The sequence below is a fragment of the Tiliqua scincoides genome, chromosome 4 (genome assembly GCF_035046505.1).
Source record: "Tiliqua scincoides isolate rTilSci1 chromosome 4, rTilSci1.hap2, whole genome shotgun sequence".
NCBI lineage: Eukaryota > Metazoa > Chordata > Lepidosauria > Squamata > Scincidae > Tiliqua > Tiliqua scincoides.
In genome coordinates this window covers 72,390,107-72,534,285 of record NC_089824.1, presented here as the reverse complement: position 1 = coordinate 72,534,285, position 144,179 = coordinate 72,390,107, and the positions used below count along the sequence as shown (strand labels likewise).

General features: G+C 44.2%; 2 protein-coding genes across 2 annotated transcripts; one reads left to right on the top strand and one right to left on the bottom strand.

Moving 5' to 3' along the window:
• The first annotated feature begins 66,864 nt into the window (after positions 1–66,864).
• On the top strand, positions 66,865–70,025 carry NRSN1 (neurensin 1). The gene is made up of 2 exons (XM_066626259.1): positions 66,865–67,056; positions 69,627–70,025. Exons 1-2 carry the CDS (start codon positions 66,865–66,867, stop codon positions 70,023–70,025), a joined length of 591 nt encoding a protein of 196 aa, XP_066482356.1.
• A 12,081-nt stretch (positions 70,026–82,106) lies between these two features.
• DCDC2 (doublecortin domain containing 2) lies at positions 82,107–142,550 on the bottom strand. The gene is made up of 11 exons (XM_066626041.1): positions 142,258–142,550; positions 138,802–138,853; positions 128,871–128,885; positions 121,470–121,546; positions 121,262–121,393; positions 113,787–113,933; positions 112,580–112,634; positions 112,036–112,183; positions 97,120–97,220; positions 83,346–83,660; positions 82,107–82,193 (listed from the first exon to the last, which is right to left on the bottom strand). Exons 1-11 carry the CDS (start codon positions 142,548–142,550, stop codon positions 82,107–82,109), a joined length of 1,422 nt encoding a protein of 473 aa, XP_066482138.1.
• Between the last annotated feature and the right edge of the window lie 1,629 nt (positions 142,551–144,179).

The following is a 144,179-nucleotide window of genomic DNA, read 5'->3' as shown; positions in this document are numbered from 1 at the left end:
ATTCTATCAGAAGTTATAGCCATTGGGATACGGCAATGGTGCATCACCACACCACCACCTGGGGTATTCCCCTGCCCACTGCATGGGAGGAGGTACATCATGGGGGTGACGCACTGGCCTCCTACACCAGGAGACGCAAACCCCAGTGACACCACTGTTCTTGGTGACAATGGGAAGTTCAGTCCCACTTTCCCACCGAAAAGGTTGTGGGCGATAGCCTTTGCAGTATGACCACAGATGCCGAAGCTTCATCTATATCAGTGGTTCGCAAACGTTTAGCACCAGGACCCACTTTTTAGAATGAGAATCTGTCGGGACCCACCGGAAGTGATGTCACGACAGGAAGTGACATCATCAAGCAGGAAAATTTTTAACAATCCTAGGCTGCAATCCTACCCACGCTTACCCAGGAGTAAGTCCCATTTACTATCATTGTTAAAAGCATATATATAGTAGCCTGTTAAAAGTACAGACCTGTAACATTTCCCCAGATGCAATCACATACCATGGTAGCATGAGGTCTAACATGTTATAAATAAAATACTGAAATGAATGGGGACCCACCTGAAATTGGCTCACGACCCACCTAGTGGGTCCTGACCCACAGTTTGAGAAACAATGGTCTATATCAAGGGTGTCAAACATAAGGCCCAGGGGTCGGATGAGGCCCCTGGAAGCTTTTTATCTGGCCCTCAGGCTCTCAGCTGCTGAGCAGTGCTGAGGTGTTAATGCTGAAACAGCAACCCACATGAAAATTGGGCTTTCCAATATGAAATATGATCAAGATTTATATATTTTCTCTGTCATTTGCAGTTAATGAGAACAAAGTGCTGATTTCTGGCCATCAGCTGCTTAATGTCACTTTCTGGTTAATGACGTCACTTCTGGCCCTCAGCAGGCACCCTGAATGCTAACTTCGGCCCTCTATATGAAACAAGTTTGACACCCCTGGTGTATATGATATGATAACAGTCACAAAGGCATTGGTGAACACAGTGTGTTCATTCATCATGAAATGGAGTGACACTATAAGAAAAGGATTAAATTCAAAGAAGTATCTAAATGTCAGTGATGTCAAAAAGTGCAATGCTGATCTGCTAGGGAAGATTCCTATTTTTCCTATCATGCTCCAAGCCAATTTGCACAACCTCCCAAACATCTGCTACATGGTGAAATGATTCAGGGTCCAATCATATCCAATTTTCCAGTGCTGATATAGCTGCAATGCAGCCCCAAGGTAAGGGAACAAGCATTCCCTTACCTTGGGGAGACCTCCCTGTCTGCTTCTCCACCACAGGATGCAGCACATGACCTATTGGCATGGCTGCATCAGTGCTAGAAAGTTGGATAGGACTGGGCCCTCAGTTGCTCTATCATAGATCCAGATGATTATGTATCACACATCAAACATGAACGAAGGTAAGTGCCTTTTCCTTCTTAGTGCACTGAACAGCAATTCGGAGATTGGCAACAGCTCTGGTTCAGGGAAGTCAGAGCATTTTCTCTTCTAAGTGGAAGTTTTTAATAACTTATGGGAGTGTTAATAAATGATTGCTATGAAAAGAAGCTGGGATTCCCTGCTCATTTAACGCAATAATTTGCCAGTTTAGGCCAGGATAGCACCCCGAGGATGCATTCAATGATTCTGTTAATAAGTCTGATAAAATATGAACATGATGTGGGAAATAAACATGAGTGCATCAATCCTGTAATACATGTAAATGTTGGTGATGAAGAATTGATACATTGATATTATTGTCCATGATGTTAAGCCATTTCTGCCCAATGTTGCATATATACAACAGGGATCAAACGTGTACACCTGTGGGCTAGGCAAAAATGAGTTTTAATTTTGTTATACATGGAAGTCATGAATTCTCTTTTGGTCTGGGGCATTCACCCTTCCTTATCTCTGCAAAATGTCATTGGAATCCACTTTTCAGTGGTGTATTTCCATGGACTTGGCATGACAGTAATAGTTATATAACTTGATATAGGAATTTGTACCTGAATTGACTTTTTTCCTCTCTTCTGCTGAGTCTGGGTGCAATAGACCTAACCAACTTTCCAGCTCTGGCATAGCTGTGTCAATGGGGCATGTGCTGCATCCTGCAGTTGGGGGCAAGTCACAGAGGCCTCCTCAAGGTAAAGCAGCATTTGTTCCCTTACCTCAGAGTTGCATTGCCCTTACCTTGGTGCTGGAAAGTTGGCTAAGACTGCGCCCTGTGTTAGATAGTAAGAGATGGTCTGTCCCTTTTTTTGTTTGTTTTAAGTCTATGCATGGGACCTAGAATATTTTAGGCACTTTAACGATAACAATAAGAATTGCACAGCTATGGAAAAATCATCAAAAGAAACCAGATAACTCCAACAGCTTGGCATCCCTCATTCAGTACTGACATTTGAAAAAAACTGGCATTTGTAAGTACCTGAGCAGATCTGCTCCTTTCTCCTACACTGCCAATAGAGTGGTAAGAGGGACAAATGTTGCCAGTGACCATTAAGAGGGGCAGATCAGGCATTCACTGTAGCTGCACTGCATCATGCCAGCACATTCAGGCCAACTGGCAGGCCCCAAGGAGAAGCCATTTTAGGAGGGGAGCCTGCTCTCATTGGCAGAGCAGTGTGGGATTAGTTGGTTGTCCAGTTAGAATGCTTTACCTATGAACCCAAATAGGCTGTGAGAATCAGGGGGTTTCAGCTTCTTCCACACAGCTTGCTGACACTGGATACTCAGTTCTGCTACCGTCAACAGGTCACAACAGCATGAGCAGGATCAGCATGAGTTAAGGAGTAAGATTAAATAATAAACATTGATGACGCCCTTCCCACCTGATGACTCTGAGTCAATGGGTGTTTCCCCAGGTGTGTCCTTGTCAGGCCTGGCTTGCTAATGAGGTTGGGTGAAGCCCCTGTTTGGATTGGCACAGGTAGCAGGCACAACCACAGCCCCTGCCTCTGCCCACTGTCTCCATGGCCATCCACCCTTTCAGCATTCCTGCTCCACCTGCCTGCCCACCCTGGTACTCAGTCCATTCACCCCCTCCTTCTCCTCCTCTTCCAAAGGGGAAGTGAAGAAGAGAGTAGTGGCAGCCTAGAATATTTCCCAGGAGATGCTGCAGGCCACAACCTGTCTAGCCTCCTCACTTTCTCTTCAGCAGTGGGAAAAAAAGAGAAGAGAAACAGTACAAACTGCAGCCAGCAAGGGGTAAAAATGTAGGGGTGCACACACACATGTGGGCATCTCAAACAATAGGGGAAGGTTGGGGGTAGCAGCAATTCACCACCTTAGGTATGGGGGGGGGGCCTTAGGCCAACCCTGGTCCTTGTAGCCAGTCAGCTTAGGGCTTAGTCAGCAGTGGTCAAGTGAGACACTAGCCAAGGACCCCTGTTCACTCAGGGACCTATGACTAACCCCTGAAATTCCAAGCAGTTGGTAGGCAGGAGCACAGTCACTCAGTCACCATCGCTCCTTTCTCTTGCTCTTCCCTTCTATAGCTGGGCTTCCTCAGAGGCCCCTGCAATGGGGGGGGGGGGAATAACTTAGTAACTATATCATTCTCTTTCCAAGTTGCCATTCCATTTCTGGGGCACTGAAGAATGAGCATGCTTATTGACTCCCCCCCCCCCCCGGCAAAAAACCCTTTTAAGAACTTGCCAGGAAAAAACAACTGCAAAGAAAATACTAAAAACCTAACACAGTCTAATCCCTTTTCTGACTAGCCAGAAGTAGTTTAACTCACAGTACCAACCTCCAGATCCCATCCAACCAAGGAGACAACAAAGTTCCCTTCTCCACAGGGTTTTATTCTCTGTACTAACAGGCCCAACCCTTCTCTCCCGGATCCTTTACACCTGAGGAATCCCAAGTACTCTAATACCAATGGAAAGAAAGTAAAGACCTACATGAAACAACAGTTTCATGACAGAGATGTTCTCCTACACCTTTCTTGGCATCTCTGTCTTGGTTGCTCCTTTTTCAGCATCACTGGGGTGCTTGAGAGAGGAGTGGCCCAAAGGACCAGCCTCTGGACCATTAAAAAAGTTAAACTGAGGACGTTCAGGCTACTCTTTTCTCAATACCAAGAATATGTTTTGAGGAAAGAGCAGCAAAGCAATTTGACTGGCCACTGTGATGGGGGAAGGAAGAAATGCTTTCTCTTCCTTCCACCCCAGTAGCCAATAGGGCTTGCTCCCACATTCCCCTGCATTTTCACAGGAGACCCCAGCAGCAAGCCACAGAACTGGGAAGGAGGGAGAAGAAGCTTCCTCAGAGGCCCCTGCAATGAGGATGGAGTGATGATGACAGAGTGGCTAGCTCTTCCACTCACTTGCCATCCGGATAAACAAGTCCCCAAGAGGTTGCATTCCAGAGGTTTGCTGGAAGTCAGAACATATGCAAGTTGAAACAGCTGCCTCTTGCAAGCCCACTACTATCACACCTGTGCAGAAGCACCACAACAGATAGACCACACCTGCATGAAAGCATCCATGTGGCCATCTGTAATATGGTCGAGAAAAGGGGAAGCTGCAGGAAGAGGGAGAAAGAAAAGGAGGAAGCTTTGGTAGGGATACAAAGACAGGAGCACACCGACTGCAACCCCCACCCCTCTTTTGCCCCAGGGCTCAGCACAACCTGGGGACCCACTTGCAAACTGCCTGCCTCATCCTCTCTGCGTTACTTAGCCCAGGGACATGCTCAGTCTGAGTGTAGGCCACCCTCAGATATATGGGCTCTGAGGAGCAGAACAGGCAATTGCTTGAGGAGTCTGAGTCAGAGTTGGGTCACTCAGCATGGACATCTGAGGAGCCGGATCTTCAGAACTAGCTCTCAACCCATATAATTTGAATACACATATGGGGGGGGAGGTTCTGTTTTATGGCTTACAGCAGTCTTACAGCTGTGGTGCCTTTCATTAATCAATAAAATTGTGGTCCTTTTACATTTCATAAATTTGTGCTTTGTCTTTTCATCCCTGCTCTGTGCACAGTTGCATCTTTCTTTTTAGCTAATGAACGTTAATAAAATGAAAGATTTCTGAAGGTTGATTCTGAAACAGGCTGGGTTTCTTTCTCTCAGTTATCACCATTCCATCTTCTGATCAATGCATTACATTGTGTAATAGCAAAACTTTTTTTCAACAAATATTTCATGGACTCTATACAAAACTGCCACCAGACATTTACCTTTTCTTCCTTTTTCACCCAGGTCTGTTCATTGACTTCTGCTAGAAGAACACGTTTTGTTATAGAGAATAAGGGGTTAGCTACATAACACCTGAACAAAGAGTAGATACCAGACAATAGGTGCTTTTGCTTGTTACATTAACCAACAAATGGAAGAAGACCAGATTTTGCACCTAATTTCATTTCAGTTTTGAGAGTTATGATCCGGGGCAAAACCATTTATTCACAATGGAAGCTTGGAAAAGAATAAAATGCAGTATAGATTTTGAATTGAAAACAGTGACCTCCAGACAAAGGGGTTAGAGAGCACATTATACTCACTGTGGGGAAAAAAAAAAGAGTGGAACTAAGCCAGAATATCTGATGCAGACCTAAAGGTGATAATCAAGATTTCACTGTAGACTGAAGTGGCTTTGATTGAATATTGTAATAAGAGCTGCAGCAGAGCTTGTAGAGCAGGGGAAGAATTTTGGTAGTCTGAGATTTGTTCTCCTTTCTCTCTGACTTTTACACCTCTGCTGCTAGACAGAAAAGAAAGCTCTAATCAAGTTTTCTCTGGACTCACAGTGTGCAAACTTTTGTTTGTTTACCCAGAGTTACATAAGAACACAAGAAGAGCCCAGCTAGATCAGGCCAAAGGCCCATCTAGTCCAGCTTCCTGTATCTCACAGTGGCCCACCAGATGCCCCAGGGAGCGCACAAGACAACAGACACAACCTGGATCCTGGTGCCCTCCCCAGCATCTGGCAATCAGAGGTAGCCTACCTCTAAAACCAAGAGCTTGCACATACCTACTATGACTTGCAACCCGTCCCATTCTGTTCAAAGGACCTTACTACTTTGCAGAAGTTGCCTTCAGCATTTCAACCTGAGTCTGCAGCTAGTTTTGTTAAGCCGATGGTCCCTATTCCCCAAAATGGCCCAATGGCAAATACCATCGCTACACATGCTACTCCCTCCACAGCCCTAGTTGAGCCAAGCAGTTCCATTGAGGGGGCCAGATCTGGTCCAAGAACCAACACTTGCTGGTCACCAAATTTGTCATGGCCTATTAATCACAAGGACCTAATGTTAGCACCATGCATCATTAAACAACCGCTGTTGCCATATCCTTCCGCCCTACCTATAAGACTTCAGAATTTCATTGGCTGGGAAGTGGACAAGCAACAAGTTCCACTTCTGTAAAGGATTTGAAAATACTAAAGCTTAATCTGGGGAAAATAATCTGAATCTACAAGAAAATAGCAATAAAGGATAACCTTCGATCTGCTTTGGTCAACATGGGTACAAGCCACATGAGAAGGGAAAATATAGCTCCTATGCAACCTCATCCAGATAATAAACTTTATTATAAATAATTACCTCGTAAACAGATTTTTTTCAAAGCACTTGATGGTGATATCCTATAAAGATAAACACTTGGCAGTTATTTTCTTTGAGAAGGAACAACCTATTTAAAAACACTCAAGGTACCACTATAAATGCTTTGGAAATTTTCCCAGCAATGATCCAAACCTTCAGAAGCTGGATCCCATAGTATCATTTCCCAAACAGATTATGTCCTGAATAAAAAGGGCCTGTTCCATTTCAAAGAGCTGCACAGAGTAATATGAAATGTTTGAACTCTAGTCAAGGACATCAAGTGCTCACAAAAGGCATCAACAAGCTGTACCGTTATACAACCATTCCTGAAAAAAGATACCCTTAATGGTACAATGCTGTGTAAATAAGAGGCTGTGCTTAATACCTATCATAAATGGATGAATTAACAACGTGGCCCTGCCTTCAAGATACACACTGGGGGAGGGGGAGGTAGGATTGTTACTAAATCCCTTTGTTCCTGCAGAGTTTAAATGTGACACTAGCAGGCGTGGGGGGGGGGGGAACTGCCAGCCTAGCAATACCTTTTTCTGGCAGAAGTTTGCCTGTATAATGGAGAAGTGTTGCAAGGGGTGAGTCAAGTTACAGTCCAATCCTGAGCTGCCCAGCATGTGGAGCTGTCACAGTGCCAAAAATGGCGGCCGTTTTATACAGCGTCCACTGGGCAGCATGTGGTGGCTCCTTCAGGGAAGAGGACTTTTGTCTCCTTCCCCTGAGTAAGGTAAATAGCCTCACAATGGGGCTACTCGATTCTGCAGCAGCTCTTGGGAATTGAAGAGAATTGAGGAGTCCTGTGTTGCGCCATGAGGCCCAACATGGGGCTCAGGATCTGGTGGAGCTCAGCTCTGCCGGTCCCGCCCCCTCCCGCCCTGCTCCGTCCCCCTGCCACGCCTTCTCCCTGCTCTCCCCCAACCTTCCCCTGCCCCAGAACACCTCCCTTTCCCTCCCCCCATGCCCTCACTCACCTCTCTGCTGCCCAGCAGTTTGGCTAAATCCGCCAGGTAGCGGACCGCAGGCCCAGCGCCAGACAGCTGGCCCAGCGTGGGCTCATGCTGGGCCAGCTCCAGCACTGAGCCCGCAGTAATGGTTGCAGAAGCACCTTACGGCGCGCAAAGAACAGGATCGGGCCCTTAGTCAGAATCCAATATGGAGCCCTCAACAATGGTAAAACAGCATGTCTGTTGCAGATGTGATATCAGTTAGAGAACACTCTCATGGAATTCAACAAACAAGTAATTGGCCCTGAAATGCAAGCTGTGAAGTCTGCAGCAATTGTATGCAAAGCTCAAATGTACACAACGCAGTCACAGAGACCACTGCAACAGCACTGTCAGGTGACGACACAATCAGTCATCCTCTTTGCTATGCTGACCTCACCTGAAGTGGGCGAAGAAGCCATTGTCAAGATGAAGGTCTCAACCCATTGAATCAAATTTAGTAATAAATTGTTTTTAGCATAGTAGTTTCATGCTGGAGTTTCCTCTTGAAGTTGTTGTTGTTGATATGTGGCAACTTACAGGTAAATAGCACAGTGTCCCGGGAGACCAGGATGTTCTCTCACTGGTTCCTGAATGTTGCCCATCAGCATATCAAAGTTGTGTCCACTCACACCATCTTGACTAGCAGGGCCAGCCCAAGACCTCCTGGTGCCTGAGGTGGCATGCCAAGTGCTGTCATGCTTACTTGAATACATGCCAGTATCTCCTCATCCTACTCTAATGTTCTAGCTCAGCATTCTCCTCCCCTCCACATTTCATCTTCCGCTCTTGTCCCTTCTTCCTTTTCCAGTACGGCAGTGGCATAGCTAATGATCATGTAGCCCAGTGCCAAGCTCAAAATGTTGCCCCAGAAGTGATGTCACAACAGGAAGTGACATCACACCCAGGCTTTTAAAAAAGTGAAAATTGGGAGGAACTCACCTCCTCCCACCCCCAGCAGCTCACCACCCACTTGCTCTGCTGCCTCCCCTCAGTCAGTGGCATAACTAAGGCATCTATCTGCTACCTAGGGTCAAAGAAGATTTGTAGTCCCCCCTCCCCCGACAATCACATTTAATTAAGTAAATATATAAAAAGTATGTCCCTTATCAGTCAGAGATACTGTGCTGGAGTAAAGAGGGATGGTTATTCTCCCCTTGCTAAATATAAAAGGGCACCACTTGAAAAAGTGCCTTTTTACCCAGTTAACAGTGGTAATTTTATTATGATACATGGAAATGAGAGCTGACTCATATTAACACCTTATTGGTTTCATGCTGTATCATGATAGGATGTCATAGCAACACATCAATAACATGTCATTACCTCTCAGAACAATCAGTTTCATGGGTCAGTTTTGAGTTAAAGAAATCCACTTTTTGTTCCATGGCAGTTGTGTTTTTATTTTATGGTTAATTGGCCATAACTTTTGATATAATACAGATATTTCAATGCAGTTTGTTTCATTACATTCAGCATAAAATTACCTTTCCAATGATATATAACATGATTGTATTATTCGTACATACCAAGATTTTCACAATTTTGGTCACTAGTGTCAAGCTCAGCTTGTTGCCCCCCTAAAGCTTGATACCCAGTGCAACTGCTACCCCCTGTACCCCCTTAGCTACGCCACTGCAATACGAGGAGCTGAGGGAGAAAGAGGACCAGTGGAGCCAAGCAGATAGGCTGATATGGGCATCCCCCACCACTCTGCTACATGAAGCAACCACTTCAGCTGGCATAATGGATGGGCCTATTGACCAGTTTGTTCTATGCAGACAGCAGACAGGCACCGTTGTTAGATAAATGGTAAGTATCATATTGGCAGATGAATGAGCCCCTGGTGGTATAAACAGTCACCGCCCCTCACCTTTTAGATTTTTTTTCCTCTGGGCATGTGGTGGACTTACCCTACCCCACTCTCGGAACAAAGGTCTGTGATGCCACCCCCCATGAGATGCTGTCCCCTTGCATGTAAAGCCGCCCCTACCTTCTAAGCGCGATGGAGCCTTAGACCGACTAAGACCATAAGACAGACTGGGAAAGCTTTCTGAGGCTTCCCCACAGTCTTAAACTGCACTTCTGGAAAATGTGCAGTTGTGCAGTTTCCGGCTGTGTCAGGAGCCTCAGAGAGGCTTTCCGCATGGTCCTAGAGGCGTGCAGACCCAGTGCCTGGGGCATTTGCCCCATTCGCCCAGCACTAGGTCCACTGCTGGTATACACACACATGCACCTTAACTGATAATACTTTCTGCGTCTGATTGAGGTGAATGATTATCTGTAAAAGTTTCTGTTGAAGTACTTTTATTAATCATTAAGGTTCCACAAAACTCTTTGATTTTGTCATGACAAACTAATATGGCTAACCCTTGTCATATGTCATGACAGACTAATATATATAAAAGCTGTCACTCATTTTATAATGTCATGTTTCTTCATTATGCACCAATAAGAGGCATATGCATATGTGTATACACACACACCCAGAGAGAGAGAGAGAGAGAGAGAGAGAGAATACACAGATATATTATACTTAAGGTATACAAACAATTGATTGTCCCAGATTAGCCATTAGAATACTAATTGGAAATGGTTCTTTCCCCTGGATAATAGCCACTGAAGTCTGTTACATCCTCTTGAGGAGGAAGATGAAGTGTTCGTCTGTTCAGCTTTCCATCTGGCAAATACTCATTATACACACACACACACACATTTTGAACAATGAATGATGAACTGCTTCTTCCTGCCTTTACAAAGACAGCAAATGACATGAGGTGTTTACAACCTTGTATATTATCAGTGCCAAGGTCTAACCATCAGGCTTCAGGGCTTGGCCTTGACCAAACTAGCACCAGCTACTGAACACTTCCAGAAGATGTCAGAAAAGATTCTGTAGACAGAAAAACCTCAGAGAGATGGCTCCTTAACATTGTCATTGTGAGGCTCACCAGGTTAGAGTGGGGGGGGGGGTTCCTCCCTTTTTGTACTCATAGTACCCACTTGCTGGGCCTCTGGGTCATCTCTCTCCATTCACTTGGGAAGGATCCTGTTGCCCATCCTGGAGAGCCCTACCCTGTTGCCTCAGATTGACCAAGTGTGGACGGGGTTTATACAACACCCACTTCCACCTCCTCTCCTCAGCCTACTGGCTATGGACCCAGAACCCTCAGTCTTGCATCCTGCTGTTACTGCCTCATTACCAGTGCTGACTGAGGGCCCAATCCTATCCAATTTTCCAGTGCTGGTGCAGTTGTGCCGGTGGGGTGTGCGCTGCATCCTGTGGTGGAGGGGCAGTCACTGGGGCCTTCTCACAATATGGGAACTTGTGTTCCCTTATCATGGGGCTGCACTGTGGCTACACTAGAGCTGGAAAGGTGGATAGGATTAGGCCCTGAACCCATTATATTGGGGCCCTCTTTATGGTCATTTGTGGCCACCATTCCCTTTCCAGTTCAGTACCTGTCCCGGCAACTAGGAATTCTACCTTGGGAGAGACATAAGTAGTTGCAGGACCCAGCTGTGGCCCTCCTGCACCCTGCAGTGCTCGCTGCAGGGTTAGTGACTGATTTGGTAGCAGTGTGCTACTAAATTGGGTGACCCTGGAATTGGGTGACCCTGGTACAGGGCTCAATGGCTGAACATGAGAAGTGGCAGACCTTCCTAGGGGGTAGAAATATTGCTCCCAGACACTCCTCTTACATATTCAACCTTCCCTAAAAATAAACCCCAAAATACGAGAGAAGTTTACTTTCTGCACCTAGTTGGTTTAAAAGGAAGCATCCCTCTCAGCCCTAGCAAATGTTTAACATACAGTCCTGTCAGTTTCAGCAGAGAATCGTTCCAAGTACTGAAAGTGGAGATTGTGGCTGTAACTCAGTGGTACAGCACATGTTTTACATGCAAAAGGTTCCAGTATCATCCCTGGCATCTCCAGAGAGGACTGGAAATGATCCCATTTTGGAGAGATACACTACTGTGACTTGGTTGGAAAAAAAGCTTTGTAAATTCATATAAGTGTGCTTTGGATTTCAACCCAGGTTAGCCTTTATCTGCCACAGTATTTCTCTAGAATTTTTTTATCAGAGCTCCACAAACATTACCTGCATTGTTAATAAGTTGAAAACACCGTCTACCAGAGACCACCTTGTAATAATATACAAATATTCAGAAGGTCAAGAGATGCCTGAGGATTCATAGTATGCTCATGTCTTTCCTAGAACCACAAAGATGATCCCTCTGTGTCCTGTCCCATCCCAACCTCTACAATCAACTGAGAATACTGTCCTTCGGGCTCCTTCTCGCCTTGCATGCCAGCAAATGTAATCACTATAACTTTTGTCAGTGGAAGAGCATTTGTATGATCAAAAATTCTAGAGTTGCCAGCCTTGTTCATGCATCTTGAAGATCAACATTGACATGCAGGGATCAAGAAAGTCATGTTGTTCCAGGCATGAGGATATAGTGAGAGGAAAAACTTTACAGATTTACAGCTCAATCCTATTGCAAGTCAGCAGTGCTCCAGGACCATCACCAAAGCTGCCTATATCCACCAGAGCAGGTAAGACAGAGGCAGTGGTAGAGGGGGAGTGAAACCAGGTGGGGAGGGGGCATGACAAGGAGAGGGCAGGTCGCGGGAGGGGGTAGATCTATTGCCAAAGGCACACACCACATCTTAATCCCTTCAGCAACAGCATCCCTGCCTCCTTTCTCTCCTTAGACTAGCACTGTTGAAATAGCTAGTGCATGTCCAAGGAGATCTATTTAGGGTTGGGAGGCTTATGCAGGGGTAAGGGAATTTAAATCCCCTTTCCCTGCTGAAGCCTCCTGATCCACTCCCTCCTCGCTGGATACAGTGTGCCCATTTTTGGCACAGTTGCACCAGTGGGGGGGGGTGGAGGGAGAAGGATAGGATTGGGCTCTTGATTTCTGTGTACTATCGTACAATCACTGGACAGCATAGGGACAGAAAATGGTTTGTAACTCCAATAGCTGTCCAAGAATGCTGGCAATGGAACAGGACACCATGTTCTCAATCAACTACTAATAATCATATACTAATTCCTTCAAGGAAGAGCCTACGCATCTGATGCCTCCATAAGAACATAAGAACAGCCCCGCTGGATCAGGCCATAGGCCCATCTAGTCCAGCTTCCTGTATCTCATAGCGGCCCACCAAATGCCCCAGGGAGCACACCAGATTAACAAGAGACCTGCATCCTGGTGCCCTCCCAATTATTTTTTGTGATGACCTCACCAGAGTGTAACTGGCAGAGTTAGACATTCCACCTGCTTATTCTTTTGCACGTGCAAAGAAAAGCAAAGAGGCATCGCTACTTCTTCATACCACTGGTGGGAGGGAATGAGTAGAGGGGCCTTTGAATCTGCTGGGATGTTGGGGTGGTTGTTAGCTTGAATTTGTCTGTTTGGAACCTTCCAATATTAAAACGGATACAAAATAAATATTGTTACTGAGCCCAGCAAGCCAGAATCTTATCTTAAACACAGCAGGTCACATTGTTATCTAAATTTAAAGTTGATTGTCCCTTTTCAGAGTTCTCAACTGGCTTTTTTATTACCTTCAGCAACTGAGATCTAGGATAAGTAATGAAATTTGACAGTTCCAGTAAAAAAATAAAAAGGGACCATGACTGTACTCTGTGTGTGATAAACTGCTAACAAGCACCTGCGTGCAATACGATTTCCATATAAATGTGAAATTTGACATTCTGCTGCTGTCAGTGGTAAAACTATTCCATTAAAACTCCACGAAAAGAGCAATCTTTGGCGGAGTCTCTACCGTTCTCTGAGCGAAGGCTGGTTCTTCTTGATACAATAAGTGCTAAGCTTGCTCTGTTCTTTTGGTACTTACAGGATCTCACTGTTCAGGAGGACAGCAATTCATCCACACCTGAAATCAAAATCTTCCTCATTTTATCCAGTAGGGAAATAATTGAAACGTTGGGTAAAATAATTTGTAAGGACAATAATGGGTGAATTATCATCTGACTGCCTCCTCCCTTTTCCTGACTGGGTGTGAGGAATCTGTCCAGCTTGGATGAAGGTAACAACAATGGAAGCAGAGGGCATGTACTAATAAGCATGCCAATAATCAAAAAAGGGAATTTTGTGTGTGGAAATTGTGGGGGGTGCTGACGCATGGGATAGGGTGTGTGCACTTGCAAATGTGCAAACAGTGGCAGGTGGTGGCAGAATGGGGGTCAGCACATTGAACATTGTTCCGGACAGCAGATCAGCCACCCCAGGTAACCCTTTCTACAACACTGCATTTGGTAAGGAATTCCAGCATGACTGTCATGTAGCCCCAGTACCTTGCAGATGACTGCAGGGAGGCTCCAGAACAGGGGTTTCCAAAATTTTCAGGAAGAGAGCCACATCAAGTATCTGGCATGATGTCGAGGGCCAGGAAAAAAAAAATTTAAAATATAAAATTTAAATACGTTACAGATGGAACATAGATGAATGAATACATGGGCTCAAGTTTCCAGGATCTCTCCAAGCACCAACACACACCACAAAATAAAGCACACACTTAAATGGACACCCATTCCCTCACCTCCCAAGCAGCTTACTTAAATATACAGGAGTAAATACCTCAGAACAAGCACATCATAGGAAGAACCAGGAGTGTGTTCCAAGGGCCAGGGAGGCCTCCCCAACCCTTAGAATGCCTTCTAAGGCCTTCAGAGGGCACAAAAAGTTACTTCCAGTTTCTCAGGAAAACCAGGAAGTGATGTTTTTAGGCCTTTAGGAGGCTTTCTGAGGGTTGGAGAGGTTGCATGTAGCCTCCCTGGCCCTTAGAACATCCAACGGACACAACCAGAACACGGCTCCAATCGTGTTTGGTCAAGTAGGCTGGATAGAGGTTTGCCACAGGCTCAATCTGGCCCCCTGGCCAGGGTTTGGAGACCCCTGCTCTAGGAACACCCAGCTCACCTGCAGAATTGGCCAGGTCCATTTGCGCCTCAGTGTAACCCTCTGCAAACAGAGATGGGTGGAGAGAGAGAATGTGCCATAGAGTGGTGTCAAGAGTTGGCCATGTCAAGTACTGGCTAAGGACCTGCATCCATCAGAGGACCCATCTGGCCAGGCAAACTCCTGAGCCCTGTGTACCAGGGACAATGGTACTACCTACCTAAGCAGAGGGCACTGTGGTAGTGGAGGGCTCACTACAGAGCTTTTCGCCAGGTCACCCAGCAACCTGGCACTGCACATAAGCACAAGACTGTCCTGTATGCTCACATGAGTGTTGCCACTTTGCAACTCAGAAATCAGACATAGGACATCCTCATGAAGTGGAGATTAGGAAGCTGGTGTTGCTCTTCCTTCCCAGTCCTACTAAAAAGACAATGAGACTGCCAAGGAATGGTTAGAAGGCTGCACATTACAAGAAAAGATCAGTACTGATGTGGATAAGCTTCCTTTCATGGAAGCTTGTCTGCCATATCTGCTCATTGAGCAACCCACTAAGCTTCTAAGGAGCCCAGGCATTCCCAAAAATACATTTAGAAGCCACAGAAATCCAGTATCACAGTAGAGCAGAGTTTCTCAATCAGTGGTATGGGTACCACCAGTGGTACTTGAGGTGGTGTCTGGTGGTGCTCACAGGACCCCTGGATATCTGCCACCCAGCAGCGAGACCCGAAACGTGATGCAACAAACAGTAAGAGGATTGGCTCAGTGGGAAGAGCTTCAAAGCATGCTAATCTGTGCTTGAAAAAGCCCTCCTATCCACCCTGAGCCTCTTACTAGTGCTTGTCAAGTTGCACCTGACCTCTCAACCCAGAAGTAACTGACAATTATGTTACTTCCAGTGGTACTTCAAACAGGTGGTCCATGTGAAGTGGTACGGTGGGGGACAAACACTGAGAAACACTACAGTGGAGGATTCTTATTTGAGGACCTCAATGAGACTTGTCAGCCAGGCCCTATCTGTTGGCATCCTTCAGTCTTGGAAGACTATGGTATCATGCTCTGAATGGTGGTTCTGGAACAGAGTGTCCTCTCCAGTGCGCGAAGCCTGGGTGAAGTAGATATGGAGGATAGACTGTTTCCCATGCAGCAAATCCCCCCTCTCCACATCGCTGAAATGGTCCAATGGAAAGGCAGAGGCCAATACGGTTGGTTCCAGCGGCGTCACAGGAGTTGCCAGAACATGACTGTGTTCGGCCATGAACTGCCTCAGGGACTCCAGCTTCGGATTTTGCCTCGAGGTTGACTCCTGAAGCCTTTTCCATAACAGGGTGTAGCCACAAGGCAGTGGAGGTTTGGGATCAGAGTTTTCCTTCTCTCAGATGAGCTGCCTTCCCAGGCTAACGAGTCCCATCTACCCGGTGGTTGTTTAGTCGCCTCTTATGACAAGTACAGCCAAACTGAGAGCCTATTCTTATCCCCAGCCCCCAGGCCCTATCACAGTCATTAATATTACTGAGGTGCAGAGTAAACCAAAATGTATATACAGTATCGTTTACCTTTGATTGTGAAATCTTCTTATGCAAGAACACCATTTTCTTTGCTTGAAACTGCAAAACAACATGGCTTTCAATACTAATCCTGGACACCAGGTGGCACTAGTATAGAGGCCAGAAAGTGTGCAGTCTGCACTGGAAAAGTGCTACTGAAATAGAGATTGACCACCATGCAGTTACAGATACCTTGATTTGATGATTGCAACAAGGCATACATTTTTAACGCTTTAGCACTGTGTATTGTTTTTCCAATATATTTTTGTGTTCGATTTTACTGTATTCTTGTGAGTTATTTTGCATGCCTTTTTGAAAGAAAAGGTCTAATGTACAAACAACAAGATATTGTTTGCGGCAGTGTTTCTCAAACTGTGGGTCAGGACCCACTAGGTGGGTCACAAACCCATTTCATGTGGGTTGCCATTCATTTCAATATTTTATTTTTAATATATTAGACTTGATGCTACCATGGTATGTTACTGTATTGGGGCTGTACAGTATATGCTTTTAACAATGATAGTAAATGGGAATTATTCCTGGATAAGTGTGGTGTCATGTTCGCCACGGTGTGGGGCTCCTCCCCCGGGGGCGATGCCCGTCAGGGGTTACTTACCCTGGTATCAGATGGTCAGGGTCACTGGAGGTACAGAAGAGACTGAGGACAGATAGCTTTGCCAGGTCAGTTTACTCTAATAAAAGCCTTTACACTCATGGGGCTGTTATGGCACAGGGTGCCCCTAATATGAGCACTTCCTGTTCCTTTTCACAGGAGGGCCGGTTGCTCCCACCCGCCACCAAGAGTCCAAGGAGTTGAGTCCCAAACCAGGGCCTGCCAGTCAGAAAGTGGCCCACAGTAGTTCATGGGTCAGAGCCCGTAACCCTGGGTAGCGTGCCAGTGACCTGCTCAGGGCACCCTCCTGGACATCCCTGCCACCTGGGTGCTGGCACAGCCCATGGAAGGTTCAAGCTGGTCTCAGGCAGGTGGGGCTTCTTCCCCTGTCGGGCTGCTTCTTGCCCATTTTGAACCCCAGGGGGTTCCATCTCTAGGAGCTCCCAGGTCTGGTTCCCGATGCCCAGGCCTTGAGGACCCCTTTCAGGTGAGGGAAGGGCAAGGTTTCCACCTCATATGGTCCCCCTCCCTGTGCTGCAGACACAGGAGCCACCTTTCCATCTGCCTGCTGGGCTCCTTATGAGCCCAGCAGCCAGCCCAGCCAGCCCCACCCCTTCCAGCCATGTGACTGGCAAGACCTTGGGCTCTACTCCCAAGGAGGCCTTCAGCATAGGGGCCTGGTCCAGGCAGGACTTGCTTCTTGCTCCCCTGCTCCCGAGGAGGCCCCGTTGAGGGAGCTGGGCACAGGTGACATGTGGGTAGGATTGTAGCCTAGGATTTTTAAAAATTTTCCTGCTCGATGATATCACTTCCAATCATGACATCACTTCTGGTGGGTCCTGACAGATTTTCAACCACTGTGCCATGGCACACTGGTGTGCCACGGATGGTCTACGGGAGTTTGGGGGAAGGCCATTTGTTAGTAGGGCCACTGGGGGTTGTGAGTCCCTGCTGGCAGTGCAGTGTGCCATGTCAATTTTCTGAAAACTGATGGTGTGCCTTGACAATTTTAGCATCTTCTCAGTGTGCCATGAGATGAAAAAGGCTGAAAATTGCTGCATTAGAGTGAATTGAAACATTCACAGTGCAATCCTATGCATGTCTACTCAGAAGTAAGCTTTATTGTGTTCAGTGCCACTTACTCCCCGAAAAGTGTATACAGGATTTCAGCCTCAGTCTCAGTGATGCCCATCACATCATCAGCATGTATATATGCATACAACAACAATCAGAATCATGGTTATTTGTCCTGAAATCATCCTCCATTTCAGCTCAGGCACAACTTTTTCTTCTAACCTAGATATGAACTTCAAGTCAAGAGCTACCATTCCCTAGTGCAGTGGTTCTCAAACTGGTGGGTCACTTCTCCTGTCCCTTCAAGGGGCAGAGGAAGGGGGAGCAGGCAACATGATGCTGAGGATTGTGCTGTTAAGGTGGGCACTTTTATGGACTGTGTGTTAGGGCAAGTAGCAGGACGTGCAGGGAGCCCTGCACAGCCCTCCACAGGGCCCCCCAAGGCTTGGAATCTTCAGACTTAGCAAGCACAAGCCACTTCCGGTTTGCAAACACAGCCAGGAAGTGGCTTGTGCTTGCTATTTCTGAAGATTCCAAGTCTCAGGGAGCCCTGTGGACAGCTGTGCAGGGCTCCCCACATCTCCTGCTGCTTGCCGTAACACACATTAAATAAAAGCACCCCTCTCGCCCCTCCCCCAGCAACAAAATCCTGGAGATGGTGTTGCTGCCTTTGCCCATCCCTCGCAAAGACTTACTTTGGGAGTAAAGCTCCCCAAAAGTTTGAGAACCACTGCCCTAGTGAAATACAAGGAAGCATAACATTTATGCCACGCTGCACTGAATCTTCTTTGCTTGTTTAAACCTGGTAACTACCTAACAGCTACCCTACATTTGTCTGAAATCAGCACTAGCTCCAGGTGATAAATCTGGGCAACTATACTGGACCTCCTTTGTTGCCCCATCTGTCCCCTGATGGAGCTTTGGGTGGTATCACTGCCACCAGTACTGAGGAATCAGCTTGACTTTGCTGGGCCATCACCCAGTCCCTGACTTAGCCAGCCTCTGTGTTTCAGACAAAGAAAGATGGTCCCCATATTTATTTGCATACACATGTTATCATCAGAGATTAGATAAGCCTCTAATAACTGACAAAAGGAAAATTTCACAGCCCTTACAGTCAATATTACATCAGCATAGGCAAGGACACACACGGCCCAAATTCAGAGACCAAATACAATGCACAGGTGTGCCCCCTTATCTGCGGGGGTTCCATTTTGGAACCTCCCATGGATACCTGAAACTGCAGATATGGGCAAACACCCATCCCTGTGGTCCTAGGGGGCCACCCCCCGCCCTGGAGGGGCCTCTGAGCTCAGCAGAAGCTGCAGATGTCTGACTCAGCAGAGACCAGGGAAGTTGGGTTCCACATGGCCCAAATACAGAGACCAAATACAATATACAGGCATGCCCCCTTATTAATAGACCCTGGGAAGCCTTTCTTATCCATAGAGGTTCTGTTCTGGAACACACACACACCCCATTCCTGAAACCGCAGATACAGATGAATGCTCATCCCCGTGGTCACTTTCAAAGGAGAAGACACAAAAGGGGATTGACCTTCTGGGTCACCACTTTAGGGTGCTACAAGGGCCCAGGCACTTAATTCTTTATATCTCAAACCAGTATGGGTGGGGGAGGTTAAACCTATGAAGCTTAGGACCAGCATATCTAGCCTCCCTCCCATACAAAACACATGTCCTGCCATCTGAGAAGGCTCTTCTTCACGTCCACTGCAGGTAGAAGTGCACTATGTCTGGTAGTGACACAAGAGAGGACCTTTACTGTGATAATGCCTAAGCCATGAACTTTCCAGGGTATAAAGCCACTTCCATCTTTGTTGCCATTCTGGCACCAGCTACAAACTTTCTAGTTTCACTCAGCCTTTGCTTTGTGATGCCATGGCTTGAACTTGCTGCTGAAGTTTTGCACAATCATTAAGCAGGTCAGGGCAAAGAAGGCAGTAAATTAGCACTAAAGGATTCCAGGAATTAAAAAATACAGCCATTTCCAAGGAAGCTGGTTAATTAAAAGACATTTTAGAAATTCCTCTTAAGAAACAGTGTATGAGTCTTCAAGATAACACAGGTGGAAATTGGCATTGAAGTGGGAAAACAAAAAACTAAAAGTTCCACCCTCTTGCCAGGCCTTCCAGCCACCCCATCCCATCTCTACTTTTTTAGGACGGGGCAACCAAAACTGCCTGCAATATTTAAGTTTCCAAAAGTGGATGTTCCACAGATGTTTATAATGTCATGTATTCTACATGCAGCTTTACTTTCAGTCTCTTGTCTAATAGACATTGAAATGTCCCTTTTCACAGCTCCAGCACAATCGTGATACTTTCAGTGAACTTTCTCCAATGACCTCAAGATCTCTTTTGAGGGTAGTTGAGTGTGGAAGATTTGGTGTTGAAGATTCTCAGCCCGATTCAATGGAAATCCCCATGTGCTGATGCAGCAGCACTAGCATGGGTTAGACTGCATTCTGCAGTGATGTTCGGCTGCCTGAGGCCTTCTCAGGGTAAGGGGGCATTTATCCTCTTGCCCCAGGGCAAGCCCCAGCAGCCATAACATGTCAACTTGGACCTGTTCCAGTAATGTCACTGGTGCAAGTCTGTGTTTATCAGTGAACATAAGAACATAAGAACAGCCCCACTGGATCAGGCCATAGGCCATCAGTGCAAGCAGATCAGGCCCAGGAAGAGGATTTGGATACATTGCACACAGCGCCACCAATTCCACTTTCTTCCTGGACCTGATCTGCCCACCCCCTGCCCTATGTTCTCCCTGCTCTGCCTCCTCTGTCCCATTCAACCCCCTCCGCCGCCCTCCCCCCTGCTCCTCTCCTGGACATACCTGCTCTGTTGGATCTCCTGATCACCCCCAGCACCAGTAGGAATGTTCTGGCCTTCCCACCAGCACATCTTGGCCTTGCATGTCGAAAAGTTCTTTACAATGCTTTTGTGACAGTACATGCTGGCTGAACATGCGTTCCACTAGTGCAGGCCCTCATTAGGTTTGGGCCATATGTCTTATAGTTACCTAGCAACCACAACCATTTTCCCCCTTTTTTCTGGCAAAATGGCCATCAAGGGGCTGAGGCACAGATGGCTGCCACAGGCAGCAGGTGCTCAGGGAAAGAAAGGAGTACTGTCTGATGGTGTAAGCAACTTTGGAAAAAGACAGCCCTGAATTTTCAGGGCCAGGAATTATCTGTGTGGGCATGTGTGTAAAAAGTCAAGGTGAAATGCTTACAGCTAATTCTGTTCACTTATTCCAGATCCATGTCATAACATGGAAAAAAAAAATCACAAGGCCATCAAGCATTTCTTCTCCTGTGTGCAATGTATTTACCAGACATTTTTTATAACATATTCCAAAGGAAATTCACCATAGGGAGAAAGAAGCCATCACAGAAAATGTGGCTTGGCAGGAGGGAGAGAAACCAATTTGAAATCAGCATTGGGGAAAAAGCAAAGAAATTAAATGAGTCAGTTAAGGAAAAGTGGGGGACCCAAGAAAGGAAGCCTTCCCTAGGGCATCATACAATGAACTAGCAAAGGGGCCAGAGTGTTCCATGAGGCCTTGTTTTTTTAGACTTTCCCAGTTTTCTAAGATTACAAAGTAGAAACTAAGTTTGCAACATCAGATCTCTCAGGTCTCCTTGCAAATGAAAGTGAAGTCTTGAGTAGAAGCCATCTGGCCTATGGCAAATTCTAAGACAAATTAAACATCATTTTAGATTTCAAAATCAGCTACTCATTTTGCAGATCATTTTGAAGCCAGACAGCTGCAATTTCCAACCAGTGTGCTGCAGCTGAGGATTATCCGCAGTTTGGGGGAGGGTCATTTATTACTATGGCCATTGAGAGATATGAGCCCGCCCCCCGCCCCCACTGCAGCATGGTGTGCCTTGACAATTGTCAAAAAACGGATGGTGTGACTTGACCATTTTAGCACCTTGTCTGAGTATCTGAGACCACTATCTGAGGTTACCTGGAGAGGCCCTCCACTCCTGCAAACCAGACTATGAAGAGCTGTCTGTCACTGCAAAGATAATGGATTGAACCAAAAAGTATGCTTAAAATTGGGTCTGTTCTTAAAAAAAAAAAAAAAAAAAGTGCAGAGCATGATCCATTTTCTTGTCAGGGTCATTTCATATAACAATGTGTATAACAATTCTGTGTAAGAAAACCATGTATCAATCCAAATTGAACATACAGAAGTTTTTATGCACAGAAATATTATCTGTCATTATAGGAAGCAGTCCTGAAAACAAATAGATGACACCTTGGATACAACAGGTGATACACTTGTAAAATTGGTGTGCCACTCTGTCCACAGCATTCATTCCACATGATGACACAGGAACTTCAAAGGAATGCTTCCATTGTGTAGACAGGATGCCAGGCACAATGGCCGCACATGTGTCTCATCTGACTCTTGTTACTGCTGCCATCAGTACTGGGAGGTTCATGAAATCATCTGGATGGATCTGGCAAAACCCCCTATGACACCCCTGAACCTAAACTATAAACTTTCAAACTATAGTTGAAAGAGAGCAACAGAGATGTTGCATTCACACTCTGAAGTGATCAGTACTTTGTTTCAATTTGATCTCTCTCCGTCTGTATTCATTCAACAGGGAATTCCTGGACTTTAGGCAGCTCCAAATCTTAGAGAGAACTGGAGGAGAAGAACTGCAAATGGCTTAATTTGCCTACCTGGCTGTTTTCCCATTTCTGGGGTAATATCAAAAGAAGGAACTCATCCATCTCATATATACATTATGTATGAATTCTTGATGAAAATAAAATTTATACATCTCTTTACAATGAGCATGCACACATTCCAATTTTCAAAGTTATGTTGGAAGCCCCCCAAAGGAAAAGAGAGTCACTTCTTGCTCCTCTCCCACCTCCATCAAGGTCCAAAGCCATCCTGTCTAGTAATACAGCCATGCACAGGTCAGATCATCTAAAGGAACTAAACACAGACAAAAATATCTAACAAGTCTTTTTCATTGTAGTCAGGAAAAGGAGAAACAGCCAAATATGTTACCAGCATCCTGATTCTAGGATGATGATGATGATGATGATGATGATGATGATGATGATGATGATATCATCTAAGGATAACAGGGTGTTGTGAGTGAACCCACATTTACAGCCCAATCCAATGTAATTCCACCCCCTCCCCTGCTAAAGTAGGCCCATCAGTGGAATACATGCTGCATCTCAGGGTGGGGGACAGTTTTGTTTACTTGCCCTGGAGAACATTCCACTTTCCCAATGGGTTTATTTTGCTGGCATAAGACTGAGAAGTGTAAAGAAGAAAGGGAGAAGGAGAAGATTTGATTGCATGCAAGTGCCACCAAAACCACACTCTCCCTCCCTGGTTCAGCCTCCCCCCCCCCATGCAGAAACTCCCCATTCCTCCCCCTTCCCACTTTGTTCTGCCCATTGCCTTCCCCTGCCATCAACTCACCAACACTAGAGAATGCTGTTGGCTCCACTGGTCAGTGCACCAGCCTGCCAGCAATTGCGTTGGCAGCCTCACAGCACTCACCTCACAGGTGGAAGTGGCATTCCACCACTAGGCTATCCCAAAAGGATTGAGTTGTTGCTCTTCTTTTTCCATAGTTGCATCTCTGGAAAGCACCCCAAAGCAGCTAGTCTTCCCTGCACATTTCATTTACGATCTCACCTTCACTGACCCTTGTTTTTAATCTCATAGTCTGTTTCGGAAAACAAGACAAGGGTTCCTTGCTCAGATGTAAGTTGCAAGAATGAAGATGTAGCTCATTTTCCTACAGAAGTCATCTCCACAGCAACGTAAGGAAGCAACAAGGAGAGGTAAATATTGGCTTGGGTTCCAGTGTTAGCAATAAAGGAGTCATTACACACCAAGAAACGATGAACATGATAGTAGCAGGGGCAAATCTAGTACTAACAAAGTCATGTGAATACTGAAAATGTTTAGTGCAAATAGAAGTCAGCCCAAACACCTGCCTGAGACAGCACATCACTTCCCCCCTTACTCATTTACTTCACTGCTCCTCAACCTCCTGATCCCTGCATTCAAAAAGGATGAGAGGAACAATGTGGAAGGAGTGTGGAGGAGTCAAGTATCCTCTTAAAGAATATCTACAGTGCTTCGGCCCATCACTCTCCTCCTCTCACTTCCTTTTCCACTCTGCTTCACTTTTCCTTTTCAAATCGAAGAAGGAAGGGAGCAGATGGAGGCAGTTTCCCTCCCCCACCAATCCACCATCTGAAGTGAACATCTCAGTAGGTCTCATGGGTAAACATTCTAGCAAACACCCATCTTATCAAGACAATATTTGAGGGCATAATCAGAAGGAGCCATCTGATTATCCACTCTGTTCTTCTTTCCTTCCTTTTTCCCTCCCTGCTGAAGGTTGTCAAACTGTAAATCACCACACAAAATGCTTCCTGTGACTCTATCCTGTGAGCAATAATTTTTGCGGAGACAATTCAAGGCGTGGAATGATTCACTGGAAGCATTTGATTATGCACATTTTTATGAGCTTAGTCACCCAGCATACTTGGGAGGGGGGAAGGCAAATGAAAAAAATACCCAGCGCAATAAATAACTCCACTCTTTCTTGAATGACAATATACAAGATCTCCAAAGACTTTTTTATTCACTGGGGCTTTATTAGTTTTGGTAACTTATTTCCGGCACCTCCAAAGCTTGCGTAGTCTTTACCTGACTTGCATAAAAGGACTGAAGCCTACAGCAACAAAATAATCTGTTTCATGAGGGGGGGGAAAAGAAAATCCAACACATTTTCAATATCTTAAAACATTACATGGTGGATTAGGCTGCAAGGCACAAATTAGTCAAGCAGGAGAACTTTAAGTCATGGATGACTCACCAAGAGATGACCCCATGAGCTGTATATAAACCGTGAAGCGGCTTTATCTGGTCCCAAAAAGTCTTACCAAATTTTAATCAAAGTGTGATCAATGCTGCTGCTCATAAACTCCTTGTTTTCCTTTCAGGAAAAACCATTTGCATTTATTTATGCACTAGATTGATATTTCCTCAGTCTTCCATGGTGGAATTCACTTCCATGGCGGAATTCGTGGTCCATATGGTTCCCAGGTGTTATCTCACCTAAGCACTAGCCAGACTTGAACCTGTTTAACTACAAGGAGGCAGCTGCATCATGTGCCCTCAGCTCATGCCTTTGTCAAAGGGGGTGACTCTTTGGGGAAGCCCAAATGGGGAATTCTCCTAGTGAAAATTTGTCCCTTTATCCTATGGGTAATCCAAGACCTGTGGATTATCAGACCACAAATCTAGCTAGCAAAATCTTTAGAAGGAGAGTACAAAGACCGGATTGAAATACACGCAGGAGTGCTTTATTTCTTAAAAACAGGATAATTCTGGATGTTACACTACATGCTTCATAATAAAAGATGAATAGTTCTTCCAGCTAAACTCACACAAGCATTGTACATCTGCCTGGCCAGGGCAATTGGTAGCTTAGGTGATGTAGAGAAAGTGAGAGAATAGTAGTTGCACTTTCCGATGTGTCCTATTGATTTTCTCTGATGTAATGAAGTTTCCCTCTAACTTATATAGTCTTTTCATTTCAGAACCCTAAAGGTAGTGAGTTCTACCTAGTGATAGCATAGGGAAGGTATTATGGGGTGATGGCAAAGATGTTTACAATTCTGAGAAATTCCATCTGGATCCACTCTCATCTGATGTGGCATGATCATCCCTGCTTGGACAACATTCTCAGTCCAGGACTCCAACTCCAACTGGACGTCTGAACAATACTGTTGAAACATTGATCTTCAGGTCATGTCTGCTACCATTCAATTCTGTCCAAAGTTTTCTACAAAACTTTGGTCCTTGGTTCTACAACCACTGCACACTTTTCAATAGTTAGAAAAGTTCAATGCTTCTCCCTTTTCAGCCTCTCCTGTGGAGCTAAGTACTGTACAATTATAAGCAAACAGCACACTCAAACAGCACATGCCTTCACTCAAATAGCACAATGATTATGGCATGGCATACATTATAATAATTATATATGCTTATCACAAGTGAGCATGTTTTTTAATTGTGACAGCAAACATTATCTCTACCGCTTCCTTGTATTGCAGTGGAGGCTATCTGAATTTCATATGTGTCTTTATTGCATTGTTCTCTTCAAACCATTGTGGCACATACGTTCCATAAACGTGAAACCTGTCTGCTAGGAGACATCGAACCCAGACGAGAGGCTCATGCATGAACTAGCAGATATCACCAGATCATGGAAAGAACCAAACCAGAAAGCACAGACATTGTCACAGCGCACCTGTAATCATGTCATCATTCTCTGAAAACTGCACACTCTGACAGCATGGGCATTTCCCAGCCCAGGCTGACCACTGTCAGCTGAGCAGTAACATCTACCAGTCACTTACAGCCCAATCCACCATAACTCCTGCTGCATCCCACAGGACAGTTTTGATCTCCAGAGGCCTCTTCAGGGCAAAGGAACATTTGTTCTGATGACTCAGAGAAAGCCCCTGTGAGCCCAGTGGATCTATTTAAACCTGCACTAGCAATGTTGCTGACACAAGTCTGTGTGGACCTGAGAAGGCGGATCAAGTTCAGGAAGGGGGTTTGGATTAGGCTGACTCCGCTGTCACCTAACCTGCCTCCTTCCTAGCCCCAAACCACCCACCTCTTCACCCCACTGCCACCTCTTCTGCCCACCCCCTTCTCCATTCCCCCTTTGTGATCCTATTTGGCCAGGAGGTGTCCAGTGTTTGCAAGCTGGTGGCAGCTAGCCCCAGGTGTGTCACCTTATGCAACAGCCAGAAAACACCCAGCACTGCCTGTTGTTCTGGCATAACTAGGCACCAGTAGGATTGGCTTCAAGGAGCTGTTAAAAGCCACGTTAAGGAACCTGCTGAAAACTTGGCAACCTTTCCATCAGTATTTATGCAAACCAACCCTCCCTTAGAGGCAGATCAGCTGCAGAAGCTGAGCAGTGGAACATCCCCTCCCCCACACCACCCACTGCACCCAGATCAGACATAAAGAGGGATGTGATTTTGAAGCTACACAGGGCTGTTTGGAGGCTACTGGCCCTGATTAGACTGCACTGAAAACAAAATACATCATCATTCAATTGTTTTCTACCCACCAGTGTGTAGGGTGCCCTTTTAATTTACTCAGTTCTTCCACATTTGTAATGCTGCAGCGGCAATCCCTTCCTATCTCCAAAAAGCTCCACTCCCTTAGCACCATTAATCATTTATTTGGACAGAAAACCCAGCCCCTGGAAAAATAAAGAACTAATTGATTTGCCATTGGAGCTGTTGAGTCAGTTTCACATTTTTTGTTAGGAATATTCAATCACATCAATAGTAAGCACAAATGAGCTTTACATCATTAGATTCTCCACTCCAGACATAGCGAACAGTAGACTCAATTCTCAGTTCATAGAGAGTGAAGGTCAACAAAATCAGTTGTCCTGCCAAGTTAGTTACAGTAATATATAGTAGTGTGAGACTTTCTCTTGATACAGAAGTTTAAACCATCTTTTCACAACTATTGGCACACCCTGGATCGTATCCTCTCTTTCTAAAACCTCCCTGACCCTTTTCCCTTCTTGGACATATGCCAACATTATAAATGGTGTATGTCCAAGGAGACCTATAGGCAGCCTTGTGGCTTACATGGAGGTAAGTAAAACATATTCTTACTTATCTTCAGTTTGCTTTCAGGTCACCCTCCCACCATAGGATGTACCATGTGCATTTTGGCATGGCTGCATCGGAGCTGGTGGGGGGAGGGGTGTAGGATTGGGTTCTTAGAGCAGAAATCAAGCAAGAAGAGAGTCAGCTAACCAACCCAGGGAAAGTTTTCTGAAATGCTTGTTTTAATTCTGTCATATAAAGAATATTCACTTTTTGCAGGATAACCTTCCCTGGCCAAAAGGTCCCAAGAGTCATGCAAATGTTGAAAAGTTCATAAGAACATAAGAAGAGCCCCACTGGATCAGGCCATAGGCCCATCTAGTCCAGCTTCCTGTATCTCACAGCGGTCCACCAAATGCCCCAGGGAGCACACCAGATAACAAGAGACCTCATTCTGGTGCCCTCCCTTGCATCTGGCATTCTGACATAACCCATTTCTAAAATCAGGAGGTTGCGCATACACATCATGGCTTGTAACCCGTAATGGATTTTTCCTCCAGAAACTTGTCCAATCCCCTTTTAAAGGCATCCAGGTCAGATGCCATCACCACATCCTGCGGCAAGGAGTTCCACAGACTGACCACACACTGAGTAAAGAAATATGTTCTTTTGTCTGTCCTAACCCTCCCAACACTCAATTTTAGTGGATGTCCCCTGGTTCTGGTGTTATGTGAGAGTGTAAAGAGCATCTCTCTATCCACTTTATCCTTCCCATGCATGATTTTGTATGTCTCAATCATGTCCCCCCTCAGGCATCTCTTTTCTAGGCTGAAGGGGCCCAAACGCCATAGCCTTTACTCATAAGGAAGGTGCCCCAGCCCAGTAATCATCTTAGGGTGCAATCCTAACCCCTTACGTCAGTGCTTTCCAGCACTGGCATAGCGGTGCTAATGGGACATGTGCTGTATCCTGCAGTTGGGTGTCACTCACAGAGGCCAGAACAAACAAGGAATGATTGTTCCCTGACCTCAGAGCTGCATTGCCCTTATGTCAGTGCTGGAAAGTACTGACATAAGGAGTTAGGATTGCGCCCTTAGTTGCTCTCTTTTGCACCTTTTCCATTTCCACTATGTCCTTTTTGAGATGTGGCAACCAGAACTGGACACAATACTCCAGGTGTGGCCTTACCATAGATTTGTATAATGGCATTATAATATTAGCCGTTTTGTTCTCAATACCTTTTCTAAAGATCCCAAGCATAGAATTGGCCTTCTTTACTTCTTTATTGGCCTTCTGCCACACATTGGGTCGACACTTTCATCGACCTGTCCACCAACTCCCCAAGATCTCTCTCCTGATCTGTCACAGACAGCTCAGAACCCATTAGCCTATATGTGAAGTTTTGATTTTTTGCCCCAATGTGCATGACTTTACACTTACTTACATTGAAACGCGTCTGCCATTTTGCTGCCCATTCTGCCAGTTTGGAGAGATCCTTCTGGAGCTCCTCACAATCACTTCTGGTCTTCACCACTCAGAAAAGTTTGGTGTCATCTGCAAACTTAGCCACCTCACTGCTCAACCCTGTCTCCAGGTCATTTCATAAATGGAGGTTGAAAAGCACCGGTCTCAGGACAGATCCTTGGGGCACACCGCTTTTCACCTCTCTCCATTGTGAAAATTGCCCATTGACAACCACTCTCTGTTTCCTGGTCTTCAACCAGGTCTCAATCCAGGAGAGGACCTGCCCTCTAATTCCCTGACTGTGGAGCTTTTTCAGTAGCCTTTGGTGAGGGACTGTGTCAAACGCCTTCTGAAAGTCCAGATATATAATCTTGACTCCATATGTAATCTCGATATATAAGCTCGACTCCAAGGTGCTACCAGTCCCACCTGTGAAAGCTTCCAGAACCTCCTCAGCCGGGCTCATAGTTGGCTGGAACAGAAGGATGGAAGATGTAGCACAAAGCAACCTTTCAGGTGTGTGGAAGCTAGCAAGGCCAATCCACCTGTGCCACAAACTGAAAGTCCAGCACTGGACTGGGCAACAAGTAGCAGGGAGCAATGAACTGGTAAGGGGTACTCTGCACCCAACATCTGCCTCCCTGTGGCCCTCCACTTACCAACCCACTTGCTCAGGAAAGTAGCCCACTGCTTCCAATGGTGCTTGAGGAAGGGGGGAAGATGCCATTGCCATCTCTCATTCCAAGGATAGATGGAGCACAGAAAACTACACATCCACTGCTTCACCTGTGCCTCTAGCAGCCTCCCTCCACACAGGAGCTGCAGGTAAGGGGGTGCAGGGATAGGTCCTGGTTCCAGTCCAGGAGTGCAAGGTGGTCACAGTCACACAATAACTGTAGGAAAAATCTGGTGGTACCTCAGGGCCCAGTCCTATCCAACTTTCCAGCACCAGGGCAGCCGCAATGCAGCTAATGTTCCCATACCTTGAGGAGGCCTCCAAGACTGACTCCCCAACACAGGAAGCAGTGCATACCCCAGACACAGCAGCACCAGCTCTGGAAAATTGGATGGGATTGGGCCTTCAGGCAGCACCAAGCTTCCACCAGCCCTGATGGCTAGGCTTATACTACCTCAAAATCAAGTTCTTCCTTCATTTCAGTATTTGCCAAAAGAAAGTATTAATCAACATGCTCTAAGATTCTATAATTTCATGGTGTCTTCATTTCCACGACCACTAATTACTGCAGTGCACATATACCTATAACAACATTAAGTTACAAAGGCATATCCATTGTAAATGATCACAGCAGGAAATTTAGAAGTCATCTCACAGATTCTGTATTATCGTTGCCATTATAATTTTGCATAGGAGCATTTTGATGCATTCCTGACCATATCGCAATCCCTTCAAATTATTAACAGCTTTCTGGTTGATTTGCTCTTTTACCTGGCTGACTTAGATACATTTAAATGTGTAAATATATTATTGCAGAGTCCAAGTCTTTAGGGCTAGAGTATGCAAAAAAAATCTAAAGAAATAAAGCAATGACTGCCTCATTAAAATGAAACAGTAGAGGCACAGTAAAATCTAAATAAATAAGTGAAGCAGTGAGGGTCAGTACCATCAGGAAATTGAGATATACTTGTAGCAGCAAGTTCTATCTAGTACATGGCAGCTGGGCCACCAAGTCTTCTGCCTAGTCAGTTAAGTGCCCAATCCTATCCAACTTTCCAGCCCTGGTGCAGCTACAGTGCAGCCCTAGGCAAGGGAACAAATGTTCCCTTACCTTGTGGAGGCCTCCATAACTATCCTCCCACCACTGGATGCAGCACAAACCCCATTGGCATGGCTACACCAGGGCTAGGAAGTTGGATAGGATTTGGCCCTTACTTGTTTAAAGGAAGAGAGCTTTCATTTTGAGTAATGAAAGTACACAGCAATCCCAGATTCCCCCAAACAGGGTTCCACAATGAGCACAAAAAGTCAAATTTTACCTGCGGTGATGAAGGCAGCTTATGCTCTCAGCAGTCATGCACATTTAAATATTTTTTTGTGTTTTTTTTCAAATAAGGTCCAGTGACTCCATTTTACAATTCGACAACTTTGAAAAGAGGATGAAAGTTTCCCCATTAGTCCTACCTTCCTCTCACATTTTGGAAAACAGCATGAGAGGTTACTTACAGGAAGGCTGTTTGCAAGATCATTGCTCTCCTAATGGCTGCTATTTCGCAGCAGGACTCTGTTAAAATATCAACTCCGGATGTTGAAAGAAACTAGAAGAGAAATCTAACATTTCAAAATGCAGAACTCAAGCTGGGTGCATCCTAGGCTGGGATTTGATCACAGAAAGCTAAATTGCCTCGCAGTCTAGGCTGCTTATTTCCAGCAGTCTCATTTGATAGCCTGGTTAACAGACGCTTCCTATGAAGTTTTATCACTCAGACTACTTAAGGTAACATGGCACAGCTGCTATTGGGGCGAAGAGCATCTAACTATCCCACTTGAAACGGAATGCGCTTCCTAGGAAAAGAACCTTCGCAAAGCTGAGCTAGGAGCAACACAGCAAAACAAAGAATTAGGAAGAAGTGTGTGGTATAACAGAGTCTTCAACAGAGAGAATCCTCCTCAAAGATAGGCCAGCACCCAAGTCTTGGTGTTTACACAATACAGGAAGCATTTGGACTGCAACTTCCTCTCAGTAAGGAACAACAGAAGGGAAGGGCACCATACTCAAGTACTGTAATTTGGATGCTACATCCAAGCCAGCCCCACCCACATGGAATTATGGATCTGCATGAGCACATCTCCCTCTCTCCAAGTGTGCTTCTCCCAGTGGAATGAGAGGGTCATCCAAAACACCCCTCATGTGCAATCTAAACATATTAGAATAGTAGAATTAGATTGTGTGTTGGAAGGGTGATGTTTGGGCAAGCTCTCTCTCGCTCGCTCTCTCTCTCTCTCTCACACACACACACACACACACACACACACACACACACAAACACCATGGTTAGGAGAAGAAGACAGGCACATGAAGAAGGAGAGCAAGTCCTGCTCATGTACACCTCTAATCATGATTAGCAAAGGTTGGTTCAGTCATGTTGTCAGAATCAGCCCCACAGATACTGGGGAGCTATGTGCATGGTCTTACATTTTTAGGAGAAAGGACAAAAAACAGTTACTTAGATTATATTTTTCTCCTGCTTGCACAATTCTTCCTAACTAGATCATATACAACAGCTGCTCCATCTTCTATTTTGCTTTGCATATGGACAACTAGGTTTCCGGCATCTTTCAACTTCAAAATCTCATTTGGTGGAAATCACTGTCTTAGAGTCCAATCCAATCCTTCACCCCCTCCACTGGTGCAGCCGAGCTGAAAAGGAGCACACTGTATGGGGGGGGGGGGATCAAGAGGTTTCAGAGAGGAAAGGCTACTTAAACTCCCTTACCATTCCATAAGCCTCTTGCTCCGCAATGGGTTTCCTTGGATCTGCACCAGTTCTGATGTAAGTCCAAGGAGAGAGAGGGATCAGGGAGGCCTGCTGACAGAGGGGTTAGAACCTGGCGCATGTCATTGCCACCAGATCTACCCCCTCCAGCAGCCTCCCTGCCCCCATTCCTTCCACCTCCCTGCCCAGTTTCACCCCTTCCCCACCTGGTTTTCCCTCTCCCCACCCTCACCAGTGTATTACCTTCTCCGGTGTATGCAGCAGGGTCTGGTGATGAATGGTGAACGCGGCCACCTTTTTCAGCAACACCCCTAAAATGGCCACCAATGGAGCATTGTCAGTAATTGCTCTGTCAGTAACTGTTTTACAACAGCAGAAGCCTCTTGCACTGTTGTACGCGTAAATCTCTCCCCGACAGCACAATCCAGAATAGGATTGTGCTGTCAATTTAACCTACCTAACAAGGGTTGAATCAGATCTACAGTCATGGAGGGCAGGAGGATTGCCAGTCAGGGCTATTTCAGATGCTCTCTGGTGAGTTTGGTTGCCCAATTGGTGACCACATGCCAATCTCAGCAGGAAGCTTAGCCACAATCCTTTGTCTCTGGGGAATTCCAGACATGCAAACAATGCATCCACATTGTGACATGTGGCTTTTCTGTAATGACACTGCATTAAACAAACAAACAAAAAAGGACAAGGCTACTGCTAGAAACTGCTCTAGCTACTTTTCGGATGCTGAGACATCACAGAAACCATGGGGGAAGGGTGAAAGGTTCCAAAATAGGGGGAAATGAGGTCTGTTGTCACACCTCCTCACAACAACATTTTTGGTCACAGGCCTCAGTTAAGTACTATTCTCAGGTACTGAAAGTGTGAGATAAAAATATAACAAAAATGTATTCATGTTTCATTATTAAAACCCTGCTAACTGGGCAAAAAGGCACTTTTTCAAGTGGGGCTCCTTGTATAGTTAGCAGGGGGACACTAACTGTCTCTCTTCATTCCAGCACTGTGGTTTCCTGGGGGCCATTTCCTGGTGTTTCTTCTCCATTTTTTAAAGACTGAAAACACTTTTAAGGCAGGGAGCCACTGAGTTATTTGATGTTCTCTGTAAACCACTTTGTGAACATTTTTGTTGAAAATTCTGGCAAGCGCAAATGTATTTTTTAAGCCCTAGCTCTTTGATAGTAATATTATTGAATTTGCAAGTTGAGACAACTAGGACTGAACCCATCCTGCAAATTCATGCCATGCATCTTGCCAGTTGCATAGGAAGACAGAAAACGGTCTTCTGCTGAGTTGGGCATTGGTCTATTTAAGTCAGTACTGTCGCTGGCAGCAGCCAGGCAAGATGTCAGACAGAAGCTCACCTAGCAACGTCAGGGTTGAACTTGGGACTTCCAGCATACAGTCTTCCATTGAGCTTTGGCTCTTCCCCAAATTGTGGGTGACGGGTTTTGATTATGGGGATTCCTTCGTCCACCTCTATCAGTATGTTCCAGTATGTTCTCAAACTGCATACGTTCTCTTGGTTCAATATACCACCCCACAGATTTAGTAGATTCCTTTGAATAAAGCTCAGTGCAAACGTTGTTTGCATTTACTGTGCTATTTGTCCATTTGAAACACGGCCGTCATATTGTAACAATAAAATCTGGGTTGGTGGGAAAATAAGTAAACCATAATGAAATTAAATTAAGCCTGACTGCAGATGAGCTGACAACACAAAGTGCAATTATACAGGAGTTCACAGATAAGATGCTCCTTTGTAATTTCTACAAGACAAAAAATATGGGGCTCTTCCAGCTGATTGATGCATGCTGGGAAGCAAAACAGACGCAACTTAAGCACACACCAATGGTCACTCGGGCTGTTAGTGCATTTCAGCATCTTTAAACCTGGGGCTGAACCGGCAGACACTGGTTGCCATGGAAACTGACGGAAAGATTCTAATAGATGCTACTTAAGACACACTGTGAAAAGCTGTATAAAATTGGTTGACATGAAGTCCATTGTGTCAGATGCAATCAAAGTTGGTTAACAGCTATATTGAATCTCAATTCAGTAGTGGGAAACCAGAAGATCTCTTCCATCCTTCCCCCTGACAATTTCTTATACAAGGTGCTTGTTACATCCATAACAGCTTTGTATACCAGGCTTGTGTTGCACTGATTTTTCTAGTCTCTGTGGGATTTTTGTTGTTGTTGTTTTTTAATCACCCCATGTATCTTCCATCCTCCAAGAATAATTTTATAACTTTAATATGGTGTCCAGAATTTCTTTGCAATAAATCATGTTCTTTGGAGGCCCATGAATATTCTCCAGAGCTTGGTTTGACTTTAATTAAGGCACATTTGATTTCAATGGCTTCTGCCATTCAATATTTCATGGAGGTTGTTAGGATTCAAATGGCAATCTGACAGAAAATCTTTCATTTATTGCTTCATGAGAGTTTTATGCTGGATACAGGTGCAATAATAAACCTAACAAAGCAATAAACCAAACTAAACCTTGGATGTTACGGATTATCCTGATGGTATCTTATTTGGAAAGAAATAATATGAAATCCAGGTAGATCCAACAAGGAAACGCTTATTAACAGATTTAAAAAAAATATCACGGCTATGCCAATCTTTTCCTTCCTTTATATAATAAATCTCAATTCCCTCCAAAATCTCAGATTGCTTCACTCTGATCTGTTATAGTACATAGTGACATATATTATAGTTCATGTGACTACATATACTGTCACATGTACTATAATATAGTACAATATACTACATATATTGTCACATATGGGATTGCCAACTTCTTGAATACATGTGATCAAACATGATGCAGAGATTTCTAACTAAAAAGAAGCTCTTTTGCCCTGGATCTCACTTGAATGCCCAAGATGGAGTTCATAAATTTTCAGCAGATAGGCAGAAAAAAATATATATTTACAGCCCAATCCTATCCTTTACCATGCAACTGGGCTGACAGAGCACACACTGCATACTATGGTGGGGGGTGGAGGATGATCAGATGGCCAGCAAGAGGTAAGTAAAAATCTTTTCCACTTACCTCCTGGTAGGCCACCTGATCACCTAAGAGTGTCCTTGGACCCACACCAGCTATTTGGCTGGCATATGTCTGAGGTAAGGAATGGGCAAGGCAGGTTGAAGAACTGGGGATAAGATCCAGCATGCATCACTGCCACCAAGAACTACCCCCATCCAGCCTGCATCCTGCCATCCCCTCTACCTACCCTGAATTTCTCCCAAACTGCCCAATAACCACCTCTTTACTTTACCTGGGCCAGCATAGCATTCAGGTGGCATATGCACAGCACCACAACCATTTCTTCCAGCGGCCCCATCATGCATGATGGACGTGCAGCATTCATGCTACCGCAACAAGGGCCTATGACCGCAGGCTGTGAGATCAGCTTTTATAGCTCCTTGATAGGATTGGGCCATAAGTTATTGATTTTATTTCCATCATGCAGATAAGGCATTGTAGTGACATTGCCAGCACAAATTATTCATGCACATCTTCATCCCTCAAAGAGTGCAAAAGGAAGCACTGATGTGCATGTGTGAATAGCCGTCAGAGATCAAATGTAACAGCTCTGCTTTTTGGAGATCACTCCAAGCACCATGCATTCAGGGGTAACTCACACATTTGGCTGTGAGTTACCAAATGCTGAGTAATCAAGTGACAAAACACTGAATCGCCCATATGTAAAGTCTATGGCTCAGATGCCCTACCTTCTCCACAGTCGTTCCCAGAACGTAATTAAAACCACATCTCAAAGTTACTATCTGCTCAGAGGCTTGGCCTGGAATGGGGTGGGGTATGAAGTAGCAGGCAGGAACAGGTTGACGGTGGAGAGGTGTTGTGGGTGGGGAGGGCAGGGGAGGAAGGGATGGATCCAAGTGGGCAGCAACATTCCAGGATTCTATCCCTCTTTTTGAACCCTCCCCTCTCCTATTCTCTCCTCGGACTTAGGGAGCCAGCAAAATGGCTGGCACTGATCTGAGACCCATAGGTGATCAAGCAGCAGACTGGAAGGTAAGTTAAAAAAATTTTAAAAAAATATTTTTACTTCTCTCCTACAGGCTGTTTAATCACCCTCACCCCTACCACCATAGCGTGCAGCCCATCCTCTGTTAGTGTGGCAAAAGATAATATCAGGCAGTCAAAAACCCAACTAAAGACAGTTCCTTCTGCAGCAAACCGATTTACCCTGGTGTTTTCCTACAACTCTCTTCCCTTCCATAATCTATGGAACTCTTTATATTGTTTTTGCCACAAAAACTGCCCTTGTCCAATTATTTCAACTGAAATAATATTTGCCTTCAGGGAATATGCTGACATTTTAAATTAAAAAACATTCCCACTCACAAACCTATAAATCTTTCCAATTAACTCTTTTTTCAACTAGGTTAAGAGTTTATGTTGAATTTGGCAATCTTTATCTTGGGAGGATGGGACAAATGGATGACTTCCATTTCTTCAGAGTTCTTATGGGACAAATGGTTGACTTCAGAGTTCCTATTCTATAAACAGGAAAGGTTCTGTATAGGGCCCTCCATGTTTCAGGGATTAAAGAAGCCTGGCAGGTTTTGCTGAAGTATGATGCAGGCCTTCATCGTCCAAAAAGGAAGCCACCTACTGAGACTTTAAAGCACCTGGGACATGGCCTGGTGACCTTTGTAAAGCACTGTACATGATCCTTCAGAATGAGATCTAAATAATTTGTAAATGCTAGCTTTGATTGCAACATGGAAAAAATAATCCATAAGCCTCCCACTTGGATTTCCCCCTGTGACCTTTCTTTTGGCAGAAGGCCCAGTTCTGAAAAGCTTAATTACACTGTGCCCAGCCTAAGAATTCTTACTTTGACAGAACTCTCCTTGTAATCAGAATATTAGTGAAGCATGTCATTTATGGAGGATTGATTCCATAATCCAATGGGCAAGACAGACTCATTTTTAAACCAACATGGGTGGCCTTCCCACTAAAAAAAGTGAAGTGGCAAGAAATCCAGGACAAGTACAAGTCAGTGAACTTCTTCACATAACATATAATTCATGCATGGAATTTGCTGCCACAAGATGTGGCGACAGCTATTAAAACTCAAATGACTTTAAGCAATATAACAGACCTGAAGTACTCCCAGCTATTTGTTCCAGATTTCCTTGAAAGTCTCAAAGGAAGAAGAGTCTACTAGGATGCAGTGGCGTACAAACAGCGGCATGGGGGAGCCCCCAGCCCCAGCTGCCAGGATGCAGGGGGATGTCCAAGAGGCTGCCCTAAGATGGCAGCGGTAAGGAGACCCTGGCTGTAGCCACAGTTTGGCTAGAGCTGACTGCAGCCACCTGCAAGAGAAGCTTGCGTATTGGTATGGTTATATATAATCTATATATAAATCTACAATGTTAGTAAAAACAAAGCGCAATAAAAGAAAATGTTCTCTGGCCATTACTGAAAATAATTTTAGCATGGCAGGGTGCCAAAAGTTTATGGGCCCTGGGTGCCAAATGACCTGGGTACATCACTGCCATGATGACAGACAGTATGCTCCTGAGGCAAAGTGTTCCTACAGTTCTAAGTCATTCTTTAATGTTTTGCCTTACCACTCAGTCCCATCCTGGGCCAACTGCACAGTTCAGGGCTGCTCAAACAGCAGCTGCAGCATCCTGCAGGTTAGCTGGGAAACAGGCATGCCAGAGTGGTAAATAAAGAAACATTTTCCTTTCCTCTCTGGCCCTTTATGGGCCTACTCAGATCTAAGCCAGCTCTTTTACCAGCATAGATCTTTTAACCTGAAGGGACTATATGAGGCCTGGGAGAGGGAGGTAGGAAACAGCAGGTGTTGCTGCTGCTGAGATCCACCCCTGCCCTGCTCCAGAATTGTCCCTAGCCTGACCAAATCTGCCCCAGCCCAGTCCCCACCATGACCACACCAATGGCTAATCTGCACGATAATGATGCCAGTGTGTAGCCTTCCGGCCTTTACACACGTAGCGGCACTTTGCAGAATGACAGAGAGGCTGTCACGCCAGCAGAACTTGAGGTCCTCCAGCATACTGCAAAGACATGATTGGGTCCTAAGTCTGCCTCCCTGTCATTTCAAACAGTTAGTTTTGAAGATGAACACTCTCCACAACAGGAGACTCCCCAGGAAATGTCATCATGCAAGACACAACAGGTTTCATGCATACTTAATGCAGACCAAGCTCCATGACTGCAGATCTGCCTATTAAGCTGTGGTCTGCTGGACAAATATGTGTGGAAAGGCCACACAGGCACTCTGGGGTGCTTTATCAGGCAAAATCTGGGTACATTCACTGCCACCAGGAAGGGAAATTTGCATCTCTGAGATAAAACTGAGGTAACCTTCCTCACCCTACCTCCTGCCTAGCATATAAGGAGGGAACCCTAGCATATGCTGAAGGAACCCCTAACAACAGGGTTTCCCTCAGCACGGAAACCAATGACTAGAGTCAGCAGGGGAACCAATTGACCAAATGAACCCCCCAAGTCCTTAGCCATCACATTTGTCCTTGGACATGAAAGCACTGAGTGGTCATCAGGAGCAAGGGAAAGACCAGAAGACTGGGTGAACGACTTATCAAAACAACAAAAATTTATTAAGAAAAGGTAGAAATGGAGGAGATTTGTACCCTGCACAGTACAAATTCCGTGCAAATTCTTCTGCAAAATTTTGGACCTTGATTATATAAACACAGTTCATTCTTCTATAGTCACCATTGTTGTTGGCAACCTTCAGTCTCGAGAGACTATGGTATCGCGCTCTGAAAGGTGGTTTTGGAACATCGTCTAGTGTGGCTGAAAAGGCCAATTCGGGAGTGACAATCCCTTCCACACTGGGAGCAAGTGCAGTCTGTCCCTGGTCTGTCTCCCTGGCTATGGGCCTTCCTTCTTTGCCTCTTAGCCTCAGACTGTTGGCCAAGTGTCTTCAAACTGGGAAAGGCCATGCTGCACAGCCTGCCTCCAAGCGGGCCGCTCAGAGGCCAGGGTTTCCCACTTGTTGAGGTCCACTCCTAAGGCCTTCAGATCCCTCTTGCAGATGTCCTTGTATCGCAGCTGTGGTCTACCTGTAGGGCGCTTTCCTTGCACGAGTTCTCCATAGAGGAGATCCTTTGGGATCCGGCCATCATCCATTCTCACGACATGACCGAGCCAACGCAGGCGCCTCTGTTTCAGCAGTGCATACATGCTAGGGATTCCAGCACATTCCAGGACTGTGTTGTTAGGAACTTTGTCCTGCCAGGTGATGCCGAGAATGCGTCGGAGGCAGCGCATGTGGAAAGCGTTCAGTTTCTTCTCCTGTTGTGAGTGAAGAGTCCATGACTCGCTGCAGTACAGAAGTGTACTCAGGACACAAGCTCTGTAGACCTGGATCTTGGTATGTTCCGTCAGCTTCTTGTTGGACCAGACTCTCTTTGTGAGTCTGGAAAACATGGTAGCTGCTTTACCGATGCTTTTGTTTAGTTCGGTATCGAGAGAAAGAGTGTCAGAGATCGTTGAGCCAAGGTACACAAAGTCACATACGCTTCTTGTTTCTCTCCTTTTGGCCTTACTAAATACAATCCTAAGCAAAAATCACTCATTTGCTCTGTCCCACAACTACGAAATAGCATGCATAATGACAATTATAAATGCTTATCATAGATTAGCATGTTTTCCAGTTGCAACACCATTGTCACAAAAGCAGCCCATTGCCTTAAAAACACACCACAGCCTGCAGCATGGAGATTATTGTTTTTCTTCTTACTTCACCTCGCCTTTAAGTGCACTTTTGCTTGATACTTATTTCTTTCCATCAGTGCCCATGGTAACACCCAGAAAGAAAGCAATAGGCTAGAAAGTCACTTGGCAAACCTTTCCAAATGTGGAATCTTTCCAGCATTAATTACCTTTAATGGCATGCTCCACAGAAACAAGGCACAACTCTGTATGAACCCAGGATAGATTTGCATGTTCATTTATTATACAGACTTTTCTTAAGCTTTTATTTAAGCAGAGTTTTTCTTAAGCATGTTATCAAACACCACACATACAGGCGCATGTGTGAGGAGGGCATTCCCGGTAACAAACATAGAGACACCACAAGGTCTTCAAGAAGCAGGTCTATGGCCTCTCGGTACACTTTGCCAGATATGCTCCCTTGATATTGTGCATTTCATCATCATCAAAGATGAGTGTAGCAAGTTTAGCAAAACAATCAGAAACCATTTCCTACTAAAAAGCGTAAGAACTAAAAGATCTTGTGCTGGAGAGTTATGCTCAGTTGTGTCAGTGCAAAAAAAAAAAAAGCAAAAACAAAGTAGAAACTAATAATAGTATTTTGTTGGCTTCATTGTCTTACACAGTTCTGCAAAAACATATAGACTGGAAAACTATAAACTACAAAAATGAGAGAAGGTCAAATTATGCACATGAGCAGAAGCACCATGCTGTTATGCCAAGAACATTACATTAAAATCAAAGGAAATGACTACTGAAGTATAATCTGAAGTGAAACTGATTTCTTTGTTTTTACTGGAAGATGGAGCATATGCTCAGGAATGGGAACCTATGTTGATAATGAACTAAGGGCACAATCCTAACTGAGGTTTGTTCCAGCCTCACCATCTAGGCCACTGGCAGGCTCTTTATATATGATTGATTGATTGATTGATTGATTGATTGATTGATTGATTGATTGATTGATTGATTGATTGATTGATTGATTATAAAACAGATTAGCACTCTGAGGAAGTGGGGAAATGTTCTTCCTTAAAGTAACCACAAAGGACCAGCAATTGGGGAGGGGATACTTGTCTGAGGGGAACTTATCTGTCATCACGATGGAATAAATTATCAGGTTTTCTACATTGCTGCTGATCAAGATATGTAACAAATCAACAGCAATTTGGTATACATTTCCTGCAGTGGCTGGCCTGGAAGGGGGATAGGGGGGCAAATGCCCCAAGGGCTGCTTCCTCGCAGTGCTCCAGACTGCACAGGAAGCCTTCTGTGGCTTCAGACCTGATCTTAAGCAGTACTTCCAGTTTCCTGCTTTCATAAGGTTGTTTGGGTTACATTATGGAATTGGAGGAGACACTTCCAGAAGGAGTGGACCCAACTGGCAGAAGGTCCCTTCTTGCTGATTGGTGAGTGTAGCAGACCAGGCAAAATGGAAAGCAGCCACCAGAAGGTCACATTTGAGGAAGAAGAGCCTGAGCACTGAGAACGTGGGAGTCCAGCAGCAAGAAAACAATGTGCGCCACTTAACGACAGGGATCGGGACCCTCTGGAGGGTCATCTGAGCTTCCCAGAGGCAGCGCGCGTCCACACGCTGCCTCTGTGGTGTTCAGACTGAGGGAAATTGCGTCTCTCACGCAACCTCCGGTTTCACAGAGGAAACCAGTAATCGCGTAAGAGATGCCATTTCCCTCAGTCTAAGCCTTGCAGAGGCAGTGCGCACATGTGTGCTGCCTCTCGGAGGCTCAGACAACCCTCCGGAGGGGAGGGGAGCGAAGTGGAGCTCCCCTGCTTTCAGAAGGTTGGGGTGTGCGTCTCTGATGATCACATGACCACACATGGTCATTGGTTATGCGATTCTGGCATAAGACGGAACATTGCAAAGTGGCACACAACTGTATATGGATATAAATAACCATAACCATTTCAAACTCCCCAGCATCACTTCCTGCAGTGGAAACTGGAGGCTGCCCTGGCTGTAGACATAATTCAGGAGGACACTGGTACGACTATGATGGAAGCATCTTCCTTCTGCAGAGAGATCTTTGGCAAGGTATCGCATACCTCCCAGTCTTACTTCCTGCCCAACTAAACTTTTCAGATCATACAGTCTTTCTCCATCTTCCTGATGTCTCATGACAACTGAAATGAATTTTGGGGGGGGGGGGTCCAAGCAAATTTTCCTATCTAAAAGAATTTTTGCTTTGAGGTTGGCTATCTTAAACACATCCCCAGATTCATGCTGTTAGGTTCAAGAGGTTAAAAAAATAAGCTTTCACAAATTGAATTTAGCTTGCTGTCTTTGTCAATAAGCCTCAATATAAAAGTTTTTTTAGAAGTAGCTAAACTAAAATTTCAAAAAGGAACATTGAAAATGCTAAATTAAAATCCTCAATTTTTTTCCTCAAAATGTAAATTAGTGCAGAATTTCATTTCATCTCCATCAATATACAATATTGTATCAGGTAATAAAGGTGAATAAGAAAACATTATTTTGAATTTCCCAAATACGTCCTTACGTTCCAAAGATTATTCTATTTTCTGTCCAAAGATTATCCAATGGCACTGGTGTCTTCCAGTCTCATCATAGTTCAAGGGATACTTCCAGAAAGATCAACAATGAATTCACATTGATCTGTGTTCCATGTATTGATTGCAATCATCATTCAGTAACCCAGTCGCCTCAGATGCAATGGAACACATGGGTTTGCCACCACATTATACATTTCCTTTCTTTGAATAGGATCCATACCCTACATGGTGTTTGTCAGGACTCAATGTTTAAATGGGGGCTAGTATCTACCCCACAGTGTGATTGCGGGTTCTCCCACCAAACCATATATCACATTGTGTCTGGCTGCAAACTGAGGGTGTATACTGGCCCATGGTCTGACTTTTTCTTTGGAGGTAACTCTGTCCTTGAATGGCTGGAAGAACTGGACATTGACATTTGATCTAGTCTAACCGATATACAAGTCCATGTATTGTATGTCATACGCTAAATAAATAAATTTCCTTTCCATACACACACATACATACCGCATACAACCCTATGTTTCCACATCCCTGCCCAACCAATGTGACACATTTCTATAACTACATCTTATGGGCAATGAAGGGATAGTTCATTTGCACATGTATTGATAGGGGCAGCAAACCCACATTTGTCATCGTGTCCCATTCTGCTCTCATACTAGTTTTCTTAAACTTTGCAATGAGAAAGGGAGATTTAATGAGCTGCCCTTGTAAGTCCCATTGCTTACTATTTACATCAGGGGTGCTCAATAGGTGGATCGCGATCTACCGGTAGATCGCGAGGCAAAATGAGTAGATCGCGGAGTGCCAACCCCCCCCTTCACGTGCCTCTGGGAGGAAATGCCGGGAGTAAGGCCCATTGTACTTAATGGGCTTACTCCCAGGTAAGTGTGGCTAGGATTGCAGCCTCACAGTCTAATCCTAGGCATGTCTACTCAGGAGTAAGTCCTGTTATACTCAGTGGGGCTCAAGGTACACCAACATACATTGTACACATAAATGTTATATGTTATGATGGCGCGAACATTGTAAAAAAAACTCTGGTAGATCTCCGGGCCTTGCTGGGTTTCAAAGCAGCTCTCGAGCCAAAAAAGTGTGAGCACCCCTGATTTACATCATGGGGTAATTCTGTGCCACCACATTCAGGCTGCAATCCTGTACACACTTTCCTAGGGATAAGCCCCATTGAACACAATAGGACTTCTTTCTGAGTAAACTTGCATAGAACTATGCTGTCAGTTCTCAAATTCTGGGAAAGGGGGCAGGGTGAGGCGAAAATTGTAGTATGTACTGGTGAAATCCAAGTATTGAACTTTGGGTTCAGCACTGGCACAGAAACATTGCACACCAATCAGAATAAAATAAATGCTTGCACACTGTTGTTAGTGGTGTACGTGTTTTTTTTCCCCTACATAGAGAGGATCATCATGCAAGAAAATATCATGTTTGCAACCAACCTACAATTGCAGCTTGCCAGACATTTGAAGGACTAGTTGTTTGCTTGTTTTTAGGAACAGGCAAAATGGACTCAGATTCCCTCAGCAAAATCCATCCATCCCCTTTTTTGTGCTCCCAGGGCACCCTCTTGACACCTGATGAGGTGCTAAAAGCCTGCTTGATAATTACCTCTAGTAATCCAATTACCTTGGAGAGCATAATTGTCAATTCACAGCAGAGCTGAATTAGAACATGAGATTCCAAGTTTATTGAACTTGTCTGCAACTAAACAACTATCTTCTTAAAGCAGAAATGATAGCCTTAGATAGGAGGAATGATTAGGGGTGGGCAAACTCCAGTCCAGGGGCCATTTGCAGCCTACGGGGTCCCCCAATCCAGCCTGCAGGAATCCCCCAGTTTCCAATGAGCCTTTGGCCTGTTGGAGATTGTTGGAGTCCAACTTGGCCTGTGACCGCCGGTCGTGACCACCAGATGTGAACTGAAGGCTGAGTTAGAGCAAGGCCTTTTATAGTCTCCATGTGTTTTCTGCTTTTCCCAGGGCATTATTTCAACACCTCCCCAAAAGACTCTGAACAACTTATGTCTCCATGTGTTTCTGGCTTGGTCTGTATGTTTTCACTGTGCAAGAGGTGTGTGGCAAACAGTTCATAGCTCTCATGTAGTTCTATTTGCCTGTATTACAGTTCTCATGTGTATTATAAATAAGCTCAGTAAAATTCATTCATTCATATAAGTTCCATCTCTAATGTATTCATCTATGTAAATTTATGAACATTTATTCAAATTTGAAATGTAAATTCTTTTTTTTTTTTACCCAACCCTCTACACAGTGTCAGAGAGACGATGTGGACCTCCTGCCAAAATGTTTGCCCATCCCTGACTTAGAAATATGAAATGACAATGGTGAATTGGGGCTGCCTCAGAAAGTGTGGCTGGCTGCTACAAATAAACAAGGTACTCCTTGGGACTTACCACAGGGCAGCAACACAGGAAGCCGGCCAATTGTAGCATCTGCCCAGTAGTGAGCTATGCAGATTGTACCCTGGAAAATGTGGGAAAGCAGGAGCGCTGACGTTGTCCTCATCACATGACCAGATGCTACAAACGACAACATGGGAAATTATTTACATGGTGCCAGGGGTGAGGATCACAGGTTAAATTGTCACGAGTTTGTCCAATCCCATTTTTCAGTCATCTGGCCAGGAAGATGGATTCAAAAGGGGATTTGACACATGCACAGAGGATTCGTTTATCCATTGCAATTTGGCACAATTACTGTATGCTTCTGTCAGGCCCAGAATTAGTATGCCTGTGAATACCAGGTGGAGGGAAGCAACAACAGGAGAAAAGTCAGTCACTGAGGACAGACCCTGCCATATGTGATTAATACCAGAAAGAAGCATCTGGAAAAAGTAAATGTGCACAGAATTCCAAACTTAGGCGGCACTTATCTTGGAGTTCATATTAATTCAATGAGATTTGCAGACACATATATATGCAAAGAATTAGGTTGTAAAATATCAAAACGTAAGCACCATCTCAGGAGATTATGGCTTCAAACGCTTCAACGGGATTAGTCACCCAATTTTTGAAGAAGCCACCAATCCAGGAGTTTTGAGGGCTGCAATTTATGACAGCTTGATGGTCTGCAGAGTCAGAGGAAAATATTAATCCTGATTCCATGAGAAATTGAGTTAAACTTTATTGGCCTAGAAAAATGCAGTGTTCGTTTTCTTTTGGACATCGATGACTCAGCAAGGAGGAAACGGTTCCCAATTATAGAGTCTGGGATGCAGGCAAAAGATGCATCACCAAGCAGTTGTGGGTCCTTCTTCACAGCACCTTCAAAGAGTCAGAGCAGAGAAAAAGACAGAACAGATTCCTAGGAAAAGCATGTGCAGGCCTAAAAAGAAGCCCTGGAATTCTGCAGTAGTACATAAATATTCTTACCTAGTAATCATAATTTGTTTTTCTAGTGCGGATGTTACCCTACACATACACCAACATGTGGGGAGGGTGCCACCCCCACCCCACACCGACCAATGAGTTTAGCCTTTATCTGCACCCACAAATGCTCTACCTAGACAGAGTTCCTCACCTGGCCCAGAATTCTCCATTATGAGGAGTCTCTCCGCATACAGCATCTGTCACTGCAGACAAACACTATGCTCATGAGCAGAGCAGAGCAGGGCTTCAAAGTGCATTGGGGCAGGGCTTCCGGCCCACCATTAGTCCGCCATTATTCCCCCGGCCACATCTTCTTGTATATGCTTGAGTTACATCTGAACAGGGCTTCTTTCCATAAGAACAGCTCTCTCCAGCTCCCCCCCCCCCCCCCGCTTGCATGAGCACACAGATTCATGGAACCTAGAGTTGGAAGGCGCCTTCAAGGCCATCTAGTCCAAACCCTGCTAGAAGTGGGGAAATCCTTTCTAGAGCATCTCCACAGCGTGCCTGTCAAGCCTCTGCTTAAAGACCTTCAGCAAAGGAGAGCCAACAACTTCCCTTGGTAATGTGCCATTGTTGATCTGCTCTTACCTTTGAGAATTTCTCCCTGATTTCCAACCAAAGTCTCCCCTGCTGCAGTTTAAACCCATCATATCTACTATCTGGGTCAGCAGAGAACAAACCTCTTCCATGTGACGTCTCTTCAAGTATCTGAAGAGCACTATCATGTCCCCTCTCAGCCTTAGCTTTTCCAGGCTAAACATATTGAGTTCCCTCAATCATTCCTTATAGGATTTGTTTTCCAGACCCTGACTATCCTTATTGCCTTTCTCTGAACCTGCTCCAGTTTGTCTGCATCCTTCTTAAGATGTGATAAAAATGTTGATAAAAATTGATAAAGATGTTGAAGAGAATCGGGTCCAAGACAGCCTTGGGGTACACCATTGAAACTGTCTTCCAGGTTGATGAGGAGCCATTGATAAACACTCTTTGTGTACAGTTGTCCAACCAATTGCCCTGACAGCCAGTGCTGTACCATGATTAGAGTGTTGGATTAGGCCTAGTTAGACATGGGTTCAAATCTCCATTCAGACATGAAACTCATTGGGTGGCTTTACAACAATCACTCTGACTTGGCCTGATGTTAGTCTTTAAGATGTCAGAAGGTTTTTTTGTTGTTCTTGCTGCAACAGATGTATGGGCGTACCCAGGCATCCACAGGGTTTTCATTCTGGAACCCTCCATGGTTATGTGAAACTGTGGATACCTGGGAACACCCCCCCCCCACTCTCTGGAGGGTCTTCTGAGCCCAGCAAAGGCTGCACACATCCATCCACAACCTCCACAGGGCTCAGACTGAGCCTTACAGGTGAAAAAAGTGACTTCCAGTTCTTCCGTTAAACCAGAAGTGACTTTTTAATGCCTTATAAGGAAGCCTGAGGGTTTTCCCAGACCTCCTAATGCATTATAAGGCATAAAAAGTCACTTCCAGTTTAATGAAGAAACTAGAAATTGCATTTTTTTTACCTGTAAGGCTCAATCTGAGCCTGACAGAGGATGTGGACAAATGCACGGCCTCTGTTGGACTCAGAGGACACTCCAGAAGCGAGGGGAGCAGAGCTTCCCTCGCCTCTGGAGGGGGTGCACACAGAGGGCCCTGTGGATCCAATCTGCAGATAAGTGAATCCATGGATACGGGATCCATGGATATGGCAGGCCCCCTGTACAGAGACACTCCTCTCAAATTTAAGTGGTAAAAGCTACTTTTCTTTTTTAGCCAACTTTTTCAGTGAACGCCTCTGTCTCATCTTGTTTTTCTAGTGAAAGAAACTAAATGTCACTTTGTAAGAATTAATCCTTCGCTAAATAATTAATTACTGTTTTGATCGTGAGCCTTAATTGCCTCATTCCTGTATGACGAATTACATAGGAGAAATGCACTCCACAGAGAATGCAATTAAATCCTGATGTCTGAAGGCCTTTATGTTGGATTATTAACATGGGGAAAGTCCTTGCCTTGACTAATGCATATTTACTATCATGTTTTGTCTAAGACTAGATTCAGTAATCTTGATGCTGGGAAGACTGGAGCATCTGGAAAGAATCAGGTCGAGCTGGTGCCAGTGCTTTGATCTTGGGTGTCTCCAAGAGACTCTATGTTGGGGCTTCGTGTTGAAGAACGTGTTGCTGACACAGAGACCGTGATGACTGCAAAACTCTAGCAGGCGTTGGCCATTTTCATTCATCTTCCCAGTGCCGAACTGACCTAAGCAAGTGGGCCACGAACTGTGATCAGCACCAACTCTAGCATTGAAATCACCGAGGATGAACAATAGCTCTTTTACAGGGATCTTCTTGATAGTGGTGGCCACTATCTCCAGCCTTCCCAGCATCAAGATCACATGCAGTTATCACGGTGCTGCCTGCGACACTGACCACTCCCTGGTGTGCAGCAGAGTGAAACTGCAAGCAAAGCGACTGTATCACACGAAAAAGGAAGGAAGACCTCGCATTGATACCAGCAAGATCCGGGATCAGAGGAAAGTGGAGGAATTTGCACGAGCACTTGAGGAATCTCTTCCAGGCCCGGCCGATGCAAACGCATCCAACAGATGGGAACATTTCAAGAATACCGTTTACAACACCGCCTTGTCCATATTTGGCAAGAAGACCAACAAGACGGCAGACTGGTTTGAAGCCCACTCTGAGGAGTTGACACCAGTCATTGAGGAAAAGAGGAGAGCTCAAGCAGCATACAAGGCCTGTCCCAGTGAGCACAACCTGCAGGTCCTCCGAGCTACTTGCAGCAAAGTCCAGCAGACTGCCAGGAGATGTACTAACGACTACTGGCTCCAGCTCTGTTCCGAGATACAGATAGCAGCTGACACGGGCAACATCAAGGGGATGTATGATGGTATCAGGCAGGCCCTAGGTCCAACACAGAAGAAAATTGCCCCTCTGAAGTCTGCAGCAGGCGAGTTCATCCAGGATCGGGCGCAGCAGATGGAACGCTGGGTGCAGCACTACTCTGAGCTATATTCCAGAGAAAATGTAGTCACCGAAGAAGCGCTGAACAACATTGAGTGCCTGCCTGTGTTGGAGGAGCTTGACAGTGAACCAACCCTAGAAGAACTTCACGTGGCCCTGGACTCCCTTGCCTTTGGCAAGGCACCAGGAAAAGACAGCATCCCTGCTGATGTCCTAAAGTGCTGCAAAGAGATCATCGTCACTGAGCTGCATGAAATCCTCTGTCTTTGCTGGAGAGAAGGTGGAGTACCTCAAGACATGAGGGATGCAAACATCATCACGCTGTACAAGAACAAAGGCGACAGGGGTGACTGCAACAACTACCGCGGCATCTCTCTTCTTAGCGTAGTATGAAAGCTGTTTGCCCGAGTTGCACTAAAGAGGCTTCAGGTACTTGCAGAGAGCGTCTATCCAGAATCGCAGAATCGCAGTGCGGATTCCAGTGGGAAACCCTGGCCTCTGAGCGGCCCGCTTGGAGGCAGGCTGTGCAGCATGGCCTTTCCCAGTTTGAAGAGACACTTGGCCAACAGTCTGAGGCAAAGAGGCAAAGAAGGAAGGCGCATAGCCAGGGAGACAGACCAAGGACACACTACACTTGCTCCCAGTGTGGAAGGGATTGTCACTCCCGAATCGGCCTTTTCAGCCACACTAGATGCTGTGCCAGAACCACCATCCAGAGCGCGATACCATAGTCTTCCAAGACTGAAGGTTTGCCAACAACAACTTCAGTAATACAACAGAATCCCTTTGCAGCCTGGAGTGCAAAAAAGAAAACATTTTCAAGTATTCTCATAGATCCACAAAGCTGAAAGTGACCAAATGGCTACCTGGTTTAACCCTCTGCCCAGGTGTAAACAGACAGCCCCAGAAGGGAGTGAGGGGGTAACTGCTCCCCAGAGAAGTAGCTCATGCCCTCATTTGTGCAGTTTTGTGATAACTCAAGGGAAGACATAGACTTGGAATGCTCTTCTTAATCACCATCAATCAGTATATACAATCAGCATCTATATAGAACAGTCCAACTTTTACCTCTAAGGGGGCTGCAGTGTTCTGCCCCCCGGGAAGTGCGCAAATTCAGAAGTAATTGGTGGCAACATGACATTATCACCAATTACTTCTGGTTCTGGGCTGGGTGGCAGGAGATGCAGGCAGAGGTGAATATGGTGGGTGCGATGGGCTTTTCAATCTCCCTGCTGCACTGTTCTGGCTTCTCTTTCTCCAAAGGAGAAGTTCACCCCACCAGAAATTCACTTTGCCCTTTCCTTACCCCCTCCTTATTTTTTTCTGGAACTGCTACTGAATGGTCACCTAACACCCCCCACCCAACACACACATCAATCTATTGGACTGAGAGCTTGTGTTGAGTTTTCAGAAAGAAGGTCAAAGTAAGAGCGTGGGAGGCTGACCAGTTTTTGCATGCAGATTTACTTCTCCGAAATGCAATTATACCAGGCCAAACAATGGCATGTGGAATTCCCTGCACTATTTAAATTATTGCTTTTCTGTAGGTTGTTGTTTTTTTTTTTGTTTGAAGAACATGTGTAGTAGAACATCTTGGTGTAAGATGCTGTTCAACTGTACCTTGTCGAGGATTGCATTCATTCCTATAAGAGGATCACTTAAATTCTGGGGTGGGCTAGCTCAGCCCTGAAGAGGTGTGTCAGGGCCTTTAGTGGTCTGACACACACCTAGGCTGCCGAAACTGTGTTACCACCTTCATTCATAGGCTGCTGAAGTTGTCCTACCACTTTTCACTTTGCCTGGTATATAAAGAGCCTTATATACAAAGCGGTTGGATGCATTTTGGAGTGATGGTTCAGTTGAAGATGATATGCAATATAAAAAATTATATATAAATAACAGTCTTTTGTAGCCAGTGACTTCCAAAGAAACCTTTGCCAGAGAGTATGCTGCATGATCCATGTGGAAGCACACTGTAGTGTACATGGAAACAAAATGAAAACCTGCCCTGTGACAGTTGACAAGGAAGTGTGGTTGACACTCAAACTGTTTGTTCATAGAGGCTCTTCGAAACAATAACCTCCATATTTTGATTGCTTAAGTAAAACTTGAATAGGGAGTTTTATAGATCTGCTAATACCAATTCTACAGAGAACAAATAAAGTGTTTTTAAGCAACACACTATGAAATGGCAGCATGCAATAATGCATGGCAAGACATCATCTTGGAAATACAAATTCAAATGAGTCAGTGTCTCTGAAGCAAATGCAGCGACAGCTATCTCTATGCTACATCTATACACTCCAGTGCTACAGAGCAGAGTAAAGAAAATTATCTTCTGTACTCAGACATAACATGACATTCTGTGCCTACAATATGTCTTAGTATTTCTCACTTTCACAACTGTTTCCCAGCAAAGCATTTGCCAAGATCGTCTGAATAGTTTACCAAAACACTTTTAGTTCCTCATGAGTAATCTGACTGGAGGCAAACAGAAACTCTGGAAGAAATTTTTTTTCCACAAGGCCACCTCACATAGCTTTTGATGCAGCAAGGCAACTGTTGTAAAACAAACAAACAAACTTTTCAAAAAGAGTAAAAAAGGCTTCCCCGCTGAAGACCAGGACTCTTTTCAGTGCCATTAAAGAGGCAACTAGTAAGACTGTTTTTGGCACTGACAGTCGCTTCCCAAGGAAAGTGTTTCTATTTTCTGTTGGGCTTCTTAAATCAATGTCAGCAACAGTCTAGGCTTTTTTCCTAGAAAGTAAATCCTGCTTATATCAATGGAACTTGCATCCTAGTAAACAGCTGTATCCTCCTAGATGGGCAAACTGTCCTACAGATTTGGGGTTTTTCCAAAATTCCTTTACATACAACAGTTATATAAGTAAAGCCCTGCTCATTTTTGCCCAAAGGTTCATCTCAATGAGTGTTCTGTCTTCAATAAGTCACCTCTCCAGCAGGACCCTGTCTAAAAATTCCCCAGGTATTTTTTAGTTATTTGACAAGTCACGTACTGGCAGAACTTGGACTAAAAAGCAGCATACTATGACAAAAAAAAATACAAAATACTTAAATCATAGAATTAGAGAACAGAATCCAGAAGTCTACTAAGCCCAACAGCCTGCACAGAAAACAGGATACCTGCTGACTACTCAAACACAGGAGTTTGTCCATCTTATCATGAAGATCTCCAAGAGAGAAGAATCTGCAATCTTCCTCTAACTAAAATGGCCCTTATAAAACTGCTATATTTCTGGGAAATACTCAGACTTTGGTGAACATCCAATTCACAATTGCACTCCAGAGCAGCACAGTAACCTCCATAAACAATCTTCTGGTTACCTCATGTTAGCAATGTCTTCCTGACCAGTTCTCTCAGCATAAGCTACTTGGGTTTCAATGCCTTAGGCCAGGGGTGCTCAAACTTTCAACTTTAGGTATGCTGGACCTTTAACAAGTGTATAGAAGAGAGAATTTCAGCAGGTATAGCTTGTCATCTGTGGGATGAACAAGTGGCCAAGTGTCTCTTCAAACTGGGAAAGGCCATTGTGCACAGCCTGCCTCCAAGCGGGCCGCTCAGAGGCCAGGGTTTCCCACTTGTTGAGGTCCACTCCTAAGGCCTTCAGATCCCTCTTGCAGATGTCCTTGTATCGCAGCTGTGGTCTACCTGTAGGGCGCTTTCCTTGCACAAGTTCTCCATAGAGGAGATCCTTTGGGATCTGGCCATCATCCATTCTCACGACATGACCGAGCCAACGCAGGCGTCTCTGCATTTAAATATACCTTTACAAAAGAATCTGCAATAAATATAAATATGCTGAATGTACTCTCTTCCTTTGAAGGTGTCAGAACAATTTCAAAACATGAAATTATTTTCTGACTTCTTCAAGTACCAACAGAACATTTGTCTATTAATTCCCCCCCCATACTTTTACAGAACAAAGAAGAACATTTAAAATAACCCTCCATGCAACTGAAAGTATCATCTTATGAACAACACTCATTAGAGCCTGGCTAATTATAAATCAAACTTTGTAATTACTCAGTCATGAATTAAACTATTCAGCAAAGAGTTGGTGTATGTTTGTTTATCAATAGCCTTGCAAAACAATCCTATGCACATTCACCAATAAAAAACCTTATTGAACCCAGTGGGACTAACACCTGAGTAAAGAAATACAAGATTGCAGTGTTACAGTGCAATTCTGTCCTCAAGACAAACCAGCATATCTCCATGTATCCAGGCACAATGACAACCCCACCAACTCTGAAGTCTACCCGATGATGAATGTGCCGTGGACCCTAGAGCAGGTCTGGGAAGGGGAAGGGGATGTGCTTGGATGTCACAGCCCAATCCTGAGGTTCTCTCCCAGGAAATGGCTATCGCTGCAAACTGCTGGGAGGGAGGGCAGTTCTGAAGGTCTCCTCTGAATGAGGGAACATTTTTCCTTTACCTGGGGGTAAGCCTCCACAGTGTATAGTTGTCTACTTGGACCTGCACTAGCGAAATGGCAGGTGCAAGTCCACATGGACCCAGGCTACAGGATCAAGTCTGGGAAGGAGACTAGGATTTGGCTGCTGCCACCGAATCCATCACCTTCCCAGAGCTGATCACCTATCCCCCACCCCATAGCCTCCCCTTGGGGTGGATCTGGGCTGTGGAAGGGGGTGAGAGAGAGGGGCAGGATTGATGGTGCCAGCACATGCCATATCCTGTCCCCTTCCCAGATCTGATCCATTTGAATGGATCAATTTGGACTTGCACAAGTGATATCACTGGCACAGATCCAAGTTGACCCATAGCAGCTTCTGGGGCTTACCCAGGGGTAAGGGAACAAATGTCCTCTTACCCCAAGAAGACTTCCAGCAGCCTAAATTCCCCTGCGGGATACAGTGTAGCCTGTGCTGGTACCACTGCATCGCAGCAGAGAAATTTAATTAGACTTGTACTCATAAGTAGAGGTGTTTGTTTCCAGTGAGTAAGATAGGATTACAGCCTAAGTCTTACAGAACATAATGGACTTATTTCTGAGTAAAACAACACTATTTTCAAACACCTCTACTCATATGACCTATTAAGCCAGTGGGGCTTACTCTCAAGTAAGTGTGCATAGGATGGCCCTGTTAGCTATAGCCCATTTGAAAAAAAGGATTTGTTTAACTAACTCAATACTATACACTTAGGTAACCCCATCTGCACCTCTTATGTGGAATCCTTCCACCCAGGGACACAGGGCCAAATTTTGAAGGACAGGAACTTATCATGATTCCCCTCCCATAGACATGCACCAGAGCCATGCATTCAATGGGGCTTACCCTCAGGTAAATTTGCCTGGGATTGCAGCTTTACAGCACCATTATTCAGAAGTAAGTCCTATTATATTCAATAGGGTTTATTCTCATGTTAAGTGTGTATAGGATTGGAGCCTTAGAGCCCAATCCTATGCATGTCTACTCAGAAGTAAGTCTCATTAGAGTCAGTGGGGCTTACTCTCAGGAAGGTGTGGATAGGATTGGGCTGTTAATATGATATGAACCACATACTGTCTTTTAGGAAGCCCTAGATCAGTGTTTCTCAAGCTTTGTCCTCTGCTGTACCACTTCACAGAGGCTCCCTGCATAACTTGGTGCTTTGCACGCACACCCCCTAGCTACGCCACTGGCTCCTGGAAGACATACCGCAGTCTATTTCACAGCGGTGCCCCTCCTATCCTGATTCTTCCTTGATTTGGATGACGTTAACTTTCAGGTGCTTGGGAGGGGCAGCAGCCATGCTCCAGCAAAGGGAGCTGGCTGGAAAGCAAGCGACTTGTTGGGGAGCACGTGCCCCTCTGGGACCAGCCCTTCCTCTCCCCAGACGTGTCCCTGCCCTAGAGAACTCCTAAGAGCGAGAGAGATGCCAGCCAGTGTCTCCTCTCCTGCTAGAGAGGGGAACTGACAACAGCGGAGGGGAGCAGAGGCCTGGGTGCGTGGGGACGATCTGGCCCTTGCAATGCCTCCAAGCAGCCGCCCGCAACCCTTCGCCTCCGGGCCGTCCTTCTGGCCGGGCCTGCAGAGCGAGAGCTGCTGCTGCTGCTGCTTCTGCTCAGCCCCGCTCTGGCTGCTGGTCTCGGAGGCGGCGGCGGCGGCGGCTCCTCCTACCAGCCCAAAGCCGGCGGCGGCGTGGCGCTCAGTGCGCAGGCCCCGGGTCGAGCGAGGCTGGCTCCAGGGGTGTCAATAATACGTGGCGTCTGAGGCTGGAGCCGCGCAGAGCCGAGATGGGAACCGAGCGAGAGATCTGCAGCTAGCCCGGCTGGCTGCATTTGCTCACCCGGCAAGGAAGGCTCGGCGGGAGGATCAGGTACATTGGCCGTTCCCTTGCAGAGTTTTGGCCAGAGGGAGCGGGGGGAGGCAGGAATCAGGTCTTGCTGGCCAAGGATGTGCTGGAGCTTGTCCTCCTTGCGTGCTGTGCAGCCTTGCAAAGCAAATCCAAAAGGGGGAGTGGGAGAGGAAGGGAGCTGAACTGGTCCCTGCTTGGAGAGGGTGCACCATCTCTTTGCAACTTGCACTGGGGCTCGGCCAGGAAAACTGGTGGTCTTTGGTAAGGGGGCATTTTAACTTCAGGATTGTCTTTTTAATTCGCTTCCAAATGACGTTGATCGGGTAGTGACAGAGTGATCTGCTCTTGGGAGTAGCCATGGCTAGGAAAAGAGAACCGAAAGGTGGGGGCTGCAGGCCTACCCACACTTACTTGGGAGTAAGCTCCCTTGACTGTAGTGGGACTTAATTCTGAGTAGCCATGCATAGGATTGGGCTCTAATGCAGAGGACGCGGGAGGGGGCATTGGACGGAATCATGTCCTTTGGCGTTGCTGCATTTATTTCTTGAAGGAAGCGAGGTGTCAAGCTGTAAAAGAGAGTTTGTCTTCAAGCAGCCCCCCCCCCTCCTTTTTTTAAACCATCCTAAACGCATAATGAGAGAACACCTGGGACGCTGAAGCAGTTGATTGGCTTCTTCATGGTGTTCAGCACCATGGACAGCGCACTGGCCGCAGCCGCAGGTCAGCCGTGAAGGGCAACAGGATCAAAGGCGCTCTGCCTCGGGAGCCTCCAGCCAACATCAGAAACCCGGTTGTTTAAGTCTCTTTTGCATTGCTCACCTTCTTCCTCGGGTGCACTAGTTGAGCTGTCATCACCCACTATCCTAAAGGGGGACGATTACTTCTTTTTTTTTATTTTCCTCTTGGTTCTTTGGACCAGATCCAGAAAACAAAAATGCAGTCCTCAAATCATCTCTCCCCCCCCCCATCAAAAGTATTTCATTATTTTATTTATTTATTTACGATATTTATACCCCACCTTCCCACCCCACTTAAGGGCCCTTAAGGCGGTCATCTAATCAAGAATGCAGATTTTTTGGGGTTTTTTTTTTAAAAAGGCAAAAAAGGAATCTCCCATTTTTAAAAACATGGCTTCTGCTGAAAATTGATTGGATGTCATTCTAGTACCCTAGCAGAGAAATACCCAGCAATGACATATCTGCCCATGAAAACAAAGCAAACAACTTTTAAAAGGGGATAGATGCAGGGGCATATGAAGGGAATTTTTCCCCACACTGGTTTGTAGGGTACTATAATAATACATGTTGCAACTTGATACCATAATCAACTGGCAGGTGGTGAGAGACTTTCTCCACAGACAGACAAACATATGGCTGCTCAGCCTGTAGCTTTCATTTAAGTTTAGTGTGTGAATAATTGCTACACATCTGATGCAGTTGATGGCAGTGGGCTAATAAGGCCTTATCCAGGGAGCCTAGACAGATGGATTTGATTCTTCAAATGTTGAACGGATTCCTGATGCTTTAGGGAAGTGGCTGTTGTTCTAGGATATTGCACTTCCTCGGGCAATAAGACAGAATCAGGGGTGGACAAGCAGCACTAGTGCCCTCTTCTTAAGGCCTAGTGATGTCACACTTCATTTACTACTACTACTACTACTACTACTACTACTACTACTACTACTACTACTATTTTTAGTACCGGTAGTAGTAGTTTTACTACTACTAATAGCACTTTTGGTACTACTACTATTGCTACTACTGTTAATAAGAATATTTAGATAGAGTACTGTCCCACCTGTAACACTGAACTGTAGGATATTTCATGTGTTGAACCTGTTAGCCTCAGCAATGCTACTGGTTCTTCTATAACAATAATCTGCCATTTTGTTCTTTTCATGCTGTGTCCCCAATCCAGTGCTAAAGTAACCTATTCACATTTTTATTTGAGGAGAAAAAAACAGGAAAAATTTTCCCCATTTGCTGCCCCAGCATATACTGCTGTTGCACTTTGAGGTATCATTGTACAGTTAAGACCCTGTTTTGAGGCAGTTTGATGTGTCCCAATAATGAACACCTGAATAGTCAACTGTTTTCAAAGAGTTAATGTGCTTTGGATGGGGGCAATATGGTGGTAATACTCAGAAGCCACATGGATTAAGATACTTGACTTTGGCCTTTTGAGTTTAAAAAAGAAAAAGTTTACCAACCATTTTCTTTTGTTATATGTTTTAGTACATGTTTAAACCAATACTAAAATAAGAATATCATATAAGGTAGCGCATCTGACTCATTATTTACTCCAGAACTGTATGTGCGAAATGCAACATTGTCATAGTTTTATTATAACAATTGGCTAGAACATAATGTACATTAATAATAATGAGAAAATAGCTAAAATAGATATATTTACATGCTGGTTTGAAAAAGACCCTCCTCCACTCATTGAGGTGAAGGTGGCCATGATTCATTAGAGCAGTGTTTCTCAAACTTGTGGGTCAGGACCCACTAGCTGGGTCACGAACCAATTTCAGGTGGGTCCCCATTCATTTCAATATTTTATTTTCAGTATATCAGATTTGATGCTATCATGGGATGGGACTGCATTTGGGGAAATGTTACAGCTCTGTACTTTTAACAGGCTACTATGTACATGCTTCTAACAATGATAGTGAATGGGACTTACTCCTGGTTAAGTGGGGGGTAGGATTGCAGCCTAGAATTGTTAAAACTTTTCCTGCTTGATGATGTCACTGCTGGTCATGACATCACTTACAATGGGACCTGACAGATTCACATTCTAAAAAGTGGGTCCTGGTGCTAAAAGCATGAGAACCACTGAATTAGAGGCTTTCTTTGTGGTAGCACCCAACATATGGAACTCCCTGCCAAGGGAATTTTGTAGGCTCACTCACTGGCAATGTTCCATTGCTGTCTGATTTTTTTTTTTAAGTTCTGCAGTTTTTGCATTGACTCTTTTTGAGTTTTGTAAATGGTATACAGTATACTATTTCTATCCTTGTCTTATGTTAGCAACCTTCAACATCTCCAGGTTGGTGAGGAAAGGCAGGATATAAAATAAATCCTTAAGAATTTTTTTTAAGCTGCCATTGTTTGAACTTTATAGGAATCTTATGAGCAAGATTCATATTAAGTCCCAAATCAAGCAATTCTTAAAACTATTTGGGTGATCCATCACTGGCCGTTTATTTCTTCTTTTCTGTGGGAATTAAACAAATGTGGGAATTTCTATGCATTCTGCATAGAAAATAGGTCTCATGTGGACAGCCAGTGTCATTTACTAAGGGCCCAATCCTATCCTATTTTCCAGTACCAGTGCAGCCGTGCCAATGGAGTGTGCACTGCATCCTGTGGTGGGGAGGCAGTCTCAGAGACCTCCTCAAAGTATGGCCACATTTGTTCCCTTACCTCAGGGCTGCACTGCAGTTGCCCTGGTGCTGGAAAGTTGGATAGGATTGGACCCTAACCCTGCAAACAGATGAAATGGTTAAAGTTGACTTTACTTGAATTATGGATCATAAAAGAGATCTGCCTCTGTTCTGCTTAGGAAAATCATACACTGAAACATTCATGTGTGCCAGTGCTATTGGCAATGAAAGGTACTGCTTTTAGAATTTTAGTTTTTGACTAGGAAATGATCTATTTTCTGATCTAGGACAGAACAAGTAACATTCAAAAGGCACCAAATCTAAGATATCTCATTTGTCACATTTCCTTGTACTGATTCCGGCAAGCCTAACTATTTTTTCCCTGCTACTTGCCTTTCAGTATAATGTGCAGAGTAAACTCTCTCAATTACTCGTGGAAAGACCATAAAATGGATTAAAGATTCATTCATGCTACGATGTTCTCAACATTAATCTAGTTACTCACAAATCCAATCACACCTGCACTGTACCACTGGAGTGTAATAACGCTCATAAGCCACGCAAAGCAGTCTGTGCCATGGAAACAGAAGTTGCTAAGGGATTACCTACTATGCAGCTGCATGTCCCAAAGATCTGAATGCACATTTTCTTTGGGTCTTGATGATCTTGCTCATTACACAAATCTAGCTGTTCTGCTATAGAAACTTTCACTAGTAACTATAACATGTGCAGGATTGCACTGTTAGGGATCTAGTTCTTATCCAGTAATATGTGAGGTACAAGCAAATGAGCGACACAACCAAACATCCATGTACTATTTATCTGGTCAGAATAGATCTCTTCAGGTGCTGTCTTCTTCCACATTGGATATGATTTGCTTTTGCCTTGCTTTCTCTTTCAACTCACTCTTTTCCTCTTGCTCAAATTACTAATGTAATTTGGTGCTATCTGCTTCTGCTGTGATGGTCCCAGTTAATAAAAGAAATGAGATGATGATTTGAGATGATGCACAAGATGAAAATTTGAAATAGACTTGAAATGGAGGCAGACTATTACATATTTTTGAAATCTTGTAACATTTGTCAGAACTGGTGCGGGGGTTATGTAGAAGATGGCTGAAACCTTCAGAAGGAATTATCTTGCTAAATCCTTTTTCCCCAATCCCAAGCTAAAAATTTCTGCAAAAAAAAATCCACTTGCAATTCAGAATTCAGCCAGTTCTCTGTTTCACTATTTGTTGTTTCAGTGTTTCTGTTTAAGCAAGACCCTGAATTACATTGCATGTTTTGTTTTTGCTTATGGTCACACTGCATCATGGATCTGGCGATCTTAAAGCTTTGTAGATGCTTCCAACCCGGAGGCAGTGAGGGTAATGTTTATGCAGAAATAGGCCTCTGTGTGCACATGATCTGGTACATTAGCAACAGTATATGCACAAGAACATGGATACCAACTTGAATATGCAACAACTAACTAATATTCAGTTGTGGCTGATGAACAGAAAACAGTATGTTGTTTCAGACCTCATTGATAAATTAAAGATCAATAAGTCACCGGGCCCTGATGGCATACACCCAAGGGTTATTAAGGAAGTGAAGAATGAAGTTGCAGATCTCTTGACTAAGGTATGCAACTTGTCCCTCAAAACGGCCACGGTGCCAGAAGATTGGAGGATAGCAAATGTCACGCCTATTTTTAAAAAGGGAAAGAGGGGGGACCCGGGAAACTATAGGCCGGTCAGCCTAACATCCATACCGGGTAAGATGGTGGAATGCCTCATCAAAGATAGGATCTCAAAACACATAGACGAACAGGCCTTGCTGAGGGAGAGTCAGCATGGCTTCTGTAAGGGTAAGTCTTGCCTCACAAACCTTATAGAATTCTTTGAAAAGGTCAACAGGCATGTGGATGCTGGAGAACCCGTGGACATTATATATCTGGACTTTCAGAAGGCGTTTGACACGGTCCCTCACCAAAGGCTACTGAAAAAACTCCACAGTCAGGGAATTAGAGGACAGGTCCTCTCGTGGATTGAGAACTGGTTGGAGGCCAGGAAGCAGAGAGTGGGTGTCAATGGGCAATTTTCACAATGGAGAGAGGTGAAAAGCGGTGTGCCCCAAGGATCTGTCCTGGGACCGGTGCTTTTCAACCTCTTCATAAATGACCTGGAGACAGGGTTGAGCAGTGAAGTGGCAAAGTTTGCAGACGACACCAAACTTTTCCGAGTGGTAAAGACCAGAAGTGATTGTGAGGAGCTCCAGAAGGATCTCTCCAGACTGGCAGAATGGGCAGCAAAATGGCAGATGCGCTTCAATGTCAGTAAGTGTAAAGTCATGCACATTGGGGCAAAAAATCAAAACTTTAGATATAGGCTGATGGGTTCTGAGCTGTCTGTGACAGATCAGGAGAGAGATCTTGGGGTGGTGGTGGACAGGTCGATGAAAGTGTCGACCCAATGTGCGGCGGCAGTGAAGAAGGCCAATTCTATGCTTGGGATCATTAGGAAGGGTATTGAGAACAAAACGGTTAGTATTATAATGCCGTTGTACAAATCTATGGTAAGGCCACACCTGGAGTATTGTGTCCAGTTCTGGTCGCCGCATCTCAAAAAGACATAGTGGAAATGGAAAAGGTGCAAAAGAGAGCGACTAAGATGATTACAGGGCTGGGGCACCTTCCTTATGAGGAAAGGCTACGGCGTTTGGGCCTCTTCAGCCTAGAAAAGAGACGCTTGAGGGGGGACATGATTGAGACATACAAAATTATGCAGGGGATGGACAGAGTGGATAGGGAGATGCTCTTTACACTCTCACATAATACCAGAACCAGGGGACATCCACTAAAATTGAGTGTTGGGCGGGTTAAGACAGACAAAAGAAAATATTTCTTTACTCAGCGCGTGGTCGGTCTGTGGAACTCCTTGCCACAGGATGTGGTGCTGGCGTCTAGCCTAGACGCCTTTAAAAGGGGATTGGACGAGTTTCTGGAGGAAAAATCCATTATGGGGTACAAGCCATGATGTGTATGCGCAACCTCCTGATTTTAGGAATGGGTTAAGTCAGAATGCCAGATGCAAGGGAGCGCACCAGGACGAGGTCTCTTGTTATCTGGTGTGCTCCCTGGGGCATTTGGTGGGCCGCTGTGAGATACAGGAAGCTGGACTAGATGGGCCTATGGCCTGATCCAGTGGGGCTGTTCTTATGTTCTTATGTTCTTAGTAAATGGCTGCTATTGCTGAGCAAACAGAAGAGGTAAGGGAGCCCTTGGTCAAGCTTCAAGGCAACCTAGATCTGTGGATCCAATTTCAAATCAGAAACATCAGGATCAGAGGGGCCAAATGCAGCAGGCATGGCCAAAGATGGGCTTGCCAAGTGTATGGAATGCTAGGAGTAGCTTCTCAAACATAACCAAATGTGAGTGACTGTTATATGGAGCAAGCCAAGTCTCTGTTGGTTCTTCAGCACCTAGGCTGAAGGAGTGCAGAACTGGCTCTGGCCATTATAAATGTGATGCCACAGCAGAGATCAGTCATTCTCTTGACCTGGGAGCTGCCTGTCTGTTAGCAGAGATGAGGGGTTAAAGCAGTTCCGTACATGTAAAACAGACTTTCGTTAGGAACTTTACTGACGCAAAGCAAGAACTACAGCCATTGATACAAAGGCAAAAACAACAAGAAAGGAAAAGAACAGCTAAACAGAAGTCCCACCTCGTAAGAGAGAGCAACCCACAAGCCTTAATTTAGGCAACTCTGCCTACTGGCGGAGGTCAACATGTACATACTTGCTGACCATATATCCTGGGAAGCTCTGCTCTCTTGTTGTCGCTCCTCCAATACTGCCCTGGTAGCACAGGGCATTAAGCATCTGAGTGCTGCTGACTAAAATGTTCACATAGCATTGTGCAGGTGCACTGCTAGTGAATAGTCAGCAGCACTCAGCTGGGCTGGTGACATCATTGGCCAATATCTCCATGGGGTTCACTCATTCAACAGCAATGAACCTGCACAGTTTTGTGTGAGTCATTCCTACTTTGGCTGGCTCCAAAAAGTGTGTGCCCCTTCTCAATCACTACTCAGAGGCAGCAGCCCTTTATGGCTTTCTGTCTCAGCAGCTGCTGCCTCCCATATCAGTTTTGCAACCAAATGTAGTGCCACACATACAGCACCAAACATCATTACCTCTGTGGGGGAGGGAATGGGGAATTGAATTAAATAACAAACTATCTGAAGCAAAAACAAGAAACAAGATCGGAAGAACAAGAGACACCAGATGTTGAATTAGGAGAAGGAAGGAGAACAATGCCACCTTTTGAATTAATTCCTTGTTCCGCAGTGATATATCCTTGTCTTCCAAGCATGCTTCAACTTCAGCCTTCAGATTGTAAAGAAATCCACACGGCTGTTCCATCACACAGAAGACTGGCAATTGACACCACGATGGTAGCATTCTGAGTTGTCAGTAGGACAACTCTTGCTATATTTTCAACTCATTGCAGTTTCATCATAAATTTGCTCCTGCAAATTAAAGAGGGGGCCCAAAGAAGTGATATTCACACATGTGGGAAGAATCATGTACACAGCAAGAGCATCATCTGATGCAATTAATCTCACTGTTGAAGAGTTAAGCTTTCTCTAGGTTTAATGAATGGCTTGTCTTTCCCGCAGTTTACCTGCTAGGACAAACTGCCAAGAAAACTCTGCCTATAATTTCAGTGCATGTTCTGAGGACACATGGTATTGCCACCTTGCTAAACATAATCTGGCCTACATCTGGCCAGCACCTGGATGGGGACCACCTGGGAACCCCATGTATGTATGTATGTCTCCTTGAGTTCCATGATGGAAGAAAGGTGGGATAGGAATGTAAGAAATACATTCACTTTGTTCCTAGCTTATGCACATTGCTACTTGGGATCATAGAAAACTTCACAGAGTTTAGTTATATCCCAATAAATGTTGTCATTTATACTGATAAAAATGCATGGAATAGCTTCGTGGTGCAATGTAGGTAAGGACACAATCCTGACCAAATTTTAATCTTCATTCTGAGCCTGGCAAAGGCTGCAGATGGATGTGCGTGGCCTCTGCTGGCCTCAGAAGACCCTCTGGAGATGAGAGGAGTGTGGCGTTCCAGAACGGAACCCTCATGAATACTGGGGCACACCTGTATTTATATACCACTTTGTTGAAAATATTAAGATAGTCCCTTCTATTTTTATGACTCTTCCCAAGGCAGGTAAGTTGGCAGGACCATCTGACACACAATGCAATCCTATGCATGTGCTCAGTGGGGCTTATTCTCAGAAAAGTGTGTATAGGATTGCAGTGACAATGTCATAGGCTCTCTTGTTGGATGAATACAGCAGTTCTTGTGCCCCATTCACACCTTCTGATTTTTGCTCACAGACTAGTATGTTCACTCCCAATAGTGGGCTATACATTGCCTGCCCACTGAAATGACACTTATACAGGAAGAGGTCACGACAAAACATCACAGCAGACATTTACCATCATCTACGAAATGGTGCACATGAGATTGTCATGCTCAAAAAAAAACTGAACTTCTCTCACCCCGGCCTGAAAAATGTTACACTCTTTGGGACTTCTAGGACATCAAAAATTATTGCTTGCGCATGAAGAAAATATAGTCATGGGGGTCTTACAGCAAAAAGACAACATTTCAAAAAACACCCTGACATTCCTAAGCCAGCAAGAAAAATACCACTCTCAGCAGGCAGGGGATATGCATAATGTACTTTAACCCAAACCTTGGAAGAATGTAGTCTGAGGGATTTAGGGATCGTTGTCATAGCAATGGAAATACCCACAGCCTGTATATTCCTGTCATTTTAATGTGATTTCCTACAGATTTCTTTACCTTTTACATGAGAAATTTGAACCTCTTTTCCATCACAGATAATGTATGCAGAGCTGCTTTATTATAACTGCTTAATGAGAGAGAAGTTGGAAGTCTTCATTCACTATGAGAAATTAAATTTAGAAACAAGAGTTGTGGAGAAGGATCCTTGCTTTGGAACAAAGTATATCCATGAACTCTATAAAAAGAAAGTACAATCTATTTTTAGGAAGGCAGGTAAATTATTCTGAGCTGATGCAGCTCTTACTCATTCTTTCTTCTCCTTATATGCACTGCAGGAAGTAAAGTCAATCTGTGCAATTATTATTATTATTTGCAATAGCTCAGCGCCATTGTACCTTCCGAAGCTCCCCTACTTGCAAACAAGTTAGGTTTCAGGGGTCTGTGGTTAAGTTGTTCTATTCTGGAATCCAATATCAATATTATCTGCAGTGATCATGTTGGGTGTAAGGAAGCTTCCCCGCCTCAAAGGCTTCTGTAGTCATGTGGGGCAGGCTGCTTTTCCCCAGCCTCAATAACCCAACGACAGTACAGGCACCAAACCTGGGTTCTTTATGAGCAAAGCCCCTCCAGCATGAAATGCACACACACACTCAAAGTAGAAAGTTTATTGAAAGTAAGTTACAGATTGCTTAGGTGACCCGCACTCATCCTGGCTAAGCCAGGACAAGAGGATGGTAAGGCACCTAGGCACAACATACGTATAGTAAGTAAGGAAAATAATAACGCTATTTCATTCTACTCTACTTGAGAGCTAACCTAACTAGCAAACACAGTTACCTCGGCAGATGGATGCTCATTCCCACAGCACTTTGTGTGGCAGATTCCAGGCTCAGAAGCAAAGATGGATTTGCCTTGTGCAAAGTTAGGAAAATCTTCTCAGGCCCAAGAGGGGTACTGGGCCAATCATGCAATAGGAAAAGTGCTGAGTCACTTCGCCCCAAATTGTCAACCAATCACATCTCCTGTCACGTCTGCCTCGTCCCACAATCACCAGGCTGATTCTTCACACCTGTGTTACATTCCTGTCCACCCTTATCTATCTTCAAGGTCCCTACTGGCGCCTAGGCCTCTCAGCAGTTGAAAGCAATTTCCCCTTTGTTTATGGCTCTGCCTGCTTGACCACTTGGTCTCTGCAATTCATCCCAGCTGTCCCTTTGTTTTTAAATGGGCCATCTTGCAGAAATACCATTCCTCAAAGCTGGCTTTGAAGTTACCAGGCCAGAGTTCTCTTTTGTTGGCTGTTAGGTCAAGCTCTTCTGTTACCCATCATCCCACTGTACCACAGGACTATGCACTCTTATTAATAAATTCTACCCCACTAATATGATCTAGTCCTATTACCCAATTCTACCCTGACATTGGGAAATATGAAAAAAAAAAGTTTTGTTTTTATTAGCTCCATTTACTGCTCTCCCATGCCTGGTAGCCATCCCCAATCAGCTGGCCCTTGCAGTATCTTTCAATACTTCCAACAACAGGAACCCTGACTAGGTTTGGCCAGCTGTAATCATATCTCAAATGTCCATAACTTGAATTTACTCTCCCCCTCCATAAGTGGGGGAGCTTCTGTATGTACTGTCATTTTGGCAAAGTCACGTCTGAGATACCCCTGAAGTGGAGTGTGTTGAATTTTCACAAGAATGTTTCTTTACTAGGAAATAGGATGCTCAAGATATAGACTGTTAGATACCACTGTTTTGTTGTCATCGAAGATATGAGCTTACTTGTCAAGCAGGCCTAATCAGAGTGCTGCTGTCATATGAAGCCATCAAGAGGGTCAGCTCAAGATCTTTGCAGAGAGGACCTCTGAGTAGACCTGGCATAGGGCTGCCATAAGTGTGGAGTGTGCACGGACTTGACATCCAACCTCTGAAATGTGGGAAATTGTGATTGCATGCATTTACCTCCTATTGAGTCAGAGGTTGGTCAATTTAGGCTGCAATCCTAAACTCACTTACTAGAGAGTTAGCCCCACTGAACACAATAGGATTTTACTTCTGAGTAAAAATGCATAGGCTTGTGCTGCTAGTCCAGTAATGGCTGCTCTGACTGGTAGTGCCCAGTCCAGGTTTGAGGTAGAGAGATCCTTTCTAGCCCTACTATCTGATTCATCTTGGGCTTTCTGCATGCAAATCATGATTATACATAAAGTTGGAGGGTTTTCTTTATGGGCATGTCTTCTCTATTGTGAGGTCATCTTTCCTTTTCTGAACAGTGGGACCTATACCATATCTCAGTAGGACTCTATTGTCTGATCTCTCTCCTTGCAGGTGGGAAGGATGAGTGCATATGCTGACATCTGTGCATCAAAGCAGGCACAGCAGGGTACCCCAGAGGGTGGCTACCAGCGCTATGGAGTTCGTTCTTACCTGCATCAGTTTTACGAAGATTGCACAGCATCCATCTGGGAGTATGAGGATGATTTTCAGATCCAGAGATCGCCCAGCAGGTGGAGCTCTGCGTTCTGGAAGGTACAACTATGACAGCTAGGTGTCCTGGAGCAGGTCTGCAGACTTGGTGACTGAGAAGGGAGTGATAGAAAAATAGAAAAATGGAAAGAAACAGGCCAGAACTTCAAAACAAAATCTCTAGCAAAAGCAGTTTGATTGTTCAAGATGAATGATCAATACTGCTGAAAAGCCAGTTGCTGTCATTCTGTGCAACTGAATTCACTGTGATTTATTTTTTTTTAATGGAGAACCACTTCTTTGAAGAATTAATCATCCTGTGCAGGACCATTAATGCCAATCATCATTTTAAAATATTAAACACTTATCGGATGAATAAATATTTGATTTATTCAAAAGTACTCCCACACACATGCCAAGAGATATACTTATTTCCTCAGCATTCTTTGGTTTTAAGATTTAAAATATTGAAACTAAAAAATTACTTAGCATACTTAGGCCCAAATCCTAATCAACTTTCCAGCTCTGACATAGCTGTACCAACAGGGCATGTGCTGCATCCTGTAGTTGGGGGGGGGCAGTCATAGAGGCCTCCTCAAGGTAAGGGAATATTTGTTCCCTTACCTCGGAGCTGCATTGCCCTTAAACCAGTGCCGGAAAGTTGGTTAGGATCAGTGGCATGGCTAAGGGGGTGCAGGCGGTAGCAATCGCACTGGGCAACATGCTTTGAGGGGGCAACAAGCTGAACTTGACACTAGTGGCCAAAATTGTGAAAATCTTGGTATGTACGAATAATACCATCATGTTATATATCATTGGAAAGGTAATTTAATGCAGAATCCAATGAAACAAACCACATTAGGATATCTGTTTTCTATCAAAAGTTATGGCCAATTAACCAGGAAACAAAAACACAACTGCCTTAAGGAACAAAAAGTAGATTTTCTTAACTCAAAACCGACCTATAAGACTGATTGTTCTGAGAGCCAATGAGATGTTATTATGATACAGCATGGAACCAATAAGGTGTTATTATGAGTCAGCTCTCATTTCCATGTATCATAATACAGCTACTCCTGCTAACTTGTAAAGAAGCACTTTTTCAAGTGGTGCTCCTCTTATATTTAGCAGGGAGAGAATAACAGTCCCACTTCACCCCAGCACAGTGTCTCTAACCAATAAGGGGCACTCTTTTTCTTTATTTATTTACTTACTTAAATTTGATTTTGTCATGGGAGGGCTACAAAATCGTTGACCTCAGGTAACAGATAGATGCCTTAGCTATGCCACTGGCTAGGGAGAGCTGACAGATCAAGTGGGTGGTGAACTGCTGGGGGCAGGAAGCAGGTTTCCCCCCAATTTGCACGTTTTATAAAGCCTGGGTGTGGTGTCATTTCTGATTGTGACATCACTTCCAGGGCATCATTTTGAGCTCTGCGCTGGGCTACCTGTTCATTATCTATGCCACTAGTTAGGATTGTGCCCTTATAGTACTTATAGGTTCCCAGCTATGCTAAATTGTTAGTTGTACTTAAACCTTGTTGATTTTAAAGGAACTGTGTGTAACTATGCTCAGTGCTGTGGTTTTAATGTACAATGAACCTTAGCTTATCCAGCCATGCAACAACCTAAGGAATTCAGCCATGCAACCCCCCTTCCAAAGTTTGAGATCTGAGGCTACCTCAAAAAATTGTTCTGAATAGGAATCCAGCCTGGATTCAATATCCAATTGAGCTTGCTTCAAAATAAGATAGGATCAAGATGTTAGAAACATTTCTGGCAGCAAGCAGAAATTTAGACCCTGGGGTGGGGGAAATTAATTCCATGAGAGTCAAATGGCAGCCATTTAAAAATCTCCATTTTTGGTGAATCAGACTTTGTTTTGGAAGTCACAAGAAATGCTTAGCAGAAGTTGTCTATACTATGCTGTTGTCAGGGCATGATTTAATCAAGGCAGGGGAAAGCTCTCTCCCTGTGCATGTGATGATTCCTCAGGGACACCAGTATCTTTGGGAAATTCACTGATTCTGCACACTGACTGGTTTTATTCTACCCCAACCTGAAACGGCCTATGGGTTAGATGTTCATGCCAAAAGCACACCTCCCTCCAGATCAAAAATGGAAAGGAGAGTAAATCAACTTATGTTAGGTAACATTGTTATCTTTGATATGAAAATAATTGCAATGAATGTTTTTAAGTTATTTGACTTTGTTGAAATATAAACTGGACTGCATCAAAGAGTGAGCCATTGAATTTTGCATCCCATGCTTCATACACATGCTGCAATATCAACTGGTTCCCCTGGGCAAAATTTTATAATATAATCATCCTTCTCTAGCATGAAATCTACAACTTTGTGTGCATGCTTGTTTTCTGCTTCTGCACACATCTCTGCAAAACCTTCATCACTGGTTTGTTCACTTATAGAAATGGTTAATCTTGTGAAAATCATTGGTCTTCTCTAATTCTACATGATGGGAGCCTTAAGGGACTTCCAGGGTTTCCTGTTTCGTGGAAGAGATGATGACAGATGTCACTGAAATGTCATGTAGGTTTAATAGCTAAGAATTGGGAGGGGGATAAATATTACCACAGCGGCTGTGCTGATTCCAAAAATGTTTTTGTTTTCTAGGTCGGGCTCATCTCTGGGACGGTGTTTATGATGATAGGGATAACAGTCCTTGTAGTAGGTTTTCTGGTACCCCCCAAAATTGAAGCCCTCGGAGTCGAAGATTTTGTGGTGGTGGATGCCAACGCCATTCAGTTCAATCGAGCCCTTGACATATGTAAGCTGGCAGGAGCAATACTGTTCTGCATTGGAGGGACCACGATGGCAGTCTGCTTGCTGATGTCTGCATTTGCTAAAAGCTACTCCAAAGAAGAGAAGTACCTCCAGCAGAAATTTAAAGAGAGAATAGCAGACATCAAAGCCCACACACACCCAGTCACAAAAGCCCCAGCACCTGGAGAATCCAAGATACCTGTTACTTTGTCCAAAGTCCAGAATGTCCAGCCATTATCTGAAACCTGAGGTTTCCTCTTTCCTAACTTGACCATGTGAAGGTCAACTTTGGCCAGTGTATGAATATATGTTTACGATGCAGGCTCTTTGCACTCCACATCCAGTAGGGAAAAGAGCAAATGGAAAAACCAATCTGTGAATGATTGAGAGGTGGCCGAAAGCTGAAGGTTTAGCCATTCGTGGTCTGAACATAGCATTAAAATGCTTAAAATGTATGAATTGGGATTTTTTCTTAAAGGGTGTATTGGATTACTTTGACCAAAAGACCCTGCAAAAATGCAATTATTTGTCACTTTGTCACACAATTTGTTGTTTCCATATAATGGAGGTATTTGTATCTGTTTTCACTATGACCAGCTTAAGTTATGCTTTGGTCAAGAACATTTGCCAAAATTCAATAAAGCTACATGTGTGCATATTGGATAAACACTCAAGCAGCAGGAAGGTGCTTTGAAGTTTCCCCTGCACCAAATCACACTGCTGCAGAAGCAAGCCATGTTGTCAACTGGAAAACAGCTTGCCTTTTCAGCAGAGCAAACCATATAAGAAACCTCCAGCTGCACAGTGTTCCCTTTGACGCGCACATATCGCTTTCCTGAACTGCAGCCAATGCCCTCATCTGTTGTTTTTTTTTAATTAATATAACTGGTAGATCATCTCTTAGTATTCCATACTGTACTTTTCTAATCCTGTTGTAAAAGAGTTGGATCCATCTCCTCTTTGTAAAGAAGCCTATTATTTTCTGACATCAGAAGAAGAACAGCAGCAAAACTCCCTTTGGGTCCTAAGTAACCAGAGCTCCACTCATTCATATAGAAACCTATGTGGCTGAATGCATTGTTCCCTAGTTGCCAGAAAATGTACTGCTCAGAATCATTAAGCTAGGATGAAACCTGACTGCCATGGAGATCCACATTTAGATCCTCAGCCTGCCCTTTAGATCTCTGGGCTTTATTAAAACTGGTGGAAAATGCAGTAGCAAAAAGCATCAAGAATTTACCGTGTTCATATTTGCCCAAGGATAAGGATTCCACAACCCAATTCTGTGCCTCCCATGTACTGTAGTGTCATAGGTAGAGGTATTTGTTTCCAGAGAGTAAGGAAGGTTTACACCCTAAGTATTACTGAACACAATGGGCTCACTTCTGAATAAGGTAAACAACACCATTTTCAAACAACTCTAGTTATAGAACTCTTGGGCACAAAACAGGCTTTTCCATTCACTTTGCTGGAGAGAGCAGCTCTGCATGTCCAAAGAAATACATGCATAGGTCTGCTTCCTTCACTGAATTGGGAGGAAAATGACACCCTTGGCCATTTAAAGCATATCTCATAGGTCTGAGCTCCTATTAATTTCAATTGGGCCTGAGCAAGAAAAATTCCCAGCAGGTCACACTCATTTTTTTTAAAACCTGAGGTGCTCTTCTTTCCCTAAACCTGATTGCCTGACCTTGAAAGAAATTATCAAATGTTATGCTTCTATTTTTCTAGATAATAGAGAAGGCTATCCTTAACCAGAGTACAACTATGTAAATGCTTACTTGTAGATTTATCCTTTCACTCAAGGTATAAATCATATTTGTCTCAAAAGACACAGTTATCCTCATCCCTTTAAATCTATGGATTGAAAATGAAGCTGTGTAAAGAGATGTGAACTTTGTATTCTTTGACAATATGTGCCCACCTTATAGTTCTGTCTATTTTTTTGAATGGATTAAATAAAATTATTAGGAACTGACTTTATTTCTGGCCATGTTTTCCTTTCAAAATATCTATAATGAGCTACTAGTTGGTTATGTGCACTGCCTGGCCTAACGGTGGCCACACAAAGCACTGGCTTTCAAAACAGCAACTAACGGCCCAATCCTGTCCCGGCCTTGCACTGATGGAACTCGTACTCCATCAGTGCAGAGCCCTGGCTGTCGGCATGGCAGCCGCTATGATGTCATGCAGGCTAAGGCTGCTAGTACAATAGCTTGGTGGCCTGGGGGCATGCCAACTACTCCCCAAGCCCCAACTGAACGGGTAGGAAGGACTGTACTAATATTGAAAATAGCGATGTTCTTTTAGGCCTACAAAAGCTGCCTTAGAATTGCCACTTAAACCAAGATTAACTAAAAAATGAAACTTAATCCAGATGGAAATAGTCACATGTGCCGTGTTTGTTCCAAAATCGGTATAGGGGAACATGCAATAGAAGTTCTCAGCAGAAACCTTAGCTCTGCCATGACCTTAAGGGGAGGACTTAAAGAAGCCCATAGTTCACCCCATGGATTCCTCATCATGTGATGAGGCTAATCATGTTGGCTCAACCATACAGTTCTGATGTGCGGATGAGATATTGTATGTGCTTCGAGAAAGTACGACACTTTCCTTCCAATGGATTATGATAATCACTATTTTATTATTTTATGCCTTATAACCACAATGCCATCATAATAGCACAGTGCCATCATAATGAAAGGACTTTGTCCTGTTCTTTTCATGTTTAAAGAAATCTTATTTACAGTAGCTTCTTTCACTGCTGTCAAGCAAGCAGTATGTGGGCAGCAGCAAGGCCGGGCGCAATGACCTTTTCAACGTGAAGTTTAATTAAAGATTGTGAAGAGCAGAAATGTGACATTTGAAGTCTCACAGTGCAGTTTGCTGAAGGACATTTAAAATGATGGCTACACTCGTCCTTGCCATCTCCCCACTTCTTTTTGATAACATTATTTCTGAAATCAGATTGGAAATGACACCACCTCTGGAAAAGACACACAATGGTCTTTTATCTCTAGAAAATGTTTTGTTTTCAAAAGGTCTGACACAGCGGCTGTTTTGTAGCCACCTTGCTAATGACCAGAAACCACACCAAAAAAGTGACTGATTGACACTAATTATTACAAATATGAATACTGAGCCCCTATCTACTTTTGGTTTTCCGTGTTACACACTATGGTTATATGCATGAGCCCTGACAATATTTGGGAAGTTAACAGTTGGTATCGGTTTGAAGAGGACCATAGACCACCAGAAGGCTTACTGAGTGGTAAATCACTTACCCCTCATTGGCCTTCTTGTTGCTTCCCCTCCCTTGCATAGCATAGAGCAAGCACTCTATTGGGACAGCAGCATGCTATAGCTTGGTATAGGATGGGCTGTTAATCCTGATTTTTAAAAAAAATGTATGTATCTGTTAATTTCCTAGTAATGCAATCCTAACTTGTGCTGGAACAAGCAGGCTGGCGGGCCTGGCTGTATCTAGCGCAAGTTTGGTGCTTGCTGAGGCTCAGTTCAAGGCAAGGGTTAAAAATTCCCTTTACCCTGGGGAGAGTCGCAACAGCCCCATTGGGTCTACTTGGATCTATGCCACCTAAAGAGGTGGCACAGATCCGAGCAGAACTGAGCAGTCTGGAGCTGCTCCACACTGCCTGGGAACAGGGCTAGAATCTGGCATAAGTGCTGGATCCTGGCCCTGCCTTCTGCTTCCCACTTGCCCATGGGACCCACCCACTGCCTGCCATACCCCACCCTGAAACACCTCCTCCCTACCTCCCTCATACCCTCACTGGCCCAGCTTGGCCAGCACAGACTTACCTTCCATAAAGGCTGGATGTGGCCTCCTAAGGAGGAGCAAACATGCTTTATGACACATTTGTGACTATCTCAGGCCAGTGCAAGGGACTTGCACCAGCTGTGGGCACAGTTAAGCTTGGTTGGCAACCTTCAGTCTCGAAAGACTATGATATAACCCAACAGCACCTGGTATTCCCAGGCGGTCTCCCATCCAAGTACTAACCAGGCCTGACCCTGCTTAGCTTCTGAAGCTTGCACCCTAAGAAACCTCTCCCAGGAAAGGAAAACATAGAGATTTTCCTCCTTTTAACAGGATTATTTAATGCAGCAACAGTGAAAATTATAATGACATGCTGGTGATATTGTCATTTTTGCCACTTTTCAACAAAAAATAAGTCCACAAAGCAGTTTACATAGCAAAACTAAACATCCATTTTGCATTGGTGAGAGCATTTCCTGATCAGAAGGCCAGTTCAACCAGTTTAAAATGTACTTGAAGACCAAGTGTCAGAATGTTCCTGCCATTGTTTTAGGCTCCAGATGGACACTGGAGGAAAAATCCATTCTGGAGGAAAAATCCATTACGGGGTACAAGCCATGATGTGTATGCGCAACTTCCTGATTTTAGAAAAGGGTTATGTCAGAATGCCAGATGCCAGGGAGGGCACCAGGATGAGGTCTCTTGTTATCTGGTGTGCTCCCTGGGGGCATTTGGTGGGCCGCTGTGAGATACAGGAAGCTGGACTAGATGGGCCTATGGCCTGATCCAGTGGGGCTGTTCTTATATTCTTATGACACAGTGTAGCTCCAGTCGCCTTTAGCTTCAAGGAGGAGAGAGGAGATCCACAGGGGGAAAAACAAGATGTCCTTTTAAACTCAGGCCAAGGTTTCAGGCTTGCTGGGCAAGGACTTTGGGTTCCCAGGCACATATCTTGTGCCTCAGTAACAGAGGGGGCTTTCTAACATGCTTTTCCTGTAATGGCCCTCACCATCACTTTGCTTTTCTGAAGCTATTAAGCAAGAGTCACCTTGGAAATCAAATGTGCTGTAATTCAACCTGGCCTCTACCGAACATCTCGTATACCACCTACTTATGAAGCTTTTTCTTCCTTCCCTTCTGGATTAGAAACCCCAAGCACCATTTAACTGAGGAGTAATCACTCGTGCAATTTGTGCGGAGATCAAATTTGACATTGCTTGATTGCCAATCATTGCCTTTTATGTTGTTTGTGTTGATGCACATGATGTTTGCATCTGCTGCTTCCCTTCTGATTCGCACAGCGATTTCGCTCCAGCCATCTGGCTGATCTCTATGGGCCGCGCTGACCCCTTTATTTGCTTTTGATTCCCATAGCGCAGTGAGTCACAAATTAAAAGCTGGAAAACATATGTGCCCTCTCTTCCTCAACTGGTATCAGCAAATTCTCCTTTATGATTTTTGGTGTAGCCACAACATAATCCTTTTGGACTATTGGACTCTTTTCCCCATCATTCCTATACTAAAAAAAAACAAATGTTTTCCCCATCATTCCTATACTAAAAAAAAACACAAATGTTTTCCTCTCTGGAAACAAATGTCAGGGAAGCATCATTAATGCCAGTCCTATATTTTTACCCATTAATAAAGATTATGTTTACGGTGCTATCAGTGTACATTGCACATCATAGAGTTTCATATGCAACAGAAGAGATTTCGTCTTCTAAGGAGCATACAGTCTAAGGGCCAAGAAAATGTAAAGCCACATGTGATTATTTGTGCCTACACCATTCACATACAAAGCAGGGGGTGGGGTCCGCAGTCTGGGAGAAAGCACTTGAGCGCAGTGGGGTCAGCTGGGAGAGATGAGGGTTTAGCTCCCCACAACCACCAAACATTCTGTTGTAAAAATCACACACATACACCACTTTATACATAAATAGGCAGACATGTGAATAACAAATTTTGCTGCCTGCCATTATACCTTGTTTGACCCTGAATTGAAGGTTTACCTCAAATAGCACAAGGGATACATTCCCCTAAAGTATACTACTTTCCCCCAAAGTTCCACTATAGGGTGAAACATTGTTGGAGACATTGTTGGAAATGGGTGCTAATTGACCTATAACGCACTACTCCCATTGATTAAAATGGCTGCCAATTGCACTGGGACAAAGAACACTGTAACAAGTCAGCACTAAAGGAAGCAGCATTATGGAAGGTATGGCTATATATGACATATACATGTTTGAGTTTATATGTAAGGATGGTATCGGGGTTAGCCAGATTGGGCACTAGCCTAGGCACCGAACCCATCAAACAGCCCACTTGCCTGGGCCAACCCCTGAACTCTCAGAACGAGTGGCAGTGGTAAAACCCAATGAGCCATTGGGGGTGGGCAGAAGACACCATGAGAGGCCCCATGTAAAGCTTTGGCCCAAGACTCCCAGAAACCTGATGCTGGCATTGTCAATATGGGGAAGGGGGTTGTTTATACAGTCAATTCAGAGAAATGTTAACATGAGAGCAATCCTAATCAACTTTCCAGCACTGACTTAGCAGCAATGCAGCCACCAAGGTAAGGTAACAAGCATGTCCTTACCTTGAGGAGACCCCCTTGACTGCCTCCCCACTGCAGGATGTAGTGTACACCACACTGGCACAGCTATGTCAGTGCTGGAAAGTTGGTTCAGATTGCGCTCCATGTTTCAGTCTTATCTGTTGCAGTGGTTCTCACACATTTAGCACTGGGACCCACTTTTTAGAATGAGAATCTGTCAGGATCCACCAGAAGTGATGTCATGTCCGGAAGTGACATTATCAAGCAGATAACGTTTTAACAATCCTACACTGCAATTCTACCTATACTTACCCAGGAGTAAGTCCCATTGGCTGTCATTGTTAAAAGAATATACATAGTAGCTTGATAAAAGTACAGGTATGTAACATTTCCCCAAATGCAGTCACATACCATGGGAGCATCAAGTCTAATATATTAAAAATAAAATATGGAAACGAATGGGGACACACCTTAAATTGTCTTGTGACCCACCTAGTGGGTCCTGACCCAGTTTGAGAAACACTGCTCTATTGCATTTCTCTATGGGTCTGTGAACGCCACTCACAAGAAAAAAGCGACCTTGCTATGTATTATTTACCATCTTTTAGCATGTCATGAAGGAGAGGTAATACAAAAGCCTGTATCTTGCTAAGAGGGTTGTTGACACTCTTGCAAATGAGAGCCAGTTTTCATAAGCATCTCCTTCTGTGGAGGCTGTGAGGAAGTGGCCAGGCTGTACATGTTGGAAAAGGGGGTAGGTTTGAGCAAGCAGCAAAAGACCCCTTTTCCTATTGGAAGTGGCACCACTCAGTTAATTTGCTGCTATCAGAGAACACATACAGGAGCAGAAGCAGCTAAAGTTTCAAAAACAAATACTTAATAATTATTTCTCACACATATACATCTTGTTAAATATCAGTGGCATCTAAAACTTAAGGAACAGTTAGAGCTTTGTATGGAAGGGGTTGGTGCTCCTCAGTAATGGTTGGATGACAGAGCACAGCAGTCTGGGTGCTTCTCCTTCGGTGGACAGAAAGCGAGGCGAACATGTGAGATGAAAGAAGTTCAATGTACACACCACCTACAGGCCCCACAGAGATTGCTCTCTGTGGTGCCTGTAGGAGATGTGTCCAAAGGATCTCAGCCAAGAGGACAACACAGTGACCCCCCTGAGTCCTGCAGGTGGTGTTGCACCCACATTCAAACAGTACTAAGTTCCAGCTGCATTAGCAGGTGGCAAAGTTATAGCATACATTCTATCTTCTTGGATAGATGTGGTTGGCGCAGTAAGTTGGGCATTTTCTCAGTGTTGCCACACATTGAAATAGTCATGAGAACAAACCAAGATAGCTCTTCAACACGAACGTGTAAGATATCGAGTGTCCTGTATTGTTACCTGCAGAGACTCGAGCGTAGAAGAACAGGACTATGTGTGCTTTCCATTATCCATCCATTTAGAATTTATTTGAAAAGCAGAAAATGCCATAGGTTAAGAAATAAAAACTCGTACATCAAATGAATTCCAGCATATAATTATATTTATAATATTTCAGTTAACAAATATATGGAACAGATATTACAATATAATGCTCTTAATGTATCTTTTTGTGTCCAAAATATAATTTATTGGAAATTATTTTTAAATAAAAAACAAAAATAGTGAAACTGTAGTATTACAACCAGACACAAAATGCTGCTCCCAATTGTCCATGTACAACACAACAAAAACAGGGGGAAAGTGAAGATGGACATAGAGCCAGAGCCTGAAAAGTTTTATCAGGAAAACCTTTACTTCCTTACTGATCATCTTACCTTTTACCACAGGCATTACACATGTTTAAGATAAAATCATTTATATCAGTGTTCTGTTGGAATGGGTAAGGGACTATTCACAGGATCAGTTTGCTTTTTGTTTACTGGTTCTTATAGGGAGAGCAGGATTTCAACTTAGTTTTGGAACAGTGCTTTGATGATCTAAACCAGGGGTGCCCAAAGTTTTTGGCAGGAGGGCCACATCATCTCTCTGACACTGTGTCGGGGGTCAGGGGAAAAAAAGAATTAATTTACGTTTAAAACTTGAATAAATTTACATAAGTTTACATAAATGAATATATTAAAGATGAACTCATATGAATGAATGAAGGTCTTGCAGTAGCTCAAGGCCTATAAAAGGCCTTGCACAAAGCAAGGCTGACCTTTCCTTTGCTGCCACTACTGCATCACAGACGTGAAACAGCAAGCAGCAGAGAAAGCCCGCATCCCACAGCTCACGCAAGAGGTCAAACAGTTGCCCTCACGCTGAGAGCAGTTGCATTGGGCCAGTGCGGGTTCGAACAAATCTCCGGAGGGCCAGAGGCTCATTGGAGACTGGGGGCTCCCTGAGGGCCACATTGAGAGGCCTCGAGGGCCGCATGTGGCCCCAGGGCCAGGGTTTGGGCACCCCTGATCTAAACCAAAGCATTCATTCCAAGTAGAGAGATCACGTCACTGCTGAATCTTCTTCAGAAAGGTTTGTAGTGACATGCCATATTGTGATCTCTGTTAGTGCAAAAGTGTTAAAAAACATGAGAAATCCTGATCTAGGCATAAATCTTTTAGGAATGTGGTGCTCCATCATATTGCCATTGATCTTGCAATGAAATGTACCAAAATGGCCTTTGCAGTGAGTTTCCCCCACCAATTCCAGCAGATGAATCAACATCGATTGCATTGAAATAGGAGTAATAATGTCAATGTCCAACTAACTAACAATAATATACAAACCTATACAAAGAAAAAAAGCATGAACCATGATGTGGCTTGTCAAGGATACCTCTGGTCCTACCTAAGCTGGAATAAAATGATGCCAGGCAGTGATCTATACAAAGTGTTTTTGTTCCATGTCAAATAAAACTAATTCAAAAGAAGGAACTGAATTAGTATATTATAAAGGACGTTAATTGCTTTTGAAGTAGCTTAGAGGAACTAGTAGGAGGCAGTAGAGGCAGCCTTTTATGCTATGCAGCAATAACAGCTTCAATACATTTTATCCTGGTAAAAAGGATGGGAACAGGGGGGAGATGATACAGCTGAGATGCATTCAATGAATGTCAAGTGTAATAACATACACTTGGGAAGACTAGGGAACCGGAGTAGATTCTGGCTGGCGGACTAAGCAACCTGTATGGGAGAAGTTATGCCTGTATCTAAAGAACTGCAGAAGCATGCTCATGGAGTCTCGGCCAAATCCTATCCAACTTTCCAGCCCTGGTATAGCCATGCCAATGGGATGTGCACTGCACCCTGTGGGTGGGAGGGTAGTTAAGGAGGCCTCCACAAGTTAAGGGAATGCTTTTCCTCTTACCTCGGGGCTCCATTGCAGCTGCACTGGAGATGGAAATTTGGAAATTTGGATGCAGATGGAAATTTGGATGGGACTCGGCCCTCAGTCTTCTATAAGAAGAAGAAAAGGTTCAGCAATCTCTGGATGACGGGGCTCAAGTTTTTGACAAACTGAATCTGTGCCATACTAGCATAGTACTGTTTGGGGCAGATTAGCCCAACAGCTAGATGAGCGCTGATCACAAAATATGGCATGACACTGGTCTTGCAGTTGCTAAATTTTTTTATGCTTTTTCTCTTTTAGATATAACAATCCCTAATAAATCAAACTAACTCAGCATCTTACATGTAAGCTTATACCTTACTGAGTCTTTAAGCAATATGCCTAAGAATTATACAGTATTTAAGATCTTTGCTTAATAAGAGACATGGGGCTGATTCACATATGCCTCTGAATTAATAACTCATCACTCAGTGTCTTGTTAATTGATGACTCACAGCTGCTTCCATTTTGTGTTTGCTGCTTCCGTTAAAAAGTACTGTGCTTGGGGTGAAGTGAGAGCACATCAAATGTCTCTTTCTGGTGTTTGATACGTCCTGGCTGTTAGCCTTCCTGTTAGCCAGGAAGCCATGAGCCACATGGTAGCCATGAGTTGATATTTCAGTCATGGGGTAATAGTCACGCTCTTATGCAGGGCCTAGGAGAGGGGGGTAAAGGGGGTAATTTGTACCCGGGTCCAGGGTCAAAAAGGGGGCCCAGGAGCCAAAGGAGGGGGCCCAGAAATTTCCTGGGATCTGACATTTTCTTATCTACTCAAACTTGTTGCCCACATGGGCGCTGGGGACCCTACCATGAGCGTGCAGCTGCAGCTACTGGCAAGCCATATAAGTTGGGCTGAGGAATGCATACATAACACTCCTTAATGCATGTCAAATCTGGGTGGAAACTGGACTGCTATAGTAGCTCTTTGGCTTGTGGGTCTGCTTACCATGAAGGAGTGTATAGGAGCTCAGGGACACAGCTGCCAGAATACAGCTGCTGCAGAAGCAAGTTTTGGTATGCACAGGACACACTCCTTTCTAGTGTGAGCCTAAATACAATGATGCTAATTTTTAGCATTATTTTCTATATTCAAAAAATTTTAGAGAGACTTAGCAGTTTGTATGGTTATCCATATTACTGTATCTAGTTGCTGATGAGTGGGGAGACCTGGGCTCCAAAGTCTTTGCCAGCTGTCTCCACCCTCCGCTCCATCCTGTTTTGCCCCTCTCTGTCCCCATTCTCTTACCCATCACCACTCTCCACCACTGTGTTTCATCCCTCCTGCTTTGCAAACCCAGAACAAACAGGAGAATTGTGCCAAAAACATTTTGAGTGAAATCCAAAGGACATCTTCTTGAAAAATAAGATCTCCTGAAGTCAGTGGGACTTACTACCAAGAAGATGCACATAGGGTGGGACTATTCAAGTACACTAACTACGTAATGGAACTCTTTGTATTATAGAGGACTCATTCCTATCCTTCCCTTCCCCCCTCCGCAGCCAACGCAACCACACCAAAAGCAAGTGAGCTGTATCCAGTGGTGGTGGTGGTGGATCGGCTGATATCAGGGGGAAAGGGGAAATATCTCCCCTTATCCCCCATCAGCCTTTCATTCCACAATGGGTCACATCAGGTCTGTTGAGAAGAAAGAGGCAGGGAGAGTTCTGATGCAAGCCATCAGTACTGGATCCACTCTGTCCTGCAGTCACCAGAGCCCCTGTTGTTCCTCCCCTCCCTGCTCTGTTTCACCCCCTCCCTGACCACCCCCACCCCTTTGCTGCCTTACCTGCTCTGGCATGCACAGTAGGTACTGGTAACAGCCATGGAGTGGCAGAGCCCCCAAAATAGTTCCCAATGGAGAATCCTGAAGAGGATTGAGCTGTGAAACAACCAACTGCTGTGGTAGAGGTCCCTCATCTTGTGGCCACATTCTGTTACCACAATCCAGCAATCTGTTCCAGGCACAGAAGCTCTAGTTCGCACATGATGCTCACCTGCCTGCAATGAATTTCCCATACATTTCAATGGGGAGAGAGCCAATCTGCATGTACATTCCTTTGAAATGAATGGAACAATTCAGGCATGAAAGAGTCCCATGTATGCAGCAGAAGTTGCCAGGGCTCTGGATCAAGGCTTTCTTCTGTACTGTAGTACAAATAAGAAACTGGCTTTTATTCCTAGAAGATCCTAGAAAGAAGCTACAGCTCATATTCATAGTGATTTATTCAGCTATAAAAATATTACAGGTTTTCCATTGAAAAATCACAAAAATATTCTTTAACTTTTCTAAACCAATCTTGCAGTCTAACCATCTGTTTTGTGTGCATACATGGGGACTAGTTCAATATTCAATATTCTGTAATAAGAATATTTATTAAAATAACACCTATGTTTCTGCTTAAAATTCACATCAGGGAAAGACCAAATTTTGAGACTATAATTAAATCTTCTCTTAATAAGCAGTCATTTAATTAGCTAAGTACTGGATACCACATTATCACTTTGGGGCTCAACAGGTGGAGTTCCACCATATTGTCACATTATAAATTAATCAAGCAGAGAAAAAGATGCTTTGCATAACAAATATAAAATCCTTCATTTTCTGCTAACCTATGTCCTTTAAAATATGCCTATGCTACTGCTGCACACTCATTGTTTTGTTTTTCACTTTCCTGTGGACTGGTGATGGTGACTCTTGGAGCTGAAGGTCTATCGGTCTAGAGGGAAAAAGACAAATGTCATGTCAGAAAGATATTTTTGCTTTTGTGTGCATGTACATGTGATAAAACCAACAAATCAAAGTGACACATCAAGCCAAACATACTAATCATATTTTGTGGCCTGTCATCTTGAATGCCAGATGCAAGGAAGTGGCAACAAAATACAGATATCCTGTTGTCTGAAGATGCATTTGGTGGGCCACTGTGAGATACAGGAAGTTGAACTAGATGGGCCCTTAGCCTGATCCAGCAGGGTTTTTCTTATGTTCTCCAGACAGGCGGCAGAACCAGAAAGCTTACTGAACCTGGAAGGCTGCCATACATGGCTGATGGGCAGAGTTTGGTTTGGTTGGTCAAAAGGTGTGCAGAAAAAGCAACCATCCCACATGTGACTAATCAATAACAGAATTACTCCTGCTATGTATGAACAAATATTTTAAAATTTAACTAAGTAATAGGTGTAAACAAGTCAGTATTCCTGATTATCCTGCACAAATAAGGGGGATTTCCCTTTAAAATGCAGAAATAAAGTGATGGAGACAACTGGAACACAACATTAGTGATATGACAATAAAACAAAAACCCTACCCTTGCCTAACTATTGTGTCTGAGAGCAGACTCACATAAGCAGCTTCAGGTTCTTCAACTACAGTATGCATATCACTCTCTGTTTCTGATGGAATCCATAATGGCAGCTGTCAGTGAAACAGCGTCAGTCTCCTGGTGGTTGAGATGAGAATTTTTTTGGTGGAGACAGCACACAGTGCTCACCAAATTGTGGTTTGGTCAGTGCATTTTTTGTTGATTTCACAAGATAACCATGCACTAGAGTGGGAAGAATGAATGGTCTCTGAGACTGCAACAACACTACAGTCAGTTCTCATACAATGCAGAATACGAGGTCAAAGTTCACAGAGGATTGTCATCTAGCAGAGTGAAGGTTGGCAATGTTCTCACAATACAGCAGACAATGTGAGAGCATCCTCACTGGGATCCTCAAAGAGAAATAGCTTATGTAACTGTTCTCATATAAATGAGATTAGGGAAAATGGAAAAAGACAAACAGATTTGCTCCAAAGGGCTGCCAATAGATCTATTGCTAAAACAGATTGGAAGTATTATCATAACAAAAGAGCAAAGACATGTTACCTGAGTTTGATCATCAATACCTTCTTTTGTTTCTTCTTCATGACCATTCTGATCCATTTCCTCACCATTTTCTTCATTTGTTCCTCCCTGTGCATGACTTGGCTCACCCTGAGCTGCTTGGTCTTCTTCTTCTTCTTCTTCTTCTTCTTCTTCTTCTCCTTCTTCTTCTTCCATTTCATGACCATTTCCATTGATGGCCTCCCCAGTTTCTTCACTGTGATCAGCCTCCCCATTCACTGCTGCATATTCTTCTTGATGCTGAACCTTGTGAGCTGCTTCTGTATTTTCTTCTTCATCCACAGTTTCTGCTGGACGCTTTCAAAAGGAAAAAACAAATTGCATCATCAAACTGGATAAACTATTTTATGTATAACTATACTATCAGGACCAGTTAAATGAGTGGGAAAGTACATATACTGTATAATATTAAACTATGTACACTACAGTATTATGAATTAAATATTAAGGTTTGCATGATAATGTCATTTCACAGAAAATCCCACCTCTGGTTATGACCCATATTATAACTATGAGATTAATGGTTGAGGATTGTGTGTGAATATGTATATTATGTGGCCCAATCCTATCCAAGCCTTACGCTAGGCTAGACCTTGTGATCAGCCAGCATAAAGCTGGTGCTACAAATACTTTGTCATTTTGTGGCTTGCTAACAATGGGATGGGAGCTAATAAACTGGCAAACCCCATGCTGGCAGTGGCGAGCTGCAGAACCTGCACTGTTGCAGACAGGTCAGCAGTAGGGGTGGTTTGGGATGGATTAGCATGGGGATCAGATCAGGCCAGGGGTGGTTGGCAGTGGATTTCAGTGGCAGCCAAGCACACTGGATCTTATCCCCCCTTTCCGAACCCAGACCTAGATTTAAGCAAGCCAAAGAGCTGGCATATGGTCTGAGCAGACCCATAGGGGATCAGACAGCCTCTGGGAAAGTAAGTACTGTCTGGTCCCTGACTGGCCCAAAGCACGCTGCAGAGGCAGAGAGCCCAATTCTATCCAACTTTCCAGTGCCGGTGCAGCCATGCCAATGGGGCATGCACTGTATCCTGTGGTGGGGAGGTAATCACAGAGGCCTCCTCAAGGTATGGGAACATTTGTTCCTTTACCCTGGGGCTGCATTGTGGCTGCACCGGTGCTGGAAACATGGATAGGATTGGGCCCTGAATCAGCAGGCCAAGGATTGAGCCCTTATCCAAATACATTCTTTATTTCAGGAAGATGGCAGCAAAACAAAACAAAAAAACACACACAACTTTACTGATTCTGAGACAAAGGGACACACATGTTGCACTAACTAGCCACATAAACACTGGCTGAAATCATTACTGTGTGAAACAGCTTGCCTAAGGATTATCTGAAATGTGTCAACAGAGATTGCCTAAGGATGTGTCATGCAGGATCCACACAGCAGAAGGCTCTACAAATAACAGCCATTATAAAATTATCTATACTCCCCCCCCCCTTATCCTTCTTCTGTGACCTCCCTTGAATCAATGCAGAACATAGGCCTCTCAGGACAGCTACCTGATCTCTCCTTCTTTATAAAGCAATATGGTATGGATATACATGAACACACACACGCACTCACAAGGAAGCTGTTTTATCTGCCTACCTCATGACTGATTTAATTTGTCAATTACCACTTAGGGTGTAATCCTACCCTGCGCTGGAACAGGCAAGCCAGGAGGCTTGCGCTGTATCCAGCACAGGATAGGGGCCAAAAGTGGCTCAGCCAGAGGTAAGGGGAAAGTTTTCCCTTTACCTTTGGTCAAGGCGCCCTTGCTCCTATGGGTCTCCTTGGACCTGCGCCACCTCTTGAGGTGGCACAAGTCTGAGGAGAGTGGAGCGGCTTCAACCTGCTCCAATCTCCCAGGGAACAGGGATTCCATAACTGCTGGATCCCAGCCCGGCCTCCTGTTCCCCCCACCCACCCCCGGTGCTGCCCACTGCCAACCAGGAATGCCCCCCTCCCACTTTCTCCCCGCCCCCTCCCTGCCTACCTCAGAGTCTTGCATCAGCCCAGCCAGGTCGACACAAGGCTCGGTGCCTCCTGAGGAGGTGCAAACGTGCCTTATGGCATGTTTGCGACCCTCCTGGACTGGCACAAGGGACTTGCACCAGCCCAAGTGAAGGGCAGGATTGTGCCCTTAATGCATCACATCTGCATATTCCTTCCAAAACAGAAGCATCATCTTAAAAGTAACTCCAAGGACAGTGGAAAGAAGAGGTACTGCTACCACCATGACTAAAATCCTGGAGAAGGTTATGCAACTTAAATATCATTGGAATCAGTAGTTCTTGGGACCATATGACTTGAGGTAACATGTTTCTGGCACTACAGCCCTAAACACATTTCCTCGGAGTTAAGCTCCATCAAAACTGATAGACGGAGGAGAAACAAGGATGGTGTTGATGCCCTCTTCTCTTTTTCTATCCTGCTGATCTGAGGCATATAGTTCTGAGGCATATTCTGAGCAGAATACAGATTACTGCCTACCACCATCATTCTTTTCTCCCCTTCTCATGAGACCAGGACCCAGATTCCCAAAAGCGTTACAAAACATAATGTGAATTATAAGCCCTGGGCTGACCATGTGTTCATAACACTGGGCATATAGTGTGGGAGGCAAAGTAAGAACACAATTTGCTTGAAAAATGGCTACAAAGTGCAATATGAGAACAATAGACAAGTCATTTCAAGGTGAATAATTGTGTTCAGACACACTTCACCACGGCACAAACAGCTCTGCCATCATAGTACTGGATAGTATCACTGAAGTTATTCTGAAACTTATTTACTTCCTACTTTCCACTCTGATTCATGTACAGGTTTTCTTTCCCCAGAAACAAACAATTAACAGCATGCCTACTGAAAAGTAAATTCCATTATGTTCAATGGGACTTACTCGCTGGAAAGTGCATATAAGATTGCAGCCTGACTGATAGCCAAAACCAGCTCAGATTTTGCCCACATTTATGACAGACTGCAGTTTCTGAAAGTAATCCATGCCCCAAAATCCAAAAAACCAGCTTTGTTTTAATCACTGTCTAAAATATCTGCTGAAAAGCAGCTATGGATATAAAACACATATTGATCCTTTCTACTAGACATAAGAAACATGCATATTACGTATCACCATTCAAAATAGGCAAAAGGTGGGAAAGGACAACATCTGAACAGACACAAACAGCAGGTGATGAAAACAACTTGAGGGACCACTCAACGCTGAAGCAATGAGCACCTCTTAAATGCAACTGCTATTTCCCAGCAAATAAGGTCTGGCAAATCTCCCAAATGCATTCCACAATGGGGAAAAAAATCCCAAAACAGTTTGTTCCCTAATCAGTTAGGGTTGCTAAGTGACAGTGGAGCACCTGCCAACTGTGTTGTTTATGAAAACTCAACACTTCAAACATGAAAAAATCATTAGCCCTGAACTGGACTCTTGTCACACAATAACATTATCTGTTTTCAACATAAACATATTTATACTGAAATATCTTTGAGACCGTTTGCTTTAATCCCATTCCTCCGCATATTTTGTATTTGTTATTTAATATATTTACTGTATTCACGTAAAAGATTTTTATCTCGTCTTTGCCCCTAAGGGTGTTCAAGGAGGTTTACAATAAAGGTAAGTAAAAACAGCAAAACAATACAAAGAATTAGCAACAAAATGACAAAAAATACAAAATATTTTGATTGCAGAAGTTAAATGTTTTATTTAAAAGACATCAATTACTAAGTGATTTTATTCATTAAGCTTCACCAACAGCCCCCCCCAATACAGCCCCCTGACCAACTAACAAGCCCCCACCAATGCAGCCACTCCAACAGAGCATGTGCTGTCTTGGGGGGGGGGCGTATGATTGGAAAGTTCTCCTCGTGATAAGTGAACTTTTGTTCACTTACCCCAGGGAAAGCCTCCACCACTGCCATGGGACTCCTTGGATCTATGCCTGATGTTTAGCAGGCATAAGTTCAAGCCGTGTAATTACAGTGGTAAGGGAGATGGGCAGGGTTAGGATACTGGCACACGAGTGCCACCTGTACCGACCTGGTCCATCTTCCTCTCTACCCTGCTTGGGAACCCTCTTGCTCCTCCCTTCCCCGCCCCCACCATCATCACACCCACCTTTGTGGGTCCAGGGGCAGGCCTCCTGCGTGGCTGCTGATTGCCATTGATTCAAAATGGCCACCAGCAGCACACTGTACATGCCACCAAAAGCCATTTTACGACAGCAGAACTCTGTTCCGCTGTTGTATAGCCCTGCATATGCTAACCAAATCTGATAAGGCAGGACCATAAGATCTGAATAGGTTTTCAGAGGTTTCAGTGTGTATTAACGATCCATTAGATGTGGCTTATAAAAAGACAGGAATATTATAATTATGTTACCAACACAAGCAAAGGTTCAGCTGCACTGGCGGCAGCCTTGAGTAGGCAAAGGCACAAAGTTCCGTAAGGCAGGACTCCAAGCAGTAGCTTCGTTCTACAAGTTTGTACCTCTGCTGGAGTGTGGGCCATTCTGCAGCAGGCCAGCCAAATCCAGCATTACTGGGATATCATTAATTCCACTGAACCCCAAGCACCACTCACCTCTCTTTTTATCTAGTAATACATGGCTGGAAGCCTGTGGATTAGCTTATTTTACCCCAATTAGACATTATGGAAAACCTCCGCGCAAAGCTTTGGGAAGTGCTTTATATGCTCAAGCAGCAAAACCCATTTCTATGTATAGTCTCTGGGGTACAAATAATTCTCCTCTAATTGCCAAATTCAGTTAGGAATCAGATTCAGGGATCTGACAAATGCAGATTGGTGAGGAAGCCATTAATAGGCATTAAACATGAATGTATTACTTTTGCACAAGGATCCACAGACAGGGTCATTTTCAGGAGTGATGCCTTTAAAGGACGTAATTTAAATCAAGGAGTATTTCTGAGAGCTGCTTGTTAAATGTTAATCCATGCAGACACTTTTACTTTTGCATCTAGAAGCAAGAGAAGGCGGGTGCCTGTTCTCTGAAGAAATACAGTTTAGCGCATGTTTAGTATATGTTTAGCATATGATCCCACATCATCAACAAGTGAAGGAAAGATATGGTTGTCGTAGTAATTATAATGAGCTGTCATCACAGGGAGGCTACCTAACAATGGACTTCCTTCACACGTCAGATCACTAGCTACAAAGTGTTAACGAAAATACCTTACTGACAAGCTTGCACATTCAGGGAGTGGGATTTTGCAAAGGGTTTTGCCAGTCCTCTGGTAAAGGGAGCTGCCCTGATTACTGACTGAGACATTACATCACCCTGCCACATATTTGCATGATTTTACTCTGCCATAATGAGAGATAAAAGCATAATTATCAACAAAGGAGCCTGACTATTATGTGTCTAGTCGTGAACCACTCCATGCAAGACTTGCTTCACTTTGCAAAGGTTACTGGAATTCAGATGGCTTATAAAGGAGTGTGACGAGTTTGCCATGGATAGCTAGCAGCAGATCACTGGCTCTGCTTGCCCCAGCGAGGATGCCCGTTTCCCTCACTTGACCTTGGCAATTCTGCCAAGGTTCCTACTTTACCAATTGAGTCTCATGAGCAACTTTCCCACACCCAGCCAGCAACATAGAAAACCCATTTGGGAATAAAAGTTATTTATTTTAAGAAGTAGTTAGTACATCAGGAGCTGTGCCACTCCCTGCCTAGACAGTGATCAATCCAAGGATATGATCTGGGAAACAGTATCGCTGCAGTTAAGAATATAACAAAGCTATCTGGTCTACTCTACTTAGATTCTACCCTACATTACCAAGGTCTTACATGGTATGGTCTGATGTCCAAGGAGTACAGCCTTCGGCGGTTTATGTCTGATGCAGAAGCACAGCTCACTGAGGACCAGCTGATTTTTATAGCCATTCTCTCCTAGACCCCCAAGAGGGATCTAAACCAATCGGCGTTCTTACCAATTTTGCAGACTTGTGTCACCCCACAGCCCAGCACCCAATCTTTTCCCTGACACATTCCACAGGGAGCTGGCTCTCCACCAAACTGGATGCACCTGAGAATGTAATTCGCACTCAGTTGCTATCTCCTTCCCAAGACCAGGGTGACTCACCTATTTCCCCCTTCTGTTCTACCCTCTTAACACTTCAAAGCTTAACCCTTCTCTAGCATTTCCACATTACAGATACCAGAACTTTTGCTTATACATAAAACTATTACAATAACATAAGCAAGGATGTAACACAGTCATGTCAAAATGATACCGTTTCTTGATGTTAAGATCAAAGCATTCCTGATACTGACTTCACTTTCCCAGCATCCTTTATAGTTCATTCTTCTTCACGAGAATCTAAAATGTATTTGATTCCCCAATTATAGCAATTGTCACAAGGAGTTAAATATGGAAAAACAGTATCAGAACACACTGGGAAAACCAGTCCTAGCAGCACTGTTGTTGGAGATGCTCTTTACACTCTCACATAATACCAGAACCAGGGGACATCCACTAAAATTGAGTGTTGGGCGGGTTAGGACAGACAAAAGAAAATATTTCTTTACTCAGCGCGTGGTCGGTCTGTGGAACTCCTTGCCACAGGATGTGGTGCTGGCGTCTAACCTAGACGCCTTTAAAAGGGGATTGGACGAGTTTCTGGAGGAAAAATCCATTATGGGGTACAAGCCATGATGAGTATGCGCAACCTCCTGATTTTAGGAATGGGTTAAGTCAGAATGCCAGATGTAGGGGAGGGCACCAGGATGAGGTCTCTTGTTATCTGGTGTGCTCCCTGGGGCATTTGGTGGGCCGCTGTGAGATACAGGAAGCTGGACTAGATGGGCCTATGGCCTGATCCAGTGGGGCTGTTCTTATGTTCTTATGTTTATGTTCATATGTTGCTGCGAGTTTACAGTGAACTTACAGCAATTCTACATCTTCTTCATCCGTTAATCCGTTTCCCTTGCATTATTCTCCTGACCTAAGCTTCACACACACCCCAGTTATTATTTACCTCACTGGGGAAAACATATAGGTACTCAAATGTAGCAGGGTCAGGTGGCAATTTAGACTGGGAAAATGGCACTCCAGTCTAATGCAGGAGGTTCCTATGACTGTTTTTCTTATGGAAACATCACATGAGTGATGCAACTTGCCTAGTCTGGTCCTGACTCTCAAGTATATATAGGTTTATTAGACATGCAATGCTCCACTTGCCTTTCATAGTGTTGAATGAACTGTCCCTGAACAAACAACTGAATGGCAAACTATGCTGTCGCCCATTCCCCCTTCTTCCACAGCCCTTTGCACTGGCATCTTTCTAGTACTGCTGCCTAGTAAAGAGAACGAAGAGAGAGAGAGAGAGAGAGAGAGAATGCATAGGTTGGGAGGCCTACCTCTCTGCTTCAGCATCCAGAAATGCCACTGCTATGCCTCCTTCACCTCCTCTAGTGGCTGGTAGAGGGAATGCTGGAAGTCCAGCATTAGAGGAAATGGTTGACAGTGGCAGCAATGCTGGACACTGGAGGGGGGGGAGAGTTAAGTGAAGTGGGCAGGGATCCAGGGGCCATTCTTCCTGTTACTCCGATCAACACCAAATCAACAAGATCATAAGAAATGAGCTTGGAGACTGAGGGAAGGAGAACAAAATCATACAGTACATGTCAGGCAATGGCAAAACAGAAACACCCAGGGGTATCCCTTTAAAGAGCTTGGAGGAGAATGAAGAGCATGCAGGAGGGGCTATGGCAGTAAAGAATATAATGGCCCAATCCTATTGCAAGCCAGCCTGTGTGATGCAAGGATGCTGATACAGCCTTCACTGAATCTAGCAAGCTGGCTGGGGACCAGGCTGGCCAGGAGAGATAAGTGAAGCAAAATTTTACTGACCTCCACTGCTGCTCCCTGGTCCCCTTTGGGCGTACTCAGATATACACCAGCTACTTGTATGGCATATATCTGAGCCACCATAGCAGGCATGTCCAGTCTGGAACAGGGGCTCCCGATTTTGCTGATGCCACTGTTGCCAAGATCTACCCCATCAAACCCTCAAACTACTCTGAATCAGACCAATCTGGCCCCGACATTACTTCATGCCCTGATACTGAGAAGGAATGATACCTTCCTGCAAGAGGGCTTCTTGAAATTTTTTGTTCAGTTGATTTCATGTGCAGTATTCAATTCCTTTAAAATGTTCAAAAAATCTGAACACAGTAATCTAAAGTTGAAAAATATTTGCATTCAGAATATTCAGAATGCAAAGCAAAGAAATTTTCTCTCAATTCAGTGCTGGTTTGTACTTACTGTAATTCAAATCATATCCATCCAAGTATATTTATACATAAACTTGCTTTTGCTTGCATATGTTGCTGCATTATTCAAAGCACAGCAGTGATTAATTCAATAAGGAGTAATAAAATCTAGTAATGAGAGAATGCAATAGAGATATTCATAATGCCAGCAACTCAGTGGGAAACTCAGGGGCTTGAGATCCTTTCCTGATGGATAATTTTAGTACATTAGCCCAGGGGTGTCCAAAGTTTTTAGCAGGAGGGCCACATCAGCTCTGACACTGTGTTGGGGGCCAGGGAAAAAAAGAATTAATTTATATTTAAAATTTGAATAAATTTACATAAGTTTACATAAATGAATATATTAAAGATGAACTTATATAAACGAATGAAGGTCTCGCAATAGCTCAAGGCCTATAAAAGGCCTTGCACAAAGCAAGGCTGGCCTTTCCTTTGCTGCCTCTACTGCATCACAGACATGAAACAGCAAGCAGTGGAGGGAGCCCTCATCACACAGCTCACACGAGAGGTCAAACAGTCGCCCTCAATCTGAGAGAAGTTGCGTTGGGCCAGTGCGGGATTCAACAAATCTCCAGAGGGCCAGAGGCTCATTGGAGACTGGGGGCTCCCTGAGGGCCGCATTGAGAGGCCTGGAGGGCCGCAAGTGGCCCCCGGGCCAGGGTTTGGGCACCCTTGCATTAGCCAATTAAACAGTTTATTGATAACAAGAACAAAACTCTTATCTCTCTAAGGGAAGAACAGAGAAGAAAAAGGAAGATATCATCCTGAGCCAGAAGAGGAAGAAGCGACAACTTTATGACAAACTTCCAGTTTCTATAGCTAATGAGAGCAGGGACTTTGATTACAAAAATTCTGGCCTGCCTGCCATGAGGGTATTGGTGGGGGATGGGAATATCAAGGGTATAGACCAGGGGTCGGCAACCTGCTACTCTAGAGCCGCATGTGGCTCTTTCAGCTGTCTGCTGCGGCTCCTCCAGGTGAAAGTTGCAAAGAGGGTGACAGGAGGCACCTGTGCTGGGAGGGCAGGCTGCTTCCCTCTGCCCCCTGAGCTCACTGCCCTCCTCTCCCTTCACCCCCACCTGCCTCGCATTGGTTTCCCTTTTCAATTTTGCCCGCTCTGCAGGCTTAAGGTTCCTGTTTTTCCCTCCCCCAACTCTCCAGCAGGCTCAGCCAATCAGCATCCAGCAGGCTCCTGGCGTTTTCAGTTGGAATGGTTCAGGGCCCTTCACTGGCTGACCACCAGCCAATCCTGAGCCTCCCTCCTCCTCAGCCATTGGGAGCCCTTGCAGCCCGACTTTCTCTGAGCAAGTCCCCACTCAGTGCAAGGAGAGGCTTTTCCTCCACAGCAGAGGAGACATCCTGTGTGTCTACTTAGTAGTAAGCCCCATTACAGCAGATGAAGCTTGCTCCCAGGAAAGGGTGCCTGGGATTGCAGCTGTGGAGCCTGCTCCTATGCCTGTCTACTCAGTTGTAAGCCCCATTACAGAGGATGACGCTTACTCCCAGGAAAGGGTGCCTGGGATGGCAGCCTTGGCACCTGCTCCTACATGTGTCTACTCAGTTGTAAGCCCCATTACAGAGGATGAAGCTTACTCCCAGGAAAGGGTGCCTGGGATGGCAGCCTTGAAGCCTGCTCAAGGCCAAGAGCAAGGACGGGTGAGTGGGAGCCTGCGCAGGTCTGTTTGAGAGTAAGCCCAGATGTAGTCCCTGGGCTACTCCCAGGAAGGTGTGGAGGGCTGTATCCTCAGCCTCCTCCTATGCAGTTCTACTCACAAGTAAGCCCTGCTGTAGTCAGTGGGGCTTCCTCCCAGGAAGATGTGGAGGGCTGCAACCTCAGCCCCCTCCTATGCAGGTCTACTCACAAGTAGTCAGTGAGACTTCCTCCCAGGAAAGTGTGGAGAGGACTGTAGCCTGAGAGCTCCAGCTAACTTGTCTGCTCAGAAGTCCCATTATAGCCAATGGGGCTTACTCCAAGGATAGTGTGGAGAGGGTTGCAGCCTGAGGGAGGGTGGGCGGGCTGAAGCTGGCCTGTGGCTGCTCCCCCCCTTCTTCTTTTCCCCACCTCTGGAGTCTGTGTCCTTCCTTCCTTCCAGCAGGGTGCCTCTGGAAGGTGGGGGGAGTTATTTAGTATCCATGTAAGATAAGCAGATGTCATAACCACCATATGTATTGGAATCCTGGAAGATCTGGTGAGGAGGTAGATGTGGTGTCAGCAGTGGCCCCTTTAAGGGTAAGGCCTGGGCATCCAGCAGAGTGTGCTGCACAGCTGCAGCCACTTGAAGGCAATAGGGCCCTCAGGGATATAAGGAGCACCTGAGGAAGGGGGTGTGGGTTGTAGAAGGAGTGCAGGTTGGAGGTAGGAGACGAGATGGGCTGGGCTGGGCTACGCTACTCTGACTGATTTGACTGACTTACTTTGGAATCTGATCTTGGACTGTGACTTGGCTTATTGACTTTGGACTCTGCCCTGGATACTCTGACTGACTTTGTGACTAATGAACTGCTGGAGACACTGGAGTTTGAAGTATGGCTGCTGTGCCCAAGACCTGCTGATGACCCAAGGTCTGTTGTAGTGGTGGGAGGCTGCTGGCAGGAGGGAGGACCTCTGCAGGTTGAACAGGTGAGCTACCCTGGAGGTGGGGTCCAGCAGGACTGCAGGGCAGTACCAGGGTCATTTGTTGGGGGAAAGAAGGGGAGCTAATTTGCTTAAAGTGGGCATAATTTTCCAGGCAGAGAATGGCCTTGGAATCAGGCAAAACACCATAGAGGACCAGGTGTCTGAAAACACAGGACAAGAATGTATGACAAAACTAACTAAAAGCTACAAGGGGGGGCTACATTATAAAAATGGGACCTATAAGAGCATAAAGGTGAAAAAAACTATATATGCAGTATTATCTTCATTTTAGATGTCAAAAGGGTTTTGTGGCTCCTGAGGTTTTTTCCCTCTGGAAAATGGGTCCAAATGGCTCTTTGAATGTTTAAGGTTGCCGACCCCTGGTATAGACATAGGACTGACACAGATGGATCCTGTGGCATTCTCCATTCCTCTTGGAGGTTATCTGAACACTATTCCAGTGTCAGTCTAGGCAGAGTGCCCAAGGTGGCAGCCAGCTGTCTTAAGAGAGACCACACTACCCACTTACCCGTATCTTCTTATCAGCATTGCAAAACTGCCCGTAGTTTCCCTGTTGTTCTCAGCAGAAAGGGATGCATCTTTGTAAGTGATACTACTCCAGTCTGAGATGCTAAACCGATATACAGATTGAGCCTATTTATCAGCAGATTTTATATCCACTGATCTGGCTCAATGTGGGTTCCCTGGACCCATGTTTAGCCAAACTTGGACCAACCTGAACTGCCTCCACTGCACTCTGGTCACCTCTGGAGGGCTTTCGTGAGGGCCCTGTGGCCTCTGGGGGCTCCAGAATGGCCGTTTCAGGCCAAAAAACATCACTTCTGGTTTCCTGAGGGAAAACTGGAAGTGACATTTTCCAGCCTGAAATGTGTGTGGCCTCTGTGGGTTTCAAAAAGCCCTCTAGAGGATTTGGAGGGTTTAAAGGGATGAAACTGCAGATTTTGTTATCCATGGGTTTTGGTATCTGCGGGGGTGGGGGTTCCCTGAGAATGGATCTCTCACGGATACCAAGGCCCCAGCTGTAGTTCAGTCTCCATGCAAAGTGGTTGCCTCGCATCTCTTCCCTGCAGTGAAAATCTGTGATCTTCCCCTATTTTTCCTCTGTTTTGGATCTTCCTAGCACCTCAGAGGTGTCTGTAATGCTTCATCATCCCAAGGTAGCCACTGAGTCTTCCAGATGCAGTAGCCATTGTGGCTTTGTTGTTGACTGTTTGAACATTTTCTTATTTCTCAACAGACCAGTAAACAACTTGGCTTTGAGACTGGCCACTGAACCACTGGATTTCCAAGAGCCCTCCCAGTACCCATCCCACAGGTAAGACCTGGTTAATACCCACAGGCTATAAAAAGCAGAATCACACATATCTTTTTGTACCATTGCATAGGTTCAACATCAGAAACATCTGATGTTTCTTAGGGGCTTCCCTTGCTGCAAGTGTGGGTGCCAGAAACAGGATGCTGAACAGCATGAGTAAGCATGGCTGGAACCAGTGGCACCCTTGGCAATCTATGCCACTCCCCCTTTTTCCCTTTACTAATTGACAGAGGCCTTGTTTTTATGTCTTGCATTATTTCCTCCACCCTTCTGATTTTTCAACCTTGTTTAGCTTTTACAGTTTACTTACCTGGTCTCATTTCACTCAGGAGTGAGTGTGTTGTCACATCTAACAGACTTCCCACATTCTGCTACTGGTTGGTTTTAAGAGAACTCCCAGATCATGGGGTCTTCTATTAACATGAGAAGGAGGTTTTCCCAAGGGGATCTCTTTCTGTCTGAGCTTTCAAACTTGTGGGTGGTGGCAGCAAAGACTTCCTTTGCCAAGCCAGTGGTTCTCACACTTTTAGCACCAGAATGCACTTTTTAGAATGAGAATCTATCAGGACACACCGGAAGTGATGTCACGACAGGAAATGCCATCATCAAGCAAGAAAATTTTTAACAATTCTAGGCAATCCTATCCACACATACTCAAGAGGAAGCCCCATTGACTATCATTGTTAAAAGCTTATACAAAGTAGCCTGTTAAAAGTATAGATCTGTAACATTTCCCCAAATGCAGTCACATACCATGGGAGCATAAAGTCTAATAAATTAAAAATAAAATATTGAAATGAATGGGGACCCACTTGAAATTGGTTCACGACCCACCTAGTGGGTCCCAACCCACCGTTTGAGAACCACTGACCCAAGCCAATCTCCTAGTAAAAGGAATGCAGCAAAGAGCAAGGAGTGGCGGGCAAGTTGCTAACTTCTAGATGCCACACACCATCTTGCACTCTGTCTTCCCTTGCAGTTCCATAGAGCTGCTAGTTTGAAAACTTTCACATGCCGTTCATCATAAAAAACCTAAAGCTACAGAACCTCCAGTGACCCAATTTCAGTTGTCAAAAAGTACCCCCCCCCCAGGCTCAAGATACCGAGAAAGAACAAGAAACAGACTGATAATCTCATTTACTGATTATTAGGCAAACAAAACCTGGACAGGCTACTTCAAGCTGCCATTTGAAATTAATTAACTAGATAGAATAAGTGACTTTGCCCTTCTCTAATGTCACCATCAAGAAATAATTCCTCTAGGTCTTTGCTCCAACTAATCATGTTTCTCTATGTCCTCCCACTTATGATATGAGTAATTACTTGTGAGTTACTGCTTTAGACCAGTGGGACTACGGTTTCAATGCCTTCTCTTCCTGGACTTCTGCACATTCCTTTTCAGATCTATAGATGCATATGCATTGAGGGAAGAGAAAACCAAGAAACAGCTCATTTTCAAAATTAACCATTTTTACAAAATGTGTAGATTACCTGGTCGACTGGGACCTCAGTTTGAGTTTCTTCATCCTCCTGCACTTCCACAGCCCCTCGTGTTTCAGATCGCTTTTTGCCAGCCTTGAAAACACCCTCATCTGAAAGAAGAGTCCAATTGTGACACTGTGTGGTAAAACAGGTGAACTGCATCCAAGGATAGTCTGAAAATTGTCAAATTCGATTTTTCGGCTTGCAATCCTATATACACCATTTCCTGGGAGTAAGCCCCACTGAACACAGTGGAACTTAGTTACAGGTAGACATGCATAAGATTGCATTATCATTCACATGGTGGGCATACCTCAAGGTATTTGGCATACCACATAAGGTACGTGGCATAAGGTACCACATACCACAAAAGGTATGTGGCATACCTTATGCCCACTGGGTTTTTGTTTTTCTTTTAATAAGTTCATCAGTATTTTCCATGAAAAGAGAAGAAAAATAACTTAGGCTACAATCCTAGACATATTTACTGCAGAGAACTCCCCAGCTGTCATAGTTGGACTTACATCAGAGTAAACATGTCTAGGATCAAACTGTTAATCTGGTTACTCTTCCAAATTCCACTAGATCAATTTTAAGTTTGAAAGCATACGTCTCAAACTCAGATATTTATACATGAAACATAACAAATATCTTTTAAACTTAATTTTATTTACCGTAGCTACTCGCCTATAAGTCGACCCCACAGATAAGTTGAGGGCAGGTTTTGAGCCAACAATCATGGAATTTTCTATGACCCTAGGATAAGTTGGGGGTTAAACTTAGGGTGGTGTCTGAGTATAGTTTTGTCTGATTTTACCCTAGGCCAGATCCTGAAAAATAACCTACCACTAATTGTTACCTAAGAACTGTAGTCTCTAATTTATTAAAAACACAGTAAAAGATCATAAGATACATTTTTATTCTTTTTTAAATTCTGGCCTTCACCACCTTTTTGGAAACACTATCAGAGTAAGTGCACTATAAACGACATACCAGTAAAACAGTGGTTCCCAACTTGGTATTCACATACTCCCAGGGACACTCAACAGGACCTTTAGGGGTACTTGAAAAAGAATGGCAGAAAAAGGCAGGCCATGCTCCAGAATGCCTTGCAAGGCAGGAATGCCTTGCAAGGACCAGCAAGGCAGGAAGGAAGGGAGCTAGTTGGCTGTGAAAGCCCCACCAATAGCTAGTTTTTGGTCATCAATTCATCTATGAACCAGTGATTGAAAACCAGCACAGTAAAAAAGCTGAAACATAATATGGAAAGTGATCAATCACCCAGAATTTCTCAGCACACTTCTGGTGCAAAACAGTGCAAAGGCAGAGTCTTCTCTTCTTCAAACAGATGAAAAGAGAAAATATGTGATGAATACATGAAGTCTGGGCTTTCATATGGGGAAGATGAAGGCTTGTATTATTACAAACATTTTGCTAATATGAAGGGTGCAATTTATGGAAATGGGCTGCCAAGGGATATGCAAGTGCAAAAGGTTGGGAACCACTGCAGGAGATCCATGAATCAAATCCACCTTTAAGGTGTCTGGTGTGTTAAGCCAGAAGTTCTACATACAACATATAACTGAGAGTGTATAATTCACAGCAGAGATGAGATATTTGCAACCCTTTTTACTCAGAAGTAGACCCACTGCTTTCCATGGGTGTTCTTCTTAAGTAAGGGTGCACTGAATTGTAGCCTGGGAAGGAGGGTCCCATCCTGGCGTTTCCAAAAACAGACCTGCTTTGCAAGCATTTGCAAAGCAGAACCAGGCTGCAGCAGAAGGAAGGAGAATAAAAGGTTAACTTTGGCTGGAATGCCACTGGAAAGTAACTATAGCAACTAAGGAGGGTGTGCCTGATCTGAGAACAGCTCAGCTGAGAACCAAAACTGTTCAGAGTTGAAAGGCTCTGCCCTCTGATTGACTGGGAGGTCAGTGGAAGTGTTCCCCTGGGGGCTGGGGATAAGAATAGGCCCTCAGTTTGGCTGTACTTGTCATAAGAAGTGACTAAACAGGAAAACTGATCCCAAACCTCCACTGCCTTGTGCCTACATCCAGTTACGGAAAAGGCTTCAGGAATCAAACTCAAGGCAAAATCCGGAGCCGGAGTCCCTGAGGCAGTTCACGGCTGTATACAGTCATGCTTTGGCAACTCCTGAGACACTGCTGGAACCAACCGTACTGGCTTCTGCCTTTCCATTGGACCATTTCAGCGACGTGGAGAGGGGGGATTTGCTGCATGGGAAACAGTCCATATCTACTTTACCCAGGCTTTGCGCACTGGAGAGGACATTCTGTTCCAGAACCACTATTCAGAGCGCGATACCATAGTCTTCCGAGACTGAAGGATGCCAACACAAAAGGCAAAGTGATAACTGGAGCTTGATTACTTGGCAAAAATTTCACGTACTATACGTGAGTATCTACAGTAATTTTTAATTTAAGATCAATAGGAAAATTCTCCCTGGTGTCAAATAAAGATATTAATCAGATACTGGTAAGTCCTTTCCCCAACAAAGCCTTATACAATAGATCTCCTTCTGCATAGATAATAACTGGCAAATTGTGATATCTACCCTAATCATTGAAAGGAAACTGTCACTAAATTACCAAAAAACAGCAGTTTGGACTTCAAATAAAAATCCATTTCAGAGGTAAAGGAAAAATAAGAAAAAAAGGTTATAATATTTAATTTTTAAATATTTTTATTAATTTAAATTGACATTAAAATGCAGAAGAATGTTTTGCAACATATATACTGAAAGCATTTGGCTAAGGAATAAAATTTTCAAAGTATATGTAGCAGAGAAGGTGAAAAAGAATGAATGAGTTCAACAGGAATGACGTGGCTGTTGGACTAACCCAAGTTTAGACAGGAAAGGAGGAAACAAATGTTCATGTTTATTTGTTTCAGGGTTTTTTGCCCTGCCTTTACACCCCACTTAGGGAAGGAGGCAGTCCCTCAAAGGAGGTGGTTTATCAATTCTGCCTGCCTCTTGCTTTTTGAGCTTCACATAGAAAAGATACATGCCATCTATCAGCAATTAAAGTGTCTTAGATGCATCTAAAAGCCATTTTAAACAAACTTTTAAATTGCATGTCATGCACTGCTAACTTTTGAATCAGAAATGGTTGAATTTTCGATGTTATACATGCAGTGAAAGGAACATACACTGCAATTCTATGCACACTTACTTGCAAGTAAGTATGATTGAACATAATGGGCCTTACTTTTGCATAAACACGCTTAGACTTACACAAAAAAACAAGATGTACAACTGCTAAGCTCATGTAGATTGATCTTTGCATCGCCAAGTAAGACAGCAATTTTCAACCTTTTTCATCTCACAGCACTCTGACAAGGTGCTAAAATTGTCAAGGCATCAGTTTTTTGACCATTGCCAAGGCACACCATGCTAGTAGGAGACTCAAATCCCCCAACTGCACCTGCGGCACACCTGTGGACCACCTGCAGCACACCAGTGTGCTATGCACAGTGGTTGAAAATCGCTGTAGTAAAGAGTCCTGCAAAGGAAGAATGTGTATCACATGACTTCCTAAGCTAAATTTTGAAAAGTTGGTGGAGTGTTGCATCTAGGAGACTAAGGGCCCAATTCTAGCACCATTGTAGCCTCAATACAGCCCTGACATAAGGAAGCAAATGTTCCCTTCCCTTGTGGAGGCCTCTGTAAGTGCCTCCCCACTGCAGGATGCAGCATGTACCTCATTGGCAAGGATGCATCAGTACTTGAACGTTGTATAGGACTGGGCCCTAAATAGCCTGCCTAATCCAGCTCAGTATTTTCATGAAGCTTGACAGAAACTTTTTGGTACATTTGATAAACAAGAAAATTACACAACTGTATTAAACAGTAACTGAGTTATAAATTCAAATAACTAATAAGAAATCAATATACTTTAAATAATTAAGCACAGGCAATTTATGTTTCTTGCATAAGCTCCTTTCCTAGGCAGCACTAAGGATAAAAAATTTATTGCAACACAAATGATAGTATTATGCATAACCATTTAATGCATTTCAAATTTGAAGCTGATTGAAGTTCAGCATTAGGGAGAAAATAATCATGGTAATAACAGCCCGCCCTGAATATTTTATGGAAATCAGGGGCATTTATGGAGCTGCGAGCTCTGTACATGGGTATGGGACTTAATGCAACTACAAAAACATTTCCAGAGTAATTTACCAGTTTCTGCCTCGTGAAGTAAAAATATATTGTTCATTAAATTCAGCAGATACCTAAAAGGGATGGAAAACATATAGGATTGTTTTCCAGTTTTTGCCAAAAACTATGAAACTACTATAGGAATCATTGTACAGGGGGCCCCCATACCCGCATATTCCATATCTGTGGTTTCAAGAATCTGTGGATCAGATACGCACCCCCCCCCCACTCGCCACCGGAGGGTGGGATCCATCCTTCTGTATCCGTGGATTCAGCTATCTGCAGGGGGTTCCAGAAAGGAACCCCAGGGATACAGGGGGCACACCTGTATAAAATAATGTATTACACATGCACAGTGCAGTTTTGTGTACAAAAGGCAGCGCTGCTATGGCTCTGGAGGAAAGCATGAGGAGATGCACATCCTGTGAAACAAAGCAACATCCATTTACTAGGACATTGATACGATAGAAGCAAAACAAAAACGGATTATAGGGAAGCAGGCTGTCCTTTAAACCTCCCTTCCTGATAACAGTTGATCCAGCCTTGAGATAAATGGGCACAGCCTCACATGCAGAGGATTGAACTGAATATATGGCACTTAACACAGTAGCATCCAGCTTCTAAATTGCAATAATCAAGTCCCATGCTTGTTTGTTCAGAAGTAAGTAAGGTGGGGAGGGGTGGAATGCAGTGGGGAAGGGAAAGATAGGGGCAAGGCACATGGGGGCAGGGAGGGGAGGAAACAGAATGGAAGGGAGCAGAATGGTGGCTGTAAGGGGTCAGTATCAGTGGCAACAGTGCTGCCTATAACCTCTCCTCCTGCCAAGCCTCTATCCACTTTCCCTGGTTCACACAGGTCCTCTGGCACTCAGCCTCTTGGGGTGTGCCATCTCTGATTGGGAAGCATAATGTGAGTCCACCTTTACAAGGAGATGATGACAGTGCTGTTGTCACGCTTAAGTAACTACCAGCTGATGCTATCAGATCAAAAAGTTGGAAAAATTGAGAGAGACACGGGAAAATAATCCTTTCAGTTTGCTACAAGATTGTCCACTCCTGGTATGATAGGGCCCGATCTGAGCAGAGAATCATGTGCTGGGTGCCTAAAGGTCCGGGTGATGGCACCAGACTTTTAGGTTGAGGCAGTTTTCGAGACTTGCATAAGACATCTCTCAAGGAGCCTCAGACACAGCCGGGAGGAGGTGTTTCTGCATGCTGGGTACTCCTCCCAAGCCTTGGCTCTTCAGTAAAATCACTGGCTGCTGCCTGCTTGGGATCAGAACCTCTCCCAAACTGAGCCTCCTCACTGGCCATAACTGTGGGTTTAAATACAGTCAGTCATCTCAACGACCCTGTCCCTTCCTCTCTCTCACCCAGCTCCAGAGGTGCTTCCCCTTCCTCTCTCCTCCCTGCCCCATTATCCCCATTGCCTCCAGTTCCACAGATGGCTTCTCCAGGCCCTGCTGCTGCAGCTCACCTCCTGGCATGATACCATAGTGAAGACGACCCACTTGGTGCAACCCCAAGTCCCTCCGTGGCTTGGAGCTGCTGCTGCACTTCTAGCGGTGCCTGGAAAGGCTCACCGCTGCATGCTTTGCACTGGTCAAGCTGATGGCAGACCCACCCTACTATGTACAAGCTGAGGTGCTGCTGGCATGTTGGCTCAGCTTTCCCATGGGGGCAGGAGCCCAGTGATGACAACACGGGACCAGTGGTCCGGGAGGCATGTGGGGTAAGGCTGGACAAGCCCAGATAAACTTGAAGGAGCCCAAGTGATGGCAGTAGCACCAGCAGCCTCATCCTGTACACATTTGCTCCCTAAGCCCGTTGGACTACCTCTCCCCAGATTGTGACCCCACAAATGAGGCTTTGCAACCCCTGATATTCTATATATAGAATATCCAAGATATAAAATTCCCATGTTCTCTCATACAATCTAGCATTTTTGAGAAAATTATCGCTGTTTTATATCCTGATTTTAGTTTTATTATTTTACTATGCATGGATTCATTCTTCTCAAAACCTGGCGTTTAGATGTACCTCAGTACCTCAGTGCCTAGGTAACCACAAGGGATCTGTTTTCAGATCCCCTGCAGATACCAAAAACCACGCACTTTCTGAAGCCCACAGAGGTTCACTCCGGGGGACCTGCATTGAACCAAATCCGAAAAAATAAAATCTATGGATAAACAGACTCAACCTGCATAATGCATATTAATGCAGAATTTTGACAAACACCTCCGCTACAAGTCATGTGTATAAGGATGGAACCGCATTTTGGATTTATTAATATTCATTTCAAAAGCAAGAAATCTAAACTGTATGGCATGAAATATGAACTGCTTCTCTCACGTGACTTAACAATGGCTCGGAGAGAAAAATTCATGCAGAAACTGCTGTGAAAACCAAAGCAATGGGGATATGTTCAGGTTTTTAAGATTATTGATGTGCTCATATAGATTTCAATTTGGGAATGTAATGTATGATAGCCTTTGGTCCTCCAAGTGCTTTTCCAGGTGGCCCACTCCACCAAAATATATTCATCACTGACTTTGCAGTATACAAAGTATACTGGATCTAAAGTATACATGCCAGGATCAAAGCAAATTCAAGCAAGAAGCTAAGCAGATAGTTTATGCCCAAGCAATTACAGACTGAATCCCAAGTCAAATGAAGACTGAGAAAAATCTGTTTACTACTAAGGGTTAGGTTCTGTGCACTTAAGTCTATAAACACAAGAGTTGAATTATGGCTATGCTCAAAGCTGATGTCATTAATAGAAGAAAAACTCCACTATGGAGGGCAAGAATGCATTATCCTTTGTTCAATTTAAATAGATGCCTTACCATTTTATGGTGAATAAAATAAACTTTAGTAAAGGAAAAGAATACAATACTTCACAAAGGGCACAATCCCAACCAGATCTACTCAGAAGTAAGTCCTATTCTGTTCAATGGGGCTTACTCATAGGAAAGTGTGTTTAGGATTGCAGCCAAAGACATTCTTAGAATAAAAGACAGGGATGACAGACCCTCTTATCAAACAGCTTTTTTTCCCCTGTGATATCCATCCCTTGGGCAGAGCCAAAGGGTGGAGCCTTATCTGATAAGGGGCAGTGGTTGGCTGGCTTACCCCAGCACTGAAGGAGACAAGGAGCTGCGAAAATGGGTTTTTGGATGTGGTTTACTTCGGTTAACACTTTTACCAAAAGTGCCCTGTCAGGGCAGCAGGGGAGCATAGCCCTTGCTTTCCCGATAGCAAAGTGGCACGGGAGCGTAGGGAAATAGCACAGGAAGCAGGCGATCCCAAACAGAGCCAAAGAAGCAGGCACAGGCTTGTTTGTTGCAGAAGCATGTATTGGTAAAAGGAGCAGGCAGAACAGTAGACAGTCACACGGTCCAGAAGTCAGGGATACAGCAGGTCACAGTCACGAGAAGGCAGTCCAAAATCAGTACACAAACCAGCAGCACGGCACACAGAAACTCCACCACAACAACCCACACCTTGGTGTCTGTGCTTGCCCCATATATACCGGGGCCAGCCAATCAGAGTAGGGCGACCTCATAGTCACAAGACAGTCTTGTGACCCACTCTGATTGGCTGTCCAGTGGTGCATTGCACCACTCCACCATAGCCTACTTGACTATGCTCACATCCTCCCAGGTCAGATGGCTCCCACCTAACACAGGTGCATCTGATTGCTAATCACATACATGTACAGTGCTGCTGTTCCTTTGTTTACATTTCACACGGGGACTGGACATCAAGGCCCCTCCTGCCACATCCTGGCTTCCAACAATTCAGGGCCTGGGATGCCAAAGGCCTGACAACATTCATGAGCTCCTGTTATGTCACAGGCCCCTTAGCCGCAATGTCTCTTTAACACGATTGGTGGCATAGCCTCTGCAAGCCACTGTCAGAGGTGGGTGTTTCAGAAGCCTTGGCCCACAAGCTGGAGGGTCACATCCTTGTCACAGGTAAGTATGCTGGAGTCCACTGCATGGTGGTTGCAGGGTTCCTCTGGGACCCTGGGAGGTCTCTAGCAAAGTCCGGAAAGCGTTCTCCAGCAGAGTGTATGGCTACGCCCTCTGTCTCCTCTCTCTCAGGTAGCTGGGGGTCAGGCTAGAGGACCTCAAGGCGGACCAGGCTCTGTCTGGCTTCCTACCTTCCCCCAGTGGATAGGTGCCTGAGGCAAGGGGGTCAGGCCCTCCGCGCACCTAGCTGAACCCAGCACCTAGAAAGAGCTGCTCTGGGGGGGGGGGTGTCTGTGACACTGCGGCTGTTGCTACTGCTGTTGAGGCGGCTAACTTGGCAGCTGAGGCGGCTGCCTTGGCTGGGCTCTCCCAGCCCATTGTGAAGGGGCTCTCTGGCCAGGCCTCAGCCATGGAGCCGCTTCTGTGGCTCATGCCTCGCTCAATGGGTGAGGGGGTGGGGTGGGCGCACAGTTCCTGGGCTCCGTAAGGCTGGGGATGCTGCCTCCACCCCGCCCATTGGCCAGCCTGCATTCCCTTGGCTCCTCAGGGCTCCCACCTCCAGCTGCTCCTCCCTCCCTTCTCCCGGGGGCACCCACATTCCAGGGTGAGTAGCCGGGTGACATCCCCTCTCAAGAGCTAGAAACTGCTGAGTCCACCAAAAGCTGCCCCATCTCCTTGGAGCTCATCCTCTCTTATATCCTTGGGTTAGCTCCTATATGGGCATGAGCAGCAGGGTCTGGCTATCTTCTTCCAGTGCTGCCACATCTTGTGGCAGTTTTTGTAAAATGGAAGCCAGAGGCGCACTCTGCATGCCACTGTCAAACATTTTGCAGCGGCAGAAAGCCTTCCCACCACCTTAAATGGCTGCGGGTGCCAGCCCGATCCTAGTTAGGATTGGGTCATAAATTTCACATGTCTACTTGAACAACTAAGTCAATTATTTTGCTGCTGTTTTCTAGTAAAATCAGATGGTTCTGTGGTGTTTAGACTTCTCTAGTTTAGAAGCTGTGCCTCCAAGGCTTAGTGGAAATGTAATAATTGAGTCCAGGCAAGATACCCAAAAGGGTAGAGAAAGTTTTTAGGCTTTCCTGTCACACCTAAAGAGACTTTCCATTTATCAGAAGCTTTCATTAATAAATGCATGTTCCATAGAAATGTCACCTCTTGAAAATCACTGCCAAAATCCCTCTAAATACAAATGTCTTACAATTCACCTTTCAGAGGAACACCTAGCGACTGCTTCACAGCATGAAAAGCACAAAAAGACATTAAACCCCAATGTCTTTAGCAAAACAGACTGATACTACGTTTACATGGCAAAGAAAACCCATTACCCTGCAGGTAGTAAAACCCTCATTTCAAAGAACTTCCAAAAAGGAAAAAAAAATACATATAATTTCGTTTTCCCCAAGCCACTTAGGAATTGTTACACAGTTTTTCTGAGAAAATTAAAAAGAACATTTTATCACCTGCTGCTTAAAATCTCTAATTAAATCTACTTCAAATAAATCTTTATCCTTAAAATAAAAAGGTAAATCAAGCACATAATACTTAAAAACTGGAGACCCAAGTTAACCTGCTCTGGCTAAAACCATGGGTCTTTTTGAAATAAGAGGAAAGACTCCATTATATAATACTTTTTCTTTTAGGTTATAATTCAAAATACCATTTTAGGTGGTTCACTATTATATTCACCACTGATAAAGAATAACATGTAGAAAATGTAACTGTGAGGGGTACCCCATGAAAGGGGTCTCTGGGGGTCACCCAGCAGGGTGCTGAGGGTCAGCTGGTTGGTCTCTTGGGGTCCCCTGCAGGAGAAACCTCAGACCAAGCCAGAGGGAAGGAGTTCACAACACCCTTGTCCTCCTCCCTGGAGGCAGGACCTGAAGCCCTTGGTCTTCAGGCAGGGTCTCCAGCTCCAGCCTCCTGTCTTCCCTCTCCAGAACTACCTGTCATCACAGGCTTCCCTGCTTTTATCCTCCCCAGCCACAGGGGAGGCTCCTCCTCTTCCTCCCTCTCTGCTTAAAGGGGCCCTGACCCTAGCCTACTTCCCTCCTCTCTGGTGGTTAATGGCGATCCTGCCCTGCTCACTTCTCCAGACAGGTGAGCTCTAGGGGGATTGTCTCTCCCACCCAGCTGCCCTGCATCTTGCCTGGTCAGCTGGCAAGGTGGCATTGGCTCTGTGGCCAGGCGGTTCTGTCCCTGGCCTGCAGACAGGTAAGGCGGGGGTGAGACAAGGGCTCGACCCCTGACAATAGCATATGGGTAGAATTGGGCACTGGAGATTAACAGCCCAACCCAGAACAGTGAGTGCCATCTCGCAACCAGCACACACTGTCACAGACATGCCATAAGGCACATTTGCGGGACTTAATGGCGGAACCAGCCCAGCGCAAGCTCACACTGGGCAGGTGCCAGTCGGAGGCTGGCAGTCTGCTGCCCAGCTCTCCATGTAGAAGTGCTGGGCGGTGGAGAGGTAAGATGGGGCATGGGAGGAGGGGTGCCAGGGTGGGGAGAAGTCGTGGTGGGGGAGGGAGCGGGGTGGGAGGGGGCAGAGATGGCGGTAGGCCCTACCACCATATCCTGACCCCACCTCCAAGCCCAGGAATCCTGGCACAGGTCTCCTCTCATTTGCACCCCACTGGATGCAGCAGTACCATTTTGGTGCCACTACATTCATGGGAGCTGGAAAGCAAAGGGTTGGACCCTAAGCTATTTCTGCCCAACACTGCATATACACAACAGGGATCAAATGTGTACACCTGTGGGCTGGGCAAAAATGGGTTTAATATATTGTCTCCACATTTCAGAAATGTAGGAAGACAATGGATCATTTCCCATCTACTGTATTTCCAATGTTGTGCTTTAACACCCTTTCTCCCCTCCCAAAGATTTACATGTTTTCTTAATTCTACCTATTCCTTATTCTAGCTACTTTAAAATAATTTTAAAACAACATACCGGTCTGAAAAATGCAAAAAGAGAAGCAACAAAACCAAAAACAAACCCCAATAAGAGAACCAAACAAGTTATGGCCAGGTCAAAAGCTCAGTCAGATAACAGTGGCTTGTGTCTGATGACAGGCAGACAGGGAAACAACTGGAATTAGATTTCCACAACGTAGGGGTCACCATCAAGGAGGTCTTGCTCCACATGCCCACCCACCATACCTCAACTGGGACTGAGATGTGGACAGAACCTTTAATGAAAGCAGATGGCAAATCTCGGTGCGGAGAGATTTTAAAAAATACGTGATTTACTCTAATGAGCAAACTTGGTTACTGGGGCACAGGCACAGCTGGACCAGAGCTATGCTAAATTGTGGTCTAAACAATGGATATAAGAAGACAGAACTCTGGAACTAGCTTTCACAGATTTTTTTTTTTACAGTAGATGGTACTCCAGCTTTAGCCTGTTGACTATGGGACCAATCCTAACCATTTTTCCAGTGCCAGCGCAGCTGTGCCAATCGGGTGTGCACTTCATCCAGTGGTGGGTAGTCACAGAAGCCTCCTCAAGGTAAGGGAACATTTGGTCACCAGTGGCGTAGCTAAGGGGGTGCAGGGGGTAGCAGTTGCACCGGGCGTCAAGCTTTAGGGGGGCAACAAGCTGAGCTTGACAGCAGTGACCAAAATTGTAAAAATCTTGGTATGTATGAATTATCATCATGTTATATATCATTGAAAAGGTAATTTAATGTTGAACGCAGTGCAACAAGCTGCACCAGAACTTTTGTATTCTATTAAAAGTTATGGCCAATTAACCAGAAAATGAAAACACAACTGGCTTATGGAACAAAAAGTGGATTTGCTTAACTCCAATCTGACCTATAAGACTGATTATTCTGAGTGCCAATGAGATGTTGTTATGACACAGCATGGAACCAATAACTTTTTATTTATTTATTTAATTAAATTTGATTTTATCATGCAGGGGGGCTACAAAATCTTCTTTAACCCTGGGTAGCAGGCCTTAGCTACTGACTGGGGGGAGGCAGCAGAGCAAGCGGGTGGTAAGTTGCTGGGGGGAAGAGGTGAGTTCCTCCCAATTTTCACTTTTTAAAAAGCCCAAGTGTGTCATCACTTCCGGGGCAACATTTTGAACTTGGCACCGGGCTACACAATCATTAGCTACGCCACTGTTGGTCACTTATCTTGGCTACATTGTGGCTGCACCAATGCTAGAAAATTGGATAGAATTGGGCCCTATGTAAATAAAGGGGATTGAGAATATCTACATATTATTATTATTATTAGCTGCAGGATTATGCTTGTAACATCTGGGCAGAAAAAAACTACCCATCAAGTTTTCATTCATAAGTTGCTGCTGCTGCTGCTGCTGCTGCTGCTGCTGCTGCTGTTGCTGTTGCTGTTAACAGTATTTATATACCGCTTTTCAACTAAAAGTTCACAAAGCGGTTTACAGAGAAAAATCAAATAACTAAATGGCTCCCTGTCCCAAAGGGGCTCACAATCTAAAAAGATGCAAATGAATACCAGCAGACAGCCATTAGAACAGACAGTGCTGGGGTGAGGTGGGCCAGTTACTCTCCCCTTGCTAAAAAAAGGAGCACCCACTTGAAAAAGTGCCTCTTACCCAATTAGCAGGGGTTAAATTCTGAATTGCTGCCCTGATGTTGTAGAGAAGCAAACTGAGAGATGATTTGGGAGGCTTGAATCATACTGTAGTGTCTCCAACAATTGACTAATTGGAATTCTACATTTGCTTCTCCCCTCCATTTGCATTACAGAAACAAAATGTGGTAAGCAGAGCGGTATGATGGCCTTTGAAACAGACAGGATCACTGGTACAGTTTAATCTTGCTCTGTATATGATGGTCTGCATGTAATGTGAATTGATTTTGCCCTGCATAGCATCCATCTTTCTCTTTTCTCTTTTATATATTCAATGTCACCAGTGGATTCACTGACTTCTCACATTTTGACCTTTACATTATTTTGTATCATGACTTCCATTTAAAATTACACTGTTTAGAAAATCTTTGTTGATTTGCACTGCACCAGTGTACCTTTGCATTCACAAGAGCTAGTAGCCAGAGCCTCTGAGAGGAATTTTATCAGGGGTTACAAAGTTCCTTTTGGGCCCCATACCAAAGAGGGAGGGGGTGGAACAGAGTAGGGGGTGGCAATTGGGATAGGGAGAATGGGGACAAAACAGGCAGGGGAAAGTGGCAACAGCCAGAATATTATTATTATTATTAACAGTATTTATATACCACTTTTCAACTAAAAGTTCACAAAGCGGTTTACAGAGAAAAATCAAATAACTAAATGGCTCCCTGTCCCAAAAGGGCTCACAATCTAAAAAGATGCAAAGTGAATACCAGCAGACAGCCACTAGAACAGACAGTGCTGGGGTGAGGTGGGCCAGTTACTCTCCCCCTGCTAAAAAAAAAAGGAGCACCCACTTGAAAAAGTGCCTCTTACCCAATTAGCAGGGGACTAATTAGTCAGAATAGTCTTTGGAGCCCAGATCTACCAGTCTTCCCAATGCAGACGTCAGTCTACCTACCTGCCTGGTGTTGGCAGCTAGATACAGTATTACAGAAAACCAAACACATTCCTTTCTAAAATCTTTCAAATATAGAAAATCATTGCAGGAGATTAGTATCCTTGTATTTAGGCTCACTCTAGACCAGGGGTGTCCAAAGTTTTTGGCAGGAGGGCCACACTGTCTCTCTGACACTGTGTTGGGGGCTAGGGGAAAAAAGAATTAATTTACATTTTAAATTTGAATAAATTTACATAGGTTTTCATAAATGAATATATTAAAGATGAACTTATATGAATGAATGAAGGTCTTGCAATAGCTCAAGGCCCATAAAAGGCCTTGCACAAAGCAAGGCCAGCCTTTCCTTTGCTGCCACTACTGCATCACAGATGTGAAACAACAAGCAGTGGAGGGAGCCCTCATCCTACAGCTCACGCGAGAGGTCAAACAGTCGCCCTCATGCTGACAGCAGTTGTGTTGGGCCAGTGTGGGCTCCAACAAATCTCCGGAGGGCCAGAGGCTCGTTGGAGACTGGGGGCTCACTAAGGGCCGCATTTAGAGGCCTCGAGGGCCGCAAGTGGCCCCAGGGCCGGGGTTTGGGCACCCCTGCTCTAGACTGAAAAGTGTCCTATGTACACAAAACTAACTTATGCAGCAGCTGTAGCCCCACAGCTGGGTCCCTGAGCTCCTCTATGCTCCTTCATGGTTAGTGGATCCACATGCCAAAGAGCGACTGTAACAGGTCAGTTTCCTCCCAGATGTGACACTGTGAGGAATGTATGCATTCCTGGGCCTGGTGTATATGGCTTGTGCCAGTAGTTGCTGCCATGTGCCCATAGTAATGCCCGCAGTTTCCCATGTGGGCAGTGAGTCTGGGTGAGGCTGGAAAATGTAAGATACTAGGAAATTTCTGGGTTCCCTCTTTTGGCTCCTGGGCCCCCTTTCTGACCCTGGGCCCAAGTACAAATTACCCCCTTTACCTCCCCAGCCCTGTTAGTAGCAATCCTATCCTTGCCCAGAGGCTGCAACTTTTAGGAAGGGTCACCCCATAAGTCTGGAGAAAATATATTTTTAAATAAATACCTTAAAGCATAGATTAGTTTAGAAGTAGCAACCATTAGGAAAAATTCATGTTAGCTCTTGAAAAAAAGCGCAAGAGTTGTCAATAGAAACCAAACAGGGTTTATGAGAGCCATTCTTAAGATTACCAATGCTTTGTTACTGTAAATGCCATCACGGAATTCAAGTACTTACCATTATGAGAGAGAACATAAGATTTGGTCACTATTTTTGCATTTTCTTTTGATTTTTCAGGTTTTTTAGACTCTTGATTCTGCCCATTCTTTTCTTTTCTCTTTGGAGGTTGAGGAGAGGATGTGTCGGCTGTGTCAGTAGATTTGGACTGATGTTTTCATTCCGCCCCAAACAAAAAAACAGACACAAACCATTGAAAGGTTAGCTTTTAATTTGTGAAAACATGAAAAACAGCCTCTAATTGTCCCTGTCAAATACATACATACAAATGTTCTTTTCTGGTCAGCATTCCTAAACTGTCATCTTGACATCAGTATATTTCACCTTCATTGCGGAAAAGCAACATATTTAATTACATATTAATTATTTCAGAATAGCTTTGAATATGACAGAAATGCATGTGAAATATGTATCCTTCTTGTCTTTGTGTTTTTCTGCAATGTTTGACAGAGAACTTTAATATTCACCCACAGAAGAAACAGACTTGCCATCTGTTGGGATTAAAAATAGATAATATGAAACACATACTATATTTTATACTTACACTCCCTTTAGACTTTCCAGATCCACCACCAGGAGGTAGTGAGGATGATTTTGAACTGTAGAAATAAATAACATTATTTTAGGTTTTAGGATAATATTGTTATTTAGAATTTTAAACACTCAGAACATTCTCAACATCTATATACTGTTACATTATGTTACATTATTTCAATATAACATTCTATTATATTGAAATAGCCCTTCTATTGCTAGCAAACCAGGTTGTTCATTGGATTCAGTGGCAATATGCTTCTGATTATCAGTTGCAGGGGAGCAATCCTTTCTCTCCTGTTTGTGGGCTTCTCAGAGGCAGCTGATGGGTCTTTGGTCTGATCCAGTAGGGTTTTTCTTTTGTCTTCCCGAGTGATTGAAACCAAGGAATTACACAATATATTTTGCACTGGTCCACACATCTTTGCCACAATCAGTGACAAGTGTTACATTAAACAGTTCATCAGTAAGATGAGAACCAGGCTAGCATTTTACAAAATAACTGAAATACTATAAACCATTTAGCTATCTACTGCTCACAGAAGCCATCTTAAAGAGATGCATATGACTGCTGAAGGACAATAGTAACAGACCTTTTGTTTGTGGTCCAAGAAATGTAGTTGTAAAGTATTGTTATTGTTATTAATAATAATAATAATAATAATAATAATAATAATAATAATAATAATAATAATAATACCTTTTTAAACTGGGCAAAAATGTAGTTATACAAGAAACAATAGAGAGCTGGGTAGAAAAAGAACTTTCTTAAGCAGAAATACTCCCCCCCCCCGAGGTTTAGGTCTACCATACATTTAGCCAGATAGTTTTGGTGCCCCATCAGTCCATCAAGCAAAAGAATGCCTAAATTATTCTCCTAAACTGGTTGAACCAGGAAGAAGAGGCTTCAAGGGCACCGTGACCCCAGTACATTTGAGTAACAGTGTCCTACGTGCTTACATGAGAAAATATAGCTTGAGAACCAGGCAATCAAAGCTATAAATAGCAACAGCAGCAACAGCTGTACTGTTTAGCCTAGTTTTCACCACTATAGAGTCTTTAAGTTACCAGAATGCCACCCATATCATGAAACATCAACTCTATAGTCCCACATGTGCTAAGTTATAGCAATCAACTGGGTTTATGACACTGCATGATAAGAATTTCTGTTCATAAATATGGCAGAGCACAGAAATACAGAGCACTAATTTTCTTACCCATAAGATCTTCTTGTTGTGGTCTTACTGAATGGTAATTCATTATAGGGCAATTTCTTAAATTTGTCTCTGCCAACCGCTACATAAAACTGTCCATTTTCCAGCTCCAATCCATTCTCTATAGGTTTTCCATCTAAAGTGTACAGCCTGTAAATATATAAATACCATATAACAATTCCAAATTGAGCTTTTAACAAATGTGTTGTCTTAGAACTGTAGTGCATCCCCCCCCCACACACACACAAAAAGAAAAGCACTAGGAGTAGAATAAATTAATCACTCCATCAAAGTACCTGATGCTCTTAACATAAGAACATAAGAACAGCCCCACTGGATCAGGCCATAGGCCCATCTAGTCCAGCTTCCTGTATCTCACAGCGGCCCACCAAATGCCCCAGGGAGCACACCAGATAACAAGAGACCTCATCCTGGTGCTCTCCCCTACATCTGGCATTCTGACTTAACCCATTCCTAAAATCAGGAGGTTGCGCATACACATCATGGCTTGTACCCCATAATGGATTTTTCCTCCAGAAACTCGTCCAATCCCCTTTTAAAGGCATCTAGGCTAGACGCCAGCACCACATCCTGTGGCAAGGAGTTCCACAGACCGACCACGCGCTGAGTAAAGAAATATTTTCTTTTGTCTGTCCTAACCCGCCCAACACTCAATTTTAGTGGATGTCCCCTGGTTCTGGTATTATGTGAGAGTGTAAAGAGCATCTCCCTATCCACTCTGTCCATCCCCTGCATAATTTTGTATGTCTCAATCATGTCCCCCCTCAGGCGTCTCTTTTCTAGGCTGAAGAGGCCCAAACGCCGTAGCCTTTCCTCATAAGGAAGGTGCCCCAGCCCCGTAATCATCTTAGTCGCTCTCTTTTGCACCTTTTCCATTTCCGCTATGTCTTTTTTGAGATGCGGCGACCAGAACTGGACACAATACTCCAGGTGTGGCCTTACCATAGATTTGTACAACGGCATTATAATACTAACCGTTTTGTTCTCAATACCCTTCCTAATGATCCCAAGCATAGAATTGGCCTTCTTCACTGCTGCCGCACATTGGGTCGACACTTTCATCGACCTGTCCACCAGCACCCCAAGATCTCTCTCCTGATCTGTCACAGACAGCTCAGAACCCATCAGCCTATATCTAAAGTTTTGATTTTTTGCCACAATGTGCATGACTTTACACTTACTGACATTGAAGCGCATCTGCCATTTTGCTGCCCATTCTGCCAGTCTGGAGAGATCCTTCTGGAGCTCCTCACAATCACTTCTGGTCTTTACCACTCGGAAAAGTATGGTGTCATCTGCAAACTTAGCAACTTCACTGCTCAACCCTGTCTCCAGGTCATTTACGAAGAGGTTGAAAAGCACCGGTCCCAGGACAGATCCTTGGGGCACACCGCTTTTCACCTCTCTCCATTGTGAAAATTGCCCATTGACACCCACTCTCTGCTTCCTGGCCTCCAACCAGTTCTCAATCCAGGAGAGGACCTGTCCTCTAATTCCCTGACTGTGGAGTTTTTTCAGTAGCCTTTGGTGAGGGACCGTGTCAAACGCCTTCTGAAAGTCCAGATATATAATGTCCACGGGTTCTCCCGCATCCACATGCCTGTTGACCTTTTCAAAGAATTCTATAAGGTTTGTGAGGCAAGACTTACCCTTACAGAAGCCATGCTGACTCTCCCTCAGCAAGGCCTGTTCGTCTATGTGTTTTGAGATCCTATCTTTGATGAGGCATTCCACCATCTTACCCGGTATAGATGTTAGGCTGACCGGCCTATAGTTTCCCGGGTCCCCCCTCTTTCCCTTTTTAAAAATAGGCGTGACATTTGCTATCCTCCAATCTTCTGGCACTGTGGCCGTTTTGAGGGACAAGTTGCATACCTTAGTCAAGAGATCTGCAACTTCATTCTTCAATTCCTTAATAACCCTTGGGTGTATGCCATCAGGGCCCGGTGACTCTTAGTGGTACATAATGAGCCTTATGCCAGGGAAGCAACTGAAATTAGCCTTGGGTCTACTTTTCTCTATTGTAAGAACACTGTCACTCAACAGAGCTCCATCAGCAACTCCCATTAATTTAAAGAAGCATACTGAAGACGTTCTCTGTGGATTTGACCCCACTGGTATGAAAAGCTAGCCAAATGCACCATTGGAAACTTTACAAAGTGACTTTCTCAAAGGCTACTGTTATTATCTATGTCACAGTGCAATTCTAAGGCTAAGATCAGTACAGCAGTCCCTGGACTAGTGGATGGTGTTACAAACTTGCCATAAGGCACATTGTGACACCCAGTGAGTAAGCGGTGTCAGAAGAGCAGTTTGCACCACCACACCAAAGCCACATCCAACACAACAGCCGCTGGTAGAGGTAAGATTTGCACCGCACAGCGGTGGGGTAGTTTTTTGCAGGAGGGGGGGAAATGGAGACGAATCAGGCCAGGGAGAGGGTGTATCCTCCGCCATATCCTAACTCCTCCCACCATTTTCTAACTCCTATCCTGGACCATGCAGCATTACACCGTTAAATAGCTGGTGAAGATCTGACTAGATCGGACAGGCTGGGGAGTTTCTTGAAGTAAGGGAAAAATTATCCCCTTTCCCCGAGGAGACCTCCTGTCCACTCCTAAGCTGTGTTGGATGCGGTGGAGGTCATGAAGCTCTGCTGCGCCAGCATAGTTTACAATAGGGTGTCAGTGTTTCTCAACATACAGAGTCCCTTTCTCATTTGCCACTAACTGACAATACTGCCAATTTCTGTAACGATTTGCAAACCAGCATAATGAACAAACTCAACTACACTGTTGGCTTCAGCCTACACAAAATCAGAAAGACACAGATTGGTCAGTGTAATTTAATAAATAAATGAGAATGCATTGTATTTTGTGTGTAACACAAAAGTTGTCTATTTTGAATTTTTAATGTTTCTTATACAATTCAGCAGAGCTGATTCCAATGGTAATCTAAGTTTTTTGCATCATCAAGAGCTTTTTCGTTATCTTAAGTTTTGGGTTGTTATCTATCTATCCTATTGCCCAATGCATTGTAAAACATGCTGTATTATACTAATAGTGAATAGTGAGTATATATAGTGAGTATATATACTCACTATACACTATATATATATATAGTGAGTATAGTATAATATAATACTATTATATTATAGTAATATAATAGTGAATAGTGTCAGTTGTGGTTGAACTATTGATGCTATACCAAAAATAGCAGTTTTGAAATCCTTGCACCAAAATTAATAAACATCAAAATATTCAGATAAACACAAAACTGCTCAAATTTTTTAACACAATGTAATGTTTCACATCCCTAAAGCACAGAAAACTTAATGTTTCTTGAAGCTTTGGTTATTTTGTGTGTGATATAGTTTCCAGAAAACAGTCTTCCTTTAGCATCTTGATACCACTTAAGTTATGTGAGACAAAAAGCATAGTTCTTGGCATCTATGATACCAAGCATGTCATTTCTGGCATGCCAGAATAATTCTCCACCTGCACCACTAAATAGAGCCACTAGATGGAATGGAAGACCAGTTCACTTATAGGGCTCTTCAAAAATGCGTATGGAAAAATAAAGGATTCACTAGTCAAACCAAGGATTTTGGTCAAATCCTGAGAGAATTCTGAGGATGCAAGACCTACAGAAGGGAATAGGACTTCATGCAACATGTTTAAGGGTAGGAGTGGAGACCACAATAATTCTTTTGCATACATCAATATTGATCTTTAACTTTGTCATTGGCTTAAACTTTTCTGCATTTGTACAAAATTTTATCTCATCTTTCCTCTCCCCTTCAAGAGGTATCCAAGGAAGCTCACAGTACAGGCAGGATCTTGGTATCCATGCTGGATCCGTTCTTGGACAACCCCCCCTCCCATGGATACCAAAAACCACGGATAATGAAATCTGTGGTTTTGGCCCCTTAAACCCTCCAAAGGCACCCAGAGCTGTGCTCCTATCACCTTCTGAGGGCTTTCTGAAGCCTGCAGAGGCCATGTGCATCTGCCCACAGCTTCTGCGGGCTTCAAAATGGCTCTTAGCAAAAACAACAACAACAAAAAACACTTATTCCAGTTTCCCTTGGCCCAGGCCCCAGAAGCCCCAGGCCCCTCAGCTTGTGCACTATTGCAGCTGCTGCTGCATCAGCAGCCCAAGGCTTTCACAGATGCAGGGCAAGTTCCATCAACAGAAGGCCCAGATAAGATAGGGCCACTAGACTCTTTATCCTAGTAGCTCTTACAATTTATCCATTTAAACACACACGCACAGCACATGTCAATCATCATCCTTGTCAAGTGACCCAATCATATGTCTCACCTCTAGTTCCCAAAATTGCAGTTCCACTTCTTCACCATCACTGTCCTTTCACAGAGCCTTATTTACTACCCCCAACTCATCTAATTTTTTAGGCATTACACTTTTTCTTATTATTAAAAAAAAAAAAATAGCCTATTCCCTAGCATTTCAAGTGGCTTTATTTGTCTCTTGATTCCCACTTCCAATATAATCTGATTGTTTGGAGTATTATGGATCTTGCTGATCAATTCTGATTTGCTGCATGACTTTGAGACATGTGGTGCTGCTGGTGGTAATATAGATTGGTATGTGAATTTGCTTCCATGCACCAGAAATGTAATGCACAAGTGTTGCTATCTGCATTGTTACTGATTAAGGAAAAAGCCCACACTGTTTTGTTCAGTTTAGTCTTAGCTATACTGAACTTTCTTAATGGTGCATTCATTTGTTTAATGAAGAATGTTTCATTTTTATCAGATTTTATCTTTACTGGAACCTCAACTAATGATAGTCCAGTTACAATAAACCACAGTGATCAACTTGTTAATTATTAAACAAACAATGATAAATTTCACTAACTTGGTTAGCATGTTCTCTAATATTCTAAGGAACCAAATACTAAAACTGGATTTACAGGAAACCAGGAAAGGAAATGTTTGTTTTGTTGTTTTTTTTAATCGCTTCAAATGATTCCTATGACCCTTGTAATAAGTCTGACAAAAGCAAGGACTAATCACATGGGAAAAGGTAAAGGTTTTCCAAACAAAGGTTATTTCACTCTAGTAAAATACTGAGGATCCAGACAACATTCTCCAAATTAGTGTCTCTATTTATTAGTGCTTCATTGCAGGAGCAACAAATGTTCCCTGCATTCAACTCACAAGTTGCTTTAGATGGGGAAATAGTCCAGTTTGGATTGGTCATTGTGAATGGGCTTTGGTTGCTGCAATCCCCCTCCCTCCTCATGTGTTTAAATTCCCTCTCTCACTTTCTGGTTCACAGTACTGTAACTGTAGTTTGCCAGGACATCTGAATTGCCAACTATGCTTCCTGCAAAACCAAAGCTTGCCTCCAGGGCAGAACCAGAAATTCAGCAGAAAAACTTTGTTTTCCAATTTGGGTTTGAAAGCAAACTACAATCGACAATACAGCAGCTTGCAATAGCCATAGTTTGCTCAATTCAAACATCACAGAAAACTACAGTTATTGCGAGTGAGGTAGTTTGCTTTCAAACCCAATCAAAGCATATGAGGGGAAGAATGCATAAGGGGAGGAAGACAGATGGCATATGGAGAGATTGGGTTCTGGAAGTCCATATGTAAATTGAAACAGATGCAGTGTGAACAGCCAGTTCTTGCCAGACTAGTGCTTTTGTGCTTGTGAGAAGCACAGCAAGACATATACTGCACCAATGCAGCCATGGGCCATCCATAAGTTGGACATCTGTAACTCAGAGAGCACGTGTATTTACATTTTTACTCTTACCTGCCTAGTCCACATTCATGGGTAATTCAGTGGGTTGTCATGTCTGATCGCTCTTGTAGATACTACTGTGGTCTTTGATTTAAATAAGAATCCCTGGGATTCTGTACTTTTCTGGAAAGAGACAGCCCCTCTCTATGTGCTGTATGCAGTTTGTGATGGCAGCCTCTCCAGGTCTCTTTCCCTGACAATGTATGTCCAAGGGCTTTTCAAAACAACAGATAAGCATACATAGTAAATAAACCTTTCACTTTTCTATGGCTTTAGAGCAGCCATTTTCAACCACTGTGCTGTGGCACACTAGTGTGCCACGAGTGGTCCACAGGTGTGCCACAAGAATTTGGAGGAAGATCATTTATTAGTAGGGCCAATTGGGATGTGATCCCCCCACTGGCAGCATGGTGTGCCTTGTCAATTGTCAAAAACCTGATGGTGTGCCTTTGACAATTTTGATGCCTTGTCAGTGTGCCATGAGATGAAAAAGGTTGAAAATTGCTACTTTAGAGCTATGAAATTGTCTTCTGAATTTTCCTTTCATCTTCCAGGCAACTCTTGTGCAGGGGTTACTGGAAAGTATTTGGACCTCTGCTTGAAGACTAGAAATTTTACCAATAAAAGACAATGCTGCCTGCTTACTTGGCGCCACACTTACCTACTCTTACTATACACTATGTATAGCACCAACTGTTATCCTGTGCTCAGACAAAGTTTTAAAATGATGCCCAGAGCCATCTACCTATATGGAATACACTTATAGGAAATACTGCCATCCAGCTGCAGCTCATACAAGAGTGCAAGCTCCACTTTCAAGCACCACTGCTATTAACAAAAAGAGAGGGTTCACACACATACTGGCAACCTCGACCAAAGTGCGCAATGGGTGAAGGTCTCAGCCATAGTAAGTGTTGGAATATCTTCACCACAAGAACCAGTCCTGCTCAGCTGCAACTTGGTTGCAACACCCTGGACATGCGGTTATACTTTTACATGGGCTTCTGCTAATGATACCCGAAATCAGCAGCCAACAGGATTAGAAGTAGGACCACCACAGATCTGACTATAAATGCCTTAAGAAGTGACATGGCGGGAGGGGGGGAATCTCCCAACATTTACCATGCTTATTATTCTTATGCCTTTAATTTAGTGCCAAATCAGAAATCACCAGATTGGGGAAAAATTTTGAGCAAATTTGTTGAAAGAGACTGGTAGGTGAGGGCTGTGCGTGGGACAAATGGGTATCAACACTGAACTTCTTTTCCTCTTTGTTTTGCATGAGGCCAAATGTGTAGATCTGCTAAGCACACTGCAGGACCCACTTTTCCAAAACCAATTCTGACTAAGTGCTAGGATCATGGGGCTTTTTCTTACATTTATAGTTTTTGTCATTATTTATTATTGGCTAATGATGAGAGCCAAGATGGTGTAGTGATTCTGGAGTAGAACTTTGATCTGGAAGATCCAGGTTCAAATCCCCACTCAGTTATAGAACTTCCTGGTAACCTTGGGCCAGTCACTATCTCTCAGCCTCACCTATCTCACAGGGTTGTTGTGAGGACAAAAGGAGGGAACTATGTGCACCACCCTGAGCTCCTTTGAGAAAGGGCAGTATACAAATTCGAAAAATAAATAAAGATACAAAAGGCAAACTGTTGATATAGGCCACTGTGTCTTACCTGTGCACAGCTCCACTTCGGAGCGTAACTTTTTCAGTGACCATTTCAAGGACGTGTTCCCACTGACTCAGAGTTTTCCTCGGGATGAACAGGCGCACTGCTGGGCTTATGAGGTCACCATTAGCAATCAGACTGCAAAGATGACAAAAAGGTTACAAACTGCCTGATGTTGTGCAAAATCCTGAGAACCAAACTGCCTGCTACTTACAAAACAGTGCATGGCTCCTGAAGGGGTTTTCGAAATCGTGCAGATACGTTGATTCTACTGTGGGTAACTGGCTTCACCTGAAAGACCAATCACAATGATGTAATCTAAATTCGTTTGTCTGTTGGAAAACTCTTATAAAATTCCATTCTTTTCCCAATACCCATTTTTCTAACAGTACCTTAAAACACCATGCACCCATAAACTAAGCACTCTGCGTGACACCATTGTGAAATTGCGGGTGTCTATATTTGTGTTTTGTTTCATTTAATTTTGTTTCCCTGAATATTTCTTATCAAGCCTTTTGTTTTTCTTCCCTCCTTTTCATTGTAGCTGTGTACTTTCAGCCATGAAGACTGGTCTGAACTTCAGATGTTAATTAGTGCCCTGACTGATTTGCGAGTGGGTGTTGCTGAACTCACAGGAGTGTTGGCCTCCCAGTGTTCTCAGATTTGCCAATTCCTTCACTGTTTCTCATAGTTCATGCCTAGTGGCTTGGAAAGAAAGAAACCCATCTCTCATTTGATACTAACACAAGGGCCAGCAGGCTTTAAAAAACTTATTCTTTAAAACAAAACAAAAACACTCTCTCTTATTAAACAGCTCCTTAAATCCCAAATTCTCAAAATACTTTACAAAAGGAGCATAGAAAAACGAGGGTTTAGGGCTGCGGTTTTCAAACTCTCTGGGAGTTTGAAATCCGCAGTAAGTCTTTGCAGGGGCAGGGGGGAGGCAGCAGGGGCAGGGAGAAGGCAGTGACGCGATCCCCAGGATCGTGTCGCTCAGGGGGCTGCAGGGACTGGGGTGCACCCTCCAGTCCCTGCAGCAGTCGTCCCTGTGTGCGGGGAGTCCTGCGCAAACGCCTGCAGAGCGCCCCAGGTCAGGGAAAGGGAGAGTGGAGCGATCTGCTCTGCCTCCACAAAAGCTGAAGTGGAGCGCGATCGCCCCACTCTCCCTTTCCTTGACCTGGGGAGCCCTGCAGACCCTCGTGCAGGGCTCCGCGCACACAGGGACGGCTGCTGCAGGGGCTGGAGGGTGCACCCCAGTCCCTGCAGCCCCGTCAGAAGGGAAAGCGGAGCAATCGTGCTCCGCTTCCGGTTTTGCGGACCGGGGCACAATTGCTCCGCTTTCATTTTTCCTGACCTGGGGAGCCCTGCCGAAGTTTGCACAGGGCTCCCCGGAACCCCGGAGGCTGCAGGAGGCTTGGGCAAGTGCACCCAAGCCCCTGCAACTCCCCTGAGCGATCTGATCTGCAGGATCCCCTGATCTGCAGGATCGTGCCGCTGCCTTCCCCTGTCTCCTGGCTGCCCCTGCCCCTTAAGGGGGCAGAGGCCAGGACCCACAGGCTGGGGCATCGCGACGTCCCAGTTTGAATACCACTGGTTTAGGGATGAAATGAACAATCCTAAGACAAATACACATACAAGTGCAGAATTACTTACTTTAGTCACTCAGCATGCAATATTCCTGACATGTGTCTTTGGTCAAGGGCCAAAACTACCCATGCATGTAGCCCAACCCAGACATATGTGCTTTTTGTCCAAGGGTGATGCTACAATTGCATTAGGCCCACATCAGATTCAAAAAGACACCTTTTTTCCCTTCACACAGTTCCTCCTTTATGGAGAAGCCAATATGGAAATTTCTGGAAGGGGAGAGGACCATTGGCATGCCTGTGGTGAGGCTTCATGCAACACGTAGTGCTTTGCAAGCCAAGGTGAGGCTCCCTGCAAAAGTTAGTGCTTTGCACCCCCTCTAGCTATGCTACTGGTGGGCTCTGTTGTTACTTGGGAGGAGGAAGCCTCATTGAATGACCAGTTCAACAGGGACTACTTCTGAGAAGAGCTGCAAAGGATCAGGTCATACTGGTAAGCCTCACAGCTGCTACGTGTGACCCTCCTCCCTCTTGCCACTTCTGTCCCTGCTCTCCCGAAGTGTATCCACGCCCTCCCACCCTGCTTACAGATGGGATGAGGACAGCAGGAGAGTGTTTAAAGAGCTCACACACACACACACACACACACACACACACACACACACACACACCCAACAACAGCCACGGCTGGCTTTTTAAAGGGAACAACTCGAGACTCGAGCCTTTTTGAGTCGGGATAATGCTCCAGGCACTTGCAAAGTGCCCTCGTTTCAACTCGTTTTCGAGTCAAGTTGCGGGCGAGCAGAGAATCGTTTTCTAGTCAAGCTGCACCTGACTTGCCCACCCCTGGCCTCAACCCTGAGGAACTGTAGATACCCCCCAAATTGTACACTTGTTCATTCCCTTGTTTGAGACACATCTGCTGTGCTGTTCTACCCACCTGCTTCCACAAAATTCTACTGATATTTGTCAGTCAGCTAGATGTTAAAAGAGGTAATTGCTAGCTCATTGTCTTGCTATTTACCATTTCACATTCTGTTGTATCTTCTCCGATTTATTTTTTGATCTCCACGAGACCAAATAAACTGTTCCCCAGAGCTACACATTTACCCCACTGCTGGAGCAAACACCTCCATTCTTTCTGATCTAAGCACCTTCTGAATACTGTATGCTTCTTTTCCCTTTAATTAACTTTTAAGTTAAAGTGACTTAACATTTAGGGCTCAAGATGATAGTTGATAGTAATTGTGGAAGCAAAACTTTGTACTTCATAGCTGAATGCTTTTCCTTATAACTAACAGATCCAGTTGAACAAGCAAAGTCTTTAACTTCATAACTCCTTGATCGCTGCTAAAGCTAACTGGTTAAAATTTCTTCAGGCATCCAGTGCCTTGCAGCTGAACATGTGTCCTGCCTCTGTTGAAAAGTATTGTGTCTGTGGCTATATGAAACTTTTGTCTGTGAGGCATGAGGAGGGCAGTTTCACTTGCTCCTGCAGTCACTGGATAATAAATAAGCCTTTTTTAAACTCAGTGTCTTAGAACTGGAAAATTGGCCAAACAGATTATAGGGAATATACATGTCAGTAACTCACTAAAATCTTTCTTTGGTGTGAACTTCCAGTACCAGAAGGGTGACCTGCACAGCATCAGGACTTTTGTACATGTATACTGTGGATTTGGTTGTACATCAAATTAGTCTTCTGAATATTTTCATGTCCCCCATGCATCTGTGTCCTTGAACTCACTGTGACATACAGGTATTCAGCACCTGACACTAAAATATACACACAACTCCACAAATATCTCAATAAATATTTCAATAACCAAAATGCTTTAGAATCTGGTTCATGAATCCACTACCTATGGCCAGTCTGAAATCACTGCTTTTTTATCTATACACCATATTGCACATTACTTCAAAGAATGATTGCCCTCTACATTGGAGAGTAAAAGTATAACTCACTATTTTATTTTTTAAAATTTATGTCCTGCCTTTCCCTTGGCCAAGGCAAATTTTACTAACCATAAAGCACAAGCCATTGAGAAGATTCCCAGGAGTGTGCAATTAATTAGGTTCAGCAAGCTGATGAAACCTATCGCGGCTTCTCAACAGGGCACAATGTGGTCGGTCGAGCACAGACCATGCTCTAGTCCTTGTGAAAATGAGTCAGCTGAAAATGATAGGGGCTCGTAAAAGTATTTGATGAACTGTGTGTCTTCCAAACAGAGATGCTGCAGTGATTTGACTTTAAGACAAGTCTCTAATCAAAGAGCTATTAGTACTCAGTCTGCTTTGGTCTGTCTGGAAAACAACACAGTACTGTTCTAAAATAAGCCAATCCTTTGGGAATGGATGGTGTGACTGAGGCATTTCATTTTTCTTTTGAGAATAATTACAAATATGCTGATTTGTAAAGTGTATGAAAATGGAATATGCCTCATCTTGCAAGCAAATCCTACACAGCAAAAAAGAAAACCACTCTGGAGCAATATTTAGATAGGAAAACCTAGCACTTAAAAAGTGCTAAAAATTAGGGTGTATCAGAGTCCTCAAAGCAACTCATTCAAAGTGTAGCACGCTCAGATTATATCCAGCTATATGTGATTTCCATTCCTTTAGAGTGTGTTAAGAAGTTGGCAAAGTGTGTTTCACATGAGAGCAAAGATGACTTTGAAAATTTGAAAATGTGTGGGCACTGCTTGCGGACACCTCAGAAACCAGTTGATAGTTGGGTGAAGGGCAGGGTATCCCCAACATCACATAAATGAAACCCTTTTTTTCTGGATTAGAACTGGAGACATATTTCACTCTTAAGTTCAAAATGGCTTATTTTTAGAGCCATGATCCCCAATCTGCGTACCGGGGCACACTACCGTGTGGAGAAAGGAACCAAAGTATTCCTTGCAGCCTGACATAACTACAAGGGAGGGGGTAAAGACGCCTCTGGATTCTTTGATGAAGCCGAAACTGTGGAGCACTTTTATCAGCCAGAAGACACAATTCCACCCTTGGGCCCCAACTGGCCGTGCAAATGGTCGGAGGGGGATGCTGGCTGAAGTATGTCTGAAGTACTGTTCAGATGCTGTCTGAAATATGGCTGAAGTTGTCTGAAATATGTCTGGCTGTGGGAATTATCCCACACTTGTAAGCAGATGTTTTGATTGATTAAGTCTTTTCAGGTCTAAAAAGTGAGGGAATACTTTGCATCTGGGTCATTGCAGGGTCATATCATATGGTTTCTTACGCCACTGTTAGTTCCTGGTTAGATCATTCACAGGTAAAACATGTCAGTAACAGTGCAAAGTACACATTAAAGGTGGCTGCATAATTCTTGACTTCTCTTTCTTTCTTTTTTTTAAGGAAAAGCAATGGCAAGAATCTACCATATTGAAGGAAAGATCAGCAGGACAAAAAGAAAAGAGGAGATCCTTAACCGTTTCCCTGCCTGTGTCCCTGTTTGTTCCAAAGCACATTTCTTCACAAACTGCATTTTCCCTCATGGGGAAAAAGGTCCAAGAAGCTGCATCTCTTCCCTTATGTGTGGGGAAACACTTTGGGATGATTCTGAGCAGACAAATGGCTGGCAGCAAAACAGTCACTATCGCCCCCTTTTGCTCCCTCAAATGATCCTCCCTTCAAGACTCCAGCCTTTTATAGTGGTTAAGAACATAAGAACAGCCCCACTGGATCAGGTCATAGGCCCATCTAGTCCAGCTTCCTGTATCTCACAGCGGTCCACCAAATGCCCCAGGGAGCACACCAGATAACAAGAGACCTCATTCTGGTGCCCTCCCTTGCATCTGGCATTCTGTCATAGCCCATTTCTAAAATCAGGAGGTTGCGCATGCACATCATGGCTTGTAACCCATAATGGATTTTTCCTCCAGAAACTTGTCCAATCCCCCTTTAAAGGCATCCAGGCCAGATGCCATCACCACATCCTTTTAACCTTTTAAAAGGTTTGTCCTTTTAACACAATCTTGTCAGGAATAAGAATCACACAGATACACTTAATATGCAGGTTGGCCTCAAGCTGTGATGATTCTTCATCAGTTAATGGAATGTTTCAAATGTGCTGAATCGACACCTCCAAAGCATTCCAGGCAAATGCCTCCATACTGATTATTTTACTTTATTTTATTTTATTTTAATCCATTTTTGTTAGGGAAAAAGAAATACTGAAACTTGGCAACTGTATAACAGACTAAGCAAACTTCAGAGCGAGCACAGGTGACAAAGCAAATACCAGATATGTATTTGAAACCCCGAGGATAGTGGTGGCCTTTTTTGCTGACATTGATTTCTGCCTATAAGTTAGGTGACTAAACTGGAAGTTCTAGTTCAAACACAGGCCCCGAGGTCCAGCTTGAAGTCAAGTGCCTATGTATTTTTGTGCATAAAATAATGCTGCATCCCAGTGTCTGGAACACGAGCCCCACAGGAGCCACAAAGATTATATATTAACCAAATTGGAAACTTGGGTAAACAATTTGAGTCTCACATCATCATAGCCTTTAATCTCCTGCTTTATTGCTCAGATGCTTTCTGGGGTTAATCAGCATACTTTCAACAACACTGATGATCCCATTTATATCCACTGGAAACCCACTCAAACTCAATGGGATTTGCATACAGGAAAGTAATTTTAGAATTACAACTTTCTCAATTCTCAGAATGCCTTAAGGTTGGCCCAGAAATCCTCACAGTTCGGAGCAAGCCACACACCGTCTTACAGGGGCAGGACCAAAGCAGACATTATGAGAGAAAGATGGTGTTCTCATCTGTGTATTTTTCTCATTAATGCCGATACAGGCACTTGGGGAGGTAGGTGAAAACTGGCTGAAGAGGAGGGTATGTAAACCTTCCCCCCCCAACTCTCCCCTGCAAATACCAAGCCCCACCACCAGTCAAAATTTAAAGTAGTCTTCCTCAGATGGGCTCTGAAAGTGAGTCCATGTAAGAATTGTCTTAAAGAATTGTCTTATCTCAGCTAGACGCAGAGATAAAACCACCTCTTCTTTCTCCCAGTGTTTTTCCTCTCTGTTTCTGTGGAAGACAGTGATTGAAAGACAAACACCAATAAAGGAGCAATAAACATTTTGAAAACACCTGGGAATGAAGACAATAAACCATGCCCTGAAGATCAGTTAGAAGGAAAGGTCTGAGATCCCTTTTTGAAAAATCATCAAGTCATTAAATTCAGCCCTTTACTCTGGCAGAGATCACCCCTGAGCTCCTCCTACCTGGAAGCTAAACTAGACATGATGTGGGAGCTATGTGACTGGAACGCTTGACATCTTTTTCTATTTCCAATAGCAAGTACAGGGGACATAATTTGGATTGGGGCCATGGTGCAGCTAAAGAAGGGCTTAGCCTTTTGCCTCTTTTGCTCAATGGGTTTTCCCACTGAGCTTGTAATTTTCCCCTTCACAGTTAATTGCAGATTTGGGGGGTATGATCTGGTCCACAGCTACAGCCTGTAGAGAAGGATCTTCCTTTCCCCATATGCTTTGTGGAAAGCATCCAGTTTGGGACCCTCACAGTTGCTTTCTCAGACAGACAGACAGAAAACATTTTAAATTCCACATCACAACAACCTGGGCCCTGTGCCATTAGATATTTGATTTTTTCTGTTAACCGCTTTGTGAATTTTTTTGTTGAAAAGCAGTATATAAATACTGTTGTTGTTGATTTATGTTTCAAATCTAAGCCATGATCAGCCAAAGGTTCCATGACACAGCACATGCATGCTGTTATTTCGCATAGCTTGGAATTCAAACATTCCAGCTTGGAAGTCAAACCAGAACACAGACTTGGATCCTTCTCCAACCACACAGCCTTCCCCCCCTTTCCAGCACCCCACCTATTAAGGGCAAAGCACTCTGTATCCTGTATTTTCAGCTCTGTATTTTCAATGGTAACTGAGATCCACCTGACCCACCTAGTAGGTCTTCACAGTTTGAGAAATGCTGCACAAGACAATATTGCAATACCCAGTACACAAATAATCCAGCACAGGTACTTACATTTTCCATTGCTAACTGTTGGCAAAAGAAAAAAGAACATGTTCAGCAGCCAAGTTATAAACTCACAAAAGAGAATCAAATATGACAAAAATTACACAAAAAATTATCATCTATTATCAACAGGTTATGTTACAGATGTAAGTTGTTTCAGTGTTAACTAATCAAGTAACCTGGTGCTCAGAGGTAGGCATATAAGCCTGGTTTTCTAAGGGTGCAATCCTAACCCCTGATGTCAGTGCTTTCCAGCGCTGGCATAGTGGTGCCAATGGGACGTGTGCTGCATCTTGCAGTTGGGTGTCACTCACGGAGGCCACCTCAAAGTCAGGGAATGTTTGCTCCCTGACCTCAGAGCTGCATTGCCCTTGTCAGTGCTGGAAAGCACTGACATAAGGAGTTAGGATTGTGCCCTAAGTCATTCCCACACTCATTCTCATATGCAAACGCACAATATGACAATGCTTTCCATTAAGACTCTGTTTCCCAATCAGAAAGGGGCAAGCAAAGCCTTGTCTTTTCAGTGTGCAGCAAATACTTTCTATCAGTCACCTCACAACTTGCAAATCACACACACAACCAAGACAAGGAATAAGCTCTGCACATTACGAACATGCTGCTTCAAAATGAATGAAATGGTTATTGTCGTGTCAGAAACATCCTTTTCAAGCCCTGCCCTGGCGCTCTTGGCAGCAGCATCCCTAAATCACACGATAGTCAAAATGCACTTTCCTGCCCTCCAGATATGAAAGCAAGGAGCCACATTCTGGAAACATTCTGCCACATTCTACCCATGAAGTGGGCAGGGCAATGCTCCGGGCAGTGGGCGTGGTGATGTACCACTGCCCTGCCTGTGCTGGGTTTTTGGCTATAACTTTTGAAAGAACAGAGATATTTCAAAGCAGTTGGTTTCATCGCATTCTGCATGAAATTATATATCGACTGATATATAACATGATGGTATTATTCAAAAACACCAAGACTGTAAAAATTTTGGCCACTAATAGTGTCACCCCCCCGTGCACGTCACCGAATGTGGCCTGCATCGCCCTTGCGACGCCACTCTGTGTGTGTGTGTGTGTGTGTGTGTGTGTGTGTGTGTGTGTGTGTGTGTGTGTGTGTGTGTGTGTTTTAGAATGATTTTACTTATTGTTGTTATACATTGTACATTATATTGTGGAACTCTGTAAGCCGCCTTGGGCATTTGCTTCGGCATGAGAGGAGCTGGATATAAATTTTTCAATAAATAAAAACCCTGGTTGTCATGTTATGCATCTGACATTTTGAAAGCTTTACGAACCTTGAGGTATAGTAAGCCTAGTTGCAAATTTGTTCACCAACAAGTACTCTGCTTACTGCAGGTTTAGCATGTGTCTAAACAGAATCTAGAATCCAAAAGCTGATTCCCTGTGAAACATTCTGACTAAACAGTTTTTACATTTTGAATATTTCAACTCAGCCTTGCATACCAAACTGAACAACTCATGTAATGAACCATGGCTAGACCAGTTTGGTACAATGGCCTACTATATTCAGTAAATTGAGCATACATATTTGTAGTCCCTTAGGGCAGACTGGGGTCAAGAGAACCAAAATGCTCTTGCTATCAGGTTCAAAGGCTATCAGGTGAACAGCCAAGGTTCAGTAGTTGAAAACCAAAGAGAGTTTAAAGCCATTGCTGGGCAAGGGGAACATTCAGAACAAAGGGAAAGCTTGTTCAGGTTTAGAGAATTAATGCCTTCATGATACAATGAGAGAGTTCCCAAAAGGTTTAGTTGAGTTGTATTACACTAATAATCCAAAGTAATAAATTGATTAAACCACATCCTGTATATAGCTGTTTTGAAACACTAATAATACTATGCACAGAACCCCAGACTTTTATTATTGACCAAAATCCTATAGGTTGGTCAGTGAGTCAGCCTCCCTTATCACCAGTTTCTTATGTTTGCCCCATAGACAATGCTGGAATAACTCCCACATTTGCCTGTTGTGACTGCACATACAGAATGCTGCCTTTAGGTATGTATAATATATACATTTATAAGGAATTAGACACTAAGGGTGCAATCCAGACCCATATGTGGGCCAGCGCAAGTCCCTTGTGCCGGCCCAGGAGGGTCGCAAATGTGCTGTAAGGCTTCCTCTCAGATGCTTGCATTGGCCTGGCTGGGCTGACGCAAGCAAAAAAGGTAGGCAGGGGGAAGGTGGGGAGGAGGCTGGAGGGAGATGTTCCTGGGTGGGGGGAGGGAAGGCGGTGGGTGGCCCCAGGGGTGGGCGGGTGAAGAGCGGGAGGCGGGGCTGGGATCTGGCATATCAGCCAGATCCCAACCCCCATTCCTGGGGAGAACGGAGCTGCTTCAAGCTGCTCCACTCTCCTCAGACTTGTGCCACCTCAACAGGTGGTGCAAGTCCGAGGAGACCCATAGGGGTCAGCAGCCCTTACCCAGAGGTAAGGGGAAATGTTTCCCCTTACCCCTGGCTGAGCTGCTTATGGCCACTATCCTGCACTGGATACAGCACAAGTCTCCTGGTTTGCCTGTTTCAGCGCAGGATAGTATTGCCCCCAAAGTCTTCCATTCCACGACTGGTTGGGTGGCGCTGTTCTTCAATTTTTTTAAAAAACAATATTGGGCAGGACAGGCCTAGGCATATCTACTGACAAAAGTAGGAATGGTTCTGACATCTGCAAAACATAACATCCATTGCGCCGCAGCCAGTAAAACAGGGGCTTTTTAAAAATTTACCCGTCTGTGGTGCGTCCAGGGAGCGCAGGGAGTCCTGTGGAGCCCTCTGCAGGGCTCCCCACACCTCAAAACATTGAAGAAATGTGATCAAATTCCCTGTGAGTTTGAGAACTGCTGGTCAATAGACAGGATTCGGCATAGAAACATTCCTCCCCAACTTCCTGTCCTGCTACACTATTTACACCTTGAATCCCCTGGTTTTCTTCCCCACATTTCCCCTGCTCCCTACCCTAGTCCAATTTCCTTGTGCAAGTACTCAATACTGTCCGTTCTAATTACGAAGTACACAGATGCAATTAGCAGTACATGTGAATGCCAGAAAGCATTGTCATTGTTTTCCCTGGCTTTCTGGTCAAAACTGTACTTAATCCTCAAGGTATTTGTTTCAAAAGAGTTACAGTGTGTTTGTATGGCTTGTTGTGCTAATTAGGTTACTAAGATACTAACTACCAAACCAAACAACATAGAGAGATGCTGTTCTAGAGGTTTAATGCATTTATCCAGAGCTTTAGGAGCTGGACCACTCAGTCTGCATATGGAATAAGAAGGCTGGCAGATTCTCCTTGTTTAAAGTATGACTCTTTTCTCCTTTTATTCTAGAGCTCCCTTAAAACAGAATATATTATCATCTTCATGGAACGCAAATGCTTCATAAAAGAAAAACCTCAGTTTTCAATTGTCTTGTTTTTAAAAGTTGTACTCATCATAGCACCACACAAGGCGCACTCAGCTCAACTTTCCCTGAATATTAATTTTAAATTTATTTACATTTTTTCATTAATTTAGTATAAATAAAGGCAATTTCTCTTATGAAACCTGACATCAAATCCTTAAAAAAAGGATTTTCTATTAGGAAGACCTGAACTCCAAAAAGCTTGCTTAGTGATGTGATGGAGCAGTGTACTTTACAATGAAACTGTAAAATCAGACATACTGTGGGCCTTCCTTATCTGCAGACAGAGCTGTTGTTCTACAACAGCGATTTTCAGCCCTTTTCATCTCATGGCACACTGACAAAGTGCTAAAATTGCCAGGGCACATCATCGGTTTTTTGACAATTGATAAGGCACACCATGCTGCTGGCAGGGGACTCATACCTCTCAATGGCCCTATTATTAAGGACCCTGCCCATACTCCCGTGGCACACCTACAGACCATCTGCGGCACACCATTGTGCCGTGGCACAGTGGTTGAAAATTGCGGATTATATTTTCTTAAGAAGCAGATAGCAATTTGTAGACCTTTAAGGAAACAAAAGTAAGAAGAAATTCAGCACACACACCCCTCTTATCACAATGCACAATGTCTCAGTGATAGTCAGTCTTGAAAAGAAGAGGGAAAACCCCAGTTTGCCAGATAAGGCCACTCAGCTGAAGAAAACAGGAGTTAAAGGTTTGGGGGCATCACATCTGGCTCCCAAATAGCTCATATCCAAGTACTTCAATCCAAATGCAAGGACACCACCCTTGACATCCTGAACACTTCCATATTTTTCTCACTAGCAGTGGGAATTGATAAACGGAACAAATGTAATACTATCAAGACGTTCTCTTGTGAGTTAGCATGTGAACGCATCTCCATTGTGGCAAATAAAATTTAATATTTGTATTCTTCTCTTTGGCAATGAAAATAGTTGGAGCTCTCTAGATGTTTTAGTGACTGCATTAGTGAGTGAACATAGTCCGAACCAAGTTCTAAGCAAGGCTAAATTTAGCACACAAGCACATAATCTCTTATAGCTCACAAAATTTGGCATCTTAAGAATCTCACCTTTCTTCTTTTTTCACATCAAATAACTAGCCTTCCTGATTTCAGAGAAGATGTGGAAACCCAAGTCGTGATAGAAATGAACCATATCTAGCAAAGGTATGGATACTCACACACACATCCAAAATGCGTATATTTGGAAGTGAGTGTCATTGATTTCAATAGGACCTACTTCCAAGAAGGCATACTTTAAAAAAGCTATAAAGGACAACAGATTAGGGAAAATTTCCACTGAATCAGCGAAATGAAGGGCATCAAAGGCCACACCCAGTCGTATAAGATCAACCCAAACAATCTAGACCACACTTTGCTACAAACACTTCCAAATCCATCCCCATTACTGAAGTACAGTGGTACCTCGCATTACGAATGCCCCGAGCAGTGAAAAATCCGCAGAACGAAAGCATTGTGCGAAGTTTGGTAACTCGCACAACGAATTGTTATGATTTATGCTTCGCATAACGAATTTTTGCTTTGGTTTGTCTTAAGGGGGGGATCTTCATGTCCGTTTATGATCCCATCCACCCTAGTAAGGGGCGGATCTTCATGTCACTTTATGATCCCTTTCACCCTAGTAAGGGGCGGATCTTCATGTCACTTTATGATCCCGTTCACCCTAGTAAGGGGCGGATCTTCATGTCACTTTATTATTAACAGTATTTATATACCGCTTGCTCCCAGGAAAGTGTGCACAGGATTACAGCCTTCAAACTCCCCACTCAGCATTCCCCCATCGCTCATTCACCCTCTCACTGCCCCATTTCCTTCACGTTTCCCCCCATGATCACGGCAAAAGCAAGCAACTGAGTGCAGCTGCTCTGTCCTCCCCAGCTTAGAGCACAATCCTGTGCGTGTCTCCTCAGAAGTAAGTCCCATTGTGCTTACTCCCAGGAAAGTGTGCACAGGATTACAGCCTTCAAGCTCCCCACTCAGCATCCCCCCGTTTTTGAAATCCTCTGTACAGTATGTATGCCTTTAAAGAGCACTTAATAAACACTTTGTAAACCAAATTTGACTTTGTTCTGACTTTTCTTGCCCATAGGAACGCATTAATTAAATTTCAATGCATTCCTATGGGAAAACGCGCTTCGCAAAACGAAAAACTCGCATAACGAAAGGAGTCGCAGAACGGATTAATTTCGTTATGCGAGGCACCACTGTACTCAGCCAAGTCATACTCTATAACAGGTTATTAAAACCAAAGATCTCAAGCTAACCACACCTCAGTGAAAATTCCTTCTTTACTCCCATAAGTGACAACTGGTAGGACCCCAAATAAGAGCAATACATGTTTGACAGCTGAACTGCAAACGTAACTCTATATGTCAGTGACTATGAGAGAATGACAAAATAAAAGCTGGTACAGAAAAGAACACCTGAAGTATCCAGGGGAATTTTCGACAGACTCAAAATAAGCTCTGGTGTAATCAAAAGTTGGATAAAGTAAAGAAAAAGTTATACTACAGTAAATGTTAATGAATCATTCAAGTTGTAAATTCTCATTCCCCCCCCCCCCATGCTTAACACACATTTCATCACATTCAAAAATTGTACACCTGTGGCCCTGAAGTTTGTTAGACGATTCTACAGATATGTGTTTGGCTCATGTTCTAGGCAGAACATCTCTGTATAAGAAGAGACTTTACACACAACTGAATGACTGATACCATATAACTAGTTTGTTTCAGGAAATATTCATTTCATAAATTCACTTTCTAGTTACATCTATAATCAATGACACTGAAATACAATCAAGAATGCCATTTGTGTTGCTCAATCTCTGTCTTTCAGTCTTCTTTACAGTCCTTTCTCTGGGGAAACAGGTTCCCTGGACAGGACAGACAATCCAAAGCAACAAAGAAACAAACAAAAACAAGGAGAGACTACATTTTAAATTTAGAATAGATCCTGGGATTGCATACACAAACTATAAAGGCTCAATTCAGACATCACATGAATCTATACTTTGTGTCAACCATCATTTAGAACCTAAACCATGATACGAGCTTCCACACACAAAGAATCACAACACCAGTGTGGTGATTGGGGTGAGGGAGCCCTGGTATTTGTGCTTCCTTCCTTCCCCCAGACCTGCTTCTGTTTCAGGGCTTAAACAGTAGACATACTTCCACTGCAGGACCAGACAAAGGGAAACCAACCTTAAAAGCCTTCTTCCCAGTTATGTGGAAGAGATCTATGCTGTAGTATGAAATCAGTAGTCCTAAAAGACCAGGGCAAAGCTCTGACTGAGTTCAATTGACAACAAGCAAATCAAGAATTAAAACATAAAAAGTGTTTACTAAAAATAAAGTGAGGGGAAAGATAATTCAAAACAAAAAACAAAAAAACAAAACAAGCAGACTTACAAAATGGCTTAGTTTAGAAGCACCCAGGTTCAAATCTTAGTAAAAGGTACAAGCAGGTAATTAAAATCAAAGTAAAATCCCTTATGTATCTCTTTCACAGATCCCTAATTGTACTTACTCCAGCATCAATTTTCAGACCCCATTACATCTTTCTAATCCCAGGAAGCAGGTGAACTAGATCATACACAGATGCACACTCTGAGGAGGACAAGATCAGAACACACACAAACATCCTTGGGTCTGACCTTAAGGAATCTTGGATCTGACCTTAAGGAATGCAATGAGGCCATTGTCTGTGTGACTAGGTGCTTCTCAGCCCTATAACCATTCCTACTTGACCTCTTACCTTGTCATGTGAGTTGGAATGTCCAGTGGACCTGCTCATGCCAATCGCAGTAATCTCAGTGGGCTGGTTAGGATCTATTTTGGGGATCAGGTGTCAACCAAAGGACCCAATCCTATGACCCATCTGCCTTCGAGAAGGGAGAAGAGGAGGCAGCAGCAGAGACAGACTGCAAGAGGAGGAGGTGGCAGCAGGCCCTCCCAGCCCCAGTGAATTATCTTTTTCCCACTGGGGTTGCACTGGGGCTAGAGGTTCAAACAGCCCCTACAGAAATAATGCTCTGCATGCTTTTCCCAGCAAAGGTGAAGTTCCCTGGAGCCTCACCCTTGCCAAGGAAGGTGCACAGAGCATCATTACCCTGCAGGGCCTGCTGAAAACCGTAGTTCCAATCTATTCCAGGGGGAATAAAAATGAACAATACACAAAGCAACATGCCTGCCTGCCGTTCATGTGGTCCTTCTGTAATGGAGACTATTTCAAAGTTTCACACTCAAGCCTTATATGGGAAAATAGGTGAATTCAGTCATCACATAAAGCTCTAGTTGTCAGGGGATCATTAGCACACTACTCTCTGTGGGTTTCTTTGCTTCCAGGGTGAGCAGAACATAAGAACAGCCCCACTGGATCAGGCCATAGGCCCACCTAGTCCAGCTTCCTGTATCTCATAGCAGCCCCACCAAATGCCCCAGGGAGCACACCTGATAACAAGAGACCTGCATCCTGGTGCCCTGTCGACTGGTGACCATCAGATTTCAGTCTGATCCAGCAAGGGACTTCTTATGTTCCTAAACAAGTATATACTTAGAATTACTTAACTCACAGCCTGAGCTAAGCAGGGTCAGGCCTGGTTAGTACTTGGATGGGAGACCGCCTGGGAATACCAGGTGCTGTAGGCTTATACCATAGTCTTTCGAGACTGAAGGTTGCCAGCCACCACCACCAGATCCTATGCCAGGGTTGCGCCAGCAGCCAGCAAACTACCCTAGCAATAGCTGCCGCAAAAATGCCATAAGGCAGATTGCCACCAGTGGAGAGTATATGGCACTGCTGGAGAGACTAGTGCTAGTCAGTGTTGGGCCTCAGTGCCAGAAGGACCCAGATGACCAGCACCCGTAGTGAGAAATCCTACTGCTTGGTGGGGAGGCTTTTGGGGCTGGGGGGAGGTGGAGAGGGGTGGAACACGGCAAAGGAAGGAAGGGCTGGCAGGCATATTCCAGCCAGGTGGCAGGGCAGGGTATAGCGGCAGAGGCTACCACTGGATCCTATCCCCCCAACAGAGCCGAGCCACCCAACCCAAGTTTCCTTGTCTCCTCAGTTCGGCATCAGCTCATGGGCTGGCACTGATCAGAGCAGATCCATCTGGACCAGCTGCACTTGACATGTAGTAAGGGAGCCATTTTGGTACCGCTGTACCGCTGGATGTCGGGGAGGGATAAGATTGGGCCCCCAGATTATTGGTACTGTAACTGTCAAGAGATCTTGAGTATGTCCTCTAGTTATGTATATTTAAAACACATTAATGGACCACAGCACTGGTGATCTTGGCCCCTGTGCCATCCAGACCCAGGACCACAGGGTGCTGCTCCACCCAAGTGCCACCCCCCACCATCCAGGGGCCTTTGGAGACCCCAGAAGGCTGCGCTCTGCCCCCCAGCCCTCCAAATGCCTTCTGAGGCCTCCGGAAAGCTGAAAATCGCTACTTCTGGTCAAAACTACTTTTCGGTTTAAAACTGAAAGTAGCTATTTTTGGCTTTCTGGAGGCCTCTGAAGATATTTGGAGGGTGGGGAGGTGGCACGATACCTTCCTGGCACTCCCAAAGGCCCCTGGATGGGGATGGCATCAGGGAATGAGGAATGTAGCACTGCTCCCGAGGTGTGGCACCCTGGGATTTTTGCCCCCCTTGCCCCCACCCAGGAATACCATAGGACCACAGAGATTTAGAGTTTTTAATATCACAAAATACATTAATCACAGATAATACATTTTCTATATGTTATTGGGCATCCTGCCCAACACACAATTCTCAATCATACAAAAACAAGCGAGTTTGGTGTAGGAGCACCTGTTGCTTCACACTATGGCAGTTAAGCAATTGGGAGCAAGTTGATTGGAATCTAGACCACTGAATGCCCTTGGTAAACCATACAGAGCTTTTAAAGACAGAGGAGTATATAAACATGGGTATTCATACATAAGTAGATATTATAACTTAATGGGTCAAGGCAAAGCCAAATCATGCATTAGCACGGGGTGTCAAAGTCATTTCATACCGAGGGTCAAATTGCATTCATGATGCCTGCTAAGGGCCGAAAGTGATGTCATTAGGCAAGAAGTGGCATAACCAAAAATAAGCACTTTTTCTCACTTAGGAACTCATTAGCTGCAAATGACAGAAGATAAAATAGGCAAATCATGATCATATTTCAAGATATGGGAGAGTCCAATTTTCATGTGGGCTGCCCTTTCAGCAGTAACACCTCAGCAATGCTCAGCAGCTGAGAGCCTGAGCGTCAGATAAAAAGCTTCCATGGGCCGCATCTGGTCCCTGTGCCTTATGTTTGACACCCCTGCATTAGCAGGTTAAGAACTCCAACAGATGACTGTTGGAAATAAATTCTCAAAATCACTCCTCAATTTTGGGTTAGTTATTCTGGTATAGATACTCGGAACTCTTTGATTATGTGCCAATATATTTAAGTTACACATTACTTACCTCATTATTAATTTCTGTAGGCTTTTTCTTCTGCTCTCCAATGTCCAAGTAACTGAAAACCAACAGAAGAGCATAAGTTACTGATTCCAAAATCTAATTTCAGTATGAGACCTTCTCATATTCAATTAACACAAATAGAATGAATGATAGGGAGTAATACAGCTGTGTTACATGCTGATCTGTTCTTTTATTGCAGTTATTTTAAAAAACTGTTTTAATGGTTTTTATTTTAATGTTTTATACTGATGTTTTTTTTTTTTTTTTATGTCTGTGTTATGTTGTACACCACTGGGTTTTTAGAACAGTGGTATAGAAATCTTTTAAATAAATAAAAAATGTTTTAAGCTAAAATAAAGAGACTACAGTACTTATGTTGGTTAAAAGGAAATGTGATGTATGGCATAATCCTATACAGGTCTACTCAGAGCTAAGTCCCATTGGGCTCAATAAGGCTTATCTCAGAAGGTGTGTATAGGATTAGCATGCACAGGATTGCACTTCTAATAGCATAAACCGCCTTTAATTCTTACAAAGTTATCAGTCAAGTATGTAAAGCATGATTTACACCAGGTCTTCTTAAAACTCTCTAACTGGATCCCTGGGACACTTCAAAACTTGCAAAGCCCCCCCTACAGAATTATGTCTTTATCTGTGCCATACAGGAAAGGAACATTTTGATACCTGTAAAAACCTTTCACTTCACAAAGCATACCTTTCCCAGCAACAGCGAGGCTCCTTGGAGCATCACCCTTGCCAAGAAAGGTGCACTGAGCATCATTATCCTGCAGGGGCTGTTGAAAACTATAGTTTCAGTCTATTCCAGTGGGAAAAACCCTCCAGAATCCTTCTGTTCTGGGGCTGGACACCAGGGCAGAGGGGACAGGAACTTGAGTGACAAAATCCCGAACCCTGACCTTTGATTCTTATCTATAAGCATTTATTGACACTCAAGAAAACCTCCAGGCTTTCCATTTAAAATGAGGACCAGAGATGCTCTTAAAAAACAACCCACAAAACACTCCCTAAATTCTGCAAATTTCTAACAAATAAGAATAAAAAAACCACAAAACACTCCCTAAATTCTGCAAATTTCTAACAGATATTGCATTATGAACCAAATTCTACCACACTGTAAAATAAAATAACACAGGGCGCAATCCAGACCGGCCCTTGGGCTGGCACAAGTCCCTTGCACTGGCCCAGGAGGGTCGCAAACATGCCATAAGGCACATTTGTGCTTCCTCAAGAGTTGACTAGGCTGGAGAGGCATATCGGCTTGTGGAGAATGAATTCAGCCTCTGTGTCGACAGAGGGAGCAGGCCTTGTGTTGGCCGAGCTCAGCCTACGCAAGGCTCTGTGGAGGGCAGAGAGAAGGCGCAGAAGAGGCAGGAGGGAAGCATTCCAGGTTGGGGGAGGGCAGGGGGAGGGCAGCCCTGGGAGCAGGCGGGTGGGGAGCGGGAGACGTGGCTGGGATCCATCTGTTATGCCAGATCCTAGCCCCCATACCCAAGCAGCACACAGCAGAGCAGCAACTCAGGAGGTGGCACAAGTCTGAGGAGACCCATAGGGGCTGGGGTAGCTTACCTGGGAATCAAGGGAAGAGTTTCCCCTTACCTTTGACTGAGCCACTTTGCAGCCCTATCTCGTGCTGGATACAGCGCAAGCCTCCTGGCTTGCCTGTTCCAGCACAAGTTAGGATTGCGCTGACAGTCTATATTGAATCTAGATGCTCTAGTTCAGTGGTTCTCACAGATTTAGCACCGGGACCCACTTTTTAGAATGAGAATCTGTCAGGACCCACCAGATGTCGTGACCAGAAGTGACATCATCAAGCAGGAACATTTTTAACAATCCTAGGCTGCATTCCTATCCACACACACCCAGGAGTAAGCCCCATTGACTATCATTGTTAAAAGCATATACATAGCAGCCTGTTGAAAGCACAGATCTGTAACATTTCCCCAAATGCAGTCACATAGCATGGTAGAATCAAGTCTAAAATACTAAAAATAAAATATGGAAATGAATGGGGACCCACCTAAAATTGGCTTGCGACCCAGCTAGTGGGTCCCGACCCACTGCTCTAGTTATATTTTAATTGGATAGCAGAAAATATGAAGAGATGTCATATGACAGATCTACATTCACAAACTTCTGAACGAATTTTATACCAGTTCAACAGTCATGGTTTTCCCCAAAGAATCCTTAGGCTTGTAGTTGGTACTGAGAACCCCATCAGAAAGCCATAGACCCTCTCACAGATCTACAGATCCCACAGTTCTCTAGGGTAGTGTTCTACAACCTTGAGGTCAAGACCCCAGTGGGGTCACGAAGCCTCACTTGTGGGGTCATGGCAACTTATGGGAATAGAAGGTTGAAGACCACTGGAGCACCACCAGGTAAAGGGGGAGGCATCTGGTGTACCCTTTCAGGTACCAGGAGATGTTGTACAGTGCTGCTCAGTTTCCTAGCAATTATGCAAATATAGCTTTCACTAGTGCCAGGCTTCATGGTAACTTTTTCTGCTCTCCCTAATAAGAAAATGTGTTTGCAGTGAACAGTGCTGGGAGGGTGTAACAGGGGCAGGAAGTGGGTGGATAGGGTTCTGGGACAGGGTAGGCTTGACAGTGAGGTCCCCAATCTCATACGTTATTTCTGTATTGGGGTTGTGGCACAAACAAGGTTGAAGACCACTGCTCTAGGAAAAGGGAATCACTATCGAACTTCTTTTTATTTGTGTAGATATCTAAGGATATTTGGCATGCTGATTGGGCTTGGAGAGGAGGCCTACCTCTTATTCTAACAGAGATTACATGTGTAATGTTTGCCAAGTCATTAAGGGCCCAATTTTCTAGTGCCGGTGCAGCCATGCCAATGGGGCATGCATGGCATCTTGTGGTGGGACAGCAGTCACAGAGGCCTCCTTAAGGTATGGGAACATTTGTTCCCTTACCTTGAGGCTGCATTGAGGTTGCACCGGTGCTGGAAAATTGGATAGGATTGGGCCCTAATTCTCCAAGTTTACTGAGTGTTTTTCTAATATACAGTGAACAAAACTTTAGATCCATAATGCCAAAGATGATGAGCAATACAACAAACTCAAATACCCTCACATATTCATAGCAATGCTGCTAAATAATATTAGAATAAATGAGGCTCTTCAATCAGTCATCCCTTCAGGGAAAAGGTTTTATTGAGAGATTATAGGAAGACCCTTGGGGGCGGGGCTCTTCACAGGGGATTGGGTAACCATGCAAATGAAATGGAAGAACTTTCTAAACTATGAAAAATCTTCAATCTCAATAACCAATCTTAAATTTCTTATGTATCCCCAGGTCACAAAGGGACAATATATAAATAACCATCAATCTGAGGAACTTGGCTACTGTAGTTAAAAAGATCACATAGCCCTTGTTTCCAAGCCCTTGTGACTTGTTTCAAAAAGTTGCTACTCACTTGAGTTTTTTGAAGGCTTCCCTGCCACCAGCAACATAATGCTCTCCACTCTGAATCTCATCCAATTGCCGGATGCGATGTCCATTCCTGGGGGTGTAGATATTCCGCACAGCCCCAAAGGAGGCATTTACGCCACCTGTCACCTCTTTCAAGAAGACATCAAAACTAGACATTTTCTTCTCATGGATGACTACACGGCGGCCTGAGAAGAATGGATCTCCATTGCGATACACCATCACACTCTTCACCACAGGCTGTGATAGACATGTTGGCTTGGCACTGGGACTGCTCATAGTGATACTTCACCTCTTTTCCTTCTTCCTGCTTCTAGGTAGGCACTATGAGTTGCACACCTGTTGGTTCAATAAGATTTGTTTTTCTTTTTTCTGCCACTGTCTCTCTCCTACAGACTTGTTCCTTTCTGAAATACATGAACAGCATGCACACCTACAAGAAGACTGGCACCCTGAGACCACCACCAATGGTATCTCAAAAGAACCAGAGAGGTTCTTAGTGTCTCCCTAAGGTTTCAATTTCAATACAGTTTAAAGCGCAGCCTCTGCTAGGCAACCAGTTCTTACCACTCTCTCGAGAATGGTACAGCCATCACAAGTTTCTTTATCTATATGCTCACACTTAAACTATAGTTGAAAAGCAGAAAAACTGACTGAACAAGAAAATACACTCCTTCTGGTACCACAACACCCCAACTTCACAGTCACTAGAACCAGGCCACACATTTCATGCAAGTGTATTCCCTTCTCTTTTCATGGAACTTTGCTCTTCCTCCTTCATCTTCTGCATCCACAAAATCATCCAGGTGAGGTGGTCTGCAAGAGTGCAGTAAGCCAAATGGGGTCCAAAGACAACTGATGTCAAATGAGTCAGAATAAAAGTTGAGGACCCTTATCAAATACAAGGGTAATACTCATCTATATTGTTGTGTATATGGTTGTATATGTTGTCTCAGGTGACAGCATTTCACTGAAGGTGGAGAAAGGAAACAAGCAGGAACTAGAAATAATGGATAGAAAGGGCACAACCTGTGCCTGAGTTATTATTATTACAGTTCTTTTTTTATTTAACCAATTCTAGCTCAGTTTCCTAATAGAAGAGTTCTTGGAGGGACAGGAGATGGGAAAAGGAATACGAAACAAAATAATGAGAAACAGCAGACTTTTAAAATTGTTTTTTGTTGAGTTGCTCCCTTTAGAGTTGCAAGTCCTCTCTTCTGCCCTAGAGGTGCAACAGCCATGAATTCATGTCAACAGCCATGAATGTTCCACTAAAAATAATAGTTTTGTATCTGCAGGAAATTAGACTGCACTGATGGACAGACTGACTGACTTGATACACATGCATTCTACCACCTCAAGATGGTACACGTCATTCCAATGTAAGCAAAAATGCAGATGGAGTACCAGCCCTCTGTTCTGTCACATTTCACTCATCCGCATGCTTGGCTTTCAACACAAAGGTACACCAGCCCATGTCCTCTGTGGTCACCCAAACGTGCGCACACACACAGAGACACATTAATCTCTACAAGAAGAAGTCCCAGGGGCCAAGCCATCATACATTCTAGCCTAGAAGTCTCACTACTACATCTACTACTACTCACTTCTGATGCATGGGTCTGATTCTGGCTACTCGGGCTGATGGAAAAGCACTCCTACAATGCTCAGAAGCATTCTCAGCATACTACCACTTCATACGTGGTGAACATGTGACATAGCCCAGTCCCTGAAACAGGAGCTTGATGCTGGTGAACTGATCTCTGGTTTAGATTTAACTATTCATACCACAAGCACATATATACCATAACACAAGCCCCTCCCCAACTTCTGCTGAAAGATATCAAGCTTTGTGAGCTACTATATGTACCTTCACCTGATCGATACGTTTCTGTGTTCCCGTCTTTC

What these genes read in the sequence shown, in the direction of transcription:
- NRSN1 (XM_066626259.1), top strand. Translation starts at nt 66,865, where the DNA reads ATGAGTGCATATGCTGACATCTGTGCATCAAAGCAGGCACAGCAGGGT. An exon ending in GGAGCTCTGCGTTCTGGAAG is followed by an intron (nt 67,057 to 69,626) that starts GTACAACTATGA and finishes TTTGTTTTCTAG; the next exon opens with GTCGGGCTCATCTCTGGGAC.
- DCDC2 (XM_066626041.1), bottom strand. Translation starts at nt 142,550, where the DNA reads ATGAGCAGTCCCAGTGCCAAGCCAACATGTCTATCACAGCCTGTGGTG. An exon ending in CGAAGTGGAGCTGTGCACAG is followed by an intron (nt 113,934 to 121,261) that starts GTAAGACACAGT and finishes ATATATTTACAG; the next exon opens with GCTGTACACTTTAGATGGAA. An exon ending in GTATTGATGATCAAACTCAG is followed by an intron (nt 82,194 to 83,345) that starts GTAACATGTCTT and finishes TTTTCCCTCTAG; the next exon opens with ACCGATAGACCTTCAGCTCC.